Here is a 144,179-nt window from a genome sequence, read left to right on the forward strand (position 1 = left end):
CCACAGACCGGGGGGCTTAAACAACTAAAACCTTTCTCGCAATTCCAGAGGCTGGACATCTGAGGTCAAGGTGTTGGCAGGGTTGTTTCTTCTACAGCCGCTCTCCTTGGCTTGTCTCAAGTTCTTCCCTCTGTGTGTGTCTGTGTCCTAATCTCTCCATATAAGGACACCAACCATATTGGATTAAGGCCCACAGTAAAGGCCTCATTTTAATTTATACCTCATTAAAGGCCCAGTCTCCAGTCACATTCTGAGGTACTGGGCGTTAGGGCTTCAACAGATGAACTGAGGGGAGGGATATAATTCAGCCTTTAATAAGCTGTTTAAAAACTGTGTGTAGATGGAGAATTTTTATTTTCAGTTTATATTTCTGAATTGCTAGAAATTTTATAATGGGCATACATTCATCTATTATGTTAAATCAGCAATTCTTTAAAAACTATTATGATATTTTTGCAATGTTTTATGTCTGGAATTACTTTCAAATGAAACTTTTTAAAAGTTTCACAGTAGGGATGGAGCCACAGGCCTGGTCTTTAAAGGACTGGCAATAACCATCCCACAGGGGTGGCCGCTGGACTGGGGGCAGAGAGGAAACAAGCCAAGAATACACCAGTGCCATAACACAGAATCAGCGTATCAGCCAAAGACAAAACCAAAGAGCAGAGGAGAACTGTTGCCTTTCAGGGAAAACATAGGAGGAAAGTACCACCTCTCTGATCTTCCATTTCTTGTGGGAGCTGCTTTTAAAGATGAGCAGATTACCTACACTTATTTAAATGGATGATCTGAAAAACAATATACCACCTGAACTGATACTGATAAAGTTCCACATTAGAGGGGAAGGAGAAGAATGTAACAAATCTATTGGATATACATGAAGCGTTTAGAAAAGGTCCGCTTGGAGGACAAAAGTTCCACAGTATTTGGTTATGGTAAAATTCAAATAAAGTAATGAAACAGTAAATAAGAGGAAAAAAATCAAACTAAGTATATGAAAATAAAGATATTCATAACAGGGAAGGAATTACCAAGGGAAAACATGTTTAATGTAAGAGTAGAAGACTGGAGCAGGTACTCACATATCACATTATAAAGACAGAACAAGACTGATAAGCAAGAGTAAAATTCAAGGGCTTCCCTGGTGGTGCACTGGTTGAGAGTCCGCCTGCCGATGCAGGGTACACAGGTTCGTACCCCGGTGCGGGAGGATCCCACGTGCCGCAGAGTGGCTGGGCCCGTGAGCCATGGCCGCTGAGCCTGCGCGTCCGGAGCCTGTGCTCCGCCAAGGGAGAGGCCACAACAGTGAGAGGCCCGCGTACCGCAAAAAAAAAAAAAAAAAAAAAAGTAAAATTGAAGAAAGTTTTCAAAAAATATACAAATTCAGCTTTGGGCTGAATTGTGTCTCCCCCCCTCCCCGCTCCAAAAAAAAAGAGGTATGTTGTAGTCCTAGCTCCTAAATCTCAGAATGGGACCTTATTTGGAGATACTCATTGCAGACGGCCCGGTTAAAATGAGGTCATTAGGGTGGGCCTTAACCCAATCATGACCAAGTCCTTATAAAAAGGGAAAATTTAGATACAGGGATATTTGCAAAGGGAAGATGAAGACACAGAGAGAATGCCATGTGAAGACAGAGAATTGGAGACATGCATCTACCCACCAAGGAATACCAGAGATCACGCAAACCTCCGAAAGCAACGAAGAGGCAAGGAAGGATTCTCCTAGAGGTCTCAGAGGGAGCCCGGCCCAGCTGATACCTCGATTTCGGGCTTCTAGCCCCCAGAAATGTGCGAGAATAGATTCCTCTTGTTTAAATCACCCAATCTGTGGTACTATTTTATGACAGCCCTAGGAAACTTAATATAAATAAGAGATTAGAAAATATAAGGGTTTCTAGTTATTTCTTTACCAAAACATGAGACAATTTCAAGACTTTTCTCTTAAAAATTATTAATTTTGCCAGAATAAGAAAAATAAAAAAGCTTTAAACTAGTTGTTCTTATAAGCTTGGATTTTTATGACAGCAGTAAGGAATGCCATTGTAAAAAGCTTTTAATAAAGTATGAAGAGAAAAATAAGTCAGCCACACTCCCTAAACCAACACCATGTTAGCACATTTTCTTCCAGGCTTTCTTCCATGCAATACACACACGCACATTTATACATGCATACAAACACACACACAGATTTATGACTGGAAGAGCCTGCTGAATTTTTATTCCCACTTTCTTCCCCCCAAAATGATGCATAATATGAAATAATGTTCATAATAAAAGAAGTTGCAGTGACACTTTTCTTGCCTACATAACCAATCAAATGAATCAAATGAATGTTATATAATATCACCTGTTTGGGTATTACTGTAAACAACGTCACAATGAAGGTCGTGCAGGAACTCTCAATCCACATCTTGGGTATTTTCTTAGACTCCTAGAAGTGGAATTAATGGGCAAAAAACATAAGAACATTTTCAGCCTCTGCTACATCTTGCTTTCCAAAGATGAGCTACTGATCAAGTGAACAGATTTAAATCAGATTCCGGTGGCTACTTGTGACGGTGGCTGTAGAACAGCTGTCTTTCCTCCATTTGTGGGCACTTTTTTCTTTTTACTCCCTGAGGTTTTGCCACACTCCTCTTGAGGGAGAAATCATTGGAACCCAGACAGGTAGGTAAGCGATACTGTTGTCAGCACTGCAGCTGAGCAGAGGGCTATTTTGCAGGGCAGGCCAAGCACGTAGCAGAGGAGGAGAACGTGCCCCGGGCTCGCCTGGGGGGGGGGGAGGGGGAGGGGGCGAGGCCCCAGTGGGGGCTGGGCAGCTCAGGACCAAGAGGCCCAGCTCTCAGCACCCACACAGGGGGCTTCCAGGGCACACACTGCTGGGCTGTTAGGGCTGGTATTTTATACATCAGCACCTTCTTGCCCTTCTTCCTTTCCAGCCCAGCCTGAACCACCACCAAATGGGAGAAGTTGCCCCTGAATGAATCCCACCAAAGTGAACAGTATTCAAAGGCATCAGTAAAGAAAGGCACTGATGCGGGTTTGCTGAAGAGTGTTTTGAGAAGTCTGAACTGACTAGAAAAATGCACGTAACATTAAATGCGGACACACATATCCCTCGTTATAATTTTAACACTTTAATCCGCTCAGAAAAGTTAAGCAACAGCTACTCAGTCCCATGTCAAGGCCCTGGGGTGACAGGTGGTTTCTAAACAGACGTGCCCTTGTAGCCTGTGTGCCTGCATGTGGGTCAATGAGAAGGGAATCTGAGACAGGAGTGCTGGAGGGGAATCAGATTGAAGGTTAACGTATTTTCATTACTTAAAATCAGGCAACACAGGTACACAGCCTGCTTTTACACGGATATGTCCGAAGAATCTTTCCATGACAACAGAGACCTACCTACCTCATCCTAAAATTACAGGTGTATTTGATATGGCAGAAATACTAAGCTACCTATGTTTAATAATCTGAGCAACGCTAATGACAGAAATGAGGCACAATAATCTTTTTAAACTGATTCAAACCAAACACTGAAGCTGCCATATGTTTTGTTACAGTTACAAGACTACACACAAAGACCTACGTTTATAGAAGTTCACGTTAGTATAAAGGTACATACACCCGGTCTTGTCAGAAACCAACATGAACAGCAGCTGAAGGCAGGGAGGGGTCGGTTTCAGAGACAGGAAGCTTCCTCCCGTGACGCCAGGACTCCGTGCAGGCACGAAATTTGGATGTTTCATTGCTGCCACCTTGCCTTTGCCCCACAAATTTTAATGCCAAATTCTGATTTATCATCTCTATGCAAGCCTTCAAGCTATGTGAATGTTCTACGCGCAGAAAACCTCTTATCACCACTGACTTGGCGGACAGTGTGGCTCCTGTGCCCTCAAAGCCCAAGGGAGGGAGGGACTCAGGGGGCTCAGGGCAAGTGAGGACAGAATGCTAGCAAAGCAGGCACATCAAGAACAGAGCTTCTCGGGCTTCCCTGGTGGCGCAGTGGTTGAGAGTCCACCTGCCGATGCGGGGGACGCGGGTTCGTGCCCCGGTCCGGGAAGATCCCACATGCCGCGGAGCAGCTGGGCCTGTGAGCCGTGGCCGCTGAGCCTGCACGTTCAAACAGAGCTCCAGTAAAGTCTCCCTTCAAGTGGATTGCTAGGCCGAGAAAGACAATTCTCCTAACTCCTTTTCAATGAGTATTTCAGGAATGTCAAATCAAGTTTGACTTTTATGGAGAGAACTTTTCTTTCTTTGGAAAAACAAAATACTGAGTTTTAATATCAGAAACTTTAGAGATCATAGATATCAAATCCATTACTTAAAAACAAAGTAGTATTAAAAAGTAGCTAACGCTTACAGTTTTGTTCTGTTGTCAGTAAGAACTTTCTAATGAAGTTTAAGCTAAGAAATACCAGCAGGGGGAGTGGGGATGTGGGGCGGGGTGGCATCGGGGGGAACGACAGGACAGAGGTGGCCACCAATCTACCTGATGTAAACTGCTAGACTTACAGGAGAGATTCAGGAACTCTTCATGTAGCTTACTTCTGGCAAACAACAGTTCTCAGAAGACATCCTTTTAGAATCTATAGTCTCTTTTCAGACGTGTATATTAATTAGACTTAGCCATTTACTGTGAAATTCCTGAAAGTTTCCCTCCAAGTATCTTCTGGTTAAACCAGTATTTTTCTTATAATCAAATTACAGTTGTTGGGTGTTTCCCCCCCCCCCCAAATCAACCAACTTTTTCTTTTTTGAAAGGATAACATTAAAACGTACTATTTTTCAAGTCACTAAAGATGGTTTGGATTAGAAAGTAATTGGAAAGGGGATTCTACTTATTTAATTTCATATTCTGCTGTGGCATCTGACACCTGGCATCTGGTACTTTAGGAATGAAAGGAATTATAAAAAAAAAGAGAGAGAGAAAAATGGGACTATGTACAGATTAAGCCAGTCTTATTAGATGTTTCTGAAAAGAAACAACTTTTATTCTGAATCAGTGATAAGCTACATATTCATATGCCACTATTTCAAGTCACAGTTATACTGATATCTCTCCTTTGAAGCGCTGAATGGTTTTTTCTAAATACTTTCCAAAAGTCATTTGAAAGCAAGTAATAATTCTAAAGATAAAGCATCAGAAACAAATTCTGTCCACCCAAGCTAACTTTAATGTTTAGATCACAACATTTTAGAGAGGCTCCATTTAATTTTTCCCTATTTTTACTTCTTCTTGGCAGTTTTTCAAAACTCTGTGAAAACTTAAACTATGACAAGAAAAGCATTCAAAACATAATACAAATATATACATGAATACAAGAAAAGTTTAAAACAAAAAACACCATATTACAATATCTCCAAATACGATGTGTTCATGATATGGCCAAAAACTACAGGGTTACAGGTCCTCAACACTCCCACTATCCTACGCAGATCTACATTCATACCTTTTCACATATGTGTATTTTTGTTTTGTTTTGCCTTCTTGGTGCCTAAAGTAACTGAGAATCAAGAAAATAACTAATATGACATGAAAAGCATGGTACCTATGATTTTTTTACATCCTAGTCTAAACACATCTTAATTGGTGCAACATCACTCTTAATAATAGCCAAACAACAGACAAGCAATACATATGAAAAGACGTACTATATATAATACAGTATTTTTAGAATCACAAATAATTTCCACACTGACATTAAAAACCTGCAAATTAAATCTTAACTCACCTCATTATAAAGTTAAATGCTCATGTATCATAGCAAGAATGCTATTACTAGAAGCATTCTCAATTATTTCATTTTCTAGTGTAGAAAGGTTATGGTAGAAAAGATAAGGTGCTTTTTCAATAAGGTGCCAACAGACACTGACAGTGGCTGACACACACACCCAGTGCACACTATCCAAGAAAATAATCCTAATTTGGAAATGAGATATATCACTAAACAGCTAGACTAAAAGTAGAGTGGGATAGAATAATTATCCGTGACTAATATGTCATAAACACAGACAACTCAATGTACATGTAGTCAATGAAATAAAGAATAACGTTCCATCCTTTTTTTTTTTAATTCTACCTTAACTTTTCAAATTGTGCCCAATTCTAAAACTTTAGTTTCCTAGTTTCCACAGCTGACTAGAAGACTCTGATATTCTGATGGTAAACTACCAGAGATTAATGATCCACTGGTGCTACCCTTGCTGTGTTTTCTTCTTTACTATGAAACCATAACCCTCTATTGCTATTTTGTTTCATGCAGGACCAACCAAACTTAATTTCTTTTCTAAGAAAAAATAAATATATAAAGAAGACACTGTCAGGCATATATTCACAAGGTCTCAATTTCTTAAAACATAAGTATGGGTATATTTATTTCTCTCAAATGCATACAAGACAATAATTACACAGCAACAAATCTTTTGTTCAACAATGATTTGATTCATAAGCATTTGAATTAAATTTACATAATTTCACATCCATACCCTTGCATGTTTAAATACTGTAAGTAAAAAAGCCCCCCAAATAACCAATTCTTGTATTTCCTATTTATCCCTCTATACATCCAAACTTTAAAAAGTTACAAACTGAACACTATACAGAACATACAAATCATGTTTAAAAACTTGAGGTTTTAAAATCACTGTTCCCCCAAGATGATTCAAAAAAGTCCTCATGCTGACAAGTGCAGTCCTAGGTGGTAAAGTAACTTGGAGGAGGGGAAGAAAGAAGAGACAGACACAAGTTTGCTGTCTTAATATTTTACTAATCCTGTTAGTTAAAAATGGTGATGTCATGAGAAATAACAGTTTAGGTTTAATATGAGGAATGGAGTCTGCCTCACAGTTTGAGACATGCATTTCAAGTATTTTCCTATTTGATCTGAGCTCCCTGCAGCAAACTGATGCTGAAAGAGAATAATTATTTTCTTCCATACATTCGCTCAATGTCCGCCTGGTAATGTGTTTTAAGCTCTTTGCGTTTCAGCTTGAAGGCATCTGTCACCAGACCAGTTTCAGGGGTCCACGGTTCAGGGCTCAAACGAATTTTTACTGGAATTTCAAACTTTTCCAGACTTGCTGAGACGGTGAAAAGAAATGTAAATGCAAGGTCATGAAAAATATACAATTAAAATTCTTGGCAAATAATTTAACTTCCTCAGTCTTTGAGCACTCATCAAAATGCAAAGCCAACAGCTCATAAATCTCACTTCTAAACAATCTATCCCTCAGAAATACAAGAAGAAACAGATTATGTATGAGAATTACAATAGCAAAATACTGCTGAGAAAATCTACATGTCCATCAATAGAAGGAGTTGGATAAATTATGATACAGGCATAAAACGTACAACACTCAGTCACTAAAATTGAGTTAGATCTATCTGGTATGGGTATATAAAGATACCTGCAATATACTGTTAGGTTTAAAAGAAGTTTTGTTTTGTTTTTAACACTAGATAAACTTATATGCAACTAGATGTGTACGACAAGGGTACACACCAAAATAAACCGCATACTTCTAGGGGGCTAGGATCCAGGATTAAGGAAAAGGAAATGTCACTTTTTACCTTACACCTATTTGTTTTCTTTGAATTTATTTTTAAAAATCACTTTAGAAACTAAGAAATAATAAAGTTTAAACAGAATCTTGTCACTGAGCCACGATATTCGCCATGAGCTCTGAGGAAGAATGTCTCCTCACTACTGTGCTTCTCCCACACTGCTTGATACCAAGTAGGTCCTCAACAGTGGAAAACTGAAAGGGGGCGGTGGGGAGCGGGGAGGGGGGAAGACAGGGAAAAGAGATGTAGTTTTGAAGAAACACCTTTCCTTAAAAAGACTGATTTACTTTTCCAGCATTCATTTAACAAATATTTACCAGGGAAAAAAATACTGTATAAAGTGCTTTACTAAACATTCTTTTAAAATACAAAAATGAATAGTTTCTGCTCTCAATGGTATACTACCGGGAAACAGGTAAACACCTAGCCATAATAATGTATATACCTTAAAAGAACTGAATTAAAAGGTATAAGTGCCTTGGGGACAAAAATGATATATTAACTCTAACCTGTAAAAAGAAACAGAAATAACAAAGTTTTATTCTTCAAAGATGAAAAATATGTCAGGAGTGGTTTCTAAGAGGAAAAACCACTATGAGAAAAAGCAGTAAGGCAGGGACACAGTTCTTAAGGGACAGGAGTCTGACACTACGGAGATGTGGGGAGACTCACAGGCAAGCACTGGAAGCCCACGTTCAGCTGTTAAGTGCTCAGTCGGCACCGCACTCTACGACCTGACTCAACATGACGTTAGTTAAGTACAGTGATATCATCTAGACCAGGTTTTAGAAAAATGAACAGAGCTACAACCAAATGACCAGGTGAAGAAATGGGGACTCTAAGTATAATTATGAGTATTTCTTCCCTATTTTGTTGTGAATATGCTTGTATATATGTTAAGCAAATATTTTTTTCTTCCCTCCTATTCTCTTATCACAATATATTAATAAGTTCACTTTATATCACAGTATTTAAGTTACAGGATATCAAAGGAGAAGAGTAAGAAAAAAATCAGTCAAGGGGTCTTCATCCACTTCTGGGGAAAAGGTTAATGTATCTTCAGTTGCACACAGAACAGGTGTATAATGTTAGGTGTTACTGTCTTTACTTGGAAATTAACTATGGTGTAAGGAAATGTATCTGGGTGCCAAGCTGACAAAGGGTGGGCTGTGACAGTTTTATGCATCATCTGGGCTAGGCTAGAGTTCCCAGTTATTCAGTTAAACACTAATCTAGGTGTTGCTTTGAAAGTGGTTTTGTAGATATGACTAAGTCAGTTGAAAGGCCTTGAGAGCAGAGCTGAGGCACCCCCAAACAAGAAGCAATTCTGCCTGTGGACAGGGGCTTTGGCTTGTGCCTAGGAGTTCCAATCCACCTTTTTTTTTTTTTTTTTAACTGTCTGCCCTACAGATTTCCAGGTTTGTCTAGCCAGCCCCCAATAATCATGTAAACCAATTCCCTACAATAAGTTTCTTAATATATTTAACTTACTGATTCTGTTTCTCTGGTGTAAACCTAATATAGATTTTGCTTAAAAATGAAGTTGGGTCCCTTCTTTACATCATATATAAAAATTAACCCAAAATGGATTAAGGACCCAAATATAAGGGCTAAAACTATAAAGCTCTTAGAATAAAACAAAGCGCTATTTCTTTGTAACTTGGATTAGGCAACGGTTTCTCAGATGTGATACCAAAAGCACAAGCAACAAAAGAAACAAATAAACTGTATCTTATAAAAATTAAAACTGGGCTTCCCTGGTGGTGCAGTGGTTGAGAGTCTGCCTGCCAATGCAGAGGACACGGGTTCGAGCCCTGGTCTGGGAGGATTCCACATGCCGCGGAGCGACTAGGCCCGTGAGCCACAACGACTGAGCCTGCGCGTCTGAAGCCTGTGTTCCGCAAGAAGAGGCCACGACAGTGAGAGGCCCACGCACTGCGATGAAGAGTGGCCCCCGCTTGCCACAACTAGAGAAAGCCCTCGCACAGAAACGAAGACCCAACACAGCCAAAAATAAAAATAAATTAAAAGAAGGCTCAACATTTAAAAAAAAAAAATTAAAACTGTTGTGTTTCAAAGGATACCATCAAGAAAAGTAAAAACACAACCCACAAGATGGGAGAAAATATATCTGATAATGGATTTGCATCTAGAATATATAAAGACTCATACAACTCAATAATAAAAAGACAACCTCACTTAAAAAATGGGCAAAGAATCTGAACAGCCATTTCTCCAGAGAAGACACACAATGGCCATTAAGTACATGAAAATATGCTCAACATCATAAACCACCATCTGAAATACAAATCAGAGCCGCAATGAGAGGCCACTTCACACGAACCAGGATGGCTAAAATTGAAAGGATGAACAATAATGAGCGCCGGGAAGGATGTGGGGAAACTGGAGCCTAGTACAACGTTCGTGGGAATGTAAAATGGTGCCACCATTTTTAAAAACTGTCTGGAAAATATTTAGAAAAATATGTTCTGGAAAATAGCCTGGCAGCTCCTCAAAAGGTTCAACATAAAGTTAGCGGAAGCCCAGCAATTCTCCTCCTAGTTATCTAACAAGAGAAATAAATAAGCATATCACGCAAAAGCTTGCGTACAAACGTTCACAGCAACATTACTCATTAACAGCCAAAACTGGAAACCACCCAGGTGTCAACTGATGAATGGATAACCAAATATTACTTGGCAATAAAAGGGAATGAAGTGTGGATACATGCTACGACAAGAAAACATGGATGAACACTACATGCCGAGTCAAAGAAACCAGTCACAAAACCCCATATATTATACGGTTCTACTTATACAAAATCTTCAGAACAGGCAAATCTATAGAAACAGAAAGATTAGTGGTCCCCAAGGACTAGGAGGTTCGAGGTATGGTGGGGAGTGGCTGCTAACAGACACAATATTTCTTTCTGAGGTGATGACAGTGTTCTGAAACTGATTATGGTAATTGTACAGCTCTGTGGATATACTAAAAAACTATGCAATTGTATATACTAAATGGGCAAGTTGTTTGGTATGTGAATTATATCTCAGAGCTGTTAACATATACATAAAATTTAAAACTAAAGCAAGAAGGCATATACATTTTAAATTATGCTTAATTATTGTTTCAGTATTCTACCTTACTTAGAAATTATGTAGCTTTCTAATTTCATATCCATTAATTAACTCAATTTAGCATCAGACCAAGGATTTCAAGTTACCTAGAAAAAGTTGGAAACTATTTTCAAGCTGACATACTACAAAACACAATTACTGTTGAAATAAAGGGTCAAAATGATTTCGTCTGATTAACTATAAATGCAATTTACATTTTTCATAATCTTGAATAACATATCTAAGGAGAATAAAAATGCATACTTGTATTACCCATGACTCAGAAGGTACAGCTGTTTTTATGAAACCAACAACATTAAACGAAGTCTCTCTGCACTCACCCCTCAACACACACACACACACACACACACACACGCGCGCGCACACACACATGCACAAGGGGTGGAGGACACATGAGTTCAACCAACTACCAGCACACTAACAGTGTAGCAAAGAGTCCTGGACGGTTCACTGCGGGCTGGGGTGTCCAGGAAGCTAAGCAGGGCCTTGGAAACAGCTGAGAAGAGTGGAGAAAGGGCCAACCCAGAAAACAGAAGCTGCTGAGAAGAGGACATTCTGAGACACGTCCATCAGTGGTGGGCGTGGATGATTTGTGTGTCCCTAAAGGGGCTATAGTGGGGGACTGATAAGTACGTTCTTCTCCCTACTAATGGTGGGAAAATATGATTGGTTTCTAAGCAGGAAATGTAACCTAAGCCCTTGTAGCAAAAACAGGATAAGCAAGCTTAAGTAGCCTCTTCCCATCTCAGTTCTCAGAATCAGCTGAACACTCTCTCACCTGAAACAGCAGCTTCAGAGAGCACTTTGAGCACCTCATTCTCCATTTCGCAGCTGTTACACAGCTCCTCCCAGGTCCCTCGAAGTCCCCTCTTTCGTGCTAGTTCCGTTAGCTCCTTTTGATTCGGCACAACAAATCCAATGACGTAAGAATGATAACTGAAATAAAGGGCAACTTGGTTAAGGCACCACATGGCGTACACCGTGTTAACTGCGGTTAACTGGCTACGCTGACATTTAGCGATCAGCTCTTCACCATCCCAAGCGACACGCGTGAGGGCGTACCTGGTACCACCACGCTTGCTGTCTGATTCGTAACGCGCTGCGGTGCTCTGGCAGAATTCACTGCTAAAGAAACCTGAACCTGACATTTCGTGATAAATTTCAACTATGTGTATAACTGCTATGAATTATGCTTTTTTAAAAGAAAATTACAAAATCAGAAAATTCATCCTTAAAAAATCAGTAATTCACATCAACAGATTAAACAAAACTGAAAGCTAATGTAGATATGAAACTGTTTCTAAAAAAATTTGGCAACAAATCAAAGTAATGTGATTATACGTATTTCTTCCTTTGTTATCGTGGGAATGTGTGTTCTAGAGGAACTCTGGAGTATGCCCGCTGAAGGCAGCGACCTGAAGAAATGGCAGCGGCATCAGGAGAAGGTCGGTTCTGGTTAATATCACATATGAAAATCCAGAACTGTAGCATCACTAAAGAAAACACTTCATGACTAACAAAGGGCAGAATCATTTATAAACCAATGTAGTAAATCTTTAAAGTGGGCTGTACCTCAAAGCCTATTTCTAAATTGGTTCTCCTAACACCAGATTTTATCTTTTCATAATAAGCATTATGTCAACTGCTGCAGTAAGGGTCCCAGGCTGGCCAGAAAATATCCGATCATTAACCCTGGAGAATGATTGCCACATGCAATACTGTTATGAAAAAATGTAATCAGGGTGCCAATCTGAAATTCCAACACATTTCCCAAGAGTGCATTTCTGGGATTTTAACTTTAAACTCTCCTTCCCAGCTGCCTCTATATCATCGTGGGCTCAAGATGCTATGTATGAAGCCACAGCTTAACATGGCTTAAGGGGGAACGGAAGCCCACACCTGGCTAGGGTCCCAAGCAGGCTCAAACTGACAGGGGGTGGTAAGAACGGAGCAGAGCACTGCTCTCTGACCCCACCCCCAACTTCCTTCTTTACTCGCCTCTCCTCTGGACTGGCTGTGGGAAGCTTCCCTGTGCAGGGCGACAGGTAGCAAGGCAGCAGGGAGGAGGATTTTATTTCCTTCCCCTTCCTGTCACACAGAACACCGCACTGAGATGTAAAACAGAAAACAGGGACAGAAGATAAGGAGAGGAGCATCACAAGGGAAGAATCGCTAATGGCCGTAATGAGAACAGGCCGTTCCCAGAGACAATGGATAAGAAGGAAGAGTTCTTGGTATCACGTTACAAAGAAGGCCGGCATAGAAAGGAAATGCCAACAGCACACCAAATGTTTTAAGTAAAAGTAGCATAAATTCTACTTTCTTACCTGTTTGCATATGCACAAATGTTATCTATTAGTGAGAGATTCTTCAAAGCTGCCTCCACTTTCCCAAGAGAAACATATTCTCCTGCCTGCAGTTTTACAAGGTCCTTTTTACGATCTGCACAAAAACAAGGCCGGGAGAGGGGCACATTGGAGGACAATATTATTATAACTTTAATGCATAGAAATATTGGCCATTCCCTAAGTAATTTGCTATCAATTAAGTTCACTATAGTAGTTATGCTAAAATTAAAAACACATAAAATTAGGCCCTTATTTTTGTACGACTGAATATATTCTTTTAAAGAACTATATTCTGATTAAGGGACCCCATCATCAGGGCTTCAGGCATGTTCTGCTGAACAGGTTCTGTTCCTGGTATACATTAATACCAGGAAGGTCAAGAATATACTCAATGCCATCTGAAAGCTCACATTCTAACTGAAGAGAAGCAGGACGACAAAACGTATCACTTTAATACGATACAGTGGTACTAGGTGTTAGGACTCTCCAACCTGCTGATTTTCAAAGAATTCCCACAAGTGAGGCCTGAGCTGAGTCTTGAGGGAAGACTGAGCAGTGGCCAAGTGGAAGAACACTGGCAAAGAAGAGAGCCATGCCAGCTTGAATTACTGCAGCTATAGGAGGAGGAAAGGTCTTCAGCGGGAAAGCAGCCAGTGAGACGGGGGTTTAGTAATCACGCGGCGGCAGCGAGAGGGTGCATTCAGCGGGGGTAAGCACAGCAACAGAAAGGAATTTCTTGCAATAGGGTGACAGAAAGTGCAGGCCTGACCTACGATCACAGAAAGAGGGACAGACAGGAAAGAATGATCTTGAGGCAGATGTCATAAGGTAAAGCAGTGGGATATGGATTAGATATGGGGAGCTGACTGAAGAGGTTCTCATCTCCTGCCAGTGTCTAGATGGCACGACTGGGATAGAAGTGCCATTAACTGAGAGAAAGAACCTAAGAGGAGAAGCAGGGAAGGTATTTCTCACCCACAGGCCCTAGTACTGAGCTGCCAGGCCTTCCTTAGCTCTCACAGGCAAGGGAAGGACATGGTTCTGACAGGAAAAGAGCCCTAATAACCTCGAGATAGCAAAGAATTCACAAAAATGAATATTCCCTATTAAGAACTGGACTCTTTAAGGATTATCTAGTAGTAGTTAAAAATACCACTGCTGGGCTTCCCTGGTGGCGCAGTGGTTGAGAGTCCGCCTGCCGATGCAGGGGACACGGGTTCGTGCCCCGGTCCGGGAAGATCCCACATGCCGCGGAGCGGCTAGGCCCGTGAGCCATGGCCGCTGAGCCTGTGCGTCCGGAGCCTGTGCTCCGCAACGGGAGAGGCCACAGCAGTGAGAGGCCCGCGTACCGCAGGAAAAAAAAAAAAATACCACTGCTGTTGAACAGATCTTGAGACCTCATAATATGTCAAGCCTTATAAATTCCACACAGTCCCTATTGTACATTTTTATATTCCAGGGATAATGCAGAGACCATACCAACACTACATAAAGATGAATTCTTACACTATTAAACAGCTTCTCTAAATATATAGTCTCTCTTTTGAAAAGCTATTTTGGAAACATCCACTTAAAGAAAAAAAGTATTACTTCGCTTACCAATAATCTTCAAACAACCATCAGGGTCAAACTCTCCAATATCTCCAGTACAGAGCCACCTCTGTCCATTTTCATCTTCAAAAAAATCAGCTTTTGTTTTTGCTTCATTTTTGTAGTATCCCATTGTCACATTTTGGCCACCAATAATAATTTCACCCCTAGGATGTGGTTTGTCAGTATTAAAGTATCCACCTAACAAACATAGAATAATTTAGAGTTAATTCAACATTTTTATCCCTGCGTGCATCGTGTGAATACTTGAAACTATTAGTTTCTAAATAGGGACATCTGATTTTGATCCAATCAGCGTTTCCCAAAGGAAATAAGGCAGGCACTACGAACAAAATTCATCAACATAAAACTAGTTGCAAATTTTCAGCTGCTTAACCCTAAGCACTTCTGCTTTCAAACTACTATTCCAAGAAAAAAATTAAACTCAAAAATCCAACATCTACTGTATAAAATAATTACATATGGACGACACTGGTCAATTCCTTTAAGGATTCTGTAGAGATTCTTAAATATCATACTAGTAACTGATAAAAGTGTTAAATTGTGCATTTTGAGAATAAATCTCCGTATAAAATCAAATTACTATATATTTAGAAGATTTATTCCTTACAGATAATTTCAGAAGGGTTCCATGTTTAAGCTTATTAAACATTTTCACTAGTTCTGCTAAAAGAGAGCTGAAAAATGACACCCAAGCCTTAGACTCTCTTTGCATAAAAGAAAAGTGCACCCAGACAAATCACAGATAACATGTACATGCTAATAGGGTCATATAAAATTTTTAAGAAGTGACTAGTATTTAAATGGCATGAGCAATACATTTTCATGTAATTATAGTAAAAATTTCCTTCTGATAATTTTGGGTTGAAGCCCTCGGAGAAGGGAAAGAAAAAAGAAAAAACAGGTAAAAATCTTCAGTTTCATAGAATGAATTATATGATTTTGTTTCTACAAAATATGTTCATTTGTAACTTATGGGCATTATTTATTTAGCACATTTCTCAAGTTCTTCCCATAATTCTTATTTGCATTTATGTACTAACGTAAGCAAATAAAAACAATTATAATTCTTTGAAGTCATCTTTGAAAGAAGCAAAATAAATGCGTTCATATAGCTCTAGATAAAATATTTCTATTATAAAGGACAAACGTGAGCACTGTGGGTGATTTTACACTCTAAAGTAAGGAAGGAAATGAAGCACAATTCTAAAGTTTAATATTATACAAATGAATGCTCTGTGGTTAAAAGAGGTTATTACCTTCCTCCCAGTTCTTTAATTTGATTTCACAGCAAACTAATGGCGCTCCCACTCTGCCAGTATTGTAGTCCCACACTAAAATGCAAATGAAAAGAAGTATTTGATTATAGTAGTTAATAAATTGCTTCATTTTTTTAAACTACAAAAAACCAGTGATTTATCCCAAACCTTAGATATCCCCAGAGAACCCTTAAATGCAGAAGTAGCATATTGGTGAAGCAAGCTGTGTAGCCCACACTGAAATGTTTTGGTTTTTTTTTTTTTAATCTGAATTGGTTATAGACATTTAAAAATCAAGACATTTTACAAAGGAGTATGGAATCTCCGAGAACAATGGGCCCACATTTCCAGCACAGCAACAACTGTAGCCCCTATCAGATGGTGCAGGCCTGCTCCAGTTTCCCCAGATCCCTTACCATCACATTTTCTTACACCAGGGCCCACTTCACTCATTTAAGTAGCTGCCTAGTTCATGAGTTTGTCTTCTCTATCTTAAAGGATAAAGGAACACAATGGTTTACACCTATTCTACTTTCTTACTAGACTTAACAGATCTGCAGTACAAATAACCTCTCCAATCTTCTCCCATGTACCACTATTTCAAACTGAGATCTCTGAAGCTTCCCTCACATCGGCTTATACTATCACACCCTATGTTTTCATAAATTCATATAGTAAGAGTTCAGAGATCACACTGGAGATTAAGATTGTTAACTTTCAAGGATCTGGGAAAGAACCCACCACTATTATGAACTACTACTGCATTATGTTTCCTCTTCAAAGAGCATTCAAATATCAGAAATGAAAGACTGATATTTAATACTTTACAGACTTATAAACCGTAACTGATTAATCACACATCCAATGGAAACCTTAAAAATGGAAGCAATTAAGGCTCTTCAGGGACCGTATATGCATGTTTTTAAGATTGCTTGTCTATTTTGTGCAAAACAAGACTTAGAAGCAGATTCCCAAAATATATAAAATATAGAGAACGTAACTGAAAACTGGAAAATACAGAAGTAATGCAGGATAAACCTGACATAAGAATGGTGCACAAAAGCGCTCAAGGTAAATAGGGGAAAATGAAAAGTTAAGAGGTTTAGTGTTCTAGAAAATACAAAGGAGGAGCATAGTTTTATCTAGGACTGGAGAACAAAGCACCTTTCTTCCATAAAAGGGCATATAAGGCACTAGGGGAGTCATCTGGGAACCACTCAGGTAATGGACTGCCCCCTCAACCCCGTCACCATGATAAACTCCGGAAAATAGATTCTCTAGACCGGAATCTAGTTTCTCGTTGCACTTAACACAGACCACCCACCCCAATAAACATTTCTGAATTTGAGCCTTAATAAACATACCTAAACAACTAGAAAATACACACTAATTTTTCTACATAAAAAGAAATTTAAAAACTGATATAAGATGATAAATGTACACAATACAGCCAATGCTTGTGACAAAAACTTCTTTTCTAGAAAGCTAAGTAGTTTGTTTTTTGTTTGTTTGTTTGGTTGGTTTTTTTTGCGGTACGCGGACCTCTCACTGTTGTGGCCTCTCCCGTTGCAGAGCACAGGCTCCGGACGCGCAGGCTCAGCGGCCAGGGCTCACGGGCCTAACCGCTCCACGGCATGTGGGATCTTCCCGGACCGGGGCACGAACCCGTGTCCCCTGCATCGGCAGGCGGACTCTCAACCACTGCGCCAGCAGGGAAGTCCAGCTAAGTAGTTTTTAATACTATCATAGTCTTTTCCATAGTCTTAATTCGAAAACTCCTCTAGATGAATTATTGACAATGAGATACACCTAATACATTCTAAAAACATCAATAATCACACTACTTGGGATTTACGCCAATATTTTAACTGCTCTTCTACATATCTGCAAAAAACAACCCATACTAAAAAGTGCCTGGAGTTGCACCCCAGCCTCTGTTGGACACACCACTTTGTAGATAACACTAACCTTCTGTAATTGTTCCAGCCCCACAAGATTCAGTGAGTCCATATCCCTGACCGACAGGACAGCAAAAACAGATGTTCATGAATCTCTGTGTGGTTGCAGAAAGTGGAGCACCCCCACACAAGAGAAGCCGAATATTTCCACCTAGCAAGCTTCGAACTTTCCGGAAAATAAAGCTTAAAAAAAAAAGAAAAATCAATCAGATAATCACAGAATTTTAAAGCCGAATGGGATTTTCCAAATCTTTTAGCCTAATCTTCCAATTCTGATACACAGGCACACAGTGAAGATATTTAGAGTGCAGTTCCAGAGCACCGCAATAGAGTGAATATTGCAATAAAGCAAGTCACATGAATTTTTTGGTCTCCCGTTGCATACAAAAATTATGTTTATACTATACTATAGTCTATTAAGTGTACAACAGCATTACGTCTAAAAAGCAATGTACGTACCTTAATTAAAAAACACTTTATGTTAACAAATGCTAACCATCTGACAATACAGGGTTGCCACAAACCTTCCACTTGTAAAAACACAGTATCTGTGAAACGCAATAAAGCAAAGTGCAATAAAACGAGGTACACCTATATGAGATGTTGAGATTAAGTATCTTATCCAAGGCCACAAAGCCAATTTAAGAGACTCTCTTGACCCACTACTTAAATCTAAATGTTTATTCAACCAAGAACATGTGATTTTTCTCTAGTAATAGTTGAATTCAAAATTGTCAGGTTTAATTTTATATAGTAATGGAAAACCCTTGCTTATGGCCAGAGCAATTAGTTTTATATCATTATATAATACATATTATATTAATACTGAATAATCCTATTGTATCTTCATAAAATTTAGTATGAAAAGTAAATTATTTTTTTGCTTTCGCTTACTTCATTAAAGATGTATATGTATTTGTATACAGCAATTTAACTCTTTAAAATTTCACTAATTCAAGTTGAAGTATCTGGTAAATTAAAAAAGAAAACAATTCAAACATCTAATTGATATGTTTCTGAAAACACACTAATTAAAAAGATTGCTTACCACCTAGATGAAAAAGGGGGAAGGGTTTTGTTTTGTATTTTAATAACTTTGAAAAAAGACCAAGAGGCAATCATTTTTATATATATATATATATATATATATATATATATATATGTAAATAAGCTTTACAAAGCAATTCTGTATCTCACTGGAGATATGAGTAAAAGGCAGGAAAAAAATTATAAAGTTTTAAATAATGTGAAACACATGTGAAAACTACATTAACGTTCCCATAAAAATAATTTGAATGTCATACTTTTATTTTCTAACTTCTAAACAATTTTATAGTTAAATCTACTTATTCTATTAGTGCCATGGCGGGGGGGGATGACAGGTGTGTGGCAAAACTCATTTAACACTTTAAACACAAAACATTTAATCATATTTGGTTGCCATTTTATATTCATATTGAAATAAATATAAAAGCAAAGAGAAACTTCTCAAAATAATTAAAATTATATTAAGTGTCCACAGAAGACATAAGCACACATTTAACACAGTAAAATTTTTAGTGAAAATTTTTTTCAAATAACCTTGCAATCTTTTTTAATTGCTCATATTCTTATGCAAGATGGATTTTTTTAGAGTCCCTTTGACTTTTTAAGATAATTTTTTCTTATAACTATCTCAATTAATTGGGCTATTAATGTGAATAAAATGATCAAGTTATCAAGGAGAGGGAGAGCCTTTACTTACCTATCACACAGTGGAGTACCATGCCCTTTTGAAATCTGTTCCATTTTGTAATTATAGGCGAGAATAAACAGAGTGCGTTGAAAATTACTCATTCCATTCACTTTATTCATGACATTTTTGTAGATCCGATCCATGATTTCCTAGATGTATAAAAATGAGTTAATACAGTCAATAATGCTATCAGCTACCTTATTTAAAACCTTAACACCAGATTACTATTTCCATCAATAGAGGCATTTTAAAAGATACATTCTGTCAAGAATAAACTTTTAAAATAGAGCCACAATTTGTTTAAAAATGAGATTTCTGTAATTTTTAATAGATGCTCATGAGTAGTAAAAAAGGGGGGGCAGGGAGATATTAAAAACCTTAGGGCAGTAATATGCCATTATTGATTCTTTATACTGCTTTGCTCTTATTTATTCTGAACTAAAAACTAAACTCACTAAATAAATGAACAACTATATAAAATTAAGAGAATTTTAAAAACCATTCTATCTTATAAAGATATAAAGTACTACATTCTTTGCTCACAACAAGACCATGGGGTTATTTTGGTTGGTTGTTTGACTTTTAATGCTGCATCCATGAAAAATTTCCTTGTCTGCACTGTGTTTTGCTTACTATGCCTATTCCTACGACATATACTTTAATGACTTGAAAGAGTTTCTCTCTACAATTTTAAATTATATTTAATATTTATGTGAACCAAAACTTTAAAGAAAGATAGTACTAAGGAAACTACATACCTAATGAAACTCCAAAATTACTGGTCATTTATATTTGACTTTGGAATAACTAAGCAATTATGCTTGAATGTGAACACTCAGTATCCAATTATAATTCCCAACACTTTCAAACAAAATCAGAGAGCCTCGTAAAATTTACATTAAGGGAGCAGAAAATCATTGCTATCCCATTTCTACTGATCTTATTCCCAGGCCCCTCCCTATGCCTGGTATTAAATTAAGATGCACAGTGCTGCTAGGGTAATTCAAAGTTGCACCAACTTCTCTGTCCCTTTTTTTTGATGTCTAGGCCAGACTTTCCCCAAGGACTCGGCAGATATGATTTGCTTAGAAGGAGGTGATCTCAAACCTTTTCTCCTATCTCCTGCTGGGCTTCAGGTTTCTACCAATAGCAAACAGATATCACAAAAATGATTTGAGCAAGAAGCTATTTAGGGAAAGGCACTGATAATATCATATCGAAGCTGAAACTAAGTTGATTGTTTAATAAGCAAGAAAAAAAAGATAAAACAAGATCAAATAAATACTGTAGAGCTCAAGGTAACATAGATAATGAATAAGGAATAAATCCTACATAAACTACCATGTCAACAGCATCTTTTCCACTAGCATTTACTTTCTGTAGATGCTTTTATAGCAGGCAATATTGATTAATGGTCAATTCTTACCGGGACAGCTGCCATCAGTGTTGGTTTCAATATGGATGTATCTCCTTTACTTCCTTTTTTTATTTTTGAAGACTACAGAGAGAAGAAGTTATCTATATAAAGTGATCTTTATTTTAAAAATTCAATAAAACTCTTAAAAAACACATTACAAATTCATCATTTTAATTCACTCATATTCTACGTAGCACTTAAAAGGCAAGTTCCTTTAGAATGATGAACTCTCAGCCTTACAATATACTGTCATACTGAATGAAAATTGTGTTAAAGATAATTATGATTTTTTAGTATCTCAAATCACAGAATTTAATTTACCTGATCTGCTAAAGTCTGTGGTGAAGAGTAGCCAATGCAGCATCCATGAGAAAGACAAACAAGCTCAGCACTTAATTCTAAAACATGGGCCAGAGGCAGATACCCGATGTAAACATCCTTCTCCCTAAAAGAAAAGGGAGATACAGGAAGCGACAGTCAGGTGCTGTTTCTGTGAAAACGGGAGCGAGCTTTACCCTCAGGGCTCAATCTGGGCTCTTTGTGAGTGCATGCGCGTGCGTGCGTGCATGTGTGTGTGTGTGTGCGTGTGTGTGTGAGGAGAGACAGACAGACAGAGACAGGCACTGAGGGTGTCAGGGAAAAGAACTGTAGTACAGCTCAACCTAAAGCTGAGGAGGCAGACACTCTGAGGAAGTGGCTCCTGTTTCCAGGTCCTCCTGGAAGGCACTCACTAACTGTGCGTGCTGCAGAAGCAAGGCACCAGGACAGAAGAAATATGGGCTTGGAGGGGGGAAAAAGAAAATGAGCGTTCTTTGGAAGGACAGAAGAAATTCCCCCAAGGAGGAAATGGTCTTTAAAGCTAATGGGCTATCAAACAGGAGAGTTCAAATAGGATCCACAACCTTCTGCCAGGAATCTCAGGATGAGACTCATGTTCTGAGAGTTAAATTATACCTTACGTAATAAAATGTGTATGTATACATATCCATATATTTCAAGAACTGCTCCCATTCCCAGAAGGAATTAGTTGCTCTTACTTTTTTTTCCTAAAAGTTATGCACACACAAGAAAAATTTCTCTCTCCATCCCCAAATTCAATTCCACAGTAACATGTGTGTGTATAATTTCTGTGCATCCAACCACTGCACTAGATCAGTCATCACAATATTGATTCCATCTCTGGGAATGCTAGCTTTACCACCCCTAAAATTCGCTCCCGTCTGGTTTCCTCCATTGGTCTCGTTCCCATCCCAGTATACCCACTCTCCCCCAGTACTACCGGAATGTGTCTTAAAAAGAAAAACCAGAGACTGAATAGAGAAGCTCAATAAGCATTTATTGGATATATTATTTGTTCACTTGAAGTATAATATTTACGTATAAAAATGACTATGAAGGTAACAACACCGACTGATTAAAATAATTTAAGACATTTAAGTCAGTTAAAGTTTGCACTTTTAAAGTAATAAGTAAATATTAACAATGATGTCTATCAACTATACTTTAAAACCCCCAACTAGGGCTTCCCTGGTGGCGCAGTGGTTGAGAGTCCGCCTGCCGATGCAGGGGACACAGGTTCGTGCCCCGGTCCGGGAAGATCCCACATGCCGCGGGGCGGCTGGGCCCGTGAGCCATGGCCGCTGAGCCTGCGTGTCCGGAGCCTGTGCTCCGCAACGGGAGAGGCCACAACAGTGAGAGGCCCGCGTACCGCCAAAAAAAAAAAAAAAAGCCCAACTGTAACTATTTTGTAATTTTAGTGTCCTTTTCTTGAAGAAATACCTACTGTAAACAGACTCTGAAGGACTAATTTAACAGCGTAGTAATAAATGACACAAACGTTAATGTAACAACAGACATAAATACTGGACTACCCCAAATTTATTTACTATGACATACCCCAGGTCTGGAATCCTTTCCGCCATCCCAGTTATACCAGCAATAAGGTTACTATGGGAGATCATGACCCCCTTTGGAAGTCCTGTGGATCCACTTGTGTACATGATTACTGCAATATCTGAGGGCACTGGTTTGCTATGAGGTTTGTTTTCTGTATTGGAGAAGAAAAGACACACATACTTCTGAGAAATTTAGCTGTATCACCAACTTTTTCATAATCATCTGTTTGTCTAAGTGAGTTAACAACTATTAATTGGGTTCATACAAGCTCAACAAAACAGATCAAGTCCCTGCACATTAGAGATATATGCTATTGGGACAGACACAAACAAATCTATAATGTTATAAGAGCTTTGAAGAAAAATAAAGCAGGGCAAGGTGAGAAGATGTTAGGAAAAGTGGCAGGAAATGAAGGTGAAGTAGCCGCCAGCACCATATCATGCCATCTCAGAGGCCACGCGAAGGACTCTGGATTTCACTCTGGGTGGAAAGCAATGTTACTTTCAACAGAGGCTTGTCATCACCTGTGACAAGGATCACTTTAGCTACTGTGTGGTTACCTAACTTAGAAAGGAAAGAAAGGAGGTATAGGGAGAGAAAAGGCCATTCCAGCAACTCAACTAAGAAATAAGGGTGGTCAGAGGAGGGTACCTAGACATTTGCTACAAAACGTTCTCTGCTTCAGAGCGGTGAAGTTAACATGGCTATACTCGGAATCCTGGATTAAAAGACACTGTCCCTCATTTGCACAAGCCTAAGAACAGCAGCCAACATCCTACAGAGGTGACACAGTAAGAAAGACTAAGAGAAGTAGGTCATGGATAGCACTGGTGATCTGCCTGAATTAATCTTGGAACTATCCTAAATGCGGTCTTCTTAAATAAATGAGGAAAACATTTTAAACACGTTCCCAAATGAACTCTTTCTCTCCCACCTGTCAAGATATATTTCTTGACAATTGTTATCATTCAAGTTCTTGCTTCCTAATCCGCCATTCACTCCTTCATCCCATGGCACCATTCTCCTCTGCCACCAGCACTTAGAAGCTGCTCTCTCTGACGTGACACTGGCTAAGAAGTCCAACAGTGCTTTTGCAATCCCCGCATCACCGGACTCCTCCAGTGCACCTGGTCCTGCTGAAGACTCCTGCATCACTGAGGGGGCTCCTTTCACTCGGCTCCCACGAACCACACGCTGCATGTCTTCTTCCTTCTTCTCTGACCAATTCTTGGTGGCCTTTGGAGGTACCATTCTCTGTGGGTGACCTCACCTACTCCCACAGCTTTAATTAAAATCTGTTTCTAGCTTCTAAATCTTTTAACTCCAAATTAAACTCCAGCGTACTAGACTTGTATAGGCCACTCCCCACTACAAAGCTACATTTGCATGTCCCACCAGCAGGTAAATTCAACATGTCCAAAATTAACCTCAGCATAACCCCATTCCCAAGCTGAGTCAATGTTTACATCTAATTCATCACTATGTTTCCAACTATAAAGGAAGTACAGTCCCACCATCCTAACAGCTTTTGTGATATCCTTAAACATCAATATATTCTCTAACATCTTCTGACACTTATTTGAGAGTGGGAATTTCCGGTTACCATGCCTGGGTGTGCTAGTTGGAGGACAGAAAGATGTCCCCTCTGGAAACAACACAGTTAGAGCAGAAAGTAAAAGGAGGAATGCAGGTTTAGACACTTTACATATCTGTTAATACTTACAGATAATTCACATAGGGCAAGTTTAATGGCATTATTTGTTTAAATTTGTTTAAACAAATAATGGCATTATTTGTTATCTGGTTTAAACACTAACATTTAAACCAAAGAGAAAAAGGGAAACGGGAAAACTGTATAATGTAAAAGGTACTTTAAATTAACTTCAAATAAATACTACTTTTAGAACATTTTAATAAATTAACATTGTTTTTCCTTAAGCTTTTTTTTTTAAAGGGTAGATGACAGTATACCTAGAGTGACCTTTCTTCCCAAAGTGATGGCCTAGGAAACTAGTCTGTCACTTGATCTAACTTTAGAATCAAATATCTGGAGCACTTCTGGAGAACACGGTCACTGTAGAACATGCATGAGGAACTGGGAAACCACCACATACCCACGCTGGCCTTGGCTCCCAGAGCCTGCACTGCTGCCATGGTGTGCACGATGACGCCCTTGGGGAACTCAGACCAGGTCGGTGGTTTACCGTCCACAGTGATGATGTGCCGCAGGCATGGGACTAGAGAAACTATATCCTGGAAAAACACAAGCATTCGTTGTATTCTTCATTACTCTTCATTAAATAGCTTGACAAATAGCCCAGGACACAAGAAAAGCAGTTTACCATATTCAGCAAATTGTTAATTTCTTGCCTCAAAAAAGCAAGAGTAGGGTGTAGTGGTACGAATACGTCTTTTTTCAGATGGAGAACTACTGGTCTGAAATATAAGTTACTGTTTTATGACATTAGATTTACTGTGTGTACCCTTGTTCTTTGGTAAAATCTTAATCAATAAAGTCAGTTCCTTACAAAAACGGGCATGTAAACACACACTGCCTGAACTACAGGGTAGCCAAACACTCCTCATGCTTTTAAGAGGCAAATAAAGATACAGGGGGAGAGGAAGGGAATCCTCTTATAAACTTGTGTTTAAAAAAAATCAGATATTATTGTTTTCACAGAGTTGTCTGCAGACGAAAGAAACCCCTTCTGTAGTTTTGTAAAGTCTTTTTCTTCCCTTTAAAAAATTCTGAAACTTGTAATGACTCAAATGCTTCAGAACCAAGTGAATTACTAGTTTAAAAATAATCCTTAAAAATTACAAATTTATTGAAAATAGACTAGAAAACAGATGAGCACAATAAAGTTGTGATCCCTTCACCTCTGACATGGACACATTGACAATTAATTTGTAGCTCTCTGCGCTGCTTATACACAAATATATATGAAATCCACTTTTTCTTTTCTAAAGAAGAAGAATAAAGTATGAGAGTCCCACAAAGTTTACAGAGATATTAAGGATTTTAAAGATCATAAAAGAACTAAGTATCAATAATGAGCTCATGGCACTGAAAATTCTAAAGTACGGGACAGTTATTAGAAAACTAGTTCTCACCTTCAATTTTGTTTGTAAGAGTTCTTTACTAGTAATGATGTTGGTCACCTCTGTTTCATTTAATCCATGAACAATTGCTGGACCCCCTAGAGTAGCATACAACGTAACAACTACAGGGAAAAAGAAGGGCAAGTCAGACATTTGGACATTTCATGGAAATACTGAAAGGAATTAAATAAAGCCTCTGACCGTGGATGGAACATACTAAACCCTAAACTGTTAGATCCACAGTTTGTGATCTATTCATGCTGTCTTTCTAAATTATTTTAATATATTAACTAACATTATGCCTACTCACCCTTCTATAACTTCCCCCCAAAATTGCAATATTTTAAAATTTAAAATTTTTTTATTTTATTTTGTTTTGCCTATAGATGCTATTCTGAGACTGTCATGTTGAAAGGAATTACATTTGACTTCTAAAATGTCACAGTCTTAGCTGTTAACTACTTGATACTAAAATATGAAAAATATACCAATAAGAGAACACACTGAATGTCATATTTAAGATATTACTTGTTAAGAACATAGCATGAACAAGTGGTAATACTGCTTATGCTAAAGTAGAAAAATCTAAAGAAAGACATTCTTAGAAATGTCAAAATTAAATAATGATGATGAGGATGAAGAGAATTTTTATTTGCTTTCTCCCTAACTCAAAAAAGGTAGACTTAAAGTCACTGTAAGAGATAATTAAATCTTCTTAGAAGAAACATACTGTAAACCCAAACCTGTGACAACAAAAAGGTATGCCAGCTTAAAAAAAAAACAGCGGAGGCATTTACAGCAAGAAATCTGATAAAAGTAGCTTTTCTGTTTCATCTGAAGGATAAGCAATGTCCATATTTTGCATCATATTTGGCACCAAGACCTCTGAACTAAGCCTCCAGGACTACCTCACAGACTGAAGCACCACAACTTCCACAGGTTGTGTTATAGTTACAACATAAAAATTATCATTTAACGGAGCAGCTAGGTTTGAGTATTGGAAGTGTTTTAGAGGCCAGCTGTTACTGACAGAAGTGGCATAACAAGATGACACTAACTTCAAAAAAAATTCTGAGAGGGGTAGCAGAGCAATGACCCACAGGTACAGATCTAGCTCCCCAGACCCAGAAAGTCCCCTCTGAACAGGTTCAAGTCCCCTTACTATACATGGTATAATTTGTTCCACGACTGGTTCCTTTTCCAAAATAGATCAACAATTCTAAGTGGTAACAAAGAGTTATCCACTGATTGGATACAAGGTAAAAATTAACATCAGAATCTTAAATCTCTTGGGAGTAAATATTTATAATAAAAAGTGAGTATCATCTCTCCCACATTAGGTCCACGCTTTGAGAAGATAAGAAAGTCCACGTACGCTGAAAATTATACATGAAGCAGGCCTGTGCAGCGATCATCCACTCAGCCCTGGTTTCACAGAAGATGGCAATGTTGGTCTTTGGTTTCTGACCCAATATCTGTAAGCCATTTCCAAAATTAAAAGCGCTAACGAAGACATCTTCAAAGGACAGCCAATTATAGTTCCCAAGAATAACCTGATAAAACAGAAAGCATACGAATGGTTTTCAAATTAACCAAGATATTAACTTCTAGAAAGAAGCCAGGATGTGTCCACATTTTGACAGACCAGAAAGCTGTGTTTGTATATAAGCTATTTTGTTCTAACGAAAAGCTGGAAAGTGAGTTTCAAGTGAAAAGTCTATTTTTAAAATTAGCTCTTTTGTGATATCTTCTATGACAGCTCAAATCTTTTGCCAAATCTTTAACTGTAATTTGGGGGTAGGGGGTTGTTTTCCTTTAAAAAAAATTATTCAAGGTTTGACAGGATCTTAAACGTCAACTTTCTGGCCAAAGGCACATATATTAAGAATTCATTTATAGACTTCATTTACTTAAACAATGTAGATGCTAGTTTATAATTTAACCTAGTGTCAAGTACTACTGATACCAACATTTTACTTTCCCTCTGCTTATGAATTCCTGGATTTCAGTATCAGACAGTATAACATGATTCACAAACAGAAACTGGCAGACCCCAGCTAACAGAAATGCTTATGGCCATTCAGTTGGAACTAACTCTGGATAAGCAAAGTAAACAAGTCCCTATTTATACGACCGGGTGGGGAATTGTCATACTATTTTCCAGAGTCCCTCTGTTGAATGCCCGCGGGCGTGCCAGGGCTTTTGACTTTTATTTGTGCAGGTGACATCAAGGCTCACATTAGTAACAACCCCCTCTTAACTACCTTTTAAGAATTTTCTCCAACTTAGATCAGGCCGTAAATCCCCAATTATATACAGATTAGACAGAAAGCTGTTCTTGCTGCAAAAATATATAGACAGTTCCCAAACATGGCTGCGTCACTAACATACGTCTCTCATGCCTTAAAACCATCTAACCATATTCATTTTCAAAAATGCTTATAATATTTAAGAGATTTCTAGAAAACAGAGGTTGGATGAAGATACAAATGGAAAAAGTTAAATACTGCCCTCTAGTGCCCTATTCCAAACTGGACTTGAGAAGTAAATTCTCATTTTGTTGGATAAAGCAGCTGAAATTAAAATGCTCACTTAACTTCAGTGGGTCCCAAACCCTCACCCTGCTCTGCACCCCCATGAAATGCTCAGCACGCAGAGCTCCAATGGCTTCAAAAGGAGCTCTCTGGCGGTGAGAAGGCAGACGAGAATTGGGCCAAAACGTGTAGGAACTGGATTCACCATTATTAAGAATTTCACACTCCAAAGACAGGCATGAGCTACCTCCTAGATTCTAGAATCTAAATGAGTTTTGTAAATTTCAGAGAATATATGTGTTCTGAAAAAGCATTAGCTATATAACCCAAATATGTAAACCCAAATAAATGATGGTGCAAAGAAATCAAGTCATGAGTTTAATTCAAGTGTAACCAAAATCTGAATTTAATTCTTTAAACCACTGAATTTTCTAGGAGTGATCTTTCCCATAAAGATTACATTTAAGGGACCCTATCTACCCCATAATTTTATCTGACTTGTGCTAGAAAAGGTCTCAAATCCTAACTTTGACCCTATGGTTAGCCCACCCTGAGATTAAACTCATGTATCTATTCCCTGCCTATACTGTGGAACACTGCTGAAGAACACCAACCAGGTGTTTTAAATCCAGGATCACAGATCTCACCACCCAGCAATCCTATTATGCTTCCCTGGTACATTCATTTTCTCACCCTCTGAAATGGCTATCTGAAACCTTCTCCCTACTCAAATATCCTCTACCCTTTCTCTCCCTTCTCCACTTCCATGTGACGATACTATCTCACACTCCACTGAGAAATCAGAAATTAAACAGAAACTCCCTTACCTTCCTACCACCAAGTTTAATAACCTACATACACGTACCTGTACCCATACCCTTTGCAGTCCCTCACGGTATCACAGTGGCTGAAGTGTCCCTGACAAAAGCTCGGCTCACTGGGACTTTAATTTGAAGAGCTTCCCAAGTTTCCATCTCTAGTCCTGACCACCCATACTTGGATCTCCAACCTGCTTTTTCACTTGATTATGCAACTAAGCTGTCTAACAGGTATTCCCCCAATGCAACCACTGCCCTCCACCTGCACCCTGTCACCCTAGTCCGTCTCTCCCCTGAACTAAGGAATGCTGACTGGCCAACTTCCATTCTTATTCCCCTTTACCCCCTTCTCCCTACAGTAGTGAGCTTTTGAAAAACATAAGTCAGCTTACTCCTCTGCAAGTGTTTTCCCTTTCCAGTAGGAATGGAGTTGGAAAACCTTACCCTGGCCTACAAAGCCTTAAGACTTTGCCAGTGTCTCTGTGCCCATCTCAAAACCTCTGTCCTGACTCACTTCCTATAAATACAACTTTGTCTTTTCTGTCCTTCAACCAGGCAGCGCAGGACCCAAGATGAGGCAAAACAGGTGCTCAGGGCACGAAATTTAAGGAGGCACTCGGTCTCAGGGTCTGAATGCCGTCATGAACTTTGCTCCCTAAGTGCCTCTCCCAGCTGGGCTCATTCCTGTTTTAGAGCCACTGCACAATCCTGTCCCACTGCAAAGAGGGCTCGTTACCGGCCTTCAGGCCTCCACTTAGCCGTCACTTACTCAGAGAGGCTATCACTGATCTCCAATCAGCTTTCTTTCTTCACGACAGTTATTAAATCTGTTACCTTATTATTTTTGTCTCTCTTCCTCCCATACAAATACAAGATCCAGAAAAAAGTAATCTGTGTGTCTTGTTCATTATTGTCTCCTAGTGCCTAGGACGGTACTAGCATGCAGCAGGCACTCAGCGATTATTCGCTAAATGTGTGGAATGGACCGGTGTAACGAAACAACTTGAATTCACTCTGGGCCTCGGGGTCTTCAACCTCTCCTCCAGCAGCCTCATTTGTTTAAAAGATGGCTTTTTTTTTAAAATTTATTTTATTTATTTATTTATTTATTTATTTGGCTGTGTTGGGTCTTCGTTTCTGTGCGAGGGCTTTCTCTAGTTGTGGCGAGCAGGGTCCACTCTTCATCACGGTGCGCGGGCCTCTCACTGTCGCGGCCTCTCTTGTTGCGGGGCACAGGCTCCAGATGCGCAGGCTCAGTAGTTGTGGCTCACGGGCCCAGCCTCTCCGCGGCATGTGGGATCTTCCCAGACTGGGGCACGAACCCATGTCCCCTGCATTGGCAGGCGGACTCTCAACCACTGCGCCACCAGGGAAGCCGATGGCTTTTTTTTAAAGGTCCATATCCACCTGATCATTTAACTCCCTCGGCTTCTTTTGTTCTCATCACCATTCAATCCCATACATCCTTTGCCACCACCTCTTAAATATTCTTATCTGTGACCCATGAGACATAAATATGTTTGACTGTCCTAAGAGTCAGGAAGACGCACGCCTAGTGTGGCTACGTGAACGGCCACAGTGGAGGCTAAATGATCCCTACGGTCGCTTTCCTCTCTCACACTTAATTGCCTGTATTTTCATTCTATGACAGGTGTGACATACACATATGTAAGTATCAATGTTGTCGCTCAGACTATCACTGCCTGGGACATAGGAACTTAATAATTTACCTTTGTTCAGGAACCTATGAAATTAGATACCTTGATTATGCTGATGAGGAAGGCCTCTTATCTCAAAAGAAAACTATAAAAACAAAATGGAGATAAGATACAGAACATTCCATAAAACAAAATCACACAATACTTAACCAGTCAGGGCCCTGAAGAATGAGATATTCTATAAAGGTTAAGTGTTCAGGTAGCTGAGTTTAACCTCTATCAGCACTAAAACTTTTACTTTAACTATTCAGAACAGAGATATCTCAAAAATATATACTTTCCTACCGTCGACAAAGTACATCTGGCTTCATTTAACCTTTCCCTCTGCAAATGAAGATCTTTACAAACAAATTATTGTGAGGGAGCCAGAGAGTGAAAATATTGAAGAGATCTGGACAGTTGGTAATAACCATGGCGACGATGAGGGCAGCTAACCTTTACTAGTGTTTACTACGTGCTAGGTATGCTGTAGGTAACTCTCACAATAACTAAGATAATTACTATTATTCTCTCTATTTTACAGATGAGAATACTGAGGCATAGACAGAATAAACATAACTTGCTCAAATCCCACAGCTATTAAGTGACGGACTAGGATATGAACCCAGGCAGATTCATTCCAGAATCTAAGTACTAAATCACAATGCTCCAACTGCACTATAGAAAGGAGCTGAGATGCTGCTGGGCAAGTGAGTAAGGTGGCCTGATTAACAGCTGTAAAATATCATTTCAACTGCTGTGTTTGAGTGGATTATAGTAGAGGCAAGAGTGGAAGCAGAAGACCTGATTTTTTTTTTCTTTTTAAAGGGAACGGGGGTGGAGGGAGCTGTAAGGGGAAAATTAAAAAAAATCAGACTCCTGGTTTTTGACTTGAGCCATCTGGTACACAGCGGTGCCTTTAAAAAACAGGGGGATGACAGGGAGAAGAGCAAGTATGGAAAAGAAAACCAAGCGTTCTGGCTGGGGAGAGTATTAACATAATAACCAACCACAAATTCTGGCCAAGAGATGGGCCATTACTTTTTATATAAATTATGTAAATATCCTAATAAGTCAAAAAATAAATATCATACACATATGCAAATAGGATAAAAACATGACTCAAGAAAGAAATAACACAAAAGTAGGCAATGAGGAAGAGGAAAAGAAAGCTAAGTCAACTCCTAACAACAGAAAGGAGTATTTCTAGTATCTTTTTGCATCAATTTAGAAGGAACGTCAGTCATAGTGAAACTTCTCTTTCTAAGCACTATGACTGCATAATTCCTTCTAGTTTCTTCTCTCTAAGGTGTGTAAAATATATAAGAAAAAGATGTAAAGTATCTCCGGAAGTTAGATCACTAAATGTTTGAGCTGGTCTTGTGTCCTCTGTTTCACTGCAAAGTTATTTTTATTCTTTGCAACTCTGTTCTATTTCAGGTACATGTATTTTTAAAACGTTCTGGAAACTGATCATTTCATTGTTAATTCATTTCAAAAGACATCAGTACAAGCACTTACTGCTGGGAAGGCTGGAATCAGGAGCTACTGACACATTCCACACGCTTCACTCTGCCACAGTTTTATAAAACCATACGAGACTTAAAATGACAGCATAATATAGTCCTGGAAAAGCTGGCCAAGCCTCAGGAACACAGCCGCCTCTGTTTCTTCGCTGTCTGTTCTTCTGTTTGTGCCCCTCGGGAAACTTGTTTTGGTGAAGCTGATGGCCGCAGTATCCTGGGCATAATTACAGCGGAACCATCGCATCTTCACTTACCTTCCCTTGGAAGCTCAAAAGAGACTTTTAAGATAAGACAGAACAAAGCTTCAGAGTTCATTCATTTGAAATAGAGCTTTGAGCATCTTTGCTTCAACCATGCCAGATACACTCCAGGGTTAATCCCCAAAGCTCAGTCCCCCAAAACAGGGAGAAAACTTTTAGATGTTGCTAATCACTAGCTTTATTTTCCAATATAAGATTATCTTCAAATATGGAAACTATTAAATGAAGATACACTCCATCAAGATTACGTATGTGGGGCTTCCCTGGTGGCGCAGTGGTTGAGAGTCCGCCTGCCGATGCAGGGGACAGGGTTCGTGCCCCGGTCCGGGAAGATCCCACATGCCGCGGAGCGGCTGCGCCCGTGAGCTATGGCCGCTGAGCCTACGCGTCCAGAGCCTGTTGCTCCGCAACGGGAGAGGCCACAACAGTGGGAGGCCCGCGTACCACAAAGAAAAAAAAAAAAAAAAAAAAAAATTACGTATGTGTTCCACTCTTAGTAAGCACTCTGAGCAGAGGCCACACTGCCTAAGCAACTCTATTTTTACATCTAAGGGCAGGTTGTGAAAGGTCCCCTTTTCACTATCCTTCCATAGCAGCAGCTGCTGCTGCAATACAATGGGTGTTAAATAAGAAACCAAGGGCGGGGCAGCCTAGTTTAATACACAGTGGAGATACCCCCTTATCCAGTCTACAGACCACTGCTACAATTGCAATGCAGACCAGCAGAAACTGAAGTCTTGGCTAACCAGTGGTATAGCACACCTTCTCAAGTAAGGCTAACAAAAAATATTTGCTTTGTTTATGATACACAAAACCTACTTTCCCAATGAGTCTAATTTCAAACAAGAAAAAATATGTGTTTTCTACACCAGAGTTTATATTAAAGACTTCTGAAAAAAGTTTGATGAATCACAAATGCGAAGTTAATTGCTAATGTCAATCAATGGTAGGCACACCCTCGGACAGTGATATAGTATAGACAGAAAAGGGTGCGAACTGAAAATGTTTTCTCTCACCTTCTAACTTTTCTACTAGAGTTCAAATATTTCTTTGTTGAATAAACAATGAATACAAAGGCACCACGGTCAAGACAGGGAGGAAAGAGCCACATACTTTCTCTTTCTCTCTCTCTCGCTCGCTCGCACACACACACACACACACACACACACACACACACACACACACACACACACACACACACACACACACACACACACACACACACACACACACCACGCACAGGGCATAAGAACTTTGCTTGTGTCGGGACTTCCCTGGTCCTGCCGTGGTTAAGACTCTGTGCTCCCAATGCAGGGGGCCCAGGTTTGATCCCTGGTCAGGGAACTAGATCCCACAGGCATGGCGCAACTAAGAGTTCACGTGCCACAACTAGGGAGCCAGTGAGCCAGAGCTACGGAGCCCATGTGCCGCAACTAAGACCCAGCACAACCTAATTAATTTTTTAAAAAAAAAGAAGAACTTTGCTTGTGTCCATTGCATTACCTGGCCACACTTTTTTTGTGTGTGTGTGCGGGCCTCTCACCGTCGCGGCCTCCCCCGCTGTGGAGCACAGGCTCCAGACGCGCAGGCTTAGCAGCCGTGGCCCACGGGCCCAGCCGCTCCGCGGCATGTGGGATCTTCCCGGACCGGGGCACAAACCCACGTCCCCTGCATTGGCAGGCAGATTCCCAACCACTGTGCCACCAGGGAAGCCCTATCTGGCCACATTTAAGGAACAACTATGACAGCTCTAGGATTTTATTTTGTCCTAATTATACTGACACCTGAATTAAGAAAGAATTTCATGTTCACCGTATTTTTCTCCTTTTTATATACTTGGGAACCAGTCTGCTGCTATGAGTACTGGATGACTGAAAGTGCTAGCTCCATAAATGCATGTAGTGTGTGTATCCTGCACACACTATCCTGTAGTGTGTGCAGGATACTAGAGAAAAAATAAGCTTCCTGCTAAAACAGGATTTCTGTTATATATGCTTTCATTAAAAGTAAGAGAACCCAATCTTTGAATTCAAATAGCAGTAGGAATTGTCAAAGGACAAAAATGAATGTTTATTTTAGATACAAAAAGCACAGAAAAGAAGGCAGAGGAGTGGAAAACTTTAGCACTTAAAAAATGTAGTGTTTTCAGTACCTTTTATAACTACCAGATCTCGCAAAGACAGAATCAAGGAAGGTACACCATAAAAAGTAGCAACTAAATATGACAAAAATCAGACATCAGTATGATAAAGTGTTTTGCAAATTATAATCTATAGGCTAGAGAAGAGTAATCAAACATGCTGAACTACATGACTTCAATTTCTCGAAATGTGCTATTAACTAACCCCAGCAAGATCTTAATTTAGCAAAAAAAGGGAAAAAAAATTATTTAAGTGAGGCAAAACTAGGTCACCAAAAGAAACAGGGAAAATGCCTTAAAAGTAGAGTGACCACAGGATTTATCCAAATCACCCTGGCGACTGTAGGGGGCACTATTAATGCCAGAACAACAAGTGTAAGTCAGGAGGAGTCCAGGCACAACAGGATAAAACATCACTCCATTCGAAGGTTAGGAACACATACAGATTCTGTTGTCTAGAGTTAAAATAATGTTTCTGAATTTCGAGGCGTCACTGATTATTAACTTGCGTGCCATCTCCTTTACGTTTACAAGATGATGACTGGAATTTGTGTGGTAAGTGGCAACATTAATGGACCATTAAGTCAAACAACATCCTTCTCACTCCCCTCCCCACATTCTGCAGTAACAGGAGTAAATCTGAGCGTTTCATTCCATAGCTGTGCTTATTTGGACTCTCCTCCAAGATCTGAGAGTTCCTTCATGATTAACAGAAAAAAGACAGCTGGAGTCAGGATGTAGTTGGAAAAAGAGGGTAAGGGAAAAACAACTGTGCCTACACAGGTATTAAACCTATAACCTAACCAAATTATCAACTAACTACAGATCATCTTACTGCCTCTAAAAAAACTTGATCTTCAATTCTCACCTACCAGAACTTCAAGAACCGTTTATAAGAAACTCACATACCCAAGTTCATAAACAGCATTTTCATGACATTTCTGTACTTATTACCCCTCACAGGGCTGCACTACTCCATGATATAAGTCTTTAGATTCATTCATGCAATTTTGCCCAGTGAATTCCCAAGATGATAATAAAAGCTAGAACATTTACACTAGATACCACCAACTGTGCCACACACATACCTGTAGAATGCACACACACAAACACACACACTCTCACTCCCTTTCTCTATTAATCCTCTCAACAACTCTGAGCTGGGATTATTTAAGGAGATTGGAGCTAGACACCCTGGGTTCTGGTCCCAGCTTCACCACCTGCTAGCTACAATGCCCTTGGGTAAGTTACCTAACCTATCTGTGCCTCAGTGCCATCATCTGTAAAGGAGGGATATCCCGACCACACTAACCCGTAGGGCTATTGTAAGTCTTAAATAAGTTGATGTGTGTGAAGCTCTTAAAACGGCCTGGCTCATAAGAAATGCTAATAAATGTCAGCAATGATCATTACCTCCATGTTAAAGAAACTGAGGCAAATGTGTTATGTAGCTTTTCGGAAGTCACACACAGCTAGTAAGTGGCAAAGCCGACATTCGAACCCACGGTCTGTATCTGGAGTCCAGGCTCTCAAGCACTGTTACACTGCCTCTAAGGATGTCTTATCCTCTGTTTCAAATCAATAATGGCAAGTTCTATATCTGTGAAAAGAAATTCTTAGAAAACCAAAGCACTTGCCACAAACCCAAGTACCAAAGTACTTTGTATCCAATGGAACATTATAATCAGAAAAAGCAGGTCACACCCCAAAACCCAGAGCAATCTCGAGCTCACAGGCGCTTCTGGAACTACCAGGGAATATAGTTGCAAACCCCAAACTGCCCTAGACATTCTATTCCAAGTCCTGGTAGCCATTCAGGCTCAGAAGTGCCCCACACCAGTGAGTGATCTCAAGGTCTTCGTGAAAATTCGGAACAAATCCATGCCGGGGGTACAGAAGGAGAAAAAAGCGCAGTCTAGTCCCCTTCTACCCCGTTTCTCCTGCCACATGAGCAAATTCCAACAGAAGCAGGCCGTGCTTGTCCCCTGCCACCATTTCTAAGCGTACATTCTATTCAGAGCGAATTCAAAGGCAATAAAAAGCCACATTACCTTTTTAAAAATTTTTCCGTTTGGCTGCACTTCATCTTCCTCATTTAAAATTTCACGTGTTCCCAGGAGTCTCTTGTCCTTGAATTTGTTTTTCGCGTGCATAAAAACTTTATCTAGTGTATCACATCCAGGGTATAATACTGAGGCCAAGCCATCCAGGCTGTTAACAGACCTGTACGCAGACTCGGGTTTTGAATTTACAGGCTTTGCTTTAATTTGGTTTGATTTTTCTTGTCTTGACTCAGACAAAAAATAATATGGAATATATGTTAAAATAGTATAAAGTGATATTATAAAATGTATGAAATATAAAAGAATGGGGTTGATGGTATGTTTTAGCTTCATAGTCGATGGCTTTGAAGATATGTGGTTATTCATAGTGCTCAAAAAGTAGAATTAACAGATTTCTGTAAGAATCTAGAAGGAAAAGAAAGAAAGTTATTAGTCAAAAAATCATTCTTAAGTAACTTTAAAGAAGAAGTCTTCATATCAGATAGGCACACGATTTTTTTTCCCAATAAGCAGCAGCTAGTATACTGGCCGCCAGCAATGTCCTGTCCACTCTTGATATTTATAGGATACACATTTATGCCATATCTATTAACAACGGGATTTCTACAGAAAAGCTTCCACATCATTCTGTAAACAGGTGGCTTTTCCAACCTAACCCCCAGTAACCACCAATACTTCCCAGTCGTGAAGAGGAAGCAAACCAGAAGACCTACAAGAGAATGGAGACCAACAATGCACCCATTTCCTGTTCTTCAGTGTCTCGTTACATTAGAGATGGCAGACACTTAGCACATATGCCACACTCTCCTCTCTCCCGACCCCTGCAGCCACTGCTGAATCATCACTGCCTTCTTTCCCAGGGAGCCCCCTTCTCCCACTCTAGGCAGCAACAAGCAATTGGAGTTAGCAAACCATATGAAATTCACTTCCCACAGTGATTCTAGATATTTTTCAATTTAGGCAGGTTAAATTGTGAAGCAAGAAGACAACAGACTTTGGACATTTTACATGTTGCATTTATCAGATTTATTGAGAATCTACTATGTGTCAGACACTGTTCTAAGTACAGGGACTATAACAGTGAAAGAAACAATCTCTCTTCCCATGGAACCTATACATCCCTTGGGAGAGGTAGACAAATATCACCAGATGGTGAGAAACCCTAAGAGGGAAAAATGAACCCAGTAAGGGAAATACTAGGTGACCAGGCAAGGCCAAAGAGGTGCTCTAGTATGTGGGTGGTCCACGAGAGCCTCCCTGGCCAGTGATACTTGAGCTGAGACTTAAAGGAAGAGGGAGGGTGGGGAAGAAGAACACAAGGCAGAGGACACAGCCTTTGTTTGGTAGGTAGGTGACAGTATCATTTTTGAAGAAACAAAACTGAAGCTAACTACTAACTGATTACTCCACCCAGCTCTAAATCCAGGATTATGATTTCTAGCATTCTTCATCTCCATGTCATAGAAATTCTATTCTAGGAAAGCATGGCCGAGAGATCTGAGGAATCCCTTCTTTCACCCAGTCTCCACTCAGGGCAGAAGCTCTACTGCAGACGCAGCAGACCAAGACTGCTGGGCACCGTGATTCGTAAGGTGGATGCAGGGAGAGAAGCTCCAGAGACCAGTGGCTACAGCCAAGCCCAGGACCCCACTCACAGAGCAGAGGACAAGCTGCTGCCCCTGCCCCTGCCCCTGGCTCTGGAGCAATGGCACAGAGGTTCTCCCCAGGCCAGAGAAGCAGGCTGTAAGAACACAGATAGAACCACTAAGCAATCCCAAAGAGGACTGACCTTAGTTGCAACAGAGAACAGAGAAGTTCAAGCCTAATGGCACTATGGAAAACAATGGAGACTTTAGTGGTGAGCAACTAAGATGAGGCTGGTAGTTCCACAACAGGAACAAGCAAAAGAACAGATCCAGAGAAGTTCAATGGAATCATGGAAAGAGACAGCTAGGAAGAGCCCTCCTAGAGTCAGCACAGCTCAAAGACTGGCCTCAAACACAACCCCTACAAAGACCATCTAATTTAACTGGATCACCCTGTGGGGCAACTTATAGCCCAGGGCACTATGCAAAACAATAAAGCAATCGACTGGCTATCAGGGGAGAATATTTGCTGGGTGTGGTGCCAAGAGGCACACCAGGGAGGCAGACCATTAAAGGGAGCCCTACAAGAACCACCGTGCTTCACCCCCTGAAAGAAGGTACTTCAAAGTAACTGTGCGTGTTCCCAAGGCTGTGCCCTTGAAGGAGCCCCATCAGAGGATGCATGCTACAGAAAAAGTAAACTTCACCAAAACCGGTCAGCCAAGTCAGCAAACAAGCAAGCAAACAAGAAAGTGCAGAAAAGGGGAAGGCGGAATCAGTATTCAGAACTGCTACAAAAATATCTAAAATGTCCAGTCTACAACAAAAAATTATGAGGTATGCAAACAGACAGGAAAGTATGACCCACACACAGGGAGAAAAGCAAGCAACAGAAGTCCTCCTTGAGAGGATCCAAATGTCAGACTTAGCAGACAGCGCATCAAAGCAGCTATTATAAATGTGTTCAGAGAACTAAAGGAAACCATTCTTAAAAAATTAAAAGTCAAACTCTGCAACTTTACAGGAAAAGGGACACCTCCGAATTTGCTCATGCACAGCTGGTGAGAAGCCAGGACTCCCAACTGACCTCTGGGCTCTGTTCACCATTCCAAGCTCTTTTCTTCAACAACGTATTGTGTAGTACCCTGAAGAATTGAGTCCAAAGAATCTAGATTTCTGCCAGAAAGGGCATGGGGAGCCACTGAAGGTTTCTGTACAGAAAAGTGGCACAACGAAAACAACGGCCCTAATACTTTCAGGACATCAGAATTGCAAAGAATAGATGCACCTTAATAACCCAGGAGAATGATGTTATCTCACTAAGTACTCTGAAATTTAATTCTGCATGTTTGCATTTTGAATTTAAAAATAACTGTGATTTAAAAAACTATATCCACAGATGATATGAGTGTAATATAGAAAATCCAAAGGAACCCACTGAAAAACTAATGGAACAAACAAAGAATTCAGCAAAGGTTGCAGGATATAAGATGAATATACAAAAATAAACTGTATTTCTACACACTAGCAATGAATAATGGGAAAATGAAGAAAACAATTATATTTACAACACTTTCAAAAATACTTAGGATTAGATATAACAAGAAGTGCAAACTTTGTACTATGAAAACCACAAAACATTGTTTAAAGATATTAAAGACCTAAATAGAAAACATCCTGTTTATGGATTTTAAAACCTAATATTGTTAAAATAGCAACATTCCCCAAACTGATGTACAGATTCAACACGATGCTTATCAAAATCTCTGCTGACTTCTAGAGAATTTTGTAAGCTGATCCTAAAATTCACATGGAAATTCAAAGTAGCCAGAACAGCCAAAACTTTTGAAAAAGAACAAAGTTGAAGTGCTCACACATCTCAGTTTCAAAGCTTGATACAAAGCAATATTAATCAAGACAGTGTGGTACTAGAAAAAGTACATATATATAGATTAACAGAATAAAATTGAGAGTCCAGAAATAAACTTTTCTATTATGGACAACTGATTTTCAACAAGATGGCAAAAAAAACTCAATAGGGAAAGAAGAGTCTTTCCAACAAGATGGCAGAAAAACTCAATAGGGAAAGAACAGTCTTTTCAACAAATGGTGCTGGAACATCTGGACATCTACACCTAAAACAACGAAGACGAACCCCTTTCTTATACCATACAAAAAATTAACTTAAAATGGATCACAGGCCTAAATATAAGAACTAAAACTATGAAACTTTAATAAGTACTAATCATTGAGTATAAAGTGTTTCAAGAAGAGTACAGTAAAAGGTAAGAGGCTAGTTCTGGCTTTTTCTGAGACATCCTCTTGAAGCAAACAGCAATTTATTATGATCTTAAAAGTCCGGGGACAGGAAGGACAGAGGAATGGAGATTTTGAATAGATGATACCACACAGCTTGAACAAGCCCCCAAATCAGCAGGTGTTCAGGAAATAATCAGCCACCCAGTAGAGCAGGGTAGGGATGAGGAGATGAGAGATGAGGGCAGGGTATTAAAGGCCCCAAATTTTAAAGGTCAAATTGTTGTGGCCTTTGATGCTGAGGAAGAAACTTAGTTTGCATTCAAATGTACATAAACACACAGTATTAGAAAATAACTTTATGCAGAGGATAACCTGAAGGCAGCAGAAACTGGAGCGAAGGAAATTACATAAGAGACAACAAGTAATCATTTACTCCTCGGTCACAAGGCTATGGTGGGTGTGACAAGGAGCAGCAGCTAGGATTCCTGGCTCCTAACTGCCCAGAGGGTGGCAAGGGTAGCAGCTGTTCCTCCAGCCTTTCCAACAACTGAAATCTTTCTGCTTAACATAGTGAGGATGGTACTGTATCTGAATCGTCAACAGAATAAAGCTGCAAATTAGAGCAGAGGCAGTGAAAGGAGGGAAAACAGCTAGGGTGCCTTCAACTGAGACAGAAATACAAACAGTGAAGAGGTTGGCCAGTGGCTGGATGATTGGTGGAAAGGAAATGAATACAAGTCTTGAAAATAATGGGTTTAATATGTCTGTGAGTCATCCAAATACACAAACTGTGAAAGTTAAGAGGGGTCAGAGCTGCCCAAAAAGAACACACAGGAAACCTCCAAGGTAAGTTCAAGGACAGAAAACTTTGGAGGGAAACTAATGCCAAGACTGAGAGGAGGAAAATCCCATGGAAAAGGCCAATAAAGTAGGAGAACTTGGAAAGGGCAGTGTCATGAAAGTCAAGGGAGGGGAGAGTTAATGGTGTCAAGTGTAGCCTAGATGTACCAGTCACATGCAATTAAGACATTTAATGTCTCTACAATGTTTTAGATAAACTAGGTAAAGTAACAAAACTTTGGTCAATTGCATCTTATTTGCTCAATGGCTACAGAAAATGTAGACTAGTGTCAACTGAAAAAAAACGCACATCCAAAAAGTCGAGTGTTTATGTTTTATTCCACAGACATACTGAGGACTTTCAGTCCAGGAGACAGGCTCTCAGATAGCTCTGACAGACTGTTCCAAAGAGGTAAGGAAGGAGCCAGGGTATATAGGAGTTGTTCAAAAACAAATCACGTAGTTGAATATCAAAAGATTTCTGCTAATTAAAGAAAAAAAAACAAACATCAAGTTAATGAACTTAGTGCTTTTCTATATATAGGAAGATGCAAGAGTCTGGGCTCACTGAAATCATTCCTTTGATATGCACCTTAACTGTGTAGGGCCACTATTCTGTTTTTCTCTATCCTGAATGGGCTCATGGCTTGACGGCCACAACATCCTTCGTTTACTGATGTGGCAGGCAACATTCTTCATGCACACTAGGAAACCAGTCACGGCTACTTTATTATGTTGCCACATCTTAGAATATGAGTATTGGGCTTCCCTGGTGGCGCAGTGGTTGAGAGTCCGCCTGCCGATGCAGGGGACACGGGTTCGTGCCCTGGTCCGGGAGGATCCCACATGCCGCGGAGCGGCTGGGCCCGTGAGCCATGGCCGCTGAGCCTGCGCGTCCGGAGCCTGTGCTCCACAACGGGAAAGGCCACAACAGTGAGAGGCCCGCGTACCGCAAAAAAAAAAAAAAAAAAAAAAAAGAATATGAGCATCACCTTTCAGAAAGTAAACTTGAACTATTAAATCTATTAATCTTTTCCTTCACAGCTTCTAGGTTTCCAATTTAGTTTAAGAAGGCCTCATCCAACTCCATGGTTAAACTAATGGTATCCTATATTTTTTTCTAGTATTTGCAAAATCTTTGTATTTTGATCTTTAATCAACATGGAATTTATTTTTCTCTATTGTTTAAGGGAAAAAGCTAACTTTTCCTTTCAGGTGAACTGTCTGAACCATTTATGAAATAAACCATCCTTTTCTCAATTAACCAGAATGTCATCTTCCATAATAAGTTATCATTCACACTTGGATTCGTTTCTGGACGCTGTTCTGTTTCTTGGATCCACCTGTCTACTGCTTTGCTAATACCACACTACACCAAAGACAGATCTACAATGCTTCTTCAACTGTGATCCATGGACCAATCAGATCAGAATTACCTTAGAGTATATTTTAAATAAAGATTCCTCAGACATACCTTTCCCTTCCTTTCTTTCCCAATACCTATAAGCTGAAAACTACTGGCAGACTCAGTTTTAAACAGCAGCCATGTGATTTTATTGTGCACTTATGTTTGAGAACGACTGCTTTAAATAGCTGGTAAGACCCTCACCAGCCATATTTTTCAAAATTTTCTCATCAATTCTTACAAATTCCACATAAATTTTAAAGATTTAACATTTCTTTACGGTGAAACACAATTTAAAAAATCAGAGATTTCCCTGGTGGCGCAGTGGTTAAGAATCCGCCTGCCAATGCAGGGGACATGGGTTCGATCCCTAGTCTGGGAAGATCCCACATGCCGAGGAGCAACTAAGCTCGTGAGCCACAACTACTGAGCCCACGTGCTGCAACTACTGAAGCCCGTGTGCCTAGAGCCTGTATACTGCAACAAGAGAGGCCACCGCAATGAGAAGCCCACGCACAACAACAAAGAACAGCCCCCGCTCACTGCAACTAGAGAAAGCTCGCGTGCAGCAATGCGGACGCAACACAGCCAAAAAATAACAAAAAGTAAATTAAATTTAAAAATAAAAAAGGAACAAATATATATATCACTTATATGTGGAATCTACAAAAATGATACAAATAAACTTATTTACTAAACAAAAATAGACTCACAGACAGAAAACAAACTATGGTTACCAAAGGGGAAAGGGCGGGAGAGGAAAAATTAGGAATTTGGGATTAACAGATACATACTACTATTGATACGTATGAAATAGATAAACAACAAGGACCTACTGTATTGCACAAGGAACTATATTCAATATCTTGTAATAACCTATAATGGAAAAGAATCTGAAAAAGAATATATATGAATGAATCATTATGCTCTTCACCTGAAACATTGTAAATCAACTATACTTCAATTAAAAAAAGGAAAACAAGATTTAGGAAAAAAACAAAAAAATGCCATGACAGAATATAGAAAGAACTCCTATAAAAAAAAAAAATTCAAGCAACAAAAAGGAAAACTGGGCAAAGAATATGTACAGAGAAGCCAAAAAAGAGGAAATGCAGATGGCTAATACATACAGACAGTATTCTCCTGAACTTGTAATCAAGATTAAAATGAAACCATACTAATTTGCATCCAACAGTTTCACAAATATGTAAAAGACTACCATATATCCAGAATGCACTGAAGTATTCCAGCAGTACAGTATTAATATTTAAAACACACACACACAAAACACACCCTTTGCAATCCCACATTCAAACTCTAGTCTACAGAAAAGCAAATGCTTATTAAACATATAAACAAAGATTCAATCATTCATTTGCCAAATAAATATTGAACACAGACTCCATACCCAGACCTCTTCCAGAGGATGAAGCCACAGTCATGAACAAAACATGGGAAGCAAGCAGACCACGCACAAGTAACTAAATACCGAGAGGTAACAGGAGCTACCGAGACAAATAAAGCAGGTTAAAGGGAATGAATTTGAGGGAGGAGAGGACTGTTGCATCAGAAAGCAGTTAAGAAAAGGCATCTCAGGGGCTTCCCTGGTGGCGCAGTGGTTGAGAGTCCGCCTGCCGAAGCAGGGGACACGGGTTCGTGCCCCGGTCCGGGAAGATCCCACATGCCGCGGAGCGGCTGGGCCCATGAGCCATGGCCAATGAGCCTGCGCGTCTGGAGACTGTGCTCTGCAAAGGGAGAGGCCACAACAGTGAGAGGCCCATGTACCACAAAAAAAAAAAAAAAAAGAAAGAAAAGGCATCTCAGATGTTACGAGCGGATATCTGGGAGAAGAGCACTCTAGCTGAACCCAGGGAGAGAGGGGGACAGTGAAAGGAGACAAGGTCGGAGAGGATACTGTGAGAAAGGGGCCGGATCCTGAAGGGCCTGTCACTGTGAGAACAGTACTGACGCGGGAGACCGCAGCTGCTGCAGGAGCTCTGACAGGGATCAGGTGGCGAGATGACACTGGCTTGGACCAGGAGGAGGACGGAGGCGGCAGTGAGAAATGACCTGACTATATTTTGAAGGTACAGCCCTGTATACAGCGAGAGAGAAAGAGGGGTCAAAAGTGACTCTCAGGGTTTTGGCTTGAGACGTTGAAAATTACTGAGCTGCCATTTACTGAGATGGGGAAGGCTGCAGGAGGAGATTTTGAAGAAGAGCAGTTCCGTTTTGTGAAAGGTTAACTTTGGGAATTCTCAGCCTATTTGTGGTATTTCAGGCATGAGACTGGCTGAGATGGCCTAGGGAGTGAGAAGAGGTACAAACAGCAGATCCTGGGGCATGTCAATGTTTAGAGGACCCGGGGACAAGAGGGGCCAGCAAACAGAGCATGAGAGGAGGGGTCGGTGTTGACAGAGGAGGAGGGTCAACAGGAGGAAGCAGGAGGGTGGAGTCAAGGAGGACTGATCCGCTTTACACGTGTTGTCAACAAAGATAAATGGAAGCCACGCCTCCAATGAGATGAGACTTCACGCCCATTAGGATGGCCATTACCAAAAAAACAAAACAGAAAATAAAAAGCATTGGCTGGGAGATGGAGGTGGAGAAACTGCGACCCTTATTCACTGCTGGTGGGAATGTAAAATGGCACAGCTGCTACTGAAAACAGATTGGCAGTCCCTTAAAAAAAATTAAACACAGAATCACCATATGATCCAGCAATTCCACTTTTGGGTATATTTCCCAAAGAACTGAAAGCATGGACTCAAACAGATATCTGCACACCAAAGTTCATAGCAGCGTTATTCGTAACAGCCGAAAGACAGAAACAACCCAAATATCCATGACGCATACATGTATAAACAAAATGTGGCAGCCATACAATGGAGTATTATTCAACCTTAAAGAACGAATGAAGTTCTGAGACATGCTACATGTATGAACCCTGAAAACATTACACTAAGTGAAATAAGGCAGACACAAAAAGACAAATATTTGATTCCACTTACATGACATACCTAAAATAGGCAAATTCATAAGAGACAAAGGAGAATGGTGGTTGCCAGGGGCTGAGGGGGCAGGGGAATGGAAAATTATGTTTTATGGGTACAGAGTTGGGAACGATGGGGAAGTTCTGGGGAACGGCTGATGGTGATGGGGGCAGAACAATGTGAATATACTTATGCCTACTATACACTCGAAGATGATTACAATGGTACATTTTGTTATGTATATTTTACTACAATTTTTTAAAAATAAAAAAAAAATGAGGACTGGGAATCAGACACTGGATTTAACAACATGAAGGTCACTACTGACCTTGAAAAGAACTGTGGTTAAAGATCAAAGCCCAACTGGAGAGAGTTCGAGAAAGAACAGGAAGAGAGCTCTAGGAAGAGGAGTAGAGAAATAAGTAATAGGACAGGACAAAGCGGTTCCTTTTGTTTCAAAAATAAGAGATAACAGGAATTCCCTGGCAGTCCAGTGGTTAGGACTTGGAGCTTTCACTGCAGAGCCCGGGCTCGATCTCTGGTCAGGGAACTAAGATCCCACAAGCCACACGTGGCGGTCAAAAAAATAAAAATAGGAGATAGTATAGCTTGTCTGCATAGTGATAGCTATGACCCAAAAGAGGAAAGGACTACACTCATTCCTCAGAAACCTCAGAGGACCGTTTCCATGACCCCGTGGGATGCTCCAGTCCTCTACATAAAACGGCACAGTACAGTCAGCTCTCTGTACCCATGGATACAGAACCCACCGATACCAAGAGTCAACTGTGTGCAGAAGAGAGTGACATCCTCGGGTAGGAGAGGGTGAGCATGGTACCCAAGTGGAAGAGGTTGGCCTTAGATAGGAACAGGGAGGCAGATGCATGTGAGTGGGTAGAAATGCTAACAGGAGCTGGTGGAAGATCCTCTTCTGGGTGCTTCTATGTTATCAGAGTAACAGGAAGAAAAAAATCACTGGCTGAGAGGGAGGAAGAAAGGAAAGTATTAAAAAATTAAGGAGAAAGATTTGGGGGAGAATGGATACATGTATATGTATGGCTGAGTTGCTTTGCTGTGCACCTAAAACTATCACAACACTGTTAATCAGCTATACTCCGATATAAAATAAAAAGTTTAAAAAAATTAAGTATAAAGTAGTCATCTAGGAAAGCAGGAGGGTGAATGGAGCACGGGACAGAGCAGGATCGCCTGGCAGCTCGAAAGGCCCACCTGAGGTCAGCCGCCATGGATGTGAAGGGAGACCAATCAAGCTGGCTGTGTGCTTCCCAGCCAAGGTCAGTGGACAGAGCATAAATACGGATCAGGGAGAGCTAGATTAACCAAGGATGGGATTTCATCAGGCAAGTTCCAGAACAAAACAGGGGTAAAGAAAGGAAAGATAAGTAAACTAAGTCTGTTTCCAAGGCAGTCAGTATAATGACTGATAAGGCAATTTTAACTTGAGAAAGGAAGGCCACGAGGAGGGAAAGCATTTATGAGGAAACAGATCAGTGGAATTAGTCATAGAACTCTTGGAGGTGAGGCGCTACAAGGGTGTGAGTTGGAACCACAGGAGGTAATGGTCTGTGCAGAATGTCTGAAGTTGAGACTGCTGAGGCCGTACGGTTATCCATCACGGGGAGGTCTAGATTATAGTAACAGAGAAAGGGAAAGCAGAGGCAGACTGGAATATGAGATCATTTAAGGACAGGAGGTTAAGGAAATGAAAGGCTGTGGTATTGGAAGGATTGAAAACGCTAAGAATCATGATAGGATAGCAGTAGAGTCATAGGAAGCCTGAGGTTCTAATATTTAAGGAATAAGGGGATAGATGACTGTAACAAAAAGGAATTATGTATGGTAAGTAGTACAGTCTCAAGGCACAGCTTGGAGGATGTGGTAGTACTGTTTCAAAGGCAAAAAAACTGTTAATCAGATTAGGCCCAAGATGGAGTCGCTCATGCTAAGCCCGTCAGCAAAGCAAAACTTAGCTAAGTTTCTATGCTCAGCTCTCCCAGAAAAGGCAGGCATAGGTCAACCAATCAGTCTGGCCTGCTCAGCACAAGTTACCTGACCCAGTTCCAATACCACCCTTTGCACCATGTAAAGGAAAATAAGCCTGCTTTAACCAATCAGCAAATGCCCAGTATAACTTCCTTTTTCCTGCTCATTGTGATCTACAAAAACCTCTTGCTTTATACAGCTCTTTGGAGCTCCTTTCTGTCTGCTAGATTGGATGCTGCCTAATTCTTGAATTGCTGAATAAATCCTACTAGATCAGAAAATTGTGGAAAATTTTAACAATTAAAATCAGAAAATCTAAAATCAAAGAATGGCTAAAGAACTTATACAGCCATTACAAACAATTATGGACGATTATTTGTGGACAATTATGCGGCCATCACAAACAAGTTATATGTACCTGCAATTAACCTGGAGGGACTTCCACATATCTTGTTAATTCTAAAAAAATTTAAAGGCAGCTATAATTGGTCAAAGTACATTAATCTTTGAAGACCATGATAACTTCCACCTTTCCAATGCTCTCAGAACTGCTAATTAAAATAACAAAATGAGTCAAGTTTAACACTAAAAGAAAATGACCCATCATTATTTACACAATGCTAGATTAGCCAACACTAAATCTTTAAATGTGAAACTGTGTGATTACAACTAGCTAGGTTCAAACACCTGAAATATGTTTTTAAAACATTTTATGTAAATGGTCAATTGTATTACATCAAAATAAGTTTTTCAGATCTCATATAATTTTATTTAGCTTTTGTTTAAAATCATAATGATGAAGTTTAAGAAAAATCTCTCCAAGTGTGGCCTCTATTATTTGAGAAGAAGAACACGGGAGACTTGGAGAGAGTGGAGGACGAGGAAGGAGGGCAGACAGGATTGTGGGTAACTGTCAGAACACTGAAGACAGAAGTTGGGGTTATGAAAATGACTGTGCATAAAGTAATGGAGATTAATAACCACCTTCAAATAATATGCTTCAGGAGTGTATGAAATTCTGATGTTAAGATAAAATTTTATGTTTTAAATTGCTACCAAGGGGTATCAGTAATATCATAGTCATACAACCTATATTAAGTCCCCACTTTTCTTTAAATGCTGCCCCCCCCCCAAAAAAAAGCTACAAATTCTCATATGAACAGCTTCCAGAGACAACATGTTTTAGTAACAGGGAAAAAAATATAAATGCCTGAATTTATGGAGGGGGGGGTCGGGGTATAGGCTGCCAAAGGGATCAAGTTCATACTATCATATTCCATGGTTCTACCTGCTTAGATCTGGTTCATCTGCAAGAAGGTCATAGGCTCAGGAGAGATGCAACACAGCAGTGTCTCAATCCATCAACCTCCACAAGTTGGAAGACTGAACAATGGAAATGGGAGTCACTCTGAATCTAAGACATCTGCAATATCTACAGGAGGGGAGAGGTCAATTAACACAATTATATTCCCTCTGCCAACAGAGTCCTTTACGCTTCCACACTCACCCCCACCAAGAAAAGCCACCTGAAAGTTCAACTTCCAGAGCAGGGGAAGAACCCCTAACTTGGAAATTCTCCTACAAATTCACTGAGGGCAGAGGAAGTGACCCAAAAAACGAGAGGAGGTGACAAAACAATGCTCCAGAGGAGGCATCCTGATGCCCACAGACAATTTATTTCTTGCTTAACCTTACCCACCACCCAGTCCTATTTCCTCCTCTATATTTTCCTTGTAGCCTACACACCCAAACATGCATCAATACTATATAACTACTCACATCTGGAAAAAAATACAGCTTAGCATTTTCTAATGAGGTATAAGTGGATTGCACAGCGATGAATACCAAGAAATCTGCATTTGCTGGCGTAAAGCATAACTAGAATTTTTCACCAGGCTTGTAATAAATGGGAAGCAATTCTGAGAACCAAGCAATCAAGTACTATGTAGGGAGCTTCATATCATCTCATTTAATTGTCACAAAAACCCACTTTCAAACAGATCGTGCCCAAAGACACATCTAACAGATGAGGTGAAATTTTAACCAACATGTTTGACTCCAAAGCCAACCCAAACTTTTTAATTTCCCACACACCCTAAACTCTTTTAAAAAAGGGGGTGGAAAAAAAGATAAAAAGCCCTTCACTACTTATAGATTCTCCCTTCCACAATAGTCACAGTCACATACATTCTACAGAAACCAAGAGTCCTGATAAATTATCCAAATTACTTATTTTGAAATAAGAAACTGGGGTCAAGAAGGGCAGAAAGAAAGACTTCCTTCCCAAAACTAGACTTTACTGAATCGTCATAGAAAATGCAGCCAGCAATTATGATTTGCTATCAGAAAAGAATTTTAGAGGCGGGACCCTGGCTCTGATGAACATGTTTGCTTCTCTGCCTCCCAATGCTAAGATCCTAATATGAAAAATACACATCTGCTTCAGGAGAATGGTTTTAAAACATTCATTGACTGTGTGCACTGCTGCAAAAAAACAAACAAAAAACACCCAGACCCTAACTGTAGGAAAGTTTTTTTTAATTCTTACAAATATCAACATATAAGCTAATTTACTATGTTGACTCAGTACTGCATTGGTTCTCACTCTTCCTTTACTGAAAAAGATTTTTCCTTTTTAAAACTTCAAATATTAATACAATCTTTCACAAATTTAAAAATTTGAACTCTGACCTCACAGCTATTACTATTCTATGAATGAAATTAGACTGTACAGCTGAAAATTGAGCCCACTGATCCATGTTAACTACTTCCTTAATACAACAAATTAAAAAGCTCAAGAAATTCTGGGCCAGAAAGTCTATTAAAGACATTTTTAGAGGGATGAGTCATATTACCATCTGGATTAAATGAACTTTCAATTCGCAACTAGGAAATGTGATGAGGAAATAATAGTTTGGTCTCTTCAAGAAAACTATGAGGCTTATATTTATTCTAACCTCAGAAAATAAGATTTTGACCCTAAAGACATATATTGGAAGGGAGGGAGGAAGAAAGGGAAGGAAAGAAAGAGAAAAGGGGAGAAAGGGAGGAAGAAAGGAGGGAGGAAAATTCAAGTCTTTGCCATAAATATAAATTAAAAACTGAAAAGCAGTTAAAAAAAATTTCTTATTTAAAATTGTGTCAAAAAAAAAAACCTAGGAATAAATTAACCAGTCTCTCAAGGCAAATGAAATAAAAGCAAAAATAAACAAATGGAATCTAGTTACTTTCACACAGCAAAGGAAACCATAAATAAAAAGATAACCTACAGAATGGGAGAAGATATTTGCAACGATGAGACTGACAAGGTGTTAATATCCAAAATATACAAACAGCTATACAAACAGCTCATAAAGCGCAATACAAAAAAACCCCAAACAACCCAATCAAAAAATGGGCAGAAGACATTTCTCCAAAGAAGACATACAGCTGGCCAACAGGCACATGAAAAGATGCTCAACACCACCAATTAGTAGAGAAATGCAAATCAAAACTACAATGAGGTATCACCTCACACCTGTCAGAATGGCTACCATCAAAGAGTCCACAAATAACAAATGCTGGAGAGGGTGTGAAATATTCCTACAATGTCAGTGGGAATATATCAATAATTTGTTGCAGCCATTATGGAAAACAGTATGGAGGTTCCTTAAAAAACTAAAAATAGAGCTGCAATATGATCCAGCAATTCCACTCCTGGGCATATATCCGGAAAAGATGAAAACTCTAATTCAAAAAGATACATGCACCCCAATGTTCACAGCAGCACCATTTACAATAGCCAAAACACAGAAGCAACCTAAATGTCCACTGACAGAAGAATGGGTAAAGAATATGTCATATATATATATATATATATATATATATATATATATACACATACACACACACACACACACACACACACACACACAATAGAATACTACTCAGCCATAAAAAAGAATGAAATATTGCCATTTGCAGAAACATGGATGGATCTAGAGAATATCTTAGTGGAGTAAGTCAAAAAGAGAAAGACAAATATCATAGGTATCACTTATATGTGGAATCTTAAAAAAAAAACACAAATGAGCTTATTCACGAAACAGAAATAGACCTGCAGACACAGAAAACAAATTTATGGTTACCAAAGGGGAAAGGGGAGAAAGGATAAATTAGGCATTTGGGATTAACATACACATATTACCATATATAAAATAGATAACAAGGACCAACTGTATAGTACAGGAAACTATACTCAATATTTTGTAATAACCTATAAAGGAAAAGAATCTGGAAAAGTATATATATACTCTTTACATGTATAACTGAGTATATATATTCTTTATACATACATAAATGAATTCTTATATATATATTCTTTATATATATAAAAACTGAATCACTGTGCTGTACACCTGAAACTAACACAACATTGAAAACCAACTATACTTCAAAAAAAAAAATGTTCAGCCTTATCAAAGGGTAAAAATAATAATAATAATACAAATGGATCTATACAAAACAGAAACAGATTCACAGGTGTAGAAAACAAACTTATGGTTACCAAAAGGGAAGTGGGGGGAGAAAAAATTAGGAGTATGGGATTAAAAGCTACAAAGTACTATACATAAAATAGATAACCAACAAGGATTTACTGTATAGCACAAAGAACTACATTCAATATCTTATAATAACCTATAACAGAAAGCAATCTGAAAATACAGATATATGTCTGAAAACTTTTATTCCATTTTCCTTTTCTAAATAAAGTCCAAGCCAGACGTTCTTTCAAAAAATAAAAAATGCTGGGTCCCGGCATAAAATTAAACAAGAAACAAAGAAATTAGGCAAGGAAATTTATACCTTTTTCTGCTTGTTATAGAACAAGGATTTTAAACAAATTCATGCACAAGAATACACAAATACACACCTACACCAGTCTCAGCTCTGCAACCAATTACTATGAGTCCTTGTCCAAGTCACTAAATCCTAATTTGCTTACCATTAATGTTGACGGAATTCAACTAGATCTATTTCAAGCCTATATTCTATTGATGTAAAGGACTCCCAGACTGATTTAGAAGTACTGACAACCATCAAACACTGGAGATTTAAATGCCCTGAGGAACCCATTTCTGTCTTCTTTATAAGGTACATCCCTCTCCTTTTGGGGGTGAAGGGAAAACGGGTAGGGAAAGAGTTCCCTGCTTAAAAACACACACACACAAACGCACATACACATACAAAGAAAAAACACTCAACGAGAAGACTTCTAAAACTCCATTTCAAAAATTCTAACATTTTCGGGACTTTCCTGGTGGTCCAGTGGTTGAGACTTTGCCTTCCAATGCAAGGGGTGCAGGTTCAATCCCTGGTCGGGGAGCTAGGATCGCACATGCCTCCCAACCATAAAAACAGAAGCAATATTATAACAAATTCAATAAAGACTTTAAAAATGGTCCACTTCAAAAAAAAAAAATTCTAACATTTTCTAATCAGATTGCCTCCATGGTGAGAAAAAGAAGAGTTGCAAGAAAGGGGTAGGGAAAGCCTTTACTTCCTTTTCATTTTGAATCACGTGAACATACTATCTTAACAACAAAAGTACTTTTTAACATATATATAGTCTAAAGATGATATGGGTGATCTGTGAGATTGTGCTGGTGTTGGACAGACTGATCCAACAAAGAGGAGAGGGGTTCAGATCTGGGTTAAGTTTCCCACCATGTAAAAGAGAACTAACTGCTCAAACCAAGACACACACACACACACACACGCACCAGTTTTAATGCATTGGCAAAATGTGGTTTCATACATTCATCCTGACCTCTCACATCTATGTCTACTTGGCTAAAAGAACGAGTCAAGTACCCCAGAAAAGGAAACTGCCGGATGACGCTCCCTTACATAGGTAAATGTATAAACCTGAGGTCCACACAAAAGAAGCAGTAAAGTGGTCTTTTTACCCATTAGAATGTCCTTTCACTCTTCCTTAGGGTTGCCAGATTTAACAAATAAGGATACAAGATGCCCAGTTAAAGCTGAATTTCAGTTAAACAACAAATTTCAGTGTACATATGTCCATGCAATATCTGGGACATACAGTAAACCATTATTCAACATTTATCTGAAATTCAGCTTTAACTAAGTGCCTGGTATTTTATATGGCAACCCTACTCCCATCCCCAATCCACCACAAAGTGGGAAAATTGGGATGACCAACCACTCTAGTTTGCCGGGGACTTCAGGGTTTCCTGGTACACAGGACTTTTCAGTACTAAAACCAGGGAAGTTCCAGGCAAACCAGAATGAGCTAGTCACCCTAAAATTAATTTCACCAAGTAAGCAAACCAATTATAGCCTGGGCTCCACCACTAGTTAAGTCTGATCTTTTATTAATGAAATAACTTTTCTGTACCTTATTTCCCCATATGTACAAAATGTAAAGTGCGGTAGCTAAAAGGGACTCTGGAAAAATGCAAAGGCATGTAAATGCTAATTATCAGCATAGCTGGTTTGGGTACAAAGTTCTTTTTCATGTGGAGCTTCAAAGCAGACAGGTACTTGTTTCACTTATATACTTTTTACATGACCTACTGAAGGTTCTATTCCTTGCAACACTGGTTTGATTGCACACAGAAACTGTTCCAACAGACCTGCTCCTTTCAGAACTCAGGCTACGCTGTGGGTTTGATGCTGGCCCCCCACGTTTTCGCTGTATAACATGGGACAAGTCAATTTACACCCCCAAGCTTCAGGTTCACTGTACAACTGGGGTGATAACAAATACCTCACAAAACTCCTTTGGGGAAAAAACAAGAGAAGTGAAAGCATTCTTCATAAATTACAAAATACAATGTATGTTTTAGTAGCACTTTAAATTTGTTTATACAAAACTATGGATACCAATATCAATATTTTTATCTTGATAATTTCTTATACCCCCCTGATTCTGAAGGTACTGAAGTCAATTCAGCTGTACTCTGGCTCCACAGCCTAAGCTCTCAGTAAAAGACTGGGTTTTTGTTTTTTTTTTTTTTGGCTGCGTTCTTCGTTGCTGCATGTGGGCTTCCTCTAGCTGTGGCGAGCAGGGGCTACTCTTTGTCGCAGTGCGCGGGCTTCTCATTGCGGTGGCTTCTCTTTGTTGCGGAGCATGGGCTCTAGGCACACAAGCTTCAGTAGTCGTGGCACACGGGCTCAGTAGTTATGGCTCGTGGGCTCTAGAGTTCAGGCTCAGTAGTTGTGGTGCACGGGCTTAGCTGCTTCGCGGCGTGTGGGATCTTCCCAGACCAGGGCTCGAACTCGCGTCCCCTGCATTGGCAGGCGGATTCTTAACCACGGAGCCACCAGGAAAGTCCCAACACACTGGGTTTGACACTTTGCTCTACTACTGACGAAATGTCACCTTAGGTAAATTACCTTTCTAAGCTTTAGTTCCCTCATCTGTAAAATGTGGAGAATAATATCTGTATCACATAAACAGTTAATACGTGTAAAGAATATAACAACTGTCTCATAATAAGCACTCAAGTCTCAGCTGCTATTATTATTGATTAAATAAAGATTCAAAGGTAAGAAGAAGCTGAAACCATATATACATCCATGAAGTCCCTTATAAAATAGGAAGCAAAAATAATGACGCTTAACAAATCTTGTATTTGGAATTGGTACTAGTCCATTGAGCCGCCTTAGCTAGCCAGTCAGTTTTGGGAATTTCTCTCCATGAGCTTTAGTTAGAGGATTACAAATTTATGTTTAAGAAAATACATATACTAATATTTTTTCCTCATGTCTAGTACTCCATGCAAAAATTTTAAGTCCTTGGATTTTACAACACAGAACTATTGAATCCCACTCCCTGGATCCCACTCCAGTCCCAAAGGTAGAGAATACATGTGGAACACAACTCAGGACCAACTCTGTTTAACCAATTCAACTTACACAGCCCCCATACACCTAAAGAATATGATCCTCAACAAGTTTCCCTAACTCTCAGGGGTTTAGGTCCACCCTTAACCACCTCATACCTGGACCCAGCAACACAAAGGGAAGTACTAAGAGGTGCCTCTAGAGTCCATTCATCTATCTCATTATCGTGTGGTTGTTCACCAAACAGTTCCCGCCCAGACAAACACACGTACACAAGCCCCAGGTTCAGGGTTCTGAATCATTTTGCCTCAACCTCCTCGTCTATGGGAAAGCCTACCCCTACTCTGCTTTCTGCTTACCTTCCCAAGACATACACCCTCCTCTTATTATATCCAAAAGAAGTGATAATGAAATTCTCTATACAAAAGTACAGCTTTTTACATTAGAATTTGGTTCAAGGTTGATTCATTGAGAATTTTGTTCAAGGCTGATTCATTGAAGGGGAATGGGGAGAATGGCATGTTAGTCACTATTACATTACCCAGATGGCAGGGCAGAGAAACCAAACTTAGGACACCTACTTACTAGCACTGTTTTGACATTATTAACAATACTTACCAGTAAGTACTAACCGGCCAAGAATTGAATTCCTTGACTATATTAAAACATATATTAAATAGGACTATTTCCCCTTTAGGACTATTCCTTATTTATTCCAGTGATCTCACACAAAATGGCTAATGAGGGCCAATTATATAAACATTTCAGGAGAACATGAACTATTAAATTATATAATGACATCAGCTTGGCTGGTTGGTACTTGAGGGTCTTTATAATTCCAACTCAATCCAGCTAAGTGCTATATATAGTATTACATGAACCCATACCTAGGATAGTAAACAGATGGCCTAATGTTTTTTTTGCGGGGGCCCCACAACGTGCGGCTTGTGGGATCTTAGTTCCCCGACCAGGGATCGACCCTGGGCCCTCCGCAGCGAAAGCACAGAGTCCTAACCACTGGACCACCAAGGAATTCCCCAGATGGCCTAATTTTTAAGTGAAGGTTCATTTAGCTGTATTAACAATTTCCCTTTTGAACTTACCTATTTTCTTCCCTAGAGTAAAATTTAAAATAAAATTAAAGAAAATTCAAAGGCTTAATAGTTCCAAACATATGAAATATGTCAGCAAACTAAATGTGCTTATAATGAGCAAAGTATGCACGTCTGAGAAAAGAAAGCGCTTCAGGTAAGTTTAGCCTTTAGGAATATGAAGAGATTCAAGTGTCTAAATTAAGATTTTCAGGATAATTTAATCTAAGATAATTTTAAAATGCTTCTAGTAAAAAAGAAAAAAATAATAAAATGCTAGAATAATTTTGTAATCTAAATTCTACTGAAAACTATCCAGTCTGACTCTATACCTGTTCTTTCAATTCCAAGGATTTATAAATTGTTCAGTAAGATTCTTTAGATATTTCCTTTTTCACCTCCTTACCCCAAAAGCCCTTCTTATCTAAATTTTGGCATACCAGTTAAAATCAAACTTAAGAAAAAGCAAATAACATATATAATTAGACATTATAAGTACACTGTGGAAATACACAGAACTGGATGAATGACCTGTATCACAACATTACATCAACTTCATTATTTATACTATCTGAATGATAGCTAAGAATAAGGTTTAAACATTCAACTACTTCCTTTAGTCAATAGTCTTTTACTTGTATTTTATTCATGATTTTTTCCTTGTTTAATTTACATAAAATATTTTCTTCTTTCCATAAATCTTCAATTATTTTACCATTAATAAAGCTTTATCTAAACAGGTTTCAAAATCAAAGCTACTAAGATAAAGTGTTGTCTTCCCACTCCTCTCCACCACTCTCCGATGTGCTCAGTTTTCTGGCCTCTGCAGTTTTTCCATCAATGTTCAAAAACTAGATTGTGTTTTAAAAACAGAAGGTGTTAAAAAAAGGAATCCACCTTCAATACCTATGAGCAGTATTTGGCCTGACTCTAAGAAACATTTTCGTGTTACACCAAGGGAGTGGCAAAACCGCTGCTGTCCCCATCTCCTCGCAAACTTATAACATGCATCATTTTCACTGAAATACAAATGAAAATACTCTGAATAATTTCTCTCTACTGCACGACTAAACGCACAAAGTAACACTTTCTGCTACCAGCTGAATATGGACTACTGGACCAAGTAAGTGATGAAATCCTGAAGGCCATCAAAACTTGTCTACTCTATAAAATATTTAAGTATGAATCACTAGAATCATGGATAGAATTTCCCTTTTTTTAATCAGTATAACTGAACATCAAGAAAAAGAGTAATCAACTTGCTGTGATCTGTAACATAGATTTAAAACACTACTGAATAGCAATGATAATGAATCTAAATTTATTCACATACAATTCTACTTGTTAATATTCTCTTTTAAATTCTACATGTCATTTTTGGGGGGGACTACTAATAAGTAGCATTAAAATAAAACCCAAATCAAAATCTGCTTCTCCAAATTTCTTGAGGAGTTTTAAATGCTTCAATCTAACAACTACACAAAGGATATGCACACAATCAGTGAATCAGGTCACAATCAGTGAATCAGGTCAATTTTTACATCATATCTTAAGTCACAAAACTTTTGAATATGAGTAGTTCCCAAATGTGAAGAGGTGGAGTTCTAAGTTTTATAATTCCAGACACTGGATTTCTCAAATAGTCCATGAAATTCTATTTACTTCATAATACAGTTAGCCTACATAAAATGATGAATTTCTTTTCCTCTTTTTGGATACCTGATCAAGTCTAGGCAAAATTATGAGAGACAAAGTTACCTTTGTCACTCTGCCACAGCACTTTTTTCTCCACGCACTGTTTCCCTCCCCCACCCTAAACAGATGGACTAAACTTCCAAAACCACTTCTTTCTCTACCCCAATCTAGCTGACCCTCAATAAAGGCAACACTAATTGCAGTCATTTATATAAATGCTTTACTCTTTAATACCTGTTGTTCAGTACACAGTAAATTAACTTTGCGATTTTAATTTCAATGTAAATCTAAACTATGTTGATCTGTTCTTAGCTAGAAATTTGAAGTTTGGGGTTTCCAAAGAATTTCCCTTTTATGTTCGCTAAAAGAAATTTGTAGAGAAAATAACAGTGCTCCAATATATTTAGTCACTTCAAAGCATTCTTCATTTAGCCAAGTGTATCGCTCAAGAAGATGTAGGCAAAGAAATGTCTAAAGTAAAACAAAGGCACACCAATGGGCAAGGTATTTGCCTTTCTCCATCATACCTGCTTCATTAAAAGATGGTAACCTTGGATATGCACATAAAAAGTCTAGAAGGACACATTCCAAATTGGTAAATGTCTAAAGTAAAACAAAGGCACACCAATGGGCAAGGTATTTGCCTTTCTCCATCATACCTGCTTCATTAAAAGATGGTAACCTTGGATATGCACATAAAAAGTCTAGAAGGACACATTCCAAATTGGTAAGGGGTAACCTCTAGCAAAAGAAACAGGGGACAGGGAAGATTCCTTTTACTTACACACTCTTATACTGTTTACAGTTTTTAGTAATAAACATTCTTCATGTAATTTCTTAAAATCAGTAGAAAATGTAAAATCAGTAAACTCAACAGTTGTGGGCAAAGATTCTGAAATGATCTTCTGAAACAGAAGATAAATGTCAACAATCATGATTCTAAGAGAGAAAACGCTTATTGCTCTTATATTTGCAAAGCACTTAAACATAGACTCTTCCTTATAACGGTTCTAACGAACTTCACCCTCACTTCTCAGAATGCTAAAAACTTCCTGGACACATGATCCTTAAATTCTTGCCCCAAAATTTCACAAACTCTAATTCACTTCACAAGTCACAGTAAGTAAAGAATAAAACTATGCTATATTTTACCCCATGACAACTAATTAACAGGAAGATCTTGCTACAGGTTAACAAAAACTCCACTGCTGGACACATGCGGATGCAGTGGGCGCAGGCGCGGGCATACGACGTCTACAGTCCATGTGAAGCCAGGTCTTCCGGCACTTGAGGATCCACGGAAGGCGAGTTTTTGAACGCCTACAATGCAATGGCATTCATTTCACTTTCTAAACCTGATAACCAGGTGGTAGAAAATATGCTTGCTCTTTAGGGCACAGTTCATCCGGGTGGCTGACAGAGTCTTGGTGCCCCAGCTGGGTGCCAAGCCTGAGCCTCTGAGGTGGGAGAGCCGAGTTCAGGACACTGGTCCACCAGAGACCTCCGAGCTCCACGTAACATCAAATAGCGAAAGCTCTGCCAGAAATCTCCATCTCAATGCTAAGACCCAGCTCCGCTCAATGACCAGCAAGCTACACTGCTGGACACTCCATGCCAAACAACTAGCAAGACAGGAACACAGCCCCATCCATTAGCACAGAGGCTACCTAAGATCACAGTAAGTTCACAGACACCGCAAAACACACCACCAGACATGGTCCTGCCTACCAGAAAGACAAGATCCAGCCTCATCCACCAGAACAAAGGCACCAGTCTCCTCCACCAGGAAGCCTACACAACCCACTGAACCAACCTTACGCATTGGGGACAGACACCAAAAACAACGGGAACTACCAACTTGCAGCCTGCAAAAAGGAAACCCCAAGCGAGGAAAGTTAAGCAAAATGAGAAACAGAGAAATACAAAGCAGATGAAGAGCAAGGTAAAAACCCACCAGACCAAACAAATGAAGAGAAAATAGGCAGTCTACCTGAAAAAGAATTCAGAGTAATGAGAGTAACGATGATCCAAAATCTTGGAAACACAATGGACAAAATATAAGAAACATTTAACAAGGACCTAGAAGAACTAAAGAGCAAACAAACAATGATGAACAACACAATAAATGAAATTAAAATTTCTCTAGAAGGAATCAATAGCAGAATAACTAAGGCAGAAGAATGGGTAAGTGACCTGGAAGATAAAATACTGGAAATAACTACTGCAGAGCGTAATAAAGAAAACAGAATGAAAAGAATTGAGGACAGTCTCAGAGACCTCTGGGACAACATTAAACGCACCAACATTCGAATTACAAGAGTCCCAGAAGAAGAAGAGATAAAAAAAGAGACTGAGAAAATATATGAAGAGATTACAGTTGAAATCTTCCCTAATATGGGAAAGGAAATAATCAAGTCCAAGAAGCACAGAGAGTCCCATATAGGATAAATCCAAGGAGAAACATGCCAAGACCATATTAATCAAACTATGAAAAATTAAATAGCAAGAAAAAATATTAAAAGCAGCAAGAGAAAAGCAACAAATAACATACAAGGGAATCCCCATAAGGTTAACAGCTGATCTTTCAGCAGAAAATCTGTAAGCCAGAAGGGAATGGCAGGACATATGTAAACTGATGAAAGAGAAAAACCTACAACCAAGATCACTCTACCACGCAAGAATCTCATTCAGATTCGACAGAGAAATTAAAACCTTTACAGACAAGCAAAAGCTAAGAGAATTCAGAACCACCAAACCAGCTTTACAACAAATGCTAAAGGAACTTCTCTAGGCAGGAAACACAAGAGAAGGAAAAGACCTACAATAACCAACCCAAACAATTAAGAAAATGGTAAGAGGAACATACATATCAATAATTACCTTAAATGTAAATGGATTAAATGCTCCAACCAAAAGACATAGACTGACTAAATGGATACAAAAACAAGACCATGTATATGCTGTCTACAAGAGACCCATAGCAGACCTAGGGACACGTACAGACTGAAAGTGAGGGGATGGAAAAAGATATTCCATGCAAATGGAAATCAAAAGAAAGCTGGAGTAGCAATTCTCATATCAGACAAAATAGACTTTAAAATAAAGACTACTAGAAGAGACAAAGAAGGACACTACATAATGATCAAGGGATCAATCCAAGAAGAAGATATAACAATTGTAAATATTTATGCACCCAAACAGGAGGACCTCAATACTTAAGGCAAATGCTAACAGCCATAAAAGGGGAAATCGACAGTAATACAATCACAGTAGGGGACTTTAACACCCCACTTTCACCCATGGACAGATCATCCAAAATGAAAATAAATAAGGAAACACAAGCCTTAAATGATACATTAAACACGATGGACTTAATTGATATTTATAAGACATTCCATCTAAAAACAACAGAATACAATTTCTTCTCAAGTGCTCATGGAACATTCTCCAGGACAGATCATATCTTGGGTCACAAATCAAGCACTGGTAAATTTAAGAAAACTGAAATCTTATCAAGTATCTTTTCCAACCACAACGCTATGAGACTAGACATCAATTACAGGAAAAAAATCTGTAAAAAAAAAAAAAAAAACACACACATGAAGGCTAAACAATACACTAAATAACCAAGAGATCACTGAAGAAATCAAAGAGAAAATCAAAAAATACCTATAAACAAATGACAATGAAAACACGACGAACCAAAACCTATGGGACGCAGCAAAAGCAGTTCTAAGAAGGAAATTTACAGCAATACAATCCTATCTCAAGAAACAAGAAACATCTCAAATAAACAACCTAACCTTACAGCTAAAGCAATTAGAGAAAGAACAAAAAAAACCCCAAAGTTAGCACAAGGAAAGAAATCATAAAGATCAGATCAGAAATAAATGAAAAAGAAATGAAGATAACGATAGCAAAGATCAATAAAACTAAAAGCTGGTTCTTTTGAGAAGATGAACAAAATTGATAAACCGTTAGCCAGACTCATCAAGAAAAAAAGGGAGAAGACTCAAATCAAAAGAATTAGAAATGAAAAAGGAGAAGTAACAACTGACACTGCAGAAATACAAAGGATCATGAGAGATTACTACAAGCAACTACATGCCAATACAATGGACAACCTGGCAGAAATGGACAAATTCTTAGAAAAGCACAACCTTCCCAGGCTGAACCAGGAAGAAATAGAAAATATGAAAAGACCAATCACAAACACTGAAACTGAGACTGTGATTAAAAATCTCCGAACAAACAAAAGCCCAGGACCAGATGACTTCATAGGCGAATTCAATCAAACATTTAGAGAAGAGCTAACATCTATCCTTCTCAAACTCTTCCAAAATATAGCAGAGGGAGGAACACTCCCAAACTCATTCTACGAGGCCACCATCACCCTGATACCAAAACCAGACAAATGTCACAAAAAAAGAAAACTACAGACCAATATCACTGATGAACATAGACGCAAAAATCCTCAACAAAATACTAGCACACAGAATCCAGCAGCACATTAAGAGGATCGTACACCATGATCAAGAGGGATTTATCCCAGGATGCAAGGATTCTTCAATATACGCAAATCAATCAGTGTGATAAACCATATTAACAAATTGAAGGAGAAAAACCATATGATCATCTCAACAGATGCAGAGAAAGCTTTTAACAAAATTCAACACCCATTTATGATAAAAACTCCCCAGGAAGGAGGCAAAGAGGGAACTTTCCTCAACATAATAAAGGCCATATATGACAAACCCACAGCCAACATTGTTCTCAATGGTGAAAAACTGACACCATTTCCACTAAGACCAGGAACAGGACAAGGTTACCCACTCTCACCACTCTTATCCAAGATAGTTTTGGAAGTTTTAGCCACAGCAATCAGAGAAGAAAAAGAAATAAGAGGAATCCAAATCGGAAAAGAAGAAGTAAAGCTGTCACTGTTTGCAGATGACATGATACTACACATAAAGAATCCTAAAGATGCTACCATAAAACTACTAGAGCTAATCAATGAGTTTGGTAAAATAGCAGTATAAAAAATTAATGCACAGAAATCTCTTGCATTCCTATGCACTAATAATGAAAAATCTGAAACAGAAATTAAGGAAACACTCCCATTTACCACTGCAACAAAAAGAATAAAATACCTAAGAATAAGCCTACCTAAGGAGACAAAAGACCTGTATGCAGAGCACTATAAGACACGGATAAAAGAAATTAAAGATGATACAAACAGGTGGAGAGATATACCACGTTCTTGGATTGGAAGAATCAACATTGTGAAAATGACTCTACTACCCAAAGCAATCTACAGATTCAATGCAATCCCTATCAAACTACCACTGGCATTTTTCACAGAACTAGAACAAATAATTTCACAATCTGTATGGAAACACAAAAGACCCAGAATAGCCAAAGCCATCTTGAGAAAGAAAAACGGAGCTGGAAGAATCAGGCTCCCTGACTTCAGACTATACTACAAAGCTACAGTAATCAAGACAGTATGGTACTGGCACAAAAACAGAAATACTGATCAATGGACCAGGACAGAAAGTCCAGAGATAAACCCACGCACATATGGTTACCTTATCTTTGATAAAGGAGGCAAGAATATACAGTGGAGAAAAAACAGCCTCTTCAATAAGTAGTGCTTGGAAAACTGGACAGCTACATGTAAAAGAATAAAATTAGAACACTCCCTAACTCCATACACAAAAATAAACTCAAAATGATTAAAGACCTAAATGTAAGGCCAGACACTATAAAAGTCTTAGCAGAAAACATAGGCAGAACATTCTATGACATAAATCAGAGCAAGATCCTTTTTGACCTACCTCCTAGAGAAATGGAAAGAAAAACAAAAATAAACAAATGGGACCTAATGAAACTTAAAAGCTTTTGCACAGCAAAGGAAACCATAAACAAGACCAAAAGACAGCCCTCAGAATGGGAGAAAATATTTTCAAATGAAGCAGCTGACAAAGGATTAATCTCCAAAATTTACAAGCAGCTCATGCAGCTCAATATCAAAACAGCAAACAACCCAATCCAAAAATGGGCAGAAGACCTAAATAGACATTTCTCCAAAGAAGATATACAGACTGCCAACAAACACATGAAAGAGTGCTCAACTTCATTAATCATTAGAGAAATGCAAATCAAAACTACAATAAGATATCTCACACCAGTCAGAATGGCCATCATCAAAAAATCTAGAAACAATAAATGCTGGAGAGGGTGTGGAGAAAAGGGAACCCTCTTGCACTGCTGCTGGGAATGTAAACTGATACAGCCACTATGGAGAACAGTATGGAAGTTCCTTAAAAAACTAAAAATAGAGCTACCATGTGACCCAGCAATCCCACTACTGGGCATATACCCTGAGAAAACCATAATTCAAAAAGAGTCATGCACCACAATGTTCACTGCAGCTCTATTTACAATAGCCAGGACATGGAAGCAACCTAAGTGTCCATCGACAGATGAATGGATAAAGAAGATGCGGCACATATATACAACGGAATATTACTCAGCCATGAACAGAAATGAAATTGAGTTACCTGTAGTGAGGTGGATGGACCTAGAGACTAGAGTGGCATGGACATATATACACTACCAAACGTAAAACAGATAGCTAGTGCGAAGCAGCCACATAGCACAAGGAGATCAGCTTGATGCTTTGTGTCCACCTAGAGGGGTAGGATAGGGAGGGTGGGAGGGAGATGCAAGAGGGAGAAGATATAGGGATATTGTTTATGTACAGCTGATTCACTTTGTTCTACAGCAGAAACTAACACACCATTGTAAAGCAGTTATACTCCAGTAAAGATGTTAAAAAACAAACAAAAAACAACAACAAAAAATCCACTGTTTTACTGGTCCTCAACCTACAATTTCTGTTAAAATGTCCAGTTTGAAATTTTAAATAAAACACAAATTTCAAAGGACCATCACGTGTTGACATGGTGCTACCAGTCTAATTAGGGTTAAACTTTGCCAAATAAAGAGGATACTGAGGTTCAAACTTTTGCAGAGATGCTTAGTGATATTCAAATTGAGGAAAGGAAGGTTAAATATCAATAATATTGCTGAATAACATGGTTCAATGTTCCAATGGGCTTACATGGAATTAAAATTAGTATAAAAGCTACTTTCTCATAACTTTCATAATTCTACAATCACAAAATGGAGAGAAAATAATTTTTTCTTTGACAGTTTACCCACACTTGGTTTTAACTTAATACATTTTACGTCTAATAATAGAAACTTTGTAGTTAAATAAAATTAAACATTTTACCGGTTGACAATGGTAGGAGGTACTAGTGCCTTCAAATACGTGCCTTTGTTTCAATACCTGTCAAAACAAACACATGAAGGCAAGCATTACTACTCCTCATCTGGTTAATCATAGAGCCAAATATCAACCTTTTCCTGGAGATATCTCTATCTCCAAACCTCACGGGAAAATTTCTGTTGAGTTTTTCTGGAAACATCATCTATTATACTAGCAAATGACATTTTATCATGTAAACTTTTACCAAAAAAGCATGTTGTATATACCACTACACACCTATTAGCATAACCAAAATCCAAAATACTAACATCACTAAATGCTACAAGAATGCAGAGCAACAGGAACTCTCCTTCACTGCTGGTGGGAATGCAGAATGGTGCAGCCACTTTGGATGACAGTTGGGCAGTTTCTTACAAAACTAAACAGACTCTTACCATATGATCCGGAAACTGATCTCCTTGGTATTTACTCAAATGAGTTGAAAATGTATGTCTAGACAAAAAAGCTGCACACAACTGTTTATAGCAGCTTTATTTGTAAATGCCAAAATTTGGAAGTAACCAAGATGTCCTTCAGCAAGTGAATGTGTAACTGCTACATCCAGGCAATGGAATGTTATTCAGCACTAAAAAGAAATGAGCCATTAAGCCATGAAAAGATAGAGGAAACTCAAATGCAGATTACTAAGTGAAAGAAGTCAATCTGAAAGGTTACATACTATATGATTCCAACTATATGACATTCTGGATAAGGCAAAGCTACGGAGACAGGATTGGGACTACTGAGACAGCAAAATGTTGCCTAGGGTTAAGGAGAAAGAAGGGATGAACAGGTAGAGCAGAGAGGATTTTCAGAGCAGTGGAACTACTCTGTACGATACTATAATGGTAGATATACGACATTACATATTTGCTAAAATCCACGGAACGTACAACACCAAGAGTGACCTCTAATGTAAACTGAGGACTGTGCGTGATAACAATGCATCAGTGTAGGTTCATCGATTGTAATAAATGCACCACTCTGGTGCAGGACGCTGAAACCGGGGGAGGCTGTGCATATGGGAGGACAGGGGATACATGGGAAATCTCACTACCTTCTGCTCAATTTTGTTGTGAACTTGAAACTACTCTTAAAAAATAAAGTCTACCTTTTTAAAAAAGGTATATCCAAAACTTCTATAAAGTATGTTGAGTTTTTTCACTCACTGTTATGATGGTCAAGGAGAATTAGTAAGTTTTATAATAGTATTTCATTGTATATACCATACTTTTGTATATCATCTCAATGATTTTCTCAATCACCTTCAAAGCAGATAGGTTAGGAATCATTACAGTTACTTTAAAAAATATATTAACATCAGCCCAAACTCACAGAGCTAGTAAGTAATGGTTAAGTATTTTGAGTCAAAATTCAGCACACCACTGCCTCACTATTAATTTCCTCATTCGCTACAAGGCAGCCAGATGTACTTTAAAAGGGACAGGCCTTAAAACCAGATATATGTGGGTCCAAAATCCCGGCTCTGTTTTTTAATAGCTATGATTCTAGACGCATTCATTCATTTCTTCATTCATCTATCTTCATTCATCTACCCATCTGTCCATGGGGAGTGAGGGGGGCACCTTATCAATTTACTTATTTCTTGTGCCAGTTTACTCAGTATGTAAATGAGGACAGCAACAACATATATGAACAATACATATCCATATGTGTCGAATTTCTATAAATAGAAGGCAACCAATAGAAAAAATGCGCTATGTACATTCAGAGAAAAAATCCAAACGCCTATTAACTTTGAAAAAAATGGTCAACATCACTAGTTATCCAGGAAATGTAAGTTAAAACAATGTAATTTTCCCCTATCAGATTTCTTTTAATAAAAAAAATCACAAGTATTGGCAAGGATATAGGAAACAAGATCGCTCTTGGCATTATTAGGGGAAGTGCAGCCACTTTGGAGAGCACTTTGGCAGCAAAAGCTAAAAGTGTAAATTCCTATGACTTAGTGAATCCCTTCTGAGTAATTTGCCGCGGAGAAGGTTTGACACAGGTGCATGTTTACTTTACCTTGTTTTGTTTTCTAATAATACAAGTCCTAGTATTCAATTGACCCTCAATAATTGTTGAATCTCCGCAACAAAGATTTAATGATGCATTCATTTTTGGCCAAGGAGGCAAGAGAAGAAACTGCAGGCAGTAATAGTATTTGGAAAAGCAGAGGTATTCAAGAAAAGGGCAATTTAAGAAAACTCTAAGTATTCGTTGTAGGCTGATTAACGACCTCAAAGGTATCAGGTCCTAATCCCTGGAACCTGTAAATGTTACCTTATTTGGAAAATGGGTCTTTGCAGGTGTTATTAAATTAAGGCTTTTGAGATGGGGAGACAATCGTCGATTACCCAGTGGGCCCTAAATGCCATCACAAGTGTCCCTGTAAGACAGAAGCACTAGATTTGACATACACAGTGAAGATGAAGCAAAGAGATTTGAAGACGCTGGCCTAGAAGCCTCGAGTGGAGCAACGGACTGCAGCAGTCCCAGAAGCTGAAGAGGCTAGAAGAGCTAGAAGAGGCGGGAACAGCTTCTTCTCTAGAAGGAGGGAGCTCAGCCCTGGCAACACCTTGATTTCAGCCCAGTAATGCTGATTCCAACTTTTAGCTTCTATTAACTATGAGACTAAATTCCTGTTGTTTTAAGCCACCAAATTTGTGGCATGACAGCAGCTCTAGAAAACACTGTACCTCACTGCCACTGCCCTGTGTGCCACGCTAAGTGGTTTAGACATTATCCAGATCTCTGAAGACCCATTCAGATTTTTATGCAAGTGATCGGGATAATCAGATCTGTTTCATAATGTTAAATCTAGTGCCAATGTTTAGAATGTATTGATGGAAAAAAACTAGAAACAGGAAGATGTATCAGAACCAAAAATCCAGACAGAAAATAAAGCTCTAGATCACCAGATATTTGAGGGGAAAAAATCACAGTGAGAGATGAAAACAGAAAGTGTGTGTGAGGGGGGTATGAAATGGAGATAGACAATGTAGGAAACACTTTAAATATGCATATGCAATTAATATTCTCAGAGGGATAAAAGAGACCATCTTGTTGATGAAACAAGAATAGTATGGTATACAGAAGGACTGAAAATAAGAAAAAGCTCTTGGAAGTTAGTAACACCTGAAAATAAAAGTCAATAGATGTATTAGAAAATGAGGTTGGGAATATTTTCCCAGAAAGGAAAGCAAAAGCAATGAAGTAGAGAACAGGAGGTTAAAAAGTTTTTGTTTTTCTAATTGGGTGTCAAATTAATCCCAAAGACCAAGTTCCACTAAAAGGAGTTTTAGAAAGAAAGAACAAAGAGAATGAAGAGGTAAAAATTACTGAAGTATTCTGCAATAAGATATCCCAGAGCTGATGAACACTAGTCTTCAAATTGAAAGGGCCTGCTGAGTACTGAGCGGATGAATGGGGGGAAAAAAATTAACTGAACTCTCAACACAGCCTTGTGAATTCTCAGAGCACCAGGTATAAGAATACCCTAAAAGCTTCCAAAAAACAAAAACCAGGTCACTTGCAAATAAGGTGATTCTATAATTAATCAACAAAGAAGGATATTTTTGGGAATAAAAGCATGTACTATTATAAGATAAATTTGAAGGTATTCCAGACAAACCAGGATGTATAGCCACCCTTCCTATAAAGGAATAAGAATCATACTGGCAGCAGATGTCTCCACAGTACTGGACGCTAGAAGGCTATGAACAATGCCTTCAGACTTTTTTTTTTTTTTTTTTTTGCGGTACGTGGGCCTCTCACTGTTGTGGCCTCTCCCGTTGCGGAGCACAGGCTCCGGACGCGCAGGCTCAGCGGCCATGGCTCACGGGCCCAGCCGCTCTGCGGCATGTGGGATCCTCCCGGACCAGGGCACGAACCCGTGTCCCCTGCATGGGCAGGTGGACTCTCAACCACTGCGCCACCAGAGAAGCCCTGCCTTACAGACTTTTGAGGGAAATTTTAATCCAGAACTCTACTCCCATCTACATTCCTGTTCAACTGCAGGTAGAATAAAGACGTTTTCAGACACGCACGGACTCAGAAAATTTAATTCCACGAACACACTCTGCCAAGAAATTACTTTAAGAAGTCTTCCACCGTGTGCGTACACTCTTTTGATAAAAGTTAGAGATAATTTTTAAGCCAGCATCGGTCTAAGTTTTGTAATCTATTTCATAAGAGCTATATCCCACAGCTTAAGTAAGGGGTTAGTCCCACAAGACTGTTCCCCACTTGGTAGTTACAAGTCTCCGGCCGGCTATAAATAGGGATTCCCACAAACCCCTCCTCAGGTTCAGTAACTTACTAGGATGGCTCAAAGAACTCAGGAACACTCTTTACTTATGTTTTCCAGTTCATTATAAAGCATACAACTCAGAAACAGACAAACGGAAGAGATGCACAGGGCAAGGGATGGGGAGGAAGGTATGCAGCAGAGCTTCCAAACCCTCTCCAGGTGTGCCGCCTCCCCAGCACCTGGACAGAAATGCTCACCGTCCCGGAAGCTTACTGAATATCCCCTTGTTCAAGCGTTTTTATAAAGCTCAGTCTCCAGCCCCCTCACTCCTTGCAGGAGGTCGGTGAGTAGGGCTGAAAGTTCAAACCTCTAATCACTTGGTCCTTCTGGTGACCAGCTCCATCCTGAGATGCTCTAGGGACTCCATCCTAAGTCACTTCATTAGCGTAAACTAGGGTGTGATCCAAAGGAGCTTTTATGAATAAAAGGTACTCCTAATAATCAGGAAATTCCAAGGGTCTCAGGAGCTCTGTGCCAAGAGTGGGGACAAAAACCTTATATATCTCTTGTATTATACTACAGAACTCTATTATTATCATTATTTATATTAAGAGTTTAAGTGGGACAGAAAGGTGTAATCATGTCAGTATATGTTTTTTTTAAGTATTTAAGAAAAATAAATATTATTAACTTTCACCAAAACAGCTAATTTCTCCCTCCCCCAACCCCTACCTCTGGCCAGCTACCAATCTGTTCTCTGTATCTATGACCTTAGCTTTTGTTTGTTTGTTTGTTTGAAGATTCCACATAAAAGAGAGATCACATGGTGTCTATCTTTCTCTGAGTTATTTCACTTGGTATAATGCCGTCAAGGTCCATCCATTTTGTCAAAAATGGCAGGATTTCATTCTTTTTAATGCCTAATATTCCACTGTGTATATATACGTCTTCTTTATCCATTCCTCCACTGATGGACACCTTAAGTTGTTTCCATATCTTGGCTATTATAAATAGTGCTGCAGTGAACATGGGGATGCACATATCTTTTTGAATTAGTGTTTTCATTTTCTTCAGATAAATATCCAGGAGTGGAACTGCTGAATTATATGTTAGTTCTATTCTCAATGTTTTGAGGAACTTCCATACTGTTTTCCATACTGGATGCACTGATTTACATCCACATCAATAGTGCACAAGGGTTCCCTTTTCTCCACATCCTTGTCAACACTGTTATTTCTTGTCTATTTGATAACTGTCATTCTAGCAGGTATGAGGAGATCTCTCATTGTGGTTTTGATTTGCAATTCCCTGATGAATGATGATGTAGAGCATTTTTTCACTCATCTGTTGGCCATCTGTATGTCTTTGGAAAAATATCTACTTGGATCTTCTGTCCATTTTTCAATCGGTTTTTGTGGTTGTGTTGTTTTTTGTTTTGTTTTGTTTCTGCTGTTCAGTTGTATCAGTTTATATATTCTGGATATTAGCCCCTTATCTGATAGATGATTTGCAAATATTTTCTCCCATTAAATAGGCTGCCTTTTTTGTTGATGTTTCCCTTGCTGTGCAAAAGTTTTTTAGTTTAATGTAGTCCCACCTGTTTATTTTTGCTTCTGCTGCTTTTGCTTTTGGTGGCAGATTCAAAAACTTATCACCAAGACCTGTCAAGGAGTTTACCACCTATGTTTTCTTCTAGGAGCTTTATGGCTTCAGGTCTTACACGCAAGTCTTTAATCCATTTTGAGTTAATTTTTGTTTACGGTATAAGATAGTGGGTCCAGTTTTATTCTTTTGCATGTGGCTGCCCCATTTCCCCATCACCGTCAATTATTAAAAGGAACTTCTTACTCAGAAACAAAAGAAAACTTCAACTTAATAAAAGCATATCAGAAACCAATAGCAAACATCAGACTCAAATTTCCATTAAAGTCAGGAATTAAGACAAGGAGGCCAGTTGTGACTATAATTATTTAACACTGTTAAAAAGGCTCTAGCCCTGTAGTCATCAGCCACATGGAGCTACTTAACACTTGAAGTGTGGCTTGTCCAAATTGAGATGTGCTCTAAATGTAAAATACGCATGGACTTGCAAAGACTTAGTAGGAAGAAAATGTAAAACATCTCGTTAATCATTTTTATACTGATTATATGCTGAATATACTGGATTAAATAAAATATATTAAAGTTACCTGTTTCTTCTTTACTTAAGATACCTACTAGAAATTTAAACTACTACAGATATGGTTCACATTTGTGGCTCTAATTGCATTTCTTGTGGACAGCACTGCAGTCTAGACAATGCAATGATGAAAAAAAGAAATGAGGAATAGGAATACTGGAAAAGGAGACACACAATAATCACTGTTTGCAGATAATTAATGTCTGACAAGAAAATCCAAAAGAATCATCTGAAAATTATCCAACCAGAGAGAAAGTTCATTAAGATATCTGGATACTAGGTAGACAACAAAAACCAATCATTTTCCTATACAGTAGTAATAACCAGTTAGAAAATAAAAAGGAAAAAGATTTTATATGTGTGTGTGTGTGTGTGTGTGTGTGTGTGTGTGTGTATATATATATATATATATATATCACTACTGATAGACACTAAAAGACTTGCATACATGGAAAGACAGACTAGGTCCCAGGTAGAAAGGATAACTATAACTCCACCAAAATTAACCTATAAACCAAATACAATCCCAATCAAAATCCTACTAGGACTTTGTCAATTCTGTATGGCTAGTTGATATACTAGTTCCAAGGTTTATCTAGAAGAAACATTTTAAGTTTAACTAAGAAAATTTGAAAACAAGAATACTTAGCCCATACCAGCCTATTAGATGCCAAAACTAACACTAACTGTTCTGGTACAGAATTGTAAAAACTAGAAATAGTCATGGGACATTTACACTTAATGATGGTGGCGTTTCAGATCAATGAGTGAAGGATAGATTATTCAATAAATTAAACAGCATCAAAGTAAAACCAGAATTGAGCCAATGGCTGAATGTGAGTCCTAGAAAGATGAGGAACACATCCCTGAAACAAACAATCAGCCTAGCAATACCTCTTCCACACTCCCATGTCCCAAAAAGGATTTGTTCCCAAGTCTTTTTTCTCATTATAAAACCATCTCCAGTGCTATCACGGTAGCCTACACAGCCCACACTGCCTGGCCTACAGCTCTGTTGGGAAGAGAAGCACTGGTTTCGTTTGAACTACGCCACTTCAGGCCCATCTCTACCCCAGCTGACTATGGCAAACACAGGCATCCACAGGGATCCAGGAGCCTATGACCAGTGAGGCCTGTAACGAAAGCACTGATGTGTTGGTTCACTAATATTCTCTCTAGAACCCGGAACTGGGATTGAATTAAAAGAATTTGATAGAATTAAAAGAAACTAAAAGGTCTGCCAAAGTAAACTCATTCTTTAAGATTCAGCTGAAGCCTCCATGTGAAGGCCTCCCTGGTCCCACAGACAAGCGCTAACTCAATCCCTCTGTGCCCCATTTCCACCCTCCACTCCTGCCTGACACACAGAGGCATGAAGGGGCAGAGAATAAGGAATCACAAGTAGCTTGAGATAGTTGTAACACAGGAAATTGAGGAAAGGTAGAAATGAAAATGGAATAGAGGAATATGTTGCAGAGACAGGTTTTAATAAGCAAGGCACTTGACCAAATTTGTTTTATTCAGAATGACTACCTGGGTCAACAAACAGAACAAACCACAAAAGATTCCCGGTATGTAGTCATTACAACAGCCCAAGCAAAGGATGATGAGGTCCAGGGTTTAGGGCAGTAGATACAGAAGTACGAGGACCAACTGGAGAGACTTTTCTGAGGTAATAGGATGTGGTGAGATGTGAAGATTCATCTTTGAAGATTAAAGTCAACACTTCTGGAATATTGGATGACTTGCGATAGATATGAGGAATACAGGAAGAAGAACAGATACATATGAGTACATGAGTATAGGGCAGGATATTAAGTCTGGGGAAATGGCCAGAAAAGATAGTCACAATATTGTCAGAAATACAAGACTGGGCTCCAGACAGAACTGAAGATGTAGATTTTAGAATCATCACTGACTCCAACCATGTTAGAGTTGAAACCATGGAATCCCTCAAAAATAGTACACTCGGTTATAAGGTAAAAGGATTAAAGACAGTTATTGTAAAAGCCAGCTAGAAGGGTAAAGAAACCAAGAGCATGTCCTAGAAGCCAAAGGCAGACATAAGGGTCAATGAGGGCACGGTCAAGAGTGTCAAAGGCTACAAGTGGTTATGATATTAAAGTACAACAAGCAGCTGGCCTGGCCCGAGACAATCCATCACACTTTCTTGCTTTCTTTATCACATAATTTTTAAATTATAACTATACCTATTACTCAACCAGTGAGCTACTCAAATGCATATCAAAAGCAAGTCTACTCTTTCAGAATTCCTGAGCTCCCACTAATAAGTGTACACTGGTCATTTTGATGTCAGGTTTTTGGCCTTCCAAAATTTTTCTGGTATTATGCTCAAATCTTTCAATTCGATTTAATGAACATTTACTGAGTATCTCATGTTCATTGTTGTGCTAGGTGACAGGGATGCAGAGGTGGATTCTAACAACAAATATGAGTATCTTCTATGTGCTGGGCACTGGACGTGCATCAGTAAATAACAAGTATCCCCATCCTCAGAGATGCTTACTTTCTACGTTAAACAGCTACTCTCCCTTAAAGGAGCCCAAAACAAGCACATTATGTTTTAGACTTATCTAAAAAGAAAAGAGAGCAAATACATTTATTTCATAAAGCAATTTGAAATTGAGAGCATGAAACACAAAACTGTAATTAATCATCTATAGTTAACAAGCCTGTCCTCTGGCATCATACAATATAAACAAACATTAAGTTAGCCAGCTCTCAGTTATCTGTGGGTAAACTACCCATGCATATCAAGAGCAATTCCCTAACACTGACTCACTTTTCTGGGTTATGTCCCACCCAAATTTCTACCATGTAATCTTCTAACACTGAGATAATGTAAGAATATACAGTTTAAAACTTTCACAAAGTAACTCAAATCATTACCCATGCCAGAATTTACTATGTCTACTATTTTTCAAATGAACTTGCAGAGACGTGCTCCCTAAATCTGATACCCTTCATTTCCCAGAGCCAAATAACCCAAGTTCTTCAACCCCATCCCCAATTCATCTATATATAATGCTGCCCCCAAACTAATAAGCCTCCAAGCATGGGCCTAGCTTTTATCTACTAGCTCATGGTCTCTAAACTTTAAGGATCACAACAAGCCCCTTTTGGTAAAACTGCTGGCATTCCAAACATGTGTACCTTTAACATTGTACATGTGTGTTATTGTTCTAGCATACGATAAACACCACAAATCATGCATCAAATATGGACATTTTTTTTTTAATTCTAACGTTTTCTTCCAGCACTGCAGAGATGACATGCACGCACACCCCGGAGCACACGTACGCTGCAAGACAGAGACCATCCTTATCTTAAAGAAATTGACGCTTGGAGGTAATCTGCTGTGGTTGCAAAACTAAAATGAGGTGGAGTCAGATTTGGGAATTCAAGTGCCAATGTAGTCGTAAAGCTCAAGCCCTGCATCGCTCCCCTCTATCACGCCCATCTCACTCCTTACACCTGGGGTCCCATGAGCTCCCCTCTCTGACCTCACACCTCACTCCCAACCAGCCACTACCTCTCACAACCCTCCCACCTCAAGATGTTGGAGAAAACAGGTATTCTTTTTATGCCTCAGAAAGTGATTTACAAATAAACATTTTGAATTTCTAAGGAGAATACTAGGCAGGAGAGTCTAAACAGGCATCAGGTTAGAAGTCAGGCCTAGTTTCAGAGTCAATGATGAATACAAATTCCTAGACTCTAACACACTAGCAATGTGGAAAGTTTCAGTACGAAAGGAAAATGACTTACGGAAGTATTGTGAATATGTAACAAGTAATAATTCCGTGTATTATGGTCCATGTGGTATAATTGCAATTAATGTCAAGTACAGTTCTAAGATTAATTCATTCTGGTTCATTCTGGTTTTCCATGGAACTAAAATTAACTCCTTACTTCATTTTAGAAAGAACTCCACTACCCCAAGCTTCCCCCAAACAGGAGGTAATAAGTTCAGAGATCAAGTCAGTTTCCAAAGAGAAGAGAAAGATTTCTGGTTGTTTTAATGTTACAGTAAAAAAAAAAAAAAAAAGCCAAAGTCAGGGTCCAGAATGAGGATCACTTCAATCCTGATGAAAGTAAAATAAGTAAAAATAAGAAATTTCTCTGGTTGAAGTAGGAATTTTTCATAATTCTGGCCAAAGTGATAACTGAGTATTTTATAACCTAGAAACAGCAATGCAGAAAAATGAACTGTTTTATGCCTACAATACTAATTTAGAAGATAATATTCTAAAGGTTACACCTATGCAGCAGCCAGTGTAGTTAGTATCTAATAAAATCCATACAATACCCCAGTGAATTACAAGTAGTAAACACATAAACAAACACAGAGGGGCAAACACACAAAGCTAACTGATAAAGTTTCAAAGAAGCCTAAGAAAGAAACGTGGCAGAAATAGAAAAAGTCCTAAACCAAGAAAAGGAAGAGGTGGAAAGGGAGGTAAAAGAAAAAGAGCACTGATGGAGAAGCAGCTCACAACAGCATTGAGCAAGGTTTACAGACAAGGAAACTGAGCTCCACAAAGGCTAAACGGCATGGGCAGTGCCACACTGACAGTCAAGCAGCAGGGTTAGAAACAACTCGGGCCAGACCCTGAATGCTCCTCCTGTAACAACTCAGAGCCCACATGGTTCTCTTCACTTGCTGGCTGCCCAGTGTCCCTTCCTATTCCTACTACCTTCCATACAGTCAAAAATCCGGATATAATTTTATAGTCAGTCCTCTATACCCACAGTTCCACATCCAGGGATTCAACCAACTCTGGATTGTGTAGTGCTGTAGTACACATTTAGTGGGGGGGGGGGGGGGGGGGTGTGGAAATCCACAAGTAAGTGGACCCGCACAGTTCAAACCCATGTTGTTCAGGGGTCAACTGTACTTCCTGAGTTGAAGGAATCAATAAATAAATGAGTCTTAGGCAAGGTCTTTAACTGTCTCTGTCCTCCAAATCTCTGGTGTTCTTGCTTCTCCGCAGGGATGTGACTTATCCTCACAGCTTCTCTAGTCCCCCGAAGAGGTGATTTCTCAATTTTATTTGTCAACCTTGCTCTTCCCCAACTGCCCTGGACATCCCCATTTGAGTTCCTCTACCTCAAACTCAACTATTTTTTCAAATCCAATCTTGCTCAGCTGACTCTTGGCTACCCTGGCCAACATGACCTCTCTGACCTCTCTGACCTCTGTACTGCTCACTCAACATTAACCACATCCTTTATGTATCTTGAACACTCTCATCCTTAGGGAATTAGTATTCCTTAGTCCCCTTTAAGTGATGTATGCTTTTTACTTATATGATGGGTTTGGTCACATGCTGGACTCAGAATACCTTGTTATTTCTTACCAAAAAACTGCTTCTGAAGGACAGAAAAAATCAAAATACAACAAAAACAAGAAACAAAGAAGCACAAGGAAACTTTTGGAGGTGATCAATATGCCTATTACCTTGATTGTGGAGATGGCTGCACAGGTGTATGCATGTCCAAACTCAAATTGTATACATTAAATATGTGCAGATTTTTATATATCAATGAAAGGACAGAGAAAGGAGGAAAGAGAAAAAAAAGAATAGAGAAGAAAGAAAAGAGGAAAAAAGAGAAGACAGAGGGAGGCAGAGAAATCACTAACAACTAACATATGGGTCAACCGTGTACCCTAAACTACTATCTGTCATCTCCCTCAATCCTTGTGATAGCCCTGCAAAGTAAGAACACCTTTATGTTACAGAAATTGAAATGGAAGGCTGAGAAAGGTTAAGGAATCAGATCAAATTTACACAGCAAGTTTTACCCACATATATGGCAATGATTCCTTCGCCACTCAACACAAAGTTGATGACCTAAAACAGTATATTTAGAAATGCTACCTGAACCATTATCGAGGTCATATTCAAAAGATGCTTAAAACTAATACGGAGATTCTTAAGTTACCCGACTGAGAAGTACACCATGTCAACCTACTTTCAAGGTGCTTTATAGACACTTCCAGAAAACTAAAGCACAAGGTAAGTCCTAAATTACTGACGTTAAAATATAACAAAATCTACTTAATGTCCCTCAGTTTACTATTTACAATATCTCTTCCCAATCTCCATTAACCAGAGGTTACAATACATTAGACATTTCCTTGAAGTGTATTTGTCTATGTAAGGATAACGCTGCTTCAAAAGGTAAGGCAATAACAAAAAGTGAGTGGATGAACTTAGAAAATACTGTATATTCTAAAAATAAATAAATTTAAAATAGTTAATATTTACTGAGTGCTGACTATGTGCCAGGAACTTATCTCATATAAATCCTGACAACAATATAGCGCAGATTTTCTTATTATCCGTTTTTTACAGAAGAAATTGAGGCACAGAGAGGTTAAATAAGCTGCTCAAGATCACATAACTAATAAGCCAGAATTCAATTCCAAGAAAACTTAACTCCAAGTCCATGTCCCTACCCACCAAAATTACAATGGAAGAAGGCACATTTTAGAGGAAAATTCTTAAACAAGCACTCAAATACAGAATTGGCTAAATCAAAAGTAGATTTATAAAAATTTCCCAAAAGGAAGGACACATGTGAATTATCCCTAAAGTCATTTATGGAATTTAAAATGAAACAATATTAGATATATATCTGCAAAATTATCTACTAAGAACAAAAAGGGAAATAAAAATGAAAGTAAAACAATTTTAAAGTAAATTAGCTAAACTGAGATGTACCCACAGTCATGAAACTCAACTGATGGAACCACATAGATTAAGTGATATTGATTGAAAAAAAAGGATGCTGCATAAGAATACATACAATGCCATCTATATCAAGTTTAAAAATACATAAAACAATACTGTACACTGTTTAGGGATACATCCATATATAGTAAAATTGCAGAGCAATGGATATGAATAACGAACACCAAATTCAGATTAGTGGTTAACTGGAGGATTTGGGGGAAGGAAGGGAGTTTCTTTAACTGGATTAAATAGTACGAAATATTTCTCAGACATACAGAAAGCAGGTCTCCTTTCTTTTTTTTTCTTAAGAAAGAAAAGGAAAAAAATGGAATTAGCAGATTACAGAACCCAAAATTGCTTTATATTCCTGATCCAAAAAATGCTAAAAGGGCAATGTTAATGATTCCTATGTAAGAATGTTAAAGGAGAATGTATCCTGATGTATTTACGTTCAAGTTCAGGAAGAAAGTTTTAGTTAAATTCTCTCAATTTAGTTTGTTACTACTCACATTCTCCTCTGTAAAAACAGGGCTTTTATTGGGCGGGGGGGGAGGTAAGTTATGTGTAATAAAAATAGATAAACTGTCATCACAGCTCCTTCCAAGTATAATCATGCCTTGAGAGGTACATATGAACTTCAAACCAAGCTGTCACCCCAGAGAGGAGGTGCAGCGCCTGGGCCTTGGACTCTGGAACCTCACTACCTGGGATGAGGTACAGCACACACTTGGGCAAATCACTTAAGCTCCCTGTGCCTCAATTTCCTCATGTGTGAAATAAGAATGATAAAAAAAAAAAAAAACTATCTCATAAAATTGAGAAGAAAATCAGAACAGCACCTGGCCAGAGGAAATACTGTAAAGGTACTGGCTATCATCTTTATTCCAAAGACCATTAGTATAGAAAAAGAAAAACCAGGCTTTGTATCAGAAAAATATTATCTAAGTGTGATTACTTTCCAAATTAAATGAAGGATAGAAAAGCTGACCATGACATGACAAACAAATGGGAAGCTTTTTATAACAAGATAAGGTTTTTATTTTTCTAACAACATTCCTTAGTATTGTTATACCACCTCCAATGTGTACATATCTGTGTACACACACACCTGGTACAGATTCAAGGTGAAACATTCTATTCCATCTCCCTTGTTCACTTAGCAAAAAGTCCAGTTTGTTGTAGAAAACTGGGCTACCACCTCCACCCCCTTTTTCCTGCCCTGTTCTGTCTGAGCTATACCAGAAAGGAGCTATGGTATACCTCCTGCCCTGAGCTATACCATACAGTAATGCATCTATTCTTATACCTTCTTCCCTTACACCATATAATGTTCACACTTTCCTTTCATGAATTCTGAGTTCTTCGAGAGCAGGGACGATCTCTTTTTTTTTCTTTTTCTAAATTATTTATTTATAAGTGAATTTTTTAATTTATTCTTCATTGCTGCATGGGCTTTCTCTAGTTGCAGCGAGCAGGGGCTACTCTTAGTTGCGGTGAGCGGACTTCTCCTTGTGGTGGCTCTCTTTGTTGTGGAGCACGGGTTCTAGGGGTGTGGGCTCAGTTGTTGTGGCTCGTGGGCTCTACAGCACAGGCTCAGCAGTTGTGGCGCACGGGCTTAGTTGTTCCACGGCATGTGGGATCTTCCCAGACCAGGGCTCGAACCCACATCCCCTGCACTGGCAGGCGGATTCTTAACCACTGTGCCGCCAGAGAAGCCCAGGGACGATCTCTTAATCATTTTCAAATTCCCAGTGTCTTGCAAGATACATACTAAAGAAATACATGAGCAAATAAATCATTGCCCCTATATATCCTCGTAATATCTTCACAAACAAATAGGGAACTATAGTTGGAGGCAATTTATCCAAAACATTGGTTACTTAGGTATCTTCAGTTCAAAATAAAAATTAGCAGATCCATTAAGCCCACTGAATCATCCAATAATTCTTTACTCCTCCAAATGGGCAACATGAGAAGTAAACATATTTCAGTAAAAACAGCAGTTAACATTTTAAATAAAAAGAGTTTAGGCATTTAAAATGTCAGGAAGACAGAAGCAGTGCGAAAACTATTAAAAAACTAAAAATAGCACGTAAGGAAGAAATCACAAGATTTAATGTTTATATTGTCCCCTTCTTCAGAAAAGAAATAAACTATAATCAGAAGTCAGATGAAAGTATATACCATATTAAGGTGGATAAAAATCGAGATTAAGTCACATGTTAAATCAATTTCACACAATGCTTTGTAGTGAGGTTTTCTAAAAAGACTATGTCATGAGTCAGCAAAAACTGGGCTGATTTTTAGGAATTCAACAGTTCTTGGCAATTTTCTGGAAATTGCTCAGGGCTCCATAATATGGTACTGACTCCTGTCAGGTGGTTACAGGCCCATCTTCTGTTACTATAGAAGAGGTGTCCCTCCTCCCAGCTAAGGCACAGGGCTCACGTGCTTTGGATCCCATGCCCTCCCATCTTCTCACGAACTTTGCACAAACAAGTAACACTTTTCTCATCTATATTCGACCTCCCCCTCTCAACAGACACCCTCCCTTCAGCATTTAAATATGCTAAAAATCAGAACTCGCGGAAGCAGTTTCCGATTCTTGCTGTCTCCATTTTCCCCATCTTCTACTTACTTCTGCTCCCCATCCTACCCCTACCACCACATCAGTATCTCCTGCCAAGGTCACCCATGACCTCCCAGTTGCTAAATACAACAGATGGTACTCAATTTTCCTCACAGGGGCGTTCCACAGTATTGACAGCTTCCCCCTTGGCAGCAGGGACACCTGCTTCTGGCGGTCCTCTCACCTCCCTGGCCACTACTCCTGTTTCCTTTGCAAGCTCAGCCTCCTATACCCAGCTCCATCCCTGGCCTCTTCCTGTTCTCTTTCTAGTCTCTCCACTGGCAATCTCTACACTGATAGCGTCAAAATGGTAAATGAGTAATCACTCAACATCTCCTTCTCCCAACCCATATACTACTATTAATCACCAGGTCTGGCAATTTTGCCTCTAAATCTCCATTTTCTCAATATTTCTGCTAATGATATAAGGCTCTTAAGAGGATCAAATAAGCTAAAATGATAGTACTTTAAAAAGGAAAAAAAACTTTAATCTGAGTATTAGTATTCACTAAATTGAAATCTCCTCGAAAGCAACGACTTTACAAGTTCATCTTTTTATTTATTCCACATTGTACACCTAGCACGGTACTTTGCATGCAGACGGCATTCAGTAAATGTACTGCAATGAACTATTTGTATTGGCTTAATACATGTTCAACTGAAATAGTCACACATTTAATGGCTTATATTTCCCAAATCATGTCATCATTTGTCTCCTAAGAGGTGAGAATTTTAAGCTAAATCACTCTATAAAGTGTAAACTACACCGGATACTTCCGATAATTATAATACTACTTATCTAAAGTTAGAAAAAACTGCCTAGCTTTCCTGAAAACATCCAAATCCCATCCTCAGGTCCAAATCTCACATAAGTTTCTTGCTTCCCAACTGTTCATCTGAAAGGGGAAAGTTTAAGTATTACAGGAATATTGGAGCTTTAAGTACCCTAAAGGCAGGGAGAATGACTTCCTGAAAAAATTCCCTCTCACTTTCATATCTTGCAATGTGAGCTGGAGTGACATTCTGAGTAGAAACAGACATTGAAATTAAAAGAATATTGTTGCTTAAAAGTTCTCTAACTCTTGCTTTATGTACATTTAATTACAGCCTCAGAATGCAAGATGGTCATCTAGTAATATCTCACCATATCAATTAAAAAATCTCCCCAAAAGAAAATACAGTCTCTTCAAAAAGTGGTGTTGGGAAAGCTAGACAGCTACATGTAAAACAACCAAATCTGAACATTCCCTCAAACCATATACAAAAACAAACTCCAAATGGTTTAAAGATCTGAATATAAAACACGACACCATAAAACTCCTAGAAGAGAACATAGGCAAAACATTCTTTGACGTAAATCGTAGCAATATTTTCTTAAATCAGTCTCCCAAGGGAAATGAAATAAAAGCAAAAATAAACAAATGAGACCTAATCAAACTTAAAAGTTTTGCACAGCAAAAGAAACCATAAACAAAATGAAAAGACGACCTACGAGAGAAATATCTGCAAATGATGTGATTGACAAAGAGTTAATATTCCAACTATACAAACAGCTCATACAACTCAATATCAAAAAAAACTCAAACCACCCAATCAGAAAATGGGCAGAAGTCCTAAACAGACATTTCTCCAAAGAAGACATACAGATGGCTAACAGGCACATGAAAAGATCCTCAACATCACTAATTATTAAAGAACATACAAATCCAAACAAACCACAATGAGGTATCACCTCACACCTGTCAGAATGGCTACTATCAAAAGTCTACATATAATAAATGCTGAACGAGAAAAGGGAACCCTCCTACACTGTTGGTGGGAATGTAATTTGGTGTAGCCACTATGGGAAACAGTATTCAGGTACTTTAAAAGACTAAAAATAGAATCACCATATGATCCAGTAATTCCACTCCAGAAAGGATGAAAAGTCTAATTCAAAATGAACATTTGGGTACATGTATATTAGCAGCACTATTTACAATGGCCAAGACATGGAAGCAACACAAGTGCCCATCAACAGACAATTGGCTTAAGAAGATGTGATGTGTATATGCGTGTGTGTGTGTGTGTGTGTTTATAGTATTACTCAGCCATAAAAAAGAATGAAATATTGCCATTTGCAGCAACATGGATGGACCTAGAGAATATTAAGCTTAGTGAAAAAAGTCAGACAGAAAAAGACAAATACTATATGATATCACTTGTATGTGGAATCTAAAAAATAATACAAATGAATATATATACAAAACAGAAACAGACTCACAGACACAGAAAACAAACATGGTCACCAAAGGGGAGAGGGAGGAGGGGAGGGACAAATTAGTAGTACCGGATTAACAGATACAAACTACTATACGTAAAATAGATAAGCAACAAGGATGTACTGTATAACACAGGGAATTATACCCAATATCTTGTAATAACCTATAATGGAATATAATCTGTCAAAGAAAAAGAAAGAGAAATAAGTAAAATTAAATAAAAGTAATTTGAGAGGTAAAGAGATGCCAGTGAGGGCTTCCCTGGTGCCGCAGTGGTTGAGAGTCCGCCTGCCGATGCAGGGGACACAGGTTCATGCCCCGGTCCAGGAGGATCCCACATGCCACGGAGCGGCTGGGCCCATGAGCTATGGCCACTGAGCCTGCGTGTCCGGAGTCTGTGCTCCGCAACAGGAGAGGCCACGACAGTGAGAGGCCCGCATACCACCAAAAAAAAAGAGATGCCAGTGAAAATGTTCCCTTTCCAGATCCTGAATTTTAAGTCTGATCAATTTTCTTTCTACCGTACTGATACTGGGCAATCTTAATTTAAACAAAACTGGAATCGCTGGAAAATGACATATAGTTTATTTTACATATTCATATATTTATTTTCTTAGTGTTCCATACCACTCTTACAAATTATTAGAAGTAAACTCATAAAAGGTAAATTTTAAAATTAGTATTTAATATTAGAGAAGACTAAAATAACATGAATGCAAAATGCCAGCTGGTATCATGGACTCAATCCTGGAACAGAAAAAAGGGCATTAGTGGAAAAACTGGTGATTTCTGAATAAAGTCTATAGTTAAGAGGATAATATCAATATTAATTTCTTGTTTTGACAAATGAACCAAGGTTATGTGACACGTTAATATAAGAGCAGGGGAGCTGGGTTATGGTATACAGGAATATTCCATATTTGCAACTTTTATGTGAATCTCAAATCATCCCAAAATAAAAAGTTTAAAAAAATATATATAGTACCCAGTCTAGTCAACAAGCACTACTGGTCACCAACCATCTAAGGGGAAAAACAAAAAAGCCTCCCTAGACTAGGTTTCCATCTAAATCACAATCCTCTATATAATATTTGTTCACACACTACTTGTCCTTCATTACACATTACACATATAATTTGTAATTATATATTATTTGTATGAGATTTGCTTCGTTTGTTTCCTCCGTAAAGGCAAAGCTCACATCAGTTCTGTTCACTGCTGCATTCTTAGCACTTTACATGGTGCCTGACATAGAATAGGAATTAAAGGCTCTAAGTGAGCAATTAATTGAAAGAGGAATGGTTAATTTAAGCAGAACCAGACAGCAGAGGAGCACATAAGCAATGAGAAAAATGTTGGGGCTTTAAGATCTGACTTCCCAAACCAGACAGGGATTGCTCCTTCCCATCCCTCCTTCCTTCCTTCTTTCCTTCAAGGACATGACTCAGAATATTTCAGCTTTAAATCAACCAGCGCAAACATCTTACAAACCCAGTAACTGAGACCCAAAGACACTAGGTGACCCATACATCCAGTGGATCTCTGCTCTACACCCAACACTGCCCTCCTACAGAAGCAACTCTTTCTGTAGAAAAAGAGAGAAACCAGGAAAAGTCTAAAGGGAAAATGCCAGAGTGACTAAAGAAGCCTTACTCATTCCTAAGGGTGAGAAGTGCATGGGGAGACGCCAGAACACAAAAGAAAAGAATAAAGTCTGTGCGGCACACTCCTGTGTCACACCTCCTCCGCCCTGTAATAACCTACTAATACACTTTCAGGAGCACCTCAGCAGCACCCCTCAACTCTGGGAACTAATCTGGGGAAACAAAAAAGGTAATCATCAAACTACAGCTCTCCTGGCCACTCAAACAAAAATCCACAGTGACAACTCTTCAGCCAGCCACCAAGGAGCGGCAGCATACTATAGTGCTTAGATGTGAAAGCTCTGGATTTTCAGACAGGCGGATCTGAATCCCAGCTTCTCCTCTTACTTGCTGTGATCTGGGGGCAAGTTAATATATCCAAACGGCAGTTTCTCCAGCTGTAAAATGGGAATAACCGCCACCCTAGTGGGTTGTTAACAGTTTCAGAGATACTATACAGAAAGCTCTTAGCACAACGCCTGCAATGTTATAAAGGCTCAATAAGTGTCAGCTGTTTGTCATCTTATTCGGCTATAATCACTTTCACGAGGCCTATTCTCTCTCTAACGTCCATATAATTTCAAAGACGTTGTTCTACCCTATTTTTGAAGGGCCATATACACAATAGCTTCGAGCACATTTTCTAAATCCAGCCTGGACAAACCAGTTCTATGTCTCTGGGCCTCAGGTTCCTCATCTGTGAAACGGGCCGGATCATCCCTACCCCACTGGGCTGCTGGTAGTGAGCACTCTCTCAGTGTTACACATTCCACTACTGCTGTATAATTAAAACGCACCTAGGGAAAATAAACCTTCAACTCCCAACCCCAAAACAACAGTATTCATCCCCGCCCCATCACCACCGGTCGTGGCCTGAACAAATACCAAAGTCGACCCATCTCACACCCCCAATTTCTCCTCACACCCCGCAGCAACCCACCCCCCCAGTGTGGGTTTCCGAAACCGCAGGGCTCAGTTTCCTCCCAGCGACGGCGTCAGAGCCGGGCTAGTGAAAGCTGCCAATCCCCCAGGTCACCCCGCCCCCAAAGCGCCGGGAGAGACCCCGCGCAGCCTTCCTCCCCCGAACAGCGCGGCCGCCCGGGCTGCGGTTCCCCCAGCTCACGTGGGCCCTTCGGCCCGGGCGCCACCTCACCCGCTTCCCGGACCCCACGGGCGCGCCTCCCACATACGCCGCGAGCCGGCCCCAGAGCCCGCACCGCCAGCACGCACACCCTCGGCGCCGGGCTCGGCGGCCACGTCGAGGAGCCGGGGCCTCCAGGCCGGCCGCGTCCCTCCCCCAGTCCCGGGCTGCCCTCGGGCCCAGCCCGGCCGCACGCGGAGGCCCCGCCGCCAACACGGCCCCGCCGCTCCCACCACAGGCGCTGCACTCACCGCGACGCCGGAGCTCCGGTTGCTCCGGCCCATGCAGGCCTGGCTGTGCCCCCAGAGCATTCACGCCCCGGGCCGCCTCCTGGGGACCCTGACGCAGCCTCCGCGAGTCGCACTGCGAGAGGGCGGCGGTCGGCTGCCCGGTCAGCTGCCGCGCCGACTCTTCTCAGCCCCAGCACTCGCAACAAGCGCAGCACAGCGCCCCAGCGCCTGCAGACCAGCGTCTGTTGAGCCGAACCGCCCAGGACGCGCGCCCCCGGCCGGCGCTCGTTGCATATGCAGAGAGGCAGCAGCCCATTGGCCCGCGGGCGGTGGCGCGTGCGGGGCTGGGCCTATCGAATTCCGGCCGGGAGCGCGGCGCGGGCGGCCGGGGGCGGGGCGGGGTTACTATGGGTCATTCGCCCGAGCCGGGGCGGACGGGACCCAGCCGCAGCCGGCGCGGGGCGGGGACAGGTCGGCGGGGAGGGACGGGACCACTGCGGCCGGGGGAGGGGAGGGGAGCCAGTCTGTGCGGCCACGACATGGGCGGAGATGGGGCGGGGCCGGCCGGGTCTGCAGGAGGGCAGTTCCTGGGGTAAAAGACCACCGCCTTGTCTCCCGAAAAAAGAACTAGAAAACGCAGATATTGCTGTAATGCATAAATCTTAATATAGGTCAGGGAAAAAAAATGCGCGTTATTATTTTCATTCTTAATTGGATTACTTGTTTCGTTCTTGCACAAATGTGTCAGATTTTGTAAAATAAAATGATTTTTGGAAATGTCTGAAGCGAGAGGGTCTCAAAAATTCAAAGCATGTTTCTTTATTGTCTCTTGTTTTGGCCTTACCGAACCCAGCAAATAACCCATCTCCCCTCAGTGCACTCACTGCTTATACCAGATTGATATTTGTTTTCAAATGATAAAGTTGACCCCAAATTATTGTCTTTGGACGTTCTTTTTATGAAGCTAAAAGTGTTCCTGTATTTTAAAGTTTGCCATTATATTTCACTTTAGACACTACAAAAAGGAAAAAAACATAGAGTGCAGGTAGACTGCCTTACTGCAAGCAAACGAACCAAAACACAAACGACTAAAACAACAAGTACAATACACTGTAAGAAAGATGGCTTTCACTACCCAAGCAGCAGTGGGATTGAGCTTTTTCTTTCTTTAATCCAACATATTATTTAGTTGGTCTGTGGACAAAGTTACAACATTAAGTCAGATTTGATACCACAGGAAATAAAACATTTGGAGGGGTTTATTTTGTTTTGAAGTAATGAAGGAGCTAGAAATAGCTACTTGAATAGTAAACCTCGATGCTATGCAAAACTTGGCTTTAAGTAGGTGAAAGGTGACGTTCATGAGCCAGCCTCAGGCTAAAGCAGGGGCTCACTTCCCAAGAGAATCTCAAAATCCGTGAAGCTGCCTGAACTTGAGCTGGGTGGAGTGATGAGGCTGAGAGCAAAGAAATCTCACTCACCTTGGGCCCCAGGCCAGTTTAACTACCTAAAGGAAAGGATACCTGATTCAGGCAACCTGCTCTTCTGCTAGAAAAATAGGTTAATTTGCTCGCTAATCTTTCGAAGTGCTGTCAAAGGTTAACATCCTGAAGATAAATAGAATGCAGAATTTCTTATCTGAAAAGACTGCCACCATTCTGCATGCTGAGGGAAGTATACCTTAAAAGTGGTAGTTCCAGAACCAGGAAAAGCCTCTAGCAAAATAAGTAATTTACAAGGGAGGAATCTTTTTTTCCATCAATAAGCATAAAGCAGACTAGTAGAATTCCAGCAACATCTTAACATCTTCATTATCTCGTTCTGTACGTGTGTGTGTATGATATATATATTTTAAAGGAAAATACTCCTTGGACTCAAAATTCTAAATTCCCATCTTGTTTGCTTAGGGTAAACAGAAATGTAATGTTTCCAGTCTCTAAGATGTTCTGTTTTTAAAATAAAATAATATATGCACAGTTGCTTTTCTTTTATTCAGGATTTCAGTATATTTTTACTTAGAGCTTTTGAGGGAATTACGGAATTTGGCTGCATTTCCCTTCTTTTTAGAAAAACTCAATTCAGAAACTATAATGGCCAACTGAATGAAAACATCCAACAGTTCCTTTTACAGTTTTGTTATTTCTCCCAATTACAGGGCTATTGAGAGGAGATATGTTTGTAATTTTCATGAATACCTAATGATCTGTCTCATGTGAAGGGTCATAGAAATAGTTTGTGCTTCTATAGCAAACTCTATACTACTAGCATTTTCCATAATCATTATAAGGTAAAACCAGGACCAGCTGATGTTTAAAAGTTTAACAGAAACTTTTTGTTCTTTCATTTCTGGTGGATTGGGAAGGGAAGACCGTGACTGAGGTAGCATACTATACTATATTTTTGAGTTAAGATGGCGCTGGCCTCAAGGAGCAGAACATCCAACAAAAACCAACTTAAATTACGTCATTTATTTACCTCCCTTAAAGATAACTCAAGAGGCAGGACAAGTGCACGATTGGTCCAGGGACTCTGCTAGGTCACTGAGGACCTCAGCTTTTACATCTTTCACTCTGGCTTTATCCTTAGACCATGATAGTCACAGATGGACGCCACAGTTTCAAGTGTCACATGAAGACACAACAGCATCTGGCCAAAGAATAGGGCCTAAATGCCGCTTCTTATCAAGGAGGAAACCCTTTCTCAGAAAGCTAACAACTGACCGCTCCTCAAGTCCTAGTGGCCGGATTGGGTCACGTCATTTCCTAGCTGCAAGAGAAACCAGGAGATGCCAGCGTTTTTGGCCTTTCTAGTGGAAGGTGGACACCATCAACACAGAAGCAGCCATGGGAAGGAATAAATGTGGGAAGCCCAATTCAGAAGTGTCCACCGTGGGTATCACTGGAAATTACTCACCTCTGACTAGAAGTGGCTCAAACAATAAAACCATCTGTTATCTCACTTAAAAGGTCCAGAGGAAGGCAATTCTAGGGTTTCTTCAAAGGGCTCACTGGTGTCATCAGAACCCAGCTCCTTCTATCTCTTTACTCTGCCATTCTCAGTCTTCATGTTCTGTCTCTTCCTGGTTACAGAGTGGCTGCAACTGCTCCAAACGTTATCTTTTCACAATACTACATCCAAAGCCAGAAGGGGAAATTGGCTTCTCCGACATGTCAGTGTGTGTTTATTATGGCACTGCATCTTCCCAAGGTGTATTCAGCCCACTTCCCCTAAACCAATCACTAGCAAATGAAAATACCCTGATAAGCTTAGCTCAATCATAGATCATCCACTAGGGCTGGGAGAGGATGTTCTAGCAACTGGGGACACAGCATCATTTGACCTTTGGTTCAAAGCCTATGCCATATCTTGAAGCACAGGGCCCCACCCCAAAAGAGCATCATCTACAAGCTGGCTCCTTAGCTGGGCCTTTAAGAGACCTTTAAGAGTTCTATCAGGCCGCATGTATATGGTAATATCCATGGATCCTATAGTCACATGCCCATTGCTGCTACTGTGCAGGAAAATGAGTTTCTTGGTTGCAGATCAGTGTTAACGCAAGATTCCATGAAGGCAAAGCCGATACTCTGTGGGGCCTCAGGTTGTAGTGCTAGCAAGACTTAGTAGGCAGGATTGGCAGAACTGTGCCTGGGTTATGTATCAGCCCCAATAGGGACAAATTACTGCCTTACACTCTGGTAGGGAGAAAGCCCTGAGATGGAGATTCACAGGCGCCATCAGCAAATCCTGGACGTGCGAATGCTGAGGGGATATGTTCAGGGCATCAGCAGAATCTGCTACAGGTGGACACTCAACAGTGTCTGCCATTATCATTTTGTTTTAAAAAAAAAAAGAAACTGGAGTGTATTTTAAAAAATTTTCCAATTACTGAATTTCAAGGAAAGAATCAGGAGAATTCTAAGAGATCTTGTATATCCAAATCCTGCAGTCCTTCTAGAAAGTTCTTTGCAACACAGGTATCAACTTTAGGAGGGATGCACATGTTGATCATGGGGTGAGACATCACAGCGGGACACCCTCTCATCCACTGTTCCAGTACATTGAGACTCTCAACCTCAATGTCTTTCAATGACACCGGATTCCATAAACACTCTAGCAATGTGTTCTTTCTTCAATTTAAGGTAATTTAATTTTGTTCCACTTTAGTGATTAAGAACCGACCCGCCTCCTTTTAGTAACCCTTCATATTAATGAAATACTTTAAACTCCACTTTTACTTTTTCTTTTCCAGGCTAGACTATCTTTTTTATTTTAACTCTTTTCCAAATGACCTATCGTCTATCCCTTTAGTCATTTTTATTATTTTTCTCCTTTCTTCGTCATCTGGAGGATGAAATAGAATACCTAAACTTTAACAAGGGCCTGACAATTGTAAAACATATTGAAAGAATCCATTCCAAGTCCTTACCTGTCAGAATTCCATTAAAATAGCCTAAAATTAATTGGCTTTTTAAAGTAACCACACATACTTTTTCATTCCTGGTTCATTTTGATTAATGATAACTTCCAATTAAGGCAGTGAACATTAATTAGCTATGCATACTTACGTGTCTAAAAGTCTCTTCAAATCCACTGTTGGGCTTGTTTGCTGTTTTATGTATTAGTCTCTGAATACTTAGCTTTTTATATTATTTTTATTAAACCTCTGTAATTCATCAATTCATATAACTCTCCTATCCATTTTATATCTGTAAAAAAACTCTGAATTCAGGCAGTTATATTAAACTCTCCAGAATAGTTGATTTTCTATTATTTTTCAAAGATGTACTGGAACAGAGACTCAATATATTTGATTAAAAAGAGATAACCTAGAGTATCAGCTAGAATTAATTTTGGCTGCATGTACCTGAGAATGCAAAATAATAGTGGCTAGACCATGCAAAGGTGTATATTCTACATAAAAGGAGTAGGGAACGAGGTAGTCCAAGGCTAGAACAACAATTCCATGAAATCATCAGGGACCCAAGATGCTTCTCTCTTTCTGCTCTGCTATTCTCAGTGTGTGGATTCTTCATATGTGACCATATTCAAGGTCCATATTCGAGGACCATATTCAAGGTCCATATTCAAGGTCATAAAATAGCTGCTAGAGCTCCAGCCATTACAACCACACGCTGGCATTAAGAAGGAAGAAAGGGGGCTTCCCTGGTGGTGCAGTGGTTAAGAATCCGCCTGCCAATGCAGGGGACGTTGGTTCAAGCACTGGTCTGGGAAGATCTCACATGCCACGGAGCAACTAAGCCCATGTGCCACAACTACTGAGCCTGAGCTCTAGAGCCCGCGTGCCACAACTACTGAAGCCCACGCACCTAGAGCCCGTGCTCTGCAACAAGGGAAGCCTCCACAATGAGAAGTCCGCGCACCACAGTGAAGAGTAGCCCCCACTCACCGCAACTAAAGAAAGCCCTCGCACAGCAACGAAGACCCAACACAGCCAAAAATAAATAAATAAAATAAATTTTTTTTAAAAACCCTTAAGAACATCATAAGCTTTAAAAAAAAAAAAGAAAGAAGGATGTAAAAGGCAATAGAGAGTTTTAGGCAATACAAACTGTTCTATATTTTTCTGATAAAGAGCCTTCCTATAGTTGTGAAATAAGTAAATAACCCCTAAGACTTCTTGGGAACTGTCTTAATTCCTTTTAGCATTCCTTACTGAACTTACTTCTCACTCCCTGCATCCTTTTTGTTTCTTTTCTCTGGACCTGCTATAATTTCTCTCCATCATTATAAAGTATTTGGAAACCAAACCTGGATTCAATGCTCTAATTAACTGAACATTAATTCAACAGATATTTAAGTGCCACCAGAGGACAGGTACTGTGCTAGATGTCACAAATATAGCACTTATCGAGACAGAAATGGTCCTGACCTTCAAGAAGCTTATGCTCTAAATCATTATAATAAATAAATAAAAAGATAGTTCCAGAGTTGGAGGTGCTCTTCGGACATTTAAACAGGATAACTAGGAGAAAAGAGGAACAAAGACAATTTTGGATAGGGAGGTCAGGGGAGACAACTCTGAGAGGTGACATTTAAGCCCTAGTGAGGAACCGGCTGATATTTTTGGCAGGAAAATAATTTTGTGACTCTAGAGAGCCTCTCCCAGAAACTAGAAATATATTCTCGTATCACATGGACTTGACCTGGCATTTTTAGAAATCCTGCCCAGTTTGCAGAATCCATAAATATTACAACAAGGAACACAGTCCTATCACCCAAACGTCCATTATATCTTGCTTTGTCATTTAAGGCATTTAACTCAATGTCAAGTGCTCTGGGAAGATCCCAAGCAAAATTACTTGTCCCATTCTATCTGCGTTGTTCGTGCTATTGTTTTATCAGTTAGGTCTCCTTGGGATACAAGCAATAGAAAATGCAAATTAAACTTGCTTAAGCAATTGGAGTTTAATGGCTTACAAATTAAAGGGTGTACATCGGCCTTCAGGGACAGCTTGATACAGAGCTCAAAAGGATCAGAAAGAGTAGTTTTGACCCTCTCCATTCCTCAGATCTACTCCTTGGTGACAGTGTTTGCTTCATCCTGGCTTCCCCACCCCCAGGGCATGAAGAGGGCTGGAGGTTATGGAGACTCCTCTCCCACTGGAAATTCCAACTCTCCTCCCAGAAATTTCATTTCCTCTTGAGGCATTATGTCTCTCCTTGCTCAATTTATGTCCCCAACAGTATACTCTGTCTGTCCAGACCTGGCTCACCGGCTCCAGCCTGGGATCCAAGGATGGAGATCAGCAATTCACATCTCAGAAGCATGAGGGAAAGTGTTGGGAGGTGGGTGTAGATGTCCCACAGGAAAATCAGAGCGTGTTACTGGTAGAAAGGTGAAAGGAAACAAAAGCACCATATTGCACTACCGTGAGCTTAGTGCTTCTTGTGCTGTATTAGGTCAATTGTGTTTCTCTCTTTCTCAAACCCCATGATGAACTGTTTGAGAAGAAGAACCACATCTTCATCTATTTATTCCATAAGGTCTACCCAATGTGCTGATAGATATAATACCTGCACCAAGTGAGCTCAACACACATTTGCTGAATTCAACTATTGAGTACGGTACACACATGTGTGAGTGTAGAGGAGTACATATACCAGTGATGGTATTTGCAGTACATTTAAATCTCTCACAAGACATCAAACTATTTTTTAAAAGTTTGACTGAGAAACTGTCCTCACACTACATTTATTTCAGTTCTTGCTTCTGTGATATTTAGTTTATCTTAATAGTCATTCTTTCTGCAGCCAGTTCATTCCTATATATTTTTTCCTCAATCATATATTTCAATCCACATTTAATTTACCATTTTGTAAGTCTTCAAATCTAGTCTACTCAAAGTGTTCTCCATGGAAGGCAGCATCAGTGTCACCTGGTTGCTTGTAAAAAATGCAGAATCTCAGGCCCCACCCCAGACCTACTTGAACCACATCTGCATTTTAACAAGATTTTCCGAGGATTCATAGAAAACCATAAAATTTGAGAATCACTAGTCTCCTGCTCCAGATTAGCACCATCCACTGAGGATGTAATAGGAACCACATATGTAATTTAAAATTTTCTGGTAACCACATTAAAAAGTACAAAGAAAACAAGCCAAATTAATTTTAGTAGTATACTTTATGTAACTCTATCTCAAGTATTATCATTTCAACTTGTAATCAATATAAAAAATAATTAATCAGATGTTCTTTGGGGTTACTCTTTCTAACCTGGTGTTTATTTTGTACTTACAGTACATCTCAGTTTGGACTAACCACCTTTCAAGTGCCTGGATAGCCACCTATGGTTAGCAGCTACTGCAGTTGGTGAAACCACATAACTCAGATTGGGACTTGGTCTTTTAACTGACATCACACACCTGGTCTCAGGACTTAAGGAAGCTCACGTTCTTAATGTCTCATGGCAGAAAGAATTCAGTGAGAGACAAAGTGATAGGTAAGAAGTAGATTTAGAGAGAAACACATTCCAGAGAGTGTAGGCCATCTCAGAGGTGAGAGGCCCCGAAATATGGCATGGTTAGTTTTTATGGGCTGGGTAATTTCATAGGCTAATGAGTGAGAGGGTTACCCCAACTCTTCCAGGGGAAGGGGTGGGGATTTCCAGGACTTGGGCTACCTCCCACTTTTTGTCCTTTTATGGTTAGCCTCAGAACTGTCACTGTGCTGGTGGGTGTGTCATTTAGATGCTAATATGTTACAATGAGCGTATGATGAGGCTCAAGGTCTAGTGGAAGTCGAATCTTCTGCCATCTTGGACCTCGTTGGTTCTAACCAGTTTTTGTCATGTCCTATGGCTACGTCATTCTTTTAAAGGTTGTGCCCTGCCTCCTTCCTTCCTGTTTCATTGGCACAGCATTGGACCGTAAGATGCATGAAAACAACAGACCATGTCATTTCACTCTCCACTGTAACCCAGTGCCCAGTACAGTGCCTGACGGGTAGCAGACACTCAATAAATGTTTGTTGACTTAATATGTTTGAGTGGAGAGAGATTTAAAATATTTAACCAGCACAGCAAAAGTACTGACCAAACAAAATCAAGACAGAACCAGGATGTAAACTATCAGTAGTGCCACATTAGAAAGAAATAGCATAATAACGGCCTAGAATACAGTCATCCCTCAGTATCTGCGGGGATTGGTTCCAGCAGCCCCTATGGACACCAAAATCCAAGGATACTCAAGTGCCTTATATAAAATGGCGTAGTATAATGAATACAGTCAGTCCTCAGTGTCCGAGATTGGTTGAACCCACAGAAGTGAAACCTACAGATACTGAGGGCCAACTGTATGGGAACTGGTCCAATCCCTTCACATCTCAAATGGAACATGGGATACAGACAGGTGGGTGATGTATGCTTAGTCACACTTTTTTTTTATTACGTACACTAGGATTAGACGATCAGGTTTTAACTTCCAACCCAGAGAGGCTTCCACTGCATCCATTCATTCAGTGAGCACCTACTGTATGCAAAAGCATCATGCTGGACCCAGTGGGGGAAGAGACATAAAGAAGAATGATATTCACGCACTTCCAAGAAAACCAATTAAGATCATTTTCATTTTCAATGGAATGGAAACACAACTCAAACTAATTGGCACGAAGAACAGCATTTATTCAGTCATATCATTGAAATTCTACAGGTAGAGTTGGCTTCTGGGGCAGCTTCCTCCAGACTCATGTGTCCTCAGTTCTTCTGCCTCTCCGGAACTGTCTTCCTTCATGGGTTGACTTCATCCTCCACGGCTACCCCAGCCCTAAGCAGCTCTTCCTCAAATCACCAAATCAAGCCCAGAAAGAACGACTATATTTTTCAGAAATCCTGGGAACATCATCTTGCATCGCATTGGCCATGATTGGATTAATTGCCATTGCTACCTCTACAACAGCCCTTACGTGTTGGGAGATAAAACATTCTGGCTCAAGTTAGTCATGGCCCATCCCCAGAGCTGAGAGTGTGGTCAGCAATGTTAGGCAGCATGTAGGCTTAGAGTGAGGAAGGGCTTTGAGTAAACGTGCTTCAGACGAGGGGAGAGCAAGCTGGTGTGCAAAACACAATAACATCTGCCCCAGGACCTGTGTTTTTTCATTTCACTCTCCCACTTTTGAGAAGGTAAAAATTAATCGGGAATACCCTCCTCTCCACTCTCTTCCTTCTCTCCCCTCCAGTTTTCCATCCTTTCTTTTCCTCTTTTCACTCTCTTAAAGGTAGAAGCATCAGGTGGACAGAATTTAGAATTATGGTCAAAGTCAAAACAGAGAAGTCATTTTGGTTTTTCTCTGTTGCTCCTTCAGCTCTTGAAAACCTTTATCATTTGTATTTATCTTGGTAAACACAGTTTTTAGTCTAGAAATTTTTAATGAAGTAAGGCCATGCCATAACAGCCAATTAAAAAAAATACTGGGGAAGATTGTTTACTTGCATCTTGCTAGTTTATTTTTATTTATGCTGAATTTCTAATGATCTTGTAAACACTTCTAGGATTCATACACAAATAAAAAACCTTTTATATGTTTTACATGTTATCTGTTTTATATACTTTCTAGGTAGTTTCTACCTAGAAACTACACCACTCTAGTATCCATCATACGGGCATACCTTGCTTACGAGCATATTGCTCAAACTAGTATAAATTGTGGAAGTATCAAAGCATTAACTAAAGGTCAAGTGAGTACCTGATTTATCACACCTGGGTACAAACCGCTTTAATTAGAACTGGGGAAAACCAAACTGTGACTTTGGGAAAGGGCCCCTCTCCATTCTGTGTGTTCCTGGCAGAACTACTGGTCACCAAACCTTATCCACTCTGGCCACAGAAGTACAGGACCCAACCTGCCAATCAGAAAATCCTATCCCCCCATCCAGTCACTGGGTACTGGGTCAAGGGCAGTCACATGATCCAGGAAGACACAATAGGAGTCTATCCCTGGCATTTTATATCTGTATCCTAAGAAGGAAGCTGAGTTAGGATGATCGAAGCCTAAAGTTTGCTGAGTCCAGATCAACTCTCTCTTAGAAGCCAGCAAGCAGAACAATACAGCTCAGGAAAGAGCCAGTGGGGAGAAACCCCAAATCTAATAGTGCTTGAACCCACCCCCATTCTTTCTAGGAAAATAAGTCAGTGTGTGTGTGTGTGTGTGTGTGTGTGTGTGTGTGTGTGTGTGTGTATGTGTGTGTGTGTGTGTGTGTGTGTGTTAGCTTAAGCTAGTTTGGGCTTATTCACAACACACACTTCCTGGTATACAAACAGGAAAATGAAAGAAGGATTTCAAAGTGAAATTCACTGAAGCTCAGGAAGGTAGCTTGTTACTATTATGAAATTGTGGTTATGTCTTTAGTAAACAAACAGAATCATTTACCGTATATTCTATCATCCTTTGTCTGTGAAGCAGGAATCGTATTTCTAGTGCTTCCTTTTCTCCCTGCACTAGGTCAGGCAAACTCAGGTTTCTGAGTGAATAAAAGAGAAATATAATACAGTGTTTCCTTTTAGACAGACCTTCTGCTGTATCACTCTCTCCTCCCCTGTCCTGGTAAACTGAATGGATGGTGTGAAATTTCTGTTGGACTATTCTCTAAGTCAAAATGTTAGGGTGGAAAAATAGCACTTGTGTATTGAATCAGTGGTTTGCACATATTATTTTATTTAATAAAGGAACTACCCCAGTGAAGCATTTTCCTGTTTCATGGAAGAAAACACTGAAACTTTGTCAGGTACCTCCTGGAGATCCTGAAACAAGTGTGGGCAGCACCTGGACACACACCCAGGCCTGTCTGGCTCCCAGCCCATGATTTTCCCCACGGCATTACATTGTTTCCTGGATTGAATGAGAGTCCGAAATGGAAATAAAGAAAATTCATCCCCTACCCCCTAAAAAAAAATACATGTTGAATACTGGAAGAGAAGGAAGACGAATGAAGAAAGAGGAAGGAGAGGATGAGGAAGAGGAAATTTCTACCATTTAAAAAACAAAACTCAAAACAAGAATCATTCGTCAAAGACCATCCATCTCAAGTTAGCCATACTTGAAATTGGTACATAAAAAAGAAAAAAAAGATAATCAGCTTGATTTACCTGAGAAAGGAAAGGATAGATATTATGTTTTTTAAAAACTATTGAGCTTTAAGTAGCAATTAAGAATAGAAAAATTGGACTTCCCTGGTGGTGCAGTGGTTAAGAATCTGCCTGCCAATGCAGGGGACACGGGTTCAAGCCCTGGTCTGGGAAGATCCCACATGCCACGGAGCAACTAAGCCCGTGAGCCACAACTACTGAGCCCACGTGCCACAACTAGTGAAGTCCGCACACCTAGAGCCCATGCTCCACAACAAGAAAAGCCACCACAATGAGAAGCCCGCGCACTGCAAGGAACGGTAGCCCCCGCTTGCCACACTAGAGAAGGTCTGCGTGCAGCAACGAAGACCCAACACAACCAAAAATAAATAAATAAAATAAACAAATTTAAAAAAATAAAGAATAGAAAAAATTAAAGTTCGATTATTGCCAGAAATACAACCAACCTCCCAGACCCAAGATTTGAGAAGCAAGGATGGAAAAATTGGGCAGTCGGTCAGGTTTACTTTTGAAACGGCCTCACTAAGTGCTCCGTCCCATACAAACTCTCAACACCCCAGCAGCCCAACCTCCCTATACAGGCTTATTGTACTAGATTTCCTGCCTCCCCCCCATCAAAGCTTGTCCATCCTGTGTCTTATTAACTAAAGGCATATTCTCTGTTTTTTATAACTTAACCTTTTAATCTTAAAACACTGACACAGAAAGTTTTCTAAAATACATTGCTGCTCTATGTGTATAAAATGAAAATGCAGAGAAGGACCAGAAAAATACACAATGTAATGAGGGGGGAGGGGAATGGTGAGGTGAGATCCTGAGATAAGGGCAGATTTTTCCTTTTATTCCACTTTCCATTTATTTTATATTTTTAACCTTTTACATTAAGCATGTGTTTATGTGTAATTTTTACAAAATGAGTGAGAAAAAAATGACAAAAAATATAGTTTAACTCATTCTCTTCTTTCCGGAAAAATTTTTAGTAGCAGATTAAAAAGAATCTTTTAGAAAAGCTTCTTAAATACATAAAAGGGATTTACAGGAGGGGGCAGTTTCAGATATTCCTGGGGTTCGATGACAATTAGAGGGAGGTGTTTTCTGTAGGTGGGATTTTTTAACGCAACTTCACTCTTAGTGCATTTGTGAGCAGAACCTACACAATCACAGCCTCCATCCCCACATAGTCACCGTGCAAAAGAAACTTCTATGTGCTTATGTGTGTCTATACTGAGTTATACGGTTTAAAGGATATAAGCCGAATACAGGGTAGCCTCTGGAGGGGAGCGGTCAAGTAAAAGTCAGAAGACATTCTGCATTTTCTAAAATATTTTAATTTCTATAAGAAAAATGTATTCATGTTTGCTTAGTAATTAAAAATAAATATAAAACAAAATAAATTTTGAAAAACATTTTTTTTTTTGACAAGTGCAAATGAAAGGGGGAAAAGATGTATCCCATCTAGTTGGGCCATAGTTTGAGACCCACCACTTCCTCCAGGGTACTCTTTCCTCCGTTACCTGCCTAGAGGGTCACTGGGTAAAATGACTTGGATGAAAGGAAACACATCCTTTTCCCATGACCACAGAGCCAGAGTCCTCTGTATTCACATTTTCTCTCTAGATTTGCTGACTACCCTGATTTCTGTACTAATAAACATCTTTTGGTTGCAAGCGACAGAGACCCAGATTGAATCACCTTACTCAAAAAGGGGAAATGATTTTATCACGTAACCAGAAGAACAAAACAAAACAGGCCTGGCTTAATGCAAAGTTGGATTGGGCACTCAAACAGCAGCAGCAGCAATTTGGTTTTCTGCCTCTCAACTCCTCCTTCATTCTCAAGTCTTTTCCCATGTGGAGCCCAAGCTGGCAACCAGTCACTGCAGGCTTATACATCTACCTTATATTTCCACCAAACAACAAAAAAAACCTGTCTCTATTTAGCTCCAGAGAAAGTCCTGTGTTTAGTGTCATTGGTCTGGCGCGGGTCATGCACCTATCTCTGAACCCATTGCTCAGGGAAAGGGAATGGGATGTTCTGACTGGACAGGCCCAAGTCATGTGCTGACCAATGGCGTGGGGGCCTGGGATCAGCCCCACCTATAACACAGGGATTGGGTTGGTGGAATAGGTAGTAATAAGGTACTCTTATTAAAATAAAGGGAGGAGACCTTGGCGAGGCGGCAGAGACGCTTAGCGGAGTTTGAAAGCTTTGGCGGAAAGGAAAGTCCAGTGGCAAGATGCAGAGCTGGAGCCGTGTGTACTGTTCCTTGGCTAAGAGAGGCCATTTCAATCGAACATCTCATGGTCTGCAAGGAGTTTCTACAGTGCCACTGAGAACTTATGCAGATCAACCAATTGATGCTGATGTTAACAGTGATAGGTTCTTGTCCTGGAGGATATGTTGCTGCTATCAAAGCTGCCCAGTTAAGCTTCATGGCAGTCTGCGTTGAGAAAAATGAAACACTCGGTGGAACATGCTTGAAAGTTGGTTGTATTCCTTCTAAGGCTTTATTGAATAACTCTCATTATTACCATATGGCCCATGGAAAAGATTTTACATCTAGAAGAATTGAAATGTCTGAAGTTCGCTTGAATTTAGAGAAGATGATGGAGCAGAAGAGTAATGCAGTAAAAGCTTTAACAGGTGGAAGTGCCCACTTGTTCAAACAGAGTAAGGTTGCTCATGTAAATGGATATGGAAAGATAACTGGGAAAAATCAGGTCACAGCTACAAAAGCCGATGGAAGCAGTCAAGTTATTGATACAAAGAACATTCTTATAGCCACAGCTCTACCAGAGATCTCCATCTCTCTCTTTAAATTGAATACCAAAGTTACTGGTGCTACTAAGAAGTCAGATGGAAAAATTGATGTTTCTATTGAAGCTGCTTCTGGTGGTAAAGCTGAAGTTATCACTTGTGATGTACTCTTGGTTTGCATTGGCCGACGACGCTTTACTAAGAATTTGGGACTAGAGGAGCTTGGAATTGAGCTGGATCCTAGAGGTAGAATTCCAGTAAATACCAGATTCCAAACTAAAATTCCAAGTATCTATGCAATTGGCGATGTGGTTGCTGGTCCAATGCTGGCTCACAAAGCAGTGGATGAAGGCATTATCTGTGTTGAAGGGATGGCTGGTGGCGCTGTGCACATTGACTACAATTCTGTACCATCGGTGATTTACACACACCCTGAAGTTGCTTGGGTTGGCAAATCAGAAGAGCAGTAGAAAGAAGAGGGTTATTGAGTACAAATTTGGGAAATTCCCATTTGCTGCTGAGAGCAGAGCTAAGACAAACGCTGACACAGATGGCATGGTGAAGATACTTGGGCAGAAATCAACAAACAGAGTATTGGGAGCACATATTCTAGGACCAGGTGCTGGTGAAATGATAAATGAAGCTGCTCTTGCACTGGAATATGGAGCATCCTGTGAAGATATAGCTAGAGTCTGTCATGCACATCCGACCTTACCAGAAGCTTTTAGAGAAGCAAACCTGGCTGCATCATTTGGCAAATCGATCAACTTTTTTTTTTTTCGATCAACTTTTAAATTAGAAGATTATATTTTTCTGAAATTTCCTGGGAGCATTTATAGAGGTAACATTTCTGAACAGGAAATGCTCTCAGCTCCAAGAATTTCTAGGACTGAATTACAAAACTTTTGGAAGGTATTTAATAGGTTTGGACAGAATGGAATAATCTCATACCTATATTTTAAATAAATTTAATATTTTGTTTTACTGTGTTAATACTGCAGAAAAAAAGCTACTTATAGTAGCATGCTGGAAAATTTTCTTCAACTCATATTTTCATGCTGTTTATGAAAGGCTCAACTTCACTGAATTTATGCTAAGTAGTTTTATCTCTGTTACAGGATTTACTTACATGGGTGGAGCTGGAGTATGGTATGTGAACAGCTGTGTTTGAAACAAGTTGATCAAGTTATTTTAAACTTGGTTTTCACATTGGAAACAGTCATTAGAATAAGTTAAACATGTATAAACTGAACTGATGTAAATAAAAAATGATGGCCTGTCAGTTATTTTAATCCCCAAAGTCTTGGTGGTTAGAGGTAGAATTTGTGTTTAGATTTTTAAGGTTCTACTGAGGTCTACAGTCTGAAGTATAGTTATATAGTTGACCAAAGTAAGGCAGTATATATACAAAATTCATATATTAAATGGAGAAGCAATGTATTACAGTGGGAAATGAAGCTATGGAAATAAACATGTCTTAAATATTCAAAAAAAAAATAAAGGAAAAAAAGAAAGGGAAAACATTGCCAGAAGTCACCAACAAGAGATGTCTACCAGTTTCCCTGACAAGTAGCCACACCGAATAATCCAGTTTCATTATCATTACTGTTCTTTTTATATCTCTAATGTCTGTCTGACAGGCTCTGACTTTCAGGTCTCAAACAACTGGTCTTTTCTCTCCAACCCTGGAGTCTCAGGGAGCCCTCAGAGCATTACTGTCAATGCTGGGAGGAGTTATCTATCAACCCCCTATGACTTGGGCTGAGAAAGAATAATTTTCCAGGCAGGGAGCATTTATTCAACATACCTTTTATCCCTGCTATGTATCACACACGTGCTGGACCCAGATCCTGCCTGCGATAATTAGCCTGGTAAGGGTACCATATGAGAAAATCAATATTGAGACAGGCTGATAAGGGAAGACTATAAAAGAGAAGACTCCAAGTCAGCTCAGGGCAGCCAGGATATGCTTCCAAGAGAAGATGACAGTCTAGCTAAGTCCCTAAGAACACGTAAGGGTTATGCAGAGAGGTGGAGGACGAGGGAGTGGATGGATGTTTTAGGTGGAGAAAACAGTATATACCTGAGCACAAAGGCAAGGTGAACCGTGGCACATTTTTGGAATTACAAGTAGGCCAGGTGAACTACAGCTCGGGGTGTGTGTAGGAAAGTGGCCTGAGACAAGGCTGTAAGGAACACAAATGAACTTGTCGGCCATGCCAAGTCTGGATGTTTGAAATTTATTTTGCAAGCAAGCATTAGCCATTGAAAGCTTTTAGGCAGAAGAAAAATATGACCAACTATGGTTTTGTTTGTTTGTTTAATCACTCCCTGGAGGGCAGATTGCAGAGGAATGAGACGGGAGGTAGGGTGTCAAATACAGGATGGTCCTGGCAGGTGTTGACAAGGAGGAATTAAGCAAAATACTGTGGGGTGGAGGGGACCTTCAAGATGGCAGAGGAGTAAGACGTGGAGATCACCTTCCTCCCCACAAATACACCAAAAATACATCCACATGTGGAACAGCTCCTACAGAACACCTACTGAACACTAGCAGAAGACATCAGACTTCCCAAAAGGCAAGAAACTCCCTACATACCTGGCCGTGTGGCTGACAGGGTCTTGGTGCTGTAGCCTGGTGTCAAGCCTGAGCCCCTAAGGTGGAAGAGCCGAGTTAAGGACATTGGACCACCAGAGACCACACAGCCCACTGAACCAAACTTACCCACTGGGGGCAGACACAAAAAAACAATGGGAAATACAAACCTGCAGCCTGCAAAAAGGAGACCCCAAACACAGTAAGTTAAGCAAAATGAGAAGACAGAGAAATATGCAGCAGATGAAGGACCAAGGTAAAACCCACCAGACCAAACAAATGAAGAGGAAATAGGCAGTCCACCTGAAAAAGAATTCAGAGTAATGAGAGTAAAGATGATCCAAGATCTTGGAAATTGAATGGAGAAAATACAAGAAATGTTTAACAAGGACCTAGAAGAACTAAAGAGCAAACAAACAGTGATGAACAACACAATAAATGAAATTAAAAATTCTCTAGAAGGAATCAATAGCAGAATAACTGAGGCAGAAGAATGGATAAGTGACCTGGAAGATAAAATAGTGGAAATAACTACCACAGAGTAGAATAAAGAAAAAAGAATGAAAAGAATTGAGGACAGTCTCAGAGACCTCTGGGACAATATTAAATGCACCAACATTCGAATTATAGGGATCCCAGAAGAAGAAGAGAAAATGAAAGGGACTGAGAAAATATTTGAAGAGATTATAGTTGAGAACTTCCCTAACATGAGAAAGGAAATAGTCAATCACGTCTGGGAAGCACAGAGAGTCCCATACAGGATAAATCCAAGGAGAAACACACCAAGACACATATTAATCAAACTATCAAAAATTAAACACCAAGAAAAAATATTAAAAGCAGCAAGGAAGGGCTTCCCTGGTGGCGCAGTGGTTGAGAATCTGCCTGCCAATGCAGGGGACACGGGTTCAAGCCCTGGTTCAGGAAGATCCCACATGCCACAGAGCAACTAACCCATGTGCCACAACTACTGGGCCTGCGCTCTAGGGCCCACGAGCCACAACTACTGAGCCCACATGCCACAACTACTGAAGCCCTCGTGCCTAGAGCCCATGCTCCACAACAAGAGAAGCCACCACAATGAGAAGCTTGCGCACCACAAAAAAGAGTAGCCCCCGCTCGCCACAACTAGAGAAAAGCCCGCATACAGCAACGAAGACCCAACACAGCCAAAAATAAATACATTTATTATTTTAAAAAAATAAATAAATAATAAAATAAAAAAATAAAAGCAGCAAGGGAAAAGCAACAAATAACATACAAGGGAATCCCCATAAGGTTAACAGCTGATCTATCAGCAGAAACTCTGCAAGCCAGAAGGGAGTGGCAGGACATATTTAAAGTGATGAAAGGGAAACAACTATAACTAAGATTACTCTACCCAGCACGGTTCTCATTCAGTTTCGATGGAGAAATTAAAATCTTTACAGGCAAGCAAAAGCTAAGAGAATTCAGCACCACAAAACCAGCTTTACAACAAATGTTAAAGGAACTTCTCTAGGCAAGAAACACAAGAGAAGGAAAAGACCTACAAAAACAAACCCAAAACAATTAAGAAATGGTAACAGGAACATAAATATTGATAATTACCTTAAATGTAAATGGATTAAATGCTCCAACCAAAAGACATAGACTGACTGAATGGATACAAAAACAAGACCCATATATATGCTGTCTACAAGAAACCCATAGCAGACCTAGGAACACATACAGACTGAAAGTGAAAGGATGGAAAAAGATATTCCATGCAAATGGAAATCAAAAGAAAGCTGGAGTAGCAATTCTCATATCAGATAAAATAGACTTTAAAATAAAGACTATAACAAGAGACAAAGAAGGACACTACATAATGATCAAGGGATCAATCCAAGAAGAAGATATAACAATTGTAAATATTTATGCACCCAAATAGGAGCACCACAGTACATAAGGCAAATGCTAACAGCCATAAAAGGGGAAATCAACAGTAACACAATCATAATAGGGGACGTTAACACCCCAATTTCACCAATGGACAGGTGATTCAAAATGAAAATAAATAAGGAAACACAAGCTTCAAAGACACATTAAACAAGATGGACTTAATTGATATTTATAGGACGTTCCATCCAAAAACAACAGAATACACTTTCTTCTCAAGTGTTCATGGAACATTCTCCAGAATAGATCATATCTTAGGTCACAAATCAAGCCTCAGTAAATTTAAGAAAATTGAAATCTTATCAAGTACATTTTCCAACCACAACGCTATGAGACTAGATATCAATTATAGGAAAAGAACTGTAAAAAAACCAAACACATGGAGGCTAAACAATACATTACTAAATAACCAAGAGATCACTGAAGAAATCAAAGAGAAAATCAAAAAACACCTACAAACGAGGGAAGTTTATAGAATACAATCCTACCTCAAGAAACAAGAAACATCTCAAATAAACAACCTCAACTTACACCTAAAGCAATTAGAGAAAGAATAACAAAAAAACAAAAACAAAATTAGCAGAAGGAAAGAAATCATAAAGATCAGATCAGAAATATATGAAAAAGAAATGAATGAAACAATAGCAAAGATCAATAAAACTAAAATCTGGTTCTTTGAGAAGATAAACAAAATTGATAAACCACTAGCCAGACTCATCAGAAAAAAAGGGAGAAGACTCAAATCAACAGAATTAGAAATGAAAAAGGAGAAGTAATAACTGACACTGCAGAAATACAAAGGATCATGAGAAATTACTTCAAGCAACTTTATGCCAATAAAATGGACAACCTGGAAGAAATGGACAAATTCTTAGAAAAGCACAACCTTCCGAGACTGAATCAGGAAGAAATAGAAAATATAAACAGACCAATCAAAAACACTGAAATTGACACTGTGATTAAAAATCTTCCAACAAACAAAAACCCGGGACCAGATGGCTTCACAGGCGAATTCTATCAAACATCTAGAGAAGAGCTAACACCTATCCTTCTCAAACTCTTCCAAAATATAGCAGAGGGAGGAACACTCCCAAACTCATTCTACGAGGTCACCATCACCCTGATACCAAAACCAGACAAAGATGTCACAAAAAAAGAAAACTACAGACCAATATCACTGATGAACATAGATGCAGAAATCCTCAACAAAATACTAGCAAACAGAATTGAACAGCACATTCAAAGGATCATACACCATGAGCAAATGGGGTTTATCCCAGGAATGCAAGGGTTCTTCAATATACGCAAATCAATAGATGTGATAAACCATATTAACCAACTGAAGGAGAAAAACCATATGATCATCTCAATAGATGCAGAAAAAGCTTTCAACAAAATTCAACACCCATTTATGATTTAAAAAAAAACTATCCAGAAAGTAGGCGTAGAGAGAAGTTACCTCAACATAATAAGGCCATATATGACAAACGCACAGCCAACATCATTCTCAATGGTGAGAAACTGAAACCATTTCCTCTAAAATCAGGAAGAAGACAGGGATGCCCACTCTCACCACTATTATTCAACATAGTTTTGGAAGTTTTAGCCACGGCAATCAGAGAAGAAAAAGAAATAAAAGGAATCCAAATTGTAAAAGAAGAAGTAAAGCTGTCATTGTTTTGCAGATGACATGATACTATACATAGAGAATCCTAAAGATGCTACCAGAAAACCACTAGAGCTAATCAATGAATTTGTTAAAGTTTCAGGATACAAAATTAATGCCCAGAAATCTCTTGCATTCCTATACACTAATGAAGAAAAATTTGAAAGAGAAATTAAGGAAACACTCCCATTTACCATTGCAACAAAAAGAATAAAATACCTAGGAATAAACCTACCTAAGGAGACAAAAGACCTGTATGCAGAAAACTATAAGACACTGATGAAAGAAATTAAAGATGATACAAACAGATGGAGAGATATACCATGTGCTTGGACTGGAGAATCAACATTGTGAAAATGACTATACTACCCAAAGCAATCTACAGATTCAGTGCAATCCTTATCAAACTACCAATGGCACTTTTCACAGAACTAGAACAAAAAGCTGCGCAATTGGTATGGAAACACAAAAAACCCCGAATCCCCAAAGCAATCTTGAGAATGAAAATTGGAGCTGGAGGAATCAGGCTCCTTAACTTCAGACCATACTACAAAGCTACAGTAATCAAGACAGTATGGTTCGGGCACAAAAACAGAAATACAGATCAATGGAACAGGATAGAAAGCTCAGAGATAAACCCACGCACATATGGTCACCTTATCTTTGATAAAGGAGGCAAGAATATACAGTGGAGAAAAGGGAGCCACTCAATAAGTGGCGCTGGGAAAACTGGACAGCTACATGTAAAAGTATGAGATTAGATCACTCCCTAATACCATACACAAAAATAAACTCAAAATGGATTAAAGACCTAAATTTAAGACCAGACACTATAAAACTCTTAGAGGAAAACTTAGGCAGAGCACTCTATGACATAAATCACAGGGAGATCCTTTTTGACCCACCTCCAAGAGAAATGGAAATAAAAACAAAAGTAAACAAATGGGACCTAATGAAACTTAAAAGCTTTTGCACAGCAAATGAAACCATAAACAAGATGAAAAGACAACCCTCAGTATGGGAGAAAATATTTGCAAATGATGCAACTGACCAAGGATTAATCTCCAAAATAGACAAGCAGCTCATGCAGTTCAATATCATAAAAACAAACCACACAATTCAAAAATGGGCAGAATATCTAAATAGACATTTCTCCAAAGAATATATACAGACTGCCAACAAACACATGAAAGGATGCTCAACATCACTAATCATTAGAGAAATGCAAATCAAAACTACCATGAGGTATCACCTCACACAAGTCAGAATGGCCATCATCAAAAAATCTATAAACAATAAATGCTGGAGAGGGTGTGGAGAAAAGGCAACCCTCTTGCACCGTTGGTGGGAATGTAATTGATACAGCCACTATGGAGAACAGTATGGAGGTTCCTTAAAAAACTAAAAATAGAACTACCATATGACCCAGCAATCCCACTACTGGGCATATACCCTGAGAAAACTATAATTCAAAAGGAGTCACATACCACAATGTTCATTGCAGCACTATTTACAATAGCTAAGGACATGGAAGCAACCTAAGTGTCCATTGACAGATAAATGGATAAAGAAGATGTGGCACATATATACAATGGAATATTACTAAGCAATAAAAAGAAACGAAAATGAGTTACTTGTAGTGAAGTGGATGGACCTAGAGTCTGTCATACAGAGTGAAGTAAGTCAGAAAGAGAAAAACAAATACCGTATGCTAACACATATATATATATAGAATTTTTAAAAAAAATGGTTCTGATGAACCTAGGGGCAGGAGAGGAATAAAGACACAGAAGTAGAGAATGGACTTGAGGACACAGGGACAGGGAAGGGGAAGCTGGGACGAAGTGAGAGAGTAGCTTTGACATATATACACTACCAAATGTAAAATAGATAGGTAGTAGGAAGGAGCCACATAGCACATGGAGATCAGCTCGGTGCTTTGTGACCACCTAGAGGAGTGGGATAGGGAGGGTGGGGGTGAGACGCAAGAGGGAGGGGATATGGGGATATATGTATACGTATAGCTGATTCACTTTGTTATATAGCAGAAACTAAGACAACATTGTAAAGCAATTATACTCCAATAAAGACATTAAACAAAAACAAAACACTGTGAGGGCTTCCCTGGTGGCACAGTGGTTGAGAATCTGCCTGCCAATGCAAGGGACAAGGGTTCGAGCCCTGGTCCGGGAAGATCCCACATACCGCGGAGCAACTAGGCCCATGAGCCACAACTACTGAGCCTGCGCATCTGGAACCTGTGCTCCACAACAAGAGAGGCCGCGATAGTGAGAGGCCCGCGCACCGCGATGAAGAGTGGCCCTGGCTTGCTGCAACTAGAGAAAGCCCTCGCACAGAAACGAAGACCCAACACAGCCAAAAAAATAAAAATAAATAAATAATTAAAAAAAAAACCAAAAAACACTGTGGGGTGGAAAAGAGGGATTGGATTAACTACATACAGGAGATAGAGTTGATAAGACAGAAAAACTAAGGAGCATGAAGTAAAAGAAGAGAGAGGAGAAGAGAGTCTGGAAGGGTTCCCTGGTTTCTGGTTTGGGTGACTGGTTGCTTCATGCTGTCATTCCAACAGAAACTGAGGTTTCAGAGGAAGTGTATAAATACAGTTAGGGACATCCAGTTGGAGATGTGTAATGGATACAAGGATCCCAATTTCAGGAGAGCCAACATGGCTGAAGCAGATATCATCAGGGACCAGGTGTAGCTGAAGCCATGTGTGTGTGTGGGTCATTCAAGGCGAGGGTATAATATGAAAAGAGAAGTCGCCAGGACAGAATCCTGAGCACCACCAACACCTAAAATTCCAATAGATAAAGAGGAGTCAAGAAGGAGACGAAGATGAAAGGACCAGACATGGAAGGGAGCAGTGATGATGTCCACCTCACCAGGAAGGGGAGATTCTCTTCTTCAGAGTCATTTGCAATCCTCTTTTTTTCTTTTTTTTTTTTTAATATTTATTTACTTATTTGCCTGCACCGGGTCTTAGTTGGGGCACGTGGGATCTTCGTCGCAGCACACAGGATTTTTAGTTGTGGCATGTGGGATCTAGTTCCCTGACCAGGGATGGAACCCGGGCCTCCTGCATTGGGAGCGCAGAGTCTTAACTGCTGGACCACCAGGAAAGCCCCTTTAATTCTCTTTGGAGAAACTGTCTCCCCTCCCCACTCCAGCTCCTCTCTGCTAAAGCTGCAGATGGGAAGCTGGGGTAAGAGACGCCTTTGCAAAAATGTGCCAAAAGGCTGCAGCGTCAACATCATAGCCAGCTGAACGTCATTTCCTTCATTTCTGCTCTCCTATAGGTTGTTAATAGGTGACTTTTCCTCACTTCTGGATCCTTGGCTGTCTTCCAGACAACTGAGATCACAAATACATAAAAGATTCCAGTGACGCTTTCAAGGCAAACCTTATCTTTACAAATAATCAACTGGATTTGAGAAAACTGCTCAATTTCCCTTCAGAGGCAGGAAGTGCTTCTTTATGGGGCCCAAAGGGACTGTCTCCACCACTAACCTGGATCTGATACTGTAAAGAAGGAATGGATATTTATGTTTGGACCTCTTGATAGATCATAAGTAGAAAAGTTTATCTATCATCTAGTTAGCACCGAGGAAGCCCTCAGACTTCAGTGCAGTCCCGGCTCTTCAGGTAGTAGCTATTTGGCCACGAGCCCCTCTCTGAGCCTTAGTTTTCTTAGTTGTCAGATGGAGACAGTGATCCTTGCCTCATAACATTGTGTGAGGATGAAATAGGATCATCAATGTGTATAGAGCCCCTGGTTTCACATGAAAAAAATAGAATGGTTATGTAATCGACCTTTTTTCTTTTTATTTTATTGTAGTAAAATATAACATATACAACATAAGATTTGCTATTTTTAAGTGTATAATTCAGTGACATTAATTACATGTACACTGTTGTGCAACCATCACCACTATCTGTTAACACTGTCACTCCAGATAGAAACTCTGGTACCCATTAAGCAATTAACTCCCTTTATCTCCCACCCCCTGCCCCTGGTAACCTCTACTCTACTTTTTGAGCCTAAGAATTTGCCTATTCTCGATATTTCATGTAAATGGAGTCACATTTTTTCCTTTTATGTCTGGCTTATTTTACTTACTATAACTTTTCAAGGTTTATCCATGCTGTAACATGTATCAGAACTTCATTTCTTTTTTTTTTGAATATTTGAATTTTATTTTATTTTTTTATACAGAAGGTTCTTATTAGTTATCCATTTTATACATATTAGTGTATATATGTCAATCCCAATCTCCCAATTCATCACACCACCCCCTTCCTCCCCTGTGCCACTTTCCACTCTTGGTGTCCATACGTTTGTTCTCTACATCTGTGTCTCAATTTCCACCCTGAAAACTGGTTCATCTGTACCATTTTTCTAGGTTCTACATATACGCATTAATACATGATATTTGTTTTTCTCTTTCTGACTTACTTCACTCTGTATGACAGTCTCTAGATCCATCCACGTCTCAACAAATGACCCAATTTTGTTCCTTTTTTATGGCTGAGTAATATTCCATTGTATATATGTACCACAACTTCTTTATCCATTTGCCTGTCGATGGACATTTAGGTTGCTTCCATGTCCTGGCTATTGTAAATAGTGCTGCGATGAACATTGGGGTGCATGTGTCTTTTTGAATTATGGTTTTCTCAGGGTATATGCCCAGTAGTGGGATTGCTGGGTCATATGGTAATTCTATTTTTAGTTTTTTAAGGAACCTCCATACTGTTCTCCATAGTGATTGTAGCAATTTACATTCCCACCAACAGTGCAAGAGGGTTCCCTTTTCTCCACACCCTCTCCAGCATTTGTCGTTTGTAGATTTTCTGATGATGCCCATTCTAACTGGTGTGAGATGATACGTCATTGTAGTTTTGATCTGCATTTCTCTAATAATTAAGAACTTCATTTCTTTCTACAAATATTCCATTGTATGCCTATACGGCATTTTGTTACCCACTCCTCTGTTGATGTACACTTGGGTTGCTTCCATCCCTTTGGCTGTTGTGAATGATGCTGCAGTGAAGATTGGTGCACATGTCTCTGTCTGAGTCCCTGCTTTCAATTCTTTTGGGAAAATACCTAGGAGTGGAATTATTGGGTCATACAGCAATTCTATGTTAAACTCTTTTGAGAATCTACCAAACTGCTTTCCACAGCACTGCACCTGTACATGTCTACCAGCAATGCACAAGGGTTCCAACATCTCCATATCCTCACCAACACTTGCTATTTCCCACATTTTTTTTATTATAGCCATCCTAATAAGTGTGAAATGGTATCTTGTGATTTAATCAACATTTACTTATCTCTATCAATGCAAGAAAATAATTCAGATAGTCAAATCTAAACAATAGTCCAAAGATCATCTCTATGTAGTTTTGTAAGATTGGGGTATTATTTGAAAGAGTCTGTGCCATACAAACCAAGGGTGATTATCTGGTTAAAAATTGCATGGAGGGACTTTCCTGGCCGTCCAGTGGTTAAAACTCTGCAGTCTTACTGCAGGGGCCACGGGTTCAATCCCTGGTTGGGAAGAACTAAGACCCAGCCCCGTGTACATTTCTGCCTAAAATGAGACTGGAAGCTGGTCTCTGGCTGGGTGACTCCTTGGCCTTGACTCATAATGCTAATTAGTCTATGGTGTCCCCAGACTGATTCACAATGGCATGTCAAGAAAGGCTGGGTGCTTGCTCTAAGGTTGTCTTTCTGGTTTATGACTTCCACAGTACACGCAGATAATTCATTGTTTTGTTGCAGGAGACTTTATGGCTTTGATCATTGAAAATTAATAAGAAGAGTTAACAGCAATATTAACAATGGGCACTAATGGACAGAGGACGTGATGCTGAACTTGAATCTCTAAGGGGCATAAAAATTACAAGGGTCAGACTACCCACCACTAGACTTACAAACATTCGTTGGAAGATGGTCAATAGGCTTTTCTAGGTGAATTTATATGCACCTAGAAAAGAAGGGTCTTATCTATTTTAGCTTGCTTAATACTCAAAAGAATATAGTCAGCATTATTAATGTTCTTATTTTACGTATGAGAAAATAGGCTCAGAAAATTAAGTAACTTGCCCGAATGATTGAACAGAGATCAAGTCCCCCTAACTTCTGCTGCCTTCATGGACGATAGTGTGATCTGAATGAAGAAGGTGCTGTCAGAAGCCCAGGCTTCCTGGGGCTACAGTAATAAAGTACCACCATTGAGAGGCTTAAACAATAGAAATTCATTGTCTCAGTTCTGGCGGCTTGAAGTCTGAGATCAAAGCCTGAGATCACGGTGTCTGCTGGGCTGGTTCCCTCTGAAGGCTGTGAGGGAGAATCTGTTCTGTGTCCTCTCTCTTGGCTTCTGAGTGCCTCAGGCGTTCCTTGGCATGCAGATGGCTTTCTTCCTGTGTCTTCACATTGTCTTCCCTCTACGTGTGTCTTGTCTCTGTGTCCAAAGATCTGCATTTTATGAGGACACCAATCGTATGGGATTAGGGACCACCCTAATTACCTCGTTTTAACTTGATTACCTCCGTAAAGATCCTATCTCCAAAGTACTGGGGATTAGCATTTCAATATATCTTATTTTGGGGGGCTGGGGGAGTATACAGCTCAGGTCGTAACAGTGACTTAATATTGAGTTGTTTGAACCTCCAAATGGGCTTGCACTTGATTTTATAATGTCTGAAGGACCTTGGAATGTATTTGAAATTCAGGAAAAAAACGTTTAAATTTCTAACCAGACGTCTGCTCGGTATTTCCTAAACTACTGAAGAATCTTACCACATACTCTAGGACATCTGTTATTGCAATCTTTTTAAATGTTAAACTCTTAGGAAGTTTGGTTCATAGTGCCCGTGGGCTTGCTTAACTTTTAGCATCATTTCAAAAGGAAGGTCTTCTTTATTTTTAAATTGCTTCAACGTTTATTTTTAAAAGAAAGTTTCCATTTCCTACAGAATTCACAAAATGTAGCGTATCTGGAAAAGAAGGTCTTAGTTTTCAGAAATATATTTTGAAACATAAACCTTCATTTACAAAAATAAAAAAAGATTTGATGTTTCAATTTATCCTTTGTAAGAAATTGGACTACCTTGTGCCACAATTTTTATAGGGCTTTTTGTTGTTGTTTTTTAAGACATTGCTAGATCTTTGATTTTCACCCAGAAGGTTTCTAGACAGAGCTGAGCGTCAGGGACTTAGAGGATGAGGGATGACTCATGAAGGAATAAGGAGAGAAGGGTTGAGGAATTGTGGATGTTGCACTGTGTTTCCCAGATCCCTACCCCATTCCTTTGGTGCTGAAGGATCTATTTCTTCAGCTGCTGGGAATGTTGGCAGCCAACAGCCCTCAGCTGTCAGTTCTCTTTAGGAATTGCCTGGCCTGAGTCACCTTCCATGCCCAAGGTCACTATCTCTTCCCTGAGCAGCCAGCATCCAAGAACTGGTCCCCAAGGAGGTAATCAAGCTTTTTTTTTTTTAATTGAGATATAATTGATTTACAATATTATATTAGTTTCAGGTGAACAGCATAGTGAATCACAATTTTAAAGGTTATACTCCATTTAAAGTTATAAAACATGGCTATATTTCCTGTGCTATACAATATATCCTAGTTTATTTACTTTATACATAGTACTTTGTATCTCTTAATCCTCTACCCCTATCTTGCCCCTCCCCGCTTCCTTCTCCCCACCGATAACTACTAGTTTGTTCTCTATATCTGTGTCTCTTTTTTGTTATATTCACTAGTTTGTTTTATTTTTTAGATTCTACAAATAAGTGATAACATACAGTAGTTGTCTTTCTCTGTCTGACTTATCACTAAGCGTGATACCCTCCAAATCTATCCATGTTGTTGCAAATGGCAAAATTTCATTCTATTGTGGGGCTGAGTAGTATTGCACTGTGTGTATATATATATATGCCACATCTTCTTTATCTGTTCATCTCTTGATGAACCCTTAGGATGCTTCCATATCTTGAAGGCCAGCTTTTTGCCACAGCTCAGAAGGACCCCAAAGAGGCTTCCTAGTTTCAGGACTCTTTGTGGGATAAGGCCTTGTTGCACCTGTGCTGCACCCCATCTTCTCCCTCTGTCTAGTTTTGCTGCCGTGCCTTACTCTTACCCCAGCTGTTGATCTCGTGAACATTCCCTTCAAAAGGTATTGTATGGTACTTTCAATGTATGCTTCTGGGGACCCCAACCTGTCACAGGACCCCAAATACGGAAACTCTAAGAGAAAAAAACATCTATGGGGATACAAAAGGAGTAGGATTCTAGGCTGCAGCTACAGTGAGACAGCAGGAAAGACTGTGTGGAAAGCTGCTTCCAAAGTAATTGTTTTATCCTGCACCTCAAGGAATAGTCCTGGAACCCAAGTAGAAAGAAAACTGCATTCCTCCAAAAAACACCAAGGGGAACTCAATAGCAATAACCCCAAAAAAGAACGAAGGTGGTCTAGGAAAAACTTAGGAGTCAGGATCTAAAAGAAAAGGCCTATTGGCTAAAATGGGCAAACGATAGTAAATATATATAAACGTTTATATATATATATAGTTTAACTGTTCCAAGTAAGGGTAAGCCATCACAGGAACTTGAAACTGTATTGTACTTCAGCTCAGCTAAGACCTTGACATTTTCTCAGTGTTGTAAGATGTTGTCTTGCACTCGAACAAGTTGCTTGGTTGTAGTGAACAAGACAAATTAAGAAGATAGCTAGATAAGCCCAGGCTGTGAAGGAAGGCCAGCATTCAGAGGCATGGTTTTGATGGTGAGATGATCTCTCTTTTTACCCTTAGGTAGTGACACAAAACCTGACCTGAGACAATGACCGGGGCCTGCTCTGTGTGTGTGTCTGGATATGTTTCTGTGTGTCTGTGTGTGTGTGTGTCTCTGTGTATATGTGTCTGTGTTTGTGTCACTGTGTGTGTCTGTGTATGTGTGTCTCTGTGTATGTCTTGGTGAGTGCGTGTGCACACCTATTCCTGAGTGTGTATGTACACACATGGGGTGGTGTGTGTTGGTGTGTGTTTTGTGTGTCAGGTAGGCTGAGGGGGATCATCTACCACAAGGGAGGAGGAGTCTGCTCCTCCTGGACAGATTATATCCTCTTTTGTCATTGCTTCATGTCATTGCTTCACGTCATTGCTCCATGTTGGGTCTCCCCAAAGGCAGAGCCAGAATTTGACTGCAGGTGGTTTAATTGACAGGTAATCCCTGGAAGCAGGAGTGAGAGAACAGAGAGAGGAAAGAGGAAATGCTAATGAGAGGGTGTATAATGCATCACTTCTGTGGGAAAAAGGCGTTCAGTTCCACTGGGACCTCCTGAGAAGTGTTCCCAATACCTCCCAGAATTGTCCATGCAAACGACAGGCATCTGGAGCATTTATTCACTCACGGACTCCTCTCCTTCATTGTCTGAGGGTTGCCCCTGCAAACACTGACTTTCCACAATTCCAGGCTCTGCTTGCAGGTTGGGAGAGGGCTCTGAGGTTGAAAAAGGAGCAATACAGGATATCTGCCTGAGGTGGGATGGTCTGAGCTCACAAGGAACACTCCACCTCTGCCGTGGCTGAGATCAGAGGGGTGGGGGGCTGTGATACAGGCCACCACAGACCCCTACTACAGTCAAATAAACAGCCACGAGCCCGAGGAAAAGCAGTCACATGTTTTTAAAAGGTAGACCTCGGCAAATCATTGCTGAGCATTTATGATGCAAACTAAAATAGTATTACAAAGAAGGTTTATGTTGAGTTCCTTTGACTCAGGAATAAGCCATGATTGTTGCTGGGTTTTAAATGAAGAAGAAAGTGGGTGCTTTATATTGGGGGAGTTTTAAGAGATCAGTAAATAATAACACCTCTTTCTTCCCCTGTGGAATTCTGGAGCAACTGACAAATAAGACACAGGAGAAAGATAGAGATGAAAGTGGCAGCAGACTGGAGAACATGGATTTAAGCCTGTGGCCAAAAGGGCAGGGCTGGTGAATCATCTGTGCCCACACCATCATCTGAAGTATGGCGCCAGCCACCTGAGCAGATGAACTTGTCTGGAGTCACTGCCTTGTACTGGTCTGGCAGAGAGGGAAGAGGATGAATCTCCAGTGGTTGTAGCCTTGCAGATTTTAAATAGGTTAATTTTACCCATCCACGGAACGTGCACCATTGTCTGTAGGATCCTGGCTATCCACCAGTCAGATAACACTCTTCTAATGCAGGCATGTCATTCTGATGGGATTTCCTCCATGTGGAGCAATGAGGCAAGGCGAAAGATGATTTCTCCCAAGAATTGTGAAAAGTAAAAGAGATCACAGAAACAGAGCGCACTCGGGGTTCCTCCTGTAGTTCTTACTGTTGATGGCATTCCATTTGATGTTCTGCTGTATTTGTACAATTTGCTTTGACAACCAAGGTGAAGTTGTCTTCTGTAAGTCTTGCTCTCCGACTAGAGTGTAAGCTTAAGCGGGGTCTGTGTCATCTCCTTTGCGGGATCCAGAAAAGAACTCTGGGTTGGGAGTCTGGAAACCTGAGCTCTGGAAAATGCAATTCTACTGCGTGTTCTCGTAGGTCAATTCCAGGTCCAGATATCAGTTTCAGAATGACTTACTGAATTGAACTGAATACACACTGATATGATAGTTGAGGTTGAGGGTGACCTAATAATGAAAATAAGACTTGATGTTTACTAACAGGGTGCGGTGTACCTATGGGGGAGAGAAGCCCATGGAAGAAATACTGGCTTTGGCCTTGGACAGATCCAGTTTTACATCCTGGTTCTGTCACTCTCCACCTTGAGGAATTTACCTGGCCCCTCTATGTCTTCATTTTTTTGTGGGTAAAATTATAATTCCTACCTTGGAGGTTTGTTGTAAAGATTTAATAAAATAATGTAAGTAAAATGAATAAGTACTGCCTCAAAAGCGTTCAATAAATGACAGTGATTGCCTTTGTTATCTAAGAAGAGAATTTTAAGATACCATTAAGAGATACTTGGTTTGAAAATAGGAGTTTTCCAAGGATTATCTTTGAGTAGTTAATTAACAATCCTTGAAATCTCCAGGCATTTTTAGGTAAGAGTGGGAGTGGGGTTATAAACTCATGAAGCTAAGCTCTTGGAGGCCTGCGTATTAGAAAAGAAGATGACTCAAACATTGTCCCCTCTGCTCTCATCACCGCTGAGTATGGTGGCTTTACCTGGGTTTAACTCCTTCAACCAGGCCTAGCACCTTCACTCAGTCCTAAAAGAAGAGATGGAAAGAAAAACACAACACCTGACACATAAATATATATTGAATAAGCAAATGAATGAAGAAAATAATGAACTGATGGCTGAATAAATTACATCAACAAGAAGGAGTACGAACATTTTTTTTTGCTTGTGGAAAGAGATGACAGGTTACCCTGGAGGACACCCATCTGAAAGCAGTCAGATAAGCTGCTGACACCTTGGGTAGCTTTTCCTACATTCATGTGTCTCCTACTAAAAGGCAATGGGAAAGAAAAGAGCATGGAGAGGAAGAGTGTCATGGGTACCTGATGGTTGCCTCTTCTATATCCATGATCCCAATTTCCTGCCAGCACGGTATAGCAGGAATTTCACCCCTGCCCAACGGATCCATCTCATCTCTGGGAAGGGGATGGTGGCTGAATAAGTTAAGATTATGGATGTCTTCCATTCTCTTGGCCACAGAGATTGGTGCAGGGATGAGCAAGTTAAACAATTTTGGTCAAAGAGATGGTAAAGCCTGGGCTTCCCTGGTGGCGCAGTGGTTAAGAGTCCGCTTGCCGATGCAGGGGACATGGGTTCGTGCTCCGGTCCGGGAAGATCCCACATGCCGCGGAGCGGCTGGGCCCGTGAGCCGTGGCCGCTGAGTCTGCGCGTCCAGAGCCTGTGCTCCGCAACGGGAGAGGCCACAACAGTGAGAGGCCCGCGTACCGCCAAAAAAAAAAAAAAAAGAGAGAGATGGTAAATCCCAAGGCTTGAGAAGCTGTGCCATACGGCATGATATGAAAATGTGAGGCCTTAGAATGCTGCCATCATTTTGCCATTGGAGCTGCTGGGCAGAATGAAGGATGGTAAGATACCCTGGAGAACCAGAGGTGTTATCCTTCTTGAAGACATTGAAGTGTGTGTTCAAACCTTGTCTGAAGGCTATCTATTTTGAGACTTTTAATTACGTGAACAAATAAACCCCCTTCATTGTCTAGAGGTATTTTTCTGTCACTTGCGAAGAAGTCCTAATTAATGCAGAGGATCTTCTTTCCTCCACGCTAGACGGAGCGTTGCTACTGTGCTAAACTCTGACATAAAGTCCAACAGAAGTCAATGTCTGAGAGTACCATATACGTGGGGTTCTGACCTTGAAAATGAACTTCTGAATATTTTGAAAGAACTTGGTCAGGATAAACTTAGTTATCAGTGTCAGAGGTTTTACCCTGAGTGGTTTATTATGAATTCCTACAAAACTTTTCAATTTATTAATTCTACTTAACAAATCACTGGAAACTGAATATAAAGTAATCAAAATTACACGTGTGGTATTTCAATCTTTTATATTACATCAAAATCTGGAGACATCTAGATTTGACTGAGAAAAACAAATTTTTAAGTGATTTTCAAACAATGTTTAACTCTTGAAATTCAAAGGGAGACCCCACAAATGGCCAGAAATAGAAAGTCTTTGTTCCCAAAAATAAGACTTTAAGTTGAAAAGTATAGAAGAAAATAAATTCCAGCTCTGATATTAAATAGTACAAGCATGAATATTAAGAGAAGAATAAAAACCACACGTGTTTTTAAGAAAGTACATCTAAATGCCTCTACCATAAAGACACAGAAGATAAAAACATCATATTCAAAAACTGACTGAAAGATAACTAAACTAAAGAGGTTATTTTGGTTGTTTGATTTCATTTGATTCAGATAGAAAGTCTATATCTGATTACGGTCAAACTGCCAAGGTTTGCTGAACATGAGGGAAATAATCAAATTGTAACCCATCTGTAACAAATTCAAATTATTTCTTGCTGTATTTTAGTCAGATAACTTAGATTTGGTTCATAATTTTCTTCCAAGGAGAGAGCCTTTGAAGTTGAGTAAGGATTTCAAAAATACAGGAAGTTAAATTAGGAGAAATAGAAAATTAAGAGTTATTTCTTGGCTGTATATACCATGAAATATATATTTTTTCAAGCTGTAAGTGTGGCCCCATTCTTTGTCAATGTGCTATGGAGTGGCCACATGGATGGACCTAGAGATGATAGTACTAAGCGAAGTAAGCCAGACAGAGAAAGATAAATATCATATGATATCGCTTATATGTGGAATCTAAAAAAATGATACAAATGAACTTATTTACAAAACAGAAATAGACTCACAGACATAGAACACAAACTTATGGTTACTAAAGGGGAAAGGGGGGGAGGGATAAATTAGGAGTTTGGTATTAAAATATACACACTACTGTATATAAAATAGATAACCAACAAAGACCTACTGTATAGCACAGGGAACTATACTCAATATCTTGTAATAACCTATAATGGAAGAGAACGTAAAAACAATATATACTTTTATATGCATATGTAAAAACAAACAAATAGATAAATAAAAATAACATTGAGAAAAAGCTGTAAGGGTGGCCTCATTCTTTGTCAACATGTTATGGAGTGGTCATTAAAAAGTTCTTTCATCCAAAAATAGAGATAATTTACTCACAAGCTTGGAAGAAAGTACGGTTAGTACAAGAAGGAGTAGAGTGATAAACTGGAATATGTTTTTACTGCTTGGTGTTGAAAAATTTACCTAGAGATATTGCCATTTAAATAATGTCGGTCACCTCTCACCCAGCAAAAAAATTGGAAGCATATTTTCCTAGTTTAAGGAAGAACTGCTCCTTCATTTTAATTTTTATTTTTGGTTGGAATTGTTTTGTTTTTGACCTATCAGAGTAGGCTCCTTCCAATACTCCCTGATAAGCTGGAGTGGTAGGTTTTGAGGAGAAGGTGGGCACATTTGCAAAGGGAACCGGGAGCTTGGGGGAACACAGAGAGACTTACAATTCCTATCCTTTGGGGCTTCTGATTCTCTCGAAGGGGTTGAGATTGCCTGCAAGGGGAATCTTGCCAAGAAGGAAAGAACAAACTGGCCTGGACTCCAAGGCCCAAAATCAGGGTCTCCATTACTGAAAGCTGGTTCCAGCAGAGTGCATGGCTTATCCTGGCAAGGAATCTGTGCTTTGGGGAGCTGTGGCTGAACATGTAAGCATAATCCAGGGACATTCAAAGAAACAACAACCTCAGAAAATAAGATCCATCAGTAGACTAAACAGATTCTCCAGATTCTGTTGGCAAGACGTTTGGAAGCAGGACTGGCCCGGCTGGACTGTGTAATAACCCTTTGGTGTTCTTGGTAGAGGCCCCCAAGAGAGAAAGCAGACTTCCTGAACATCTGGGCAAGTAAGCCCCAAGTGATTAACCTGGTTATTAAAGGAGATTTGACCTTATTTGAACCTTGAACATGATAGAGCAAGTCTTACTAATTAAAATAATATAAAGCTCTGATCTCAGCGGGTACTAGACACTCTACAGCTATCGTTATGCTAGACTCATAATTGGCCAAGTGGGGTATGTTTGCTTCAGTACAACTGTTCCCTCTGTATTTGTGGCCAGGCTACAATGGTAGACATATAACCTTTAACTACATGTAGACTTGGTCTAAGTTAATACATCTTACATTTGGGTTTTGTCGTCTCTGATAAAAATGATATAAACTATCTTTCTACTGTTACTTATACCTTAATGTTTCTGCCTCCTAATGTTTTAATATTTTAACTAAATAAGTTATAGGTTTAACATTTATGATCAGATAAAACAACCTTTAAAGTAAAACCATTTCATGTACTACTTGTTTAAATTGACTTATTTAACGTTTCTTATCCATTTATATGGGAACTCACCTTGGATAGAAGCTTCTAGAAATTTCTCCCTGCAGTATAAAACTATACATGAATTTTTAAAAGGGAGTATTAATGTATTTTTAATCACAAGTTGAAAGTATGAAGAGAGGATAAATTAAACTTTATTAACATGATATATTAATAGAATAAATCCATACAACTAATTTATTTGTCAACATAATTATTAACTTAAAAATTAGTTTATTTAATAGTTTTAATCAATTATCTCCCTGGTTTCCTGTATCTGTTATTCTATGGTATACTGCTAATATTTTCTAGCATTTGGAGTCATTCTTAAAATTTTTTAACATTCTTGCTTATTAAATTACTACATTTAATTAATACTTCAGGTTAAATTGCTTCATACATTTTTATTTCCCCTTAATTTTAAACATTTTGTGAAAATGATGCCTCATTTGGTAACATTAGATAATCAGGGAGACAAATTCTATTTTGAAAGCTGATTGAGCCCCTTTGCTATGATTAAAGACATTTTTTTCCTGATTATTTGTAATAGTCAAAATATTATTTTTTTTAGAAAGAATTAAGTCACAGATTTGATTTCAGAAGAGATGACTTCCTACAATGACAGCCATATAACAGCTTGAACTCGTACAACATCATTAATATTTCATTTCCAACTTATAAAAATTATAACCAGTTTATCCAAGAGGCTTTATAACTGAGTTCTCATTGTTTTTTACAAAGCATATTAATGCAGGGTCAAGAATATATTCAGACAGATAATAACAAGACACAATCCTTCGGCAAAATACCGAAGTCATATTTAGCACTTTTTGAGCCAAGCTTGAGATGGGAATGCGTGAATGAAAAAGAAAACTGAAATAGAGGCAAGAGGACAAGGGAAAATATTCCACTGAGTGCCAGGGAAACTTCACTTTCCCCAACCCCTCGGACTCCCACACCCAATTAGACCTTCAGTGTAAATGGTGGGAAAGAAGAAACCATCTTCTCATTCAGCAAATGTTTATTAGCACCCAGTACACACTAGGAACTCTGTAATATCTTAGCAGTACCACTCGTGAGCAAAACAAAGACACTGTCTTTGTGACCTTAAGGTCCAGTTGGGGACACAAAGACATGAGTATATAAAGAAGGATAAGGACAGAAAATTAAGGATATGTTCAGTCCGGAGGGTCAGGTGAGGCTGTCCCAGAGGACATGATTTTTAAACTAAGACAGAATGGAGACAACATTCCAAGCAGAAGGAGGGAGGCCTAGTTCCAGAAAACCAAGCAGACAGATTCTTTGTCAACATTAGTATCTTTCACACCATCTTTCAGGCTTCCCTTTAAAGACCTGCCCTCTCCTCTGTTTTCCCTCTCCCTCTCCCTCCCTCCCTTTAGCTCCACTGAAAAATGAAAGAGTAAGGCAATTGCGTATATAAAATGAGTCATAATTTTAGCCAGAAGAGAATGAGATTAAGAACCACTGTGAACTCCATTCAACCTGAAAAAGTAAGACTGTTATATAAAGGCTGCAGAGGAAAAAGCAGACCCAATTCATCCACCATGCCAGCAAAAATGAAAGCAAATATCCCCAAATCCCTCCTGTAATGATTCCCAGGTTGTCACTGCAGTGATTTCTTGGTAGTTTCTCTGGTCTCCTTGTTTTCTCCTATTTCTTAAAACTAGGCCTGTTGAAACTTCAAGGAGTTTCCTGTTTAGTTTTGGGAAGTGCACAATTGTTGATTGATCTTATCGATCTATTAAGGGGAAAGGTCTCCTATCAATACAGTTTTTGTCTGGTTCTAGGTCAGCATTTCTTTTAGTCAGAGACTCAGCCTTTTCTTCAATAACTACCCTAGAAGCCTCCTTTGCCCTTGTACTTGAATGGGATATGGATTGTAATTTGTGCAACTAACCTAAGACGCAAAGAGACTGCAGAAATACGAAGATGGAGGCAATAAGCCCCACTCCAGGGAAATTGAACCTTCAGAAGACAAGCTTTTTTGGCTTTTGAGCCAATTTATTCAAGTCTTTCTTTGTTTCTATCTACTGGGGGATAGAAGGCAAGTCTGGTAAAGACATCATTTAAGTGTCTGCCCTGATGTTCCAGTGGAAAGTAAAATGACACCTATCATGAAAACCTATTATATAGATTCACCAATGTGCTGCATTTGAAATTTGCCGCTTCACTTGGTGATATATACGTATATAAAGCACTAATTGTGACCCAGTCTGTATCACTGATATAAGTAATCCCACAAGAAAAAAATAATTCTATATGCTTGGGATTGCTCTCTCTTACTTTTTCTAAGCAAAAAACCTAAATTGCTTTGCTAAAAGATTACCAAAAACCCTTTATTGCTTTGCTAAAATGAGAGGACTGATAATGGACATACTATTTACCCACTTTGGGAGAGGTAGTGATTTAAGATATGAAAAGTTAATATTAAACTTCTAAGGGACTGTTAAAAGACTGCATCAGAAGATACATGCCTGATGTCATACTTCATGTTTTGGGAGCTGGAGCAAACTTTAAGACTGATCAATAGCGATTAATTAATATCATCTTGGAAAACAAGAGTGTCCTCAATGGACCAGAAAATTCGAAGAACTACTGAAGGAGAGCCCTAAGGGTCAACACCGTGGGTAAATCATCAGAGGAAAACGAAGTTTCCTGTTGGGAGAAGTCCCAGAAGAGCACCCAGCTGAGAGGCAACAGATCTAAGGAGAAGCATACACAGAGGGTGGAGCACTGGAAAGATGTGCGGGAAGGAGTCGGCTATTTGGAGAGCTGGGGCTTTTGCTCACGGACAGAACCTTGAGTGTGGACACATGCTAGAGAGGCAATATCTGGAGAATAACACATCAACATGGGCACTGGAAGCTTCCAGACTTAGAGAAGCTAACGGAAGGCTTGTCCTGTCAGCAAGGCTTCTCCTATCCACTCTCATGTCTCTCTACAACATTAGGTATAACTGGCAGGTGGCCAGAAAATTTCAATACAAAGATCAACAGGAAACCAAGTATTTAGGGAGAAGCACTATGTAAAAAAGCACCAAATTCAACAACAACAGAAAAGAATGAACGCCTGAGGAAATGCAGTTAATTAGGCAGGCAAAAGATTTCATCATAGATTAACATCCTCAGAAAGATTTGAAAGGATATCATAGAAAAGAAATAACTACATATCTTGGAAATTTTAAATGTAACGAGCAAATATTAGTAGAAGGATTGAATGAATGAAACTAAAAAACGAAGTTTACCTATGAAGGAATGAAAATCCAATTTGCAATAGACTTGAAATGCTATTGAGTCTTTGTATTCAAGGACACGTAGGATTCTCTCCCTTTATTTACGTCTTTTATATATTTCAATTAAAATTTGTAGTTTTCTTTTTAAAAATTAAATTAAAATGAGCTAAACTGTACCCGTGATCATTTTGGGGACAAGAAAGAATAATTTTATAATATAAACTAATTAATATTCTGGGTCATTACTGAAGATATCAACAGTGACTTTCAAATATTTTGACCACAACCCACAGAAAGAAGTATGTACAACCCACAGCATAAATACACATATGTAAGTATAAACAAAGGTTTCATAGAACAACACTTACACTTATCATGGATTATGAACTCTGATATTTACTATTTCACTATATTTTAATAACTTGTTTTTAAACTAAATGCACTTCCTGCCCCCCACGCCTAAAGCTCTCAGTTTGAGAAGCGTGACAGTAAGAAACATTAGTCGAAAGGTACTTGCCCATCCCCTCCAAAATATTTAATCCTTCATCCTACATAGGGTGAGTTCTTGTTCCCTAACTTCTTTAAGGTCCCTGGAACTTCCTATGCACACACCTCTGGTGTATTCTACTACGATCTCTTTGCATCCCTTTTCTCTTGGAGGACAGATAACGCTGGTTTCACACTTTATGCCTGTTAGACGTTGAGGCATACCTGGCTTTTTACGTATCAGCAAAGACCATATACTCCAACAACATTCACTTATGTTACAAGAAAGCTGGCCTCTGGATCTCACTCCCCTGCCCTGGGACAGCGAGCTGACCGATTATTAAACCTACCCCTTAGCGTAGGGCAGGCTTCCTTCTCCAACTCATGACACAGCTCTCTGTAACCCACCTATACATGTGCTGCTGGAAAGAGGAGATAGTCCAAAGTGGAACCACCCTAACGCGAGCTAACTGCTACTTCGGCACCTGGGCATAGGAAGGTGAATGGAGTTGCTCATGCGTCCCAACAGCTACATACAAGCATACGTTGGTTACGCCCAGAGATAATGCTGAAAAAAAAAAGTTAGTGTATGTAGATGGAACGAGGCCTCAATAATCATGAAGGTGTTTCACTGATATCCTAATTAGAATTAATGAAAACCTAGATCCCTCAAACTTCTGTGTGTTGCCTAATTCTTCAGGACAGGGCAGTGATGTCTGGGACTGGAGTTGCCTGCTGGAAGTCCATTTGCATGAAGGGCTAGGAGCCTCCTGGGAATGAACTGCTTCTAAGGGACAGTGGAGCCGTGCCCAGGAGGCTGGACCCAAGAGCAAAATCTTCGACCCCGGAGAGGAGAAGAGGGATGTTTCCTAGAATAGCAGTTATTCCCTTTTTCACATCTGGGTGTGGCACAGTCTCCGCAGAGACCATCAGTCTTATTGAGACAGGGAAGGAGTGGTAGGGTGAGAGGGACTGTAAGTTATATCCCAAAGAGGTATTTCAGCAAAACCTCCATGAGACAAAGAGGCAACATAGAGCCAGGCAGTTTTAAACCTGAAATATCAGTTTTATTACTTATTGGACCTGTAACTTAGGCAAGCTGCTTTAAACTTCCTATGCCTCAGTTTCCTTATCTGCTAAAAAGGGCTGCTAATTGTAGCTACCTCGATGGACAGGATTAAATGAGATCATGGAAACAAGCATTTAGCATAGTGCCTGGCATGGAAAACCATTCCATAGATGGTATCTGTCACGATTAAGAACTGTACATACTGTCACAGATATCAAGCCAGTGTTAACACGTGGAGGGAGAGAAGCACCTCTCCATTTTCCAAATGAATATTGATTTGGGGAGCTTTGTCACCTCAAAGGTCCCTGACTGCAACAGGGTATAAGCAAATAGGATCCAGGGAAAGAGAGGAGGGAAGAAGCAGTTTAGATGTCATTAGAATGTAAGATCCCTGAGGGGGCTGTCTGATTCAAAACGGTATCTTGGCATTTAGCATGCTACTGTACATAGCATGCCAGGGACTCAGGAAGTACTTGTTAGATAAATGAGAGTGCGTAGGTGAATGAATTCATGGATGGGTGACAAGTCTGAGAACCAGCCTTGGCTCTGAGCACATGTGAAAGCCATCCCACATACTTGGGGGGAGGCACTTTGCAGGGAGTTGATGTTGGGTGGCAGCAAATGGGCTAAAAAGCCATTGAAATGTCCACTCACTTGTTCATTCATTGAATATCAGTGACATGCTGGACACTGGGTTATTACAGTTAATGTGTTGTATCCTCCAGCTGCCAAGATCAGGGGAAATCCCTGGGACTTTTCTATCATAGGGACTTTTCCTAAAGACATGTCTCAATTCATAATATACTGTCATTTTATTTCCCCCCCGATTTTTCTTTTCAAAATTTCCAAACCTACAGAAATACTGAAAAAACAGTACAATGAACCCGCCTAGATCCATCAATTGTTAATACTTTACCAATTTGCCCAACAGTTAAATTCATAGATAGATAGATAGACAGATGATAGATAGATAATGTGTTTATATGCACACACATAAACACACAAACACATATATGTTGTATATATGTTATATATGTGTAATATGTAGTAGGTTTTTTTGGCTAACCCATTTAAAACTCAGTTTCAGGTATCATGACACTTCAGTGTGCATTTCTTAAGAATAAGTATGTTCTCCTACATGATCACAAAATCATTCAAAATACCTAAGAAAATTAGCAATGTCACGGAAACAACATCTAATACCCAATCCATATCTGATCCATTTCATCAGTGATGGTAGTGATGGTTTGGCATCAGGAACCCCTAATAGGGTGACAGGAGGCCCAGAAGTCTTCTTTACCTCTTTTTAATCCTAATAGGAAATGAATTGGAAGGGAGCAGAGGCTCACAGCACTGATGGGAGGGCTGCAGATCAGACTTGGAGAAGAGTCCGGAAACCTGGGCAGCTCTGGAGAGCCGTGAGGCAGGACACATAACAGTGTTCTTTTAGCAGAAACAATCTGGAAATCGCAGCGTTGCTTCCCACCACCCATAAACACTCATGAATTCAACCATCTCCTCTTTGCCTTATTACTTGATATTCAAAATCCCTGAAGGAAGCAACCGCTGGCTGAGGCTAGCTCTTGTCCTGAGCAGTGGCTGCGAGGAGGGAGGGGAGAGAGGATCTGAACATTTGGGGAGATGGGGCAACACTTCTGCCAAGATAAAATACAATGTGAAATTCTCCAAACCTTGTACAGGGGTTGGAGTCTAGTCAGCCAAAAAAGGAAAACATTCACCACTCTTCCTCCTAGTCTGGTTCCCGCCAATTTATTCTCCTAGCTTCAAGCATTTTTATTACATCTGGGGTAGCCCCAGGCCCCCGAGAATGCTTTCTTCATGTTTGGGTCCACTACAGTTCCTAACACTTAGAACAACGATTTGAATTCGTAGAGTAATTCAAAGTTTTCTTGAAAAAAAAAAAAAACAAAAACTTGTGCACGAGCATCTACTGGGTGGTGCGCACCACGCTAGGAGCACAGTGGGTGCCTAATGAACATTCAGTGAGTACTTGAGAAATGATGTCAGTGCTGAGGACCTCTGCCTAGAGCTCAGAGATAGGATCTGACATGGATGGAGCATTTCCTATGTACCAGGTGCTCTCCCAACCCCTGCAGTTATCCCTCTTAACGACCCTCTGAAGGAAATACTATTTGAGCTCCACTTTCCAGGGAGGAAACCTGCCCACAAGCTAATATGAAGTTGCAGAACAAGAATTCCAGCACAGCTCTCTAACTCCAGAGTCCTTGCTCAAAACCTCTCCACTGTACTGCTCAGTTTTGTCACCAGCCTTCCGCAACTAGCAATGATGGCTGCCTTTGGGCTTCTGTTTTTTTTATCAGCTGCAGGATCAGCCTTGGAGGTTTTTGGAGTGGTAGAATTGTAAACTCTCAGAGCTAGTAGAAAACTCAAAGATCATCCAGTCCTACAACTGGATTTTATAGACGTGGAAACTGAGATCCAAAAGGTGCTTTTAAGGTCAGAGTACTGGCTACTAAGAACATTCCACATGTTCCAAATCCCACCCCCTCCCCGGGAAATCAGGTTCTGAAAATGTTCCTTTGTACCAATTATTCAAGTTAAGATGGTTCTCACTAAAATAATTAATTGAAAGTAAAGTGCAAATGAAGTCACCATTCATAAATGGTCTCATTCTTTTTCTTGGGCAGATTGGTCTTTAGCTGTGACTGACGTATTGCCAGCCCCCGTATTTGCTCCTCATGTGTGAGCAATAACAGTAATTACAACAACAATGATATTACATTTTTATACACTTCTTCCATCTCATGTGTGTAAGCCACCATCCACTCATTAATCATCAGAACACTTCTTTGAGGTAACTTTGGTGGGTAATTTTATTATCCTTTTTATGGACTGAGAAGCTACAACAAAAGTACAATGACATGCCCAAGGTCAAATATATTTAGAGATAAAACCCAAGACTCCTAAATCTTTCTTCCAAGCTTGCAAGCATCCATCCATCCGGCTAACTAATATTTGGGACATTTAGGTCACGGAGCATATTTTTATTAGGTTAGCATTTATACACTCTCATAAATGTTTTTTGGTAAGACAGTTATTAGGATTAAAATTTAAACAGTCAATTTATTCTTCTTTGATATGGATATATCATGTGCTGTTTTAAAAATTTCTTTGCACTCTAGCCTCAAGTTCATTTCATTTTTAATTGGGCAGAGAACTTTGGGAACTAATGATATTAGCAAAGATAACTAGGAGTAAGAGGGAAGAGGCAGCTTGAAATTTAACAAAATGTGTTTAAGGGGCTCTGGGCTGGGCCACAGGAAGAATGGCTTCTTCCTGGAACAAGGATCTTCCCCTCCCCCTTCTCCCCTTCCTTCTGTTCTTCCTTTCAGTCACAGAGGGATTCTATGAACTGCTGGAGTTTTTAGTGTGCTGTATTTCAAGAGAAGTGACTCATGGAGGAAAGAGCCTCAGCTGGGCAACTCCCCTAAGTTCCTGGAGCTCAGTGCCTCTGGCTGTAAGATGACAAGGTTGGTGCAATGATGTCAAGGGTCCCTCTGAGTTCAGTCAACCCAAGATTCTTCCTCCTCTTACCTCTTCTGGATATCTGCTTATGTCTTGTGCTTTCAAAGAAAGGCATATTCTATACATGTCAGCAAAGATACTTGGTCGGTATATTTATTTGAATGTTCCATGAAACCAGATCTTTGTCCAATGGCCCATTCTTTATTTTATTTTCCCTTGTTTACCTCTCTCTCTTTGTTGTTCTCTCTTTTGCCTCTTGCTGGAGGAATCCCAGCAGTCTGAGAATACAACAACCTTCAAAACTCTTCTCAAATGTCTAAATTGTACCAGATTGTACTAAATATTTTCAAATAGGACTTTTTACATGAAATAATAGAGAGTCAAAATAGCCCTGTTTCCACCAGGCTTATTGTCATCAACTTTGCCGTGTTCCAGATTCAGTTTCCCTCCAAGGATATTCTTACAAATGCCACAATCAAATTTCCTACTCTTGAATCAGGATTAACTGCCTCACTCACGTAAGTACTTTTTAGTGATTCTCTAATAGCAGTATCGTAATGGCTTTTTTTTCCCCAAAGAGAGTTGTAGCTAGCAATATCCTCCTAATGAATCCAGGATACAAAATTATAAATGGATTAACCAAAATTTCATGCATTTGAATAGTTCTAGTGTTACTGAGTCCAAGCTTGTATTGCTCGCTTCATGAAAGGCCAATAAATTGAGAGATGAGCTGTTGGGGCAAAGGATAGCAACTTTATTCAGAAAGCCAGCAGATGGAGAAGATGGTGGACTAGCGTCCTAAAGAACCATCTTAATCGGAGTTAGAATTCAGACTTCTTTTGTACTAAAAGGGGAGGGGGTGTGGCTGATTGTTGCAGATTTCTTGGCGCCGGAATCCTTTGTTCTTGCAGCTCTCCATGTAGGTCTGGTCACAATGTTTCTATAAACCTCCAATAAGAGAAATGTTAGTCTCTGTTCTTCAACTTTTTCTATACATCTTTATTGGAGTATAATTGCTTCACCATGCTGTGTTAGTTTCTGTGGTACAACAAAGTGGATCAGCTATATGCATACATATATCCCCATATCCCCTCCCTCTTGATCCTCCCTCCCACCCTCCCTATCCCACCCCTCTACGTCGGTGCAAAGCACCGAGCTGATCTCCCTGTGCTATGCGACTGCTTACCACTAGCTATCTATTTTACATTCGGTAGTATATAGATGTCAATGCTACTCTCACTTTGCCCCAGCTTCCCCTCCCCACCACCCGTGTCCTCAAGTCCATTCTCTATGCCTGCATATTTATTCCTGCCCTGCCACTAGGTTTGTCAGTACCTTTTTTTAGATTCCATATATATGCGTTAGCATACGGTATTTGTTTTTCTCTTTCTGACTTCCTTCATTCTATCAAACTACCAATGGCATTCTTCACAGAATTAGAACAAAAAATTCTACAATCTGTATGGAAATTCAAAAGACCCCAAACAGCCAAAGCAATCTTGAGAAAGAAAAGCGGAGCTGGAAGAATCAGGCTCCCTGACTTCAGACTATACTACAAAGCTACAGTAATCAGGACAGTATGGTACTGGCACAAGAACAGAAATATAGATCAGTGGAACAGAATAGAAAGCCCAGAGATAAACCCATGCATATATGGTCACCTAATTTATGACAAAGGAGGCAAGAATATACAATGGAGAAAAGACAGCCTCTTCAATAAGTGGTCCTGTTCTGCAACTTTTTATCTCTATGTGAATGGAAAAGTGTTATACCTTTAAAGGTCAGAACCTTGAGAATGGACTTTCTTGTATATTTCAGGCTACAGGCAACATTTTTTTCTACAAAGGTGCAGAGCCCTCATGACGAAGCACAGGCAACAGAGCATAAGGGTTAAAGCTAAAGGAATAGATCCAATATGGAGTCAGGTTTGTTTTCTGTTACTCTAGGAGCAGATCTTGTCTGGATTGCTCTAAGTAATTTGGGGTACAAAAATATTCCATGTAGGCTGTTAATTACCCCCAATTTTTGCTGTTTCTCTACTCCCTTACTAAGTTAACTAGCATTTCTGGGTTCCTCTCAAGTGACCTTTAGAAGGATTGCTGTGAAACTGTAGACTTTTATGTGGACAATCTTCATGGAACACAGCCATGTTCTAAATCCGCCTAACACAGTACCTTAGTTGTGTTAACAGAATTAATGTTAAAACAATGTTCACTTCAGTAAACATTAATTACTTTATTTTTCTTATTATTAAATAGTAATAACCACATAGATCATTCCTTGTTAGTTCTGCACTTTTTTTTCCATTCTGGTGTATTTAAAACCAATTTTAAACCTTTCAACTGTGATGCTCTTGCTGAATTTTGCAAGGGACTTAATTCCTTAGGAATCAATAAAATATATTAACCAGGTTTGTGTTTTATGTAAGTCAGGGGCCAGAACCGAAAAGGCTTAGGCTTCATTCTTTAATCTATTTTAGGATCACATTACCTAGCATGGAGAGCCAACCATCTCCCATGCAGCATCACAGCTGGGGAATTGCCCTCAGCCCCTCCCAGGGACAGTTTAGATTAGAAAATGAAAAAGAATCACATTTCCCATCAAAGGGACAGGGAGAAATCTGTTTATGGAAGGCAGTGCACTTTTGAGTCAGACAAACTGGTTCTTTGTTCAAAAGTGCCAAGGTGAAGTGTGCTTCTAAAACAGTGGGTCAAGTTAGCTCCTGGAACTGAAAGAACACAACAGTGTTACATTTTAAAATTTTTCTTACTGGACTTCCCTGGTGGCCCAGTGGTTAAGACTCTGAGGTTCCACAGCAGGGGGCATGAGTTCAATCCCTGGTAGGGGAACTAAGATTCCACAGCTGCATGGTGTGGCCCCGACCCAAAAAAAGAAAAAAAAAAATTACCTTACTAAATCAAGGGGGAAGGTAGTGCAGACTTCTTCATACACTGTCTTAGATTCCGTTTCTCCCTGGCTTAGAGTAGGTGTTGTTACAGTGGAAAATAGCCCAGCAACTTCCACCCCCTCTGTTTTTCTTTCAATGTAAATAAGACAAGGGCGGCTCTGGCAGCTCCATGAGGCAGTTAGGCAGAGTGCAGGAGAGCTCCCGTTAATGTTATAAAGGCAGGTGTCCGAGCCAAACACCTCTCACGACAAGATTACTACACAAACCAGGTGGGTCTTGTTTTTCTAGCCGTGACAGAGCTAGTTGGAATTTCATTTCAGTTTACTAACCTATTGTACCCATTGATTTATTGCATGGAAAATGACACTTTTTAATCTTTAACAGTACTTTTTTTCAAAGCAGTTTCATATGAATGTATGTTATTCTCACCGGTGCTATTACCCCTTAACTTTTTTTTTATTATAAATATTATGCATACCAAACCGAGATTATCGTGAAATAATTTAGAGAGCTACAAAGAAGAAAATAAAAGTGGCATCTACTACTCTCTCATAGAATAACCACCCCTGAATTCTTTTTTCTAATTTATTTAATCTACTTGGGTTTCCTATGTATATTTTAGCTTCAGAACGCCCCTTTGAAGTAAGTAGATCAGTTTTGCTGATGAGAAAACTGGAGGCACAATGAACTTCCACGACCTGTTCAGACGTTCACAAGATGTTAGCGTCAGACCCCAAGCTGACCCCACGTGTGGCTCCGCCCCACCTACGTGCTCTGCGTCACAGGTCAGCTCAGCTACTCTATTGCTTCTGCAGCTAGTGTGGTGTTCCTCAACGGTAGGGGCGAATTTTGTTTCTAAGTGATTAGTTAGTCATTCCTCATTATTCAGATCCCCTACTTGCAAATTTGCCTACTGGCGAAAATTTATTGTAACGCCCAAATCAATACTCACCGTGCTCGCGCTGCGAGTGGATGTGCACAGAGCAGAGATTTGTCACCTTTGTGCACTGTCCTCAACTGAAGTCAAACAAGGTGACACGCTACTTTCTTGTGTCAGCTCTCAGACTGGTAATGTGTCCTTTTAGGGATCTGTTTAGTGCCACGTCTTTTGCATTTTTGTGCTTTTGTTGGTGATTTTGCTGTTTAAAATGGCCCCCAAGTGTAGTGCCAGAGAGATACCCAGTGTTCCTGAACATGTGTTAAATATACTTCCTCCAGGCATGAGTTAGTGTTGTTGGCTGTGAGTTCACACAGGAAACAAGGTTATGTATTGATTGGTATGCCCAGAGAGTCATAGGAACCTAACCGTGTATGACACCTAGGTGCAATGCTTCAGTATTTGCTAATTTAATGTTTGCAGTGACTTTATAGAATGACCACAAATAAGTAGAATCAATGTATTATTATTGCGGCTGTCATTGTGGTTGTTATTCCTAATAATAAATGGTGTGGCTTCTCAGAGAATTCCAGCTTACTTGTGAGACTTATCAAAGAGGGTGTGACCTTTAGTTTATACTTCTTCCTGCTGCAGATGCTGGGGGTGGTACCCTCAAGAGCACTTGTGGCCCCTGCTAGCAGTTATTCATTGTTCCAAATCCAGCTCTCTTGTGTCGTGCCCGGTTCTCTGGAAGCATCAGGACAGTCCATTTACAAGTTAGAACAGCCTTGCTTCTGGTTTTGCTTTGAAAGCATTAATCCTGAGGGCCTGCCCAGTAACCCTACCTTCACCATTGCTCCTTTCAGGACTTCTAGGGTCACCCACTGAGAATCTCTGCTGTCCTGTTCTGATACCCTAGAGTGCCTTAGACAGATATGAAAATTAAACCTCAAGGACTAGCAGTGTTCTTTGAGAGACAAATGTTTACCTCTCTTTAATGACTTACTGCCTAGAAAATATGCACATAACTTGTGTAAAAGTCTCTGAATTTCAGTCCCTTAAGCATAAATAAATCAGAACATATATGGACTTGCTTACTCTTTAAAGAAACCTTAGTTTCAAATGGAAAAACTCCCTTGAAACAATGTCTAAAGAAAGGGAGAGGATATTCAGAGAAACTGCTTTCCCCCCACCCCCAGGAAATACTAGAGCTTATATTTTCTGAGAAATTCCAAAGGGGACTGGTGACAGGTATCAAACATATAATAAAGCAATTCAGTTGGTGATAAATAGATGTTTTGTTTTTATTTCATATGAATTATAGTTTCATAATAAGGATAGTCATGTAGCCAACCAAAGTAATCATCATTGGTGAAAGAGAATTTTTTATTCAATTAATCAAAAAAAAGATCAAACTAATTTGGAAATAAATTATAGTTCTCTTGTGACATATGTTAAGAAGACAATTATTGGGCTTCCCTGGTGGCGCAGTGGTTGAGAGTCTGCCCGCCGATGCAGGGGACACGGGTTCGTGCCCCAGTCCGGGAGGATCCCACGTGCCGCGGAGCGGCTGGGCCCGTGAGCCATGGCCGCTGAGCCTGTGCGTCCGGAGCCTGTGCTCCGCAACGGGAGAGGCCACGGCAGTGAGAGGCCCGCGTACCGCAAAAAAAAAAAAAAAAAAAAAGAAGACAATTATTTATGCTTAAAAATATACGCCTTTATTATAATCATCAGTACTATAATGACCAGATCTCTGTCACAAAATGCAAAAGATGTGAAAATCAAACACTTGCAGGGAATCAAGTTATCAGAGCTGACAGACTGTAACCACCACTCTGATGTAGCCAAGAAAATGTAGTTCAAACAAGGATATCACGAGATTTGTCCATGCATATGGATCTCAATCTCAATCACTTTCAGAAAAATGCACATGAAAACCACACAGTCTGAGATGCTTTTTAAAAAACAAACAAACAAAAAGAACCCACCAGGCTGGCAAAAATTCAAGAGTTTGACAGCATGCTCTCTGCTGGTAAGGCCGTGAGGAATTGGCTGGTGAGACCAAATACATGGCTGGTGGGAGCGCAATAGAGTGAGTTGGCCACATCTAGCAAAATTACAGTCGTGTTGACTATCTGCTCCAGAAACCTCAGTTCTGGGAATGGGTAACACATGTGTGCCAGCACACATAAAACATGACAGGTGTTCAAGGTTGCTCACTGCAGCAATGCTTGAAAGAGCAAAGATATGCATCTAATAAGGGAATGATTAAACAGATCATGGTACCTCTGCACAATAAAGCACTATGCAGCTTAAAAAAAAAAAAAAGCAGTGCTACTACCTGGATGAACCTTGAAAACATTACATTTCGTGAAAGAAGCCAGTTACAAAAGACCATACGTTGTATGATTCCAATTGTATGAAATGTCCAGAATAGACATGTATAGAGACAGAAAGTAGATTAATGGTTGCCTTGGACAAGGAAACAGAGCAGGAATGTTGGTGGGTTACAGCTAAAGGGTACAGGGTTAATTTGGAGGTAATAAAAGTGTTGTAAAATTGATTGTGATGATGGAGTCACAGTTCTGTGTATATACTAAAAACTATTGAATTGTGCACTTCAAATGGGTGAATTGTGTGATCTGTGAATTATATCTCAATAAACTGCTTTGAAAATGAATAAGAATGTTCCCTTTATATTGGTACAGAAAGCTCTCTAAGATATATTAAATAAAAGAGCAAAGTGCAGAGCAGTCAACTTATACAATATTTTGGGTAGGAAAAGGGGAAAATAAAAATGTGTCCTGTTTGCTTGTACATAAAGAAACACTGGGCAGTTAGACATGAAATTAACTCAAATTCTCACCTGGAAGAGGAGTGATAGGGAAGGTTTAGACCAAGCCAAAGTGTCCATGTATTTGTCATTGAACTTCTTGGCTGTGGATATTAATTTGATAAGATTTGTTGAGCCAACATACACATGCAGCACCATATTTTAATCTTGGGGCAATATTTTTAATTATGCAGATTAAAATTATTTTTTTTATTTTTAATTTATTTTTCCTAGGCAGCCAGCTTTATCAAACTACCCTAGTATGTGCCTGTTTGTTGAATAGGAAGCATGTTTGCATTTGGGTTCATCAACATGGTGGTAAAAGTTACAGCCAGGCATATACAAAGACATGTGCGGAGCGTGAATGAATTGATGAGCTGGATTCACTGAGCACGTGTTCCCGAGCTCCAGAGAGGGTGGCCCTCAGCCTCCATTCTATTTCCCGGACCTGTGTGCAAGGAAGCCCCTCACAACAACACGGTGAGGGTGCCAGCACCCACAGATTGTCATCTACGTGTCTGCTGATGTGACCAGGAATGGGGATGAGGGCAAGTGGCATAGGGAACGCATACACCTGCAGACGGTGCTTGGAAGGTGAAGCAGCAGCTGCTGAGTCAGCCTTGTGCCACACTTACAAAAGGAAGTTATAATTCATAGATTTCAAAATATTTATACAATTTCAGCTCCGTCAACCAATGCTAATCCAGCTCCACAATGGACACAGATTAAAATCTGGCCCTGCCCACTGGCGTGTCTATAGCTGGTAGGAGGCATGGCACTGCCTTAGACGAACCAGCCAGAGAGGGCAATTCCCTAGTGAAGTGGTTCTTGAACCATCGCCCAGGTTTTATTTTTTGGTGTGTGTTTCTCTAGATTTTCCTTTGGATTCTCTGTCTTTAAAACACTGACTTCAAGTGTCAATGCGTGTCATTCCTCTTAGGCCACAACTCAGCAAATTGTCCAATTATTCAGCCATATTAAGATCACAGAAAAACAAATTCAAAAGAAATGATTCTAATATAAATGGTGGTAAAGGACTGACAGGAAGTGTGTTCTTTCCTGAGACAAATTGTTAGTAGTAATAACATCCTTTATGTTTTAAAAGATACATCATAAGTGTCAGAAAATTAAATATATAAAATCAACCCTCATATAAAAGTCACCTGTACCCTGTTTAACTCCAGTAGGGAGGGAAAGGCAGCCCTAAAACAAAGACATTGTTGTCATTTTTAATTTATTCGTTCTATTTTATCCAAACTATACCACACATGGTCTGAGAAAAATGCACCATTCTTAGATTAGGGAATATTAGCATTAATTCTGCCTTTATGTCTTTTATGTTTCTGTGTCCAAAACATTTTCCTGCTGACATTCACCCCAAATGTCATAATATTACCCATAATCTGAATCTTGCAAAATAATTTAGGGTGATACATTTATTCCAGACAAAATTGACATGGAAAACATTAAATTTAAAAAGAACATTGCAAAAACAGTATGCATGTTATTTTTTTTAAATATGATTTTTGTTATGTTTAAAAAAAAGACTAGAAGGGAGATATATATCAAAATCTTAACAGTGATTAACTTTGGGGGAATAAGAATAATATAGCTTTTTATTTCAGTTATCTGCATTTTATAGTCAGTGTAATTTTTTCTATCATCCTGAGAAATAATATAGATATTCTGTTTTAGAAAACAGATAAGAAATCTTATAAAGAAAAAAAAAGTAGGCTGATAGATATACATATCCAGTAAATCAGAAGACAGCCTTGAGGGACTACCCTGGTGGTCCAGTGGTTAAGACTTCGCCTTCCAATGCAGAGGGTGCGAGTTCGATCCCTGGTCTCATGGCCAAAAAACCAAAACATAAAACAGAAACAATATTGTAACAAATTCAATAAAGACGTTAAAAAATGGTACATGTCAAAAAAATCTTTAAAAAAAAGAAGACAGCCTTGAGAATAAGTCATGATTTCTAATACAAATGGCCTTAATACAAAACTGAATTTCCCTTTCTATTCCTCTACATCAAAATGGGTAGTCACGCATGAATCAATTACACAGTTACGCGTGGCACACTGATGACTGATTTCTGGTCGTTCTTTCTTAATAGTGGTTTCAAGAAATCAATTTACTTGCATTCTGATATACGACAAAGACCACTGACAGTTGGGCAATTCTTAAGATAAAAACAAACACGAATATCTGAGAGCATTTCTCAGAATTCTTTCTTCACGTTGCACCATGCAAAAAAGTTTCTTAATGTTTTAAATTCCTAGTTACATATTAAAATCTTTGTATTTTGTATTCCAGACTACCAACATTCCATTGGAAATACCTAATTATTAGGTGAAAGAAAACAGAGTTTATCCAAAGGTCATTTTTTCGTGACGGTAACCCCAGTTTTGTCTCCCTGGTTAATGTACTTATTCTTCAGTAACCTCCTAGAGTCCTATAAAAATAATTTCTAAAAGAAAGAAATTCCTATGGCTTAAGGGAAAAATGGTCACTAAAATTTTTTGGAGTGGCTGTGATTTAAATGCAGCCAGAATATGTGTCTAATTATTTATGTTTGACCTAAGAAACAACAATGCCACGTTTTTCCTTCAAAGTAGTCCGTCCACAGACTCTCAGATCCAGTGCTTTTTCCTGAAACTGCCGGGACCATGGACACTGAGCTGGATCCACGTGCCCAGCCTTCAACTCAAAGGCCGGGAGGCAGGCGAGGGAGTCCGGCGAGGGAGTCCTCACTTATGTTTCTGGATCCCAAGCACTACTATGGGAGAAGTTCTGCACTGGGGAGAACGGGCCTTGTGTACATCGGGACTGACTCACCACTTTATTCACATTCACTGGAGCACATGTAAGAGAAGCCCAAGGAGGAGTTTTGGAGGGGACAGGTACCAACCCTACTCCCACCCCAACAACTGCTACTGATGACATCTTCACTACTGCCTTTAATGGTGTCTAACTTCACCCCTGCTAAATCAAAGACTTTAAGAGCTCCAACAATGTGCCTTATAGTCCTTGGTATTCCCCTAAAGAGCTTACTGAGTACACGACCTTCGCATAGCAAGGGTACAATGAATGTTTGTCTATATGATTTACCTTCTTTCAGGAAGATAAAAGCCACATGCCAAGCACGATTAGCTGATTGTGTGAGGGAAGGGGCAGAGTCATGCAGATAAGTCTAAACAGACTTAGATCCCAGTCCTGTTGGATTTGGCTGTCTGTGCACTGAATTGCACTTGACCTTCTCTCTGCTCCTCTTTCAACACCTGCACCACCCCCTTCCCCCCCACCCCAACCCAGCATCTCACCAGGACTAAGAGAAGAGTACAAGGCCGAATTGCCAGGTTAGATCCATTATAACCAGCTTATTGTACCCTTCAAGATATCACATTTAAGAAAATACTATTTCTCTTTAAATAAACTTTTTAACCCTTCCTTGAGTGATGAAAATCACTAATTTCTCTTGGTTAAACAGCAAAAACCTTCAAGAAAGTAATCACAAAATTGCCCGCAAGTAATAACCTGTAACCGATAAGAAATGTCCGCCCTATTAAAAATGCAGTCATCTGGTAGAGCAATATGAATTCCAAAGTTATGCTTGCATGGTCAGGCAATAAAATGAAGTAACATTTTAATAAGTCAATCCTTAAATCACTTTAAGGTATAGCAGTGTGATGATCTGAATTTAGAAATGGGAAACCCTGAACCGTGCAGCAGAGAAGAACGTTTCTATAGACGGAGATTTGCCAACAACTTCAAGAACGACCTACTCAGAGATGTACTGACGACATGCATAGCTTTCATTTCCAGGGTTTGGTAATGTGGCTTCCTTTATTAATTTTTTAAAATTAATTTTTATTGGAGTACAGTTGATTTACAATGTTGTGTTCGTTTCTGCTATACAGCAAAGGGAATCAGTTACACTATGTGGCTTCCTTCAAGGTGCTTTCTACAATAAAATTTGAGAGCTTTTTGTGAGCCCTTGAACCTAGGATGAATGCTAGCAAACTTCAGTAGGCCATGGGACCATCCTGCCCAACACTCAAATCCCAGCTCACACCCGAGGCTCTCGGAACTGGAGTTCAGACTGAACACAATTCTGTACCTCTGAGAGATTCCCACTGTAGAGCCCAGTGCCTTCCTGCTAAAGTGTCCTCCAGTCAAATAGTAGGTCATTTCTGAAAGGAGCAAACCTGTGAAGTTAAGGGGAACTTTGGTCCAGTGACCTATACCCTGGGCCACAGCTACACCTCCAGGGCTGCATGTGGATTCCAAAGCTCCCTGAACCAGGAGCGAGCAGAAGCAGACACAACACCGAGCTCCCTGTCAACACGTTGACTCACATCTCAGTGCATCAGCTAAAAGGTATTTGCTGGGCATTAGACAGGCTGGAACTTTCATGGGACCCAGGAGAATACCAACCCATTCTTTAAATATCGTCTAGAAAGTTGGAATAATAAAGAAGAAACGGAGGAATTACGTTTCTAAGTGCCCCTTGGAAACAAGAAGTTTACTGTGTTTTAGTCACCAGAGTTAAAATAAGTCATTCATCATCCTCTTTCTAAGTCTTCTCGTCCTGAAGAATTATAATGATTTTAGGGACTTCCCTGGTGGTCCAGTGGTTAAGAATCCACCTTCTGCAAAGAAGAGCCCGGGTGCCGCAACTAAGACCCGAAGCAGCCACATAAACAAATAAATATTTTTTAAAAAAAGAATGATAATGGTTTTGAAGTAAACAAATGGCAGTGATAGAGTGAGTCACTGAATGACTAGAGGTTTTTGTGTATTTGTTTTGTTTCGTTTTTGTTTTTTTAACAGGGCCCCAAACTGCTGGTTTTTAGAACTTTTCAAGTAATTCCTTTCAAAAGCAATGTTAGGACAATTCTTTGCAGAAGGCAGATGGCACTAAGTTCAAAAGAAAGAAAGGCTTAAATGGGAGCCTTTCCCTCCTGGGGCCAAAGATGATAAGAAGCAGGAACGATTATTTGGGGAGCTTAGGGGAAAGACAGTGACCCTTTTACACTCATTCAAGGTATAGCATTAACTTGAGCAAATGTCATCTGCATTTACTTGCTGAGTGTTCAGAGACCCTGGCAGCAGTCACAAATCCACCCTAACGAGACTAAACTTTCTTGAAAACTGATCTCTGATCTCTCCCCAGGCTGTCTTCCCTTTAACATTAGGTATAGGAACTGCTTGTCAGATTCCTGTGTTAAATCTTTGTCAAAATTTCCCCAACCAGAAAAAGCCAAGGCCTTTGATACCTTCAGGGCAGATTTCAAAAGCTGAGGTTCACCTACAGTGTTTCAGGTGCCACATGGGAGGCTCCCCGGGGCCTGATTACAGGGCATTGCAGAAGCAAGGCAACCTCCCTCTGGCTCAGCAGCTCACCCCACTGCCCGTCAGTGCCCTGGGTGACAGGCCACAGCAAGGAGCAAAGAGCCACCGCTGCAGGCCTGTCTGCTCCCCAAAGCCGGTGCCCAGGCCTGTTTCCCCCACTGCTGGACACTCCCCATCTGGGAATATCAACAAGTGATACCTTTGGATTGCCGTCCTCCTTGACCTATAGTAGAGTGGCATATATTGGCATTTTTGAGGAACTAGAGAAGTTTTGAGGCTTTCCAGTGGGACACATCTAGTTTTCAGATTGTTTTGACCTAAATCAACCTGATTTAGGTCAGGTAAATTATGTTCTTTAAAGAAACTTCCTGGATGAGATTCTTGAAAGAAAATTTGGGGGACATAGAGCTAGAGGTCCCAGGGTACCATTTTCTATAAGCCGTTCCAAAAAGAAACACTTAAAAAGACTCATACCACTGCTTGCTTAAAAGAAATAAAAACACAGTTGAGATTTGAAGAAGAAAAAAAAACAAACCCACTCTAGGGTCTGGCACAGAGGCTGTGCTCAGTAAATATTTGTTGAGTGACAAACAGAGGGACAAACAGCAGCTCTTGAGTAGCCTGGAACCACTTCTGAGGTTTCTGTTTCAGGATCTAAACTGCTTTTCCCAGATGTCCCTTAATTTTTAGGTATTGACTACAGCCGTGCAAGTGTGGGAATGAGTCCATTCCCAGAGCAAGTCTTGGGCCTGAGGGTGTAAAGCACACCTCACAGAGGGGGTTTTGGCGTATGGACGCCACCCATTCCTCGACTAGGTAGTTTTCCAATATGGCGAAGCTGATGTGTTCAATGTCATTTCACTTATGGCACAAAAAGAAAAGTGATCAGGGCTTCACCCTTAGACTGAGAACTTTGGGGCCATGGAGGGACACATTTCAGGGAGGGGAAGTCTGTCGAGAGGCAGTTTGTTATTACAGGCTCTTGTCAAGGAGTGCCTGGAATTTGCACATTATACATAACTCAGAAGGAAACACAACATTTAGTGTGTGTCACACAAAGGGCAGCTAAAAAAAAAAAAGGCTTTTCATTTGTCAAAGCACTAAGTACCTTTGGATTTATCCTCAGAACAAGGTTCTGCTTATACTG

General features: G+C 39.7%; 1 protein-coding gene and 1 pseudogene across 2 annotated transcripts; one reads left to right on the forward strand and one right to left on the reverse strand.

Annotated features, from left to right (window-relative positions):
• Positions 1 to 4,960: 4,960 nt before the first annotated feature.
• Positions 4,961 to 87,468, reverse strand: ACSL3 (acyl-CoA synthetase long chain family member 3). 2 transcript variants are annotated; one of them, XM_060016038.1, is made up of 16 exons: positions 87,251 to 87,468; positions 66,092 to 66,148; positions 37,056 to 37,472; positions 27,405 to 27,582; positions 26,042 to 26,151; positions 25,042 to 25,180; positions 22,928 to 23,078; positions 21,353 to 21,476; positions 21,041 to 21,112; positions 19,624 to 19,763; positions 17,890 to 18,062; positions 15,922 to 15,996; positions 14,651 to 14,842; positions 13,031 to 13,145; positions 11,482 to 11,639; positions 4,961 to 7,082 (listed from the first exon to the last, which is right to left on the reverse strand). In XM_060016038.1, exons 3-16 carry the CDS (start codon positions 37,431 to 37,433, stop codon positions 6,925 to 6,927), a joined length of 2,163 nt encoding a protein of 720 aa, XP_059872021.1. In that variant the 5' UTR covers positions 37,434 to 37,472; positions 66,092 to 66,148; positions 87,251 to 87,468; the 3' UTR covers positions 4,961 to 6,924. The 2 variants fall into 2 exon arrangements, with proteins under 2 accessions (XP_059872021.1, XP_059872020.1); XM_060016037.1 differs by lacking the exon at positions 66,092 to 66,148.
• A 13,581-nt stretch (positions 87,469 to 101,049) lies between these two features.
• On the forward strand, positions 101,050 to 102,760 carry LOC132428765 (dihydrolipoyl dehydrogenase, mitochondrial pseudogene; annotated as a pseudogene).
• Positions 102,761 to 144,179: the final 41,419 nt, after the last annotated feature.

This window comes from Delphinus delphis, chromosome 7, assembly GCF_949987515.2.
Source record: "Delphinus delphis chromosome 7, mDelDel1.2, whole genome shotgun sequence".
In the NCBI taxonomy this organism is placed as follows: domain Eukaryota; kingdom Metazoa; phylum Chordata; class Mammalia; order Artiodactyla; family Delphinidae; genus Delphinus; species Delphinus delphis.

What these genes read in the sequence shown, in the direction of transcription:
- ACSL3 (XM_060016037.1), bottom strand. Translation starts at nt 37,433, where the DNA reads ATGAATAACCACATATCTTCAAAGCCATCGACTATGAAGCTAAAACAT. An exon ending in GGTACTCCACTGTGTGATAG is followed by an intron (nt 18,063 to 19,623) that starts GTAAGTAAAGGC and finishes TTTTTTTTTAAG; the next exon opens with CTTTATTTTCCGGAAAGTTC. An exon ending in ATTAAAGAACTGGGAGGAAG is followed by an intron (nt 14,843 to 15,921) that starts GTAATAACCTCT and finishes TATGTTTGTTAG; the next exon opens with GTGGATACTTTAATACTGAC.